General features: G+C 43.8%; 3 protein-coding genes and 2 non-coding genes across 7 annotated transcripts; 4 read left to right on the top strand and 1 right to left on the bottom strand.

The window, feature by feature from the left end:
• The first annotated feature begins 17104 nt into the window (after positions 1-17104).
• On the top strand, positions 17105-21226 carry TPT1 (tumor protein, translationally-controlled 1). Its single transcript, XM_064175168.1, has 6 exons — positions 17105-17220; positions 17589-17662; positions 18117-18307; positions 18944-19049; positions 19495-19611; positions 21007-21226. The coding sequence occupies exons 1-6, from the start codon at positions 17193-17195 to the stop codon at positions 21007-21009; spliced, it is 519 nt and encodes a 172-aa protein (XP_064031238.1). The 5' UTR covers positions 17105-17192; the 3' UTR covers positions 21010-21226.
• Positions 20809-20938, top strand: LOC135174074 (small nucleolar RNA SNORA31). The gene has a single exon (XR_010301717.1). It is a non-coding gene; the product is annotated as a small nucleolar RNA SNORA31 (small nucleolar RNA).
• A 636-nt stretch (positions 21227-21862) lies between the features above and the next one.
• On the top strand, positions 21863-21998 carry LOC135174080 (small nucleolar RNA SNORA31). The gene has a single exon (XR_010301718.1). It is a non-coding gene; the product is annotated as a small nucleolar RNA SNORA31 (small nucleolar RNA).
• Positions 21999-29788: 7790 nt separating this feature from the next.
• Positions 29789-122944, bottom strand: GTF2F2 (general transcription factor IIF subunit 2). 2 transcript variants are annotated; one of them, XM_064175104.1, is made up of 9 exons: positions 122720-122944; positions 115664-115737; positions 115172-115190; positions 113666-113810; positions 105218-105256; positions 82409-82490; positions 46534-46633; positions 37319-37462; positions 29789-30697 (listed from the first exon to the last, which is right to left on the bottom strand). In XM_064175104.1, exons 1-9 carry the CDS (start codon positions 122783-122785, stop codon positions 30581-30583), a joined length of 786 nt encoding a protein of 261 aa, XP_064031174.1. In that variant the 5' UTR covers positions 122786-122944; the 3' UTR covers positions 29789-30580. The 2 variants fall into 2 exon arrangements, with proteins under 2 accessions (XP_064031174.1, XP_064031166.1); XM_064175096.1 differs by having other exon boundaries at positions 37315-37462; positions 122720-122941.
• KCTD4 (potassium channel tetramerization domain containing 4) lies at positions 89595-92537 on the top strand. 2 transcript variants are annotated; one of them, XM_064175083.1, is made up of 2 exons: positions 89595-89849; positions 90162-92537. In XM_064175083.1, exon 2 carries the CDS (start codon positions 91046-91048, stop codon positions 91817-91819), a length of 774 nt encoding a protein of 257 aa, XP_064031153.1. In that variant the 5' UTR covers positions 89595-89849; positions 90162-91045; the 3' UTR covers positions 91820-92537. The 2 variants fall into 2 exon arrangements, with proteins under 2 accessions (XP_064031153.1, XP_064031145.1); XM_064175075.1 differs by having other exon boundaries at positions 89994-92537.
• Positions 122945-126106: the final 3162 nt, after the last annotated feature.

Raw genomic sequence — 126106 nt, 5'->3', positions numbered from 1 at the left:
AGTGCAGTTGCTTCACAGAGGCTTTTGTCCAATGTGGCACTGCAGCTAAATAAGCAGCTGGGAGAAATTACGCCGATCTGAATACTAGCAGTTGCAACACGAAGCCAAGCAAACACGCTTCCATCCCCTACTCAAAGCCAGGCAGCAGGTGATGTAAGGTATGGCCTAACCTCTTCCACAAGAGGAGGTGATTCAGTGTTGAATGAAGGATTGAGAGGAATCATAGAATCAGCCAGGTTGGAAGAGACCTCCAAGACCAACCTAGCACCCAGCCCTATCCAGTCTACTAGACCATGGCACCGAGTGCCTCATCCAGTCTTTTCTTGAACACCCCCAGGGATGGTGACTCCACCACCTCCCTGGGCAGCTCATTCCAATGCCAATCACTCTCTCTGTGAAGAACTTCCTCCTAACATCCAGCCTATACTTCCCCTGGCACAGTATGACTCCAAAGAATGTGGTACATATGGTACATTTTCTGCCACTTTAAGTACACCCCTTGGCAGTACTTAGTATCCAGGGACAGTAGGAAGCATCTGCTGGAGAAAACACATTTTTGCACTTGACTATCCTGTGAAGGCAGAATTGCAGTGGAAGTAGGTCTACAGTAACAGAAATGTGGCTCATAGAAGACAACAGATGGTAATATGTGGCAATGGGTTACACCAAGCCACGTCCATCACAGTATAGGATTTAGGTTGATCAAGACACAGAAATGCTTATGTAAGAAAAATTCAAACTTTCAGTACTGTTACTTTATAAAGGAGCCTCACCATTGTCTCCCCTGGTTCCAAAGTTTTGATCATGTTCCCATAGTGAATATGCAATACCTTGCACTAAATCATTACTCTAATAATTCAGCTCTTCTTTTGTTTGTCACAGCCTGGCTTTGGGTAACCCAGCTTTTCCTCTCAATCTTTGAATACCACTTCCTTAATTTTAAATTTCAAAGTGTGCTTTATAAAAGGTGGTAAAATGAAGCATTAAAGAAAGATCACATTAAAAAGAAAAAGGAGTTTTGAAAAGACAGGATGCTTTCTGAAGAAGTACTTTCTTGCTTCACAGGCCTGCTGAAGACAACATGGCAACACTAGGATCCCAGAACTAACTTAGTGTTTGGCTAAGATGAGCTGATTGCTGCTAGCCTTGAGCAAGACAGGTTATTCTGCACAGCAGGGCAAAGCAGCTGTAGGATTTCATCTTTATGGTAGTCATTTGTCATAAAAACCCCACATCGTGGACAAGTCACTCAGAATCTGAAGTGTGCAGTGGGATTTCTTGTTGATGCTGCACAGCAGCAGCCACAGGTAGGAATTCACATCTCCACTCCCTTTCAGTAACAAAGCCTAATAGTGTGGGAAAGCAATGGCCTTCCAAGGGCTTCCAGACACAGACTGTGGTTACAGACTTCCTGGACTTCTGGGGAAACATGGCAGCTGACATGTTCAAAGATCTCCCTCGATTCTCAGCAGTTGTCCTTCCCTACACGGTGTTCAGTGAAGTCTCTCCTGTCTTAGGTGGCAGCACAAGTGAGCACAACAATGTGCCTCGCAGACACAACAAGGGTATTCTGCCAACAAGAAGGATGCTCTCTTGACAATGTGCCTTGCAGATACAACAAGGGTATTCTGCCAACAAGGATTCTCTCTTGCCTTCCCACATCCCTTTCCCATTCCCAGGTACAGTTCTGGCTCTGGTGATAGCTCTCATCTGACTCACAAGCAGGCTCAACTCACAAAGTTTAGAGAATGCACCCATCAAAACCTGGGCTTTTGCCAATTGATGGAACTGATTTGTCTTCATGTTGGCACCAGCACCAATAGTACAGAAGTGATAGGAGTGCATGATTTGTAGTCAGTTCAGGCTTTTTGGAAGCATCAGACTGTTAGAATGACTCAGCATTTCGCAGGACTGAGCTACAAGTACCTGGCACCATAACATAATTTGAGAAGCTGCAGGATGTATCCTGCCTTTAATACCACATCCTAGTATCTCTGGCCTCCTGTCTGGCTTGTAATGTGCTTACTGTGTGCTGACAACTTCTTCCAACCTTTCTCAAGGTCAGAGAGCAGAGACTGCAAACAAGGCAGAGCCATCTTGCAGCCTGCAGGCTTCCAGCTGGACTGTGTGTAAAATCCTCATCTAAGGACTTTGAATGGTCTCCCATAGTAAAGCTAAAAATGCCAAGTCTAATTTGTGCAGGAGATGGGTTGGCTTGTTTCAGATCTAAGGCTGTGTGTAACCCATTCCAGCAGAATCAAAGAACCAGCCTACAAACTTAATTGTTTGTCATTTCAAATGTGAAACCAGAGAAAAGAGAGAAAAGGATGCAATTAAATGTGACACAGATGAACAAGAGAAGATCATAGAATCATTGAATCAACCAGGTTGGAAGAGACCTCCAAGATCATCCAGTCCAACCTATTCCCCAGCCAAGATAGTGCAATGGAGACTGAGACAACAAACACGATGAGAATAGGCATTTATAAACGGTGCAGAAGCCTTTATTGGTGCTAGACTGTCTGAAATGAAGAAGTTTTTTCAGCAAGTGAAAAGAAGAAGAGATCTTTTGAAAACAGATGGTGTGCCAGTTCTGTAACAGTTGACATGAGGATTTAAGGCATTTAGGTAGCTTGTTCCAGGGGGAAGTGTTACTGGTGAAAGCTACTTCTGACACCTTCAGTCTGAGATCTTTCAATATCTGTACATTTTATGGGAAATTAGCATGCCTCCTGTAGTTCCCACACACCTTGGACTTTATATGGCTCCAAAAGACATACATCCACTATTTTTTTAATTGTTATATTTTTCACTACAGTCTCTATCTGAAAGGCATCTGTAATGGATGTAATTGTATGTGTATGAGAATGTGGTAACCAGAAAGGATACACAACCTTTTCTTTTATTAGTGCTTCTCAGCAATATGCAGGTGCCAGCACTTTCTCTGATGTTAAGTGTCACTGCAGACTCCATTGCAATACTGCATTTTGGAGAATATTATAAACAGGATTCTCTGTACTTCTAAAATGTTAGAACACAGAAGCAATTCCAAAAAGCAGAGGAACCTCAGAAAATGTCTCTTGATCAGTAAGTGTAAGATCAGGAGAAGTGTAAAGGCTGAGCGACGAAGTGTACAATATAGATCATCTTACTCTCTCCATAGTATCCAGCTTTTAAATGATATAGGTAAAGACCAGGTGAAAAAAAATCAGTAGCATGCAGATTCCTGCAGCTCCATCTGTTTTGGCTGAACGGAGTTCATTCAACTAGCTCAGCAAGTCTCTAATCTGCAAAAAAGATCTTAGTTTAACCACTGCCTTCGTCACCACTGCAGAAGGATATAGCTCCCAAACTGAGCTGCCCTCTCCTCTGATCGTGTTAACACACAGCTGTGTGTCAGGCTTTTTGCTTTAAATTTTAACACATCTAGAGTCAAAGGTGACACATATCAGATTAGTCGTGTCAGAAAAACCCTCTAATCTTAGCCAGGCAATGGCTTCTGGACACCTGCCCAGAATTGGTTCTAAAAGTCTGCTTAAGCCAGTGTAGCCTCTGCAGCAGCTCTGTGTTCTGCTGTGATCCCCTAATGATATTGATGTGAGACAGAGCTGCTGCAGCAGCAGTGAGACCTTCAAAACTTCCTTTATATTTTGCAAGAAGACAGCAGGAGGAATGGAATACTTGGCATGCTGCCACAAGTGCAGCACTTATCGTGGCAGGAGAAATCAGAATCAAGACTCTTACAATCAAAGCTGTTCTGCTGGAGCCACAGGTTTTTTGTTTTGCTGGGTTTCATTAGAAGCAATGAAAGCATTTTCTGTGTTTCCATAAACAACATTCTTGATCAAAATCAGTTCACTCTGAAAGCTCCACTGAACAGCTTTTCCTTTCCTCCCCACTCCCAATTTAATTCTTATAAATTCACCACCAAACACATCATTTCTCTGCAGAACAATTGCTCAAGCAAGCAACATTTTTTCTCCTCCCATCCAGTGCTCTGTCTGCCAACAATTTCAGCAAGCATGGAGTACATTTGTCTGGTTTGGAGGTATTTGCCATTTACTGACTACTGGCAATGGCATCAGGCCCTAGAACTTCTTGCTGACACCCACTGCCTTCTCCTTTCCTTTCCCCATTTTATTTACTTCAGACACACTGGAAAAACATTGGCAGTGTCAATGTTAATGAATGATAGGCTTATTAGATGGACCTAGGTTTGCCTCCAAGTTTTAGATAATCTCTCTTAGCCTTGTGAGTAATGTACTCTGAAAACACTTAGAAAGCCAGAACTGATTTCAGAAGGAAGTGGTGGGAGGCCAATAATTATTCTGTAAAGTTCCCAGGGCACAGGTTTTGGAGGCCAAACTGGGGAAAACAGCTTTGAGTTACAATCAAGAGCAAAATATGTCTCACAGATTTTTGTTCTAAACCAAGGGTCTAACCTCGCATACTCAAATATTAGGCTAAACATGGTAAAGTTAAAACACTTAAAATGCTTCACATGAACTAGCACTTCAGGTGGTGCAGAAAAGGTGAATCTATGGAGCAGATGATCCTCTCTGGTGTACATTAAGCCTAAAGATATGCTGTGATGCCAACATTAAGTATTGCATTGTAAATACAGAAATGCATGTTCAAACATTGCTCTGGGCTCATGCAGACCTTACTCTGTTCAATCTAGTTGACTGTAGCTATTGGGGTGAGGGAGTCAAAAGTGTCAAGGCACCAGAGCAGTCACTTTGAATTTCTGATGATGGAGGCTGTCGCATTTTACTCATACTAACAGATTGGCTCCAGTATGTCTCAGTGTTAAAATCTTCTCAAACACAGGCTGAAATATTTGCCATTACTGAATGCCACATACCCAGATACAGACACTCTTCACCATACTCCCAACCTGTCTTGATACTTGCAGAGGTACTTGCGAATGTGAACTTTAAAAGGTACAGTCAAAAGGGCAGCCAGGAGCTCCAGGGGATCTGTAAAAATACATCATAAATCTCTTTTCTCAGAACTGCATCTCAGCTTTGCCACCTCTGTTTTGAGCCTAGAATTAAATGTCTGAACTTTTCCACGAGGAGCACATGACAGAGCAAGTTTGTGCCAGGTTCCAAAACCAGCTCCCAGAGACCTCTTCTAACCACCGACAGGAGCCAGTGCAAGCAGCGTGACCTTACTGTGGGGTCGTTCTGCAATGGTGCATTAAAAAGTAAGACTTTTGCTTTCTGCTTTGCACTTCTGTCATTGTATTAATGGTCTCATGTCTGAGTTACTGCAAGCAGCACAAAGTAAATGTGCCATCACAAGAGAAGTAGGAAGAGCAGTGCAAATTGTAGCTGTTTATGTAATTCTAGAGAGTGCATAAGATCCTGTAGCAAATGCATCCTGGATTCCAGTAATCCAGTGCTACATTTTATCAACTGTAAATTAATCACAAACATTTATTACCATAAATCTTGTCTACAGAACACTGTGATACTGTGATATTCAAGACATTCAGCACATTAATTAATAATATCAGTGGCAGTAATGATGATGCATCAGCTAAAATATTATGCCAACTGTGTTCATACAAAGCAGTAATAATTAAGACTGTCCTTTTTCTTAGTTTAAAAGTGTTCAGATGTGATTCCTTGCAGAGCAAAGATTGAAAAACAAGTGTCAAATCATTAAAGAATTGTACACAAATCTTACAAATCTTCATTCTTTGGATTAATTTCTTCTTACTATGTAATATTAGCACAAGCATTTGTGTTTGAAATAAGTCAAAATAAAGCCCTGGTGTCACTTGCCAGAGCATGGAAAATAAAACATTGCATTGTAAATCACAGGTCTTGTCTTGCTGGCTGCTATGGTGCTGGTCACATCTCTGCAACTGTGCTTGAGCATGGGGGGTTAATTCTTACAAGCTTTTTAATAGCCTTCTTCCTTGAAGCTTAAAAGGATCTCGCCTCATATACTGCCCTTCTGAACTGCTAGTAATAAGTCTTCAGGATACTTCTGTGTGGTCAGAGTTACTGTCCATGGGTATGTGCTATAAATCAAGGGATCAAAACCACAAGATGGAAGCCAAACTTGAGTGCCAAGAGCAAGATCTGAGCATCACAGGAAGCTACTACCTCCTCTGAGGATCAGAAGAAAATTGTTTTGATACCTAAGTACAGATTTACAAGCTTAGTCTGAACAGCCTAGACACTATCACTGCTCCATCAGAGCTGGGATGTAGGATTTTCCATCTCTCAGTCCAAAACCCAGCCTTTTCTCATACTTCTCTTTCAGGATTAGTTTTGTGATGTAAAGCCAAATGCTACACTGTGAAAACAAAGCCTGTAACCTTCTAAAGACTGAACTGCATCAACGCCAGTGAAATATTCTATCATGACCAGATGTCATGTTCTTACTAGCCTTCCTAAATACCCTTGATCTCCACAGTTTTTGTTTCCTTATATCTATGGAAATATGTAGTAATCTGTCACAACTGCATTACATCAAAACAGTAGCTCTGAATGAATAAACACCTTTGGTCAATACATCCCCCAGCTGTAAGATTTGTTTTCAGGAATGGAGAATAACACCAGAAACCAGGGAAATGACGAAGAATTTTCATGGTCCTTATTTTTCAGTGGGCCACAACAATCAGAAGATCCAGCCCTTGTGTTTACACTTTTCCTGTGATATCCTAAAAAAGAATTGCAAGTAAAAGTCACTGCCCCAAGCCTCTGCCTGCCTAGGTGAAACTTGAAAGCAGTACAGATACATGGCACCTACAAGCAATCAGGTTTATTCCTCTGGTAGAGCTAACCCTCAGGGAAGCAGCTTTCTTCTAAGTCAGGACTGCATACAGAAACTGAAACAGTGCCTTTTGTGTTCACTAGCAGCAGAACTGTCAACAAACAAATGGAGAATTTGGTTTTTTTCCCTGTCTATATTGCTATGTGAAGCACATGAGCACTGGCTTCGAACAAAAGCTAAGCCTTTAATTAGCAGTAGCCGACAGCAGCAATCCAAAGGAGTGGATAATAAACTCAGATTAATAGAAAGAAATAGAACCTGTCCCCATTTCTCTGACATCTCTTTTCAGTCCCTGGCTGGGACTCATTCAATTTGCCTTGATGCAGAGGAGTTTGACAGCAGAGGCCAATTTCTGCCCTGCTGTTTAGGGGCTGAACACGGCTCTGGGCAGCAGCAGCACACCATACCCTGCATGCTCTCACCATGTGCTTGCAACACCCACTGTAACCAAAATCAACTCCTCAGCTTCTTTGTCAGCACAAAACCATTCATGAATGGTGAAGACACATCCCCAAAAAATGAGCAGAGTGATTTACATATATCTGATGCTCAGCATAGTGCATCTGTTGCATGATTTCCATATTCATGCTGTTCTGAGTGGAGAATAGTTTGCCTTTTTTTTTGGTTTTGCTCTAAGAGCATACGCCCCCAAGCCTCCTTTTCTCTGCTTTCACTTGCTCCTGTATATATTAATTACTTCAATGAGATTTCTCCCTGGTTTCCTGTCCCTACAGAGTAATAATGATTTGTTCTATCAACCCTCACAGTAGGTGGATAAACATTACTAGCCTCATTTAATGCATGGAGACTCTGAGACAAGAGGGGTTTGCACTGCCTGCTGTTGCAGGGAAGAGTGGCTTTAAACACCAGTTTGGGCACACAGCAATTTCTTTGTTTCCTCCTAGGTGCACACTGTGCTCTTGCCCACGCCGTTGAGCTTTTCAAAACAGATGCACAGCATAATCTCTTAGGGAAAAAACTAACAAACCCAAACCTATCAGGCACTCTGTGCATTCTGGCCATGGTAATTTTCATTTACCACAGAAAAAACATGTGTGCCCAAGTTTGGATGTGCATATGTCTTTTTTTGTCTCCTGATGGACTTTGCTTGCTTGCACACATGTAAATGTGGGTTGAGGTGTGCAGATATGTGAGCATGTCCCAGGTGGGAAATCTGCTGTCATTTAAAGCCCAGGGAGTCACAGGTAGAGGAATACATTGCAGAATAGCTCATAAATAGGGCAGACAGAGGGGGCCTGTCACTGCCCAGAAGACTCTGGAGGGTGGATGTGATTTCTTGGCACGGCTGAAGCAGAGCAGCCTGACCTCACAGCACCTCAATAATCCTTCGCTTAGCGATATTGAATGCCGCCTTGGCTGGGCATTTGGGCACAGTCATTAAACAGTAAGGAATCTGATGGCAGCTAAACCACCTGACACGTAAGAGGGGTTCACTTGATCTTTCAAATGTCAGAACCAGGTCAGAACTGAGACAGCAAAATTAGACAAGGAAAAAACCTCAAGGTATCAGCTAATGCAATTAGCATAGCTGGAAGCTGGTGAGGCAGAGCGGGCAGCAATCCTCCCTCACCTCAACATGGCCCCACAGCTTGCCAAAGGTTATTTCAGGCCAGAGAAATTGCCAGAGATGATTCCCAAAACCTCCTCACAACCTTCGTGTTCCATCTTCCTTCCTAGAAATGTCCCACCCTGAATGTGAACATGATTAATAAGCTAATAAAGGGGATTCAAGGATACAGGACATCTCTGCCAAATCCTTTATGCCACAAAATCTCACATGTATGCAGAGGAAAGTAACATTTTAGTGTTAAATCTCCCAGCCTCCAGCAGTTCTTAGCCAAAGGGCTTCTTCCTGAGCTAAAAGTCCTCAGCAGCCCTTCCTGCATTTTTTTCCATGTCTCTTTCAAGTTGCTTTTATAATACTCTAAACTTTTGGCCACAGCATCCTTGAGCAACAGTAAGCACCACAATGTAACTATACACAAGGTGTTAAAAGGAGCCTTCTTTTGTCTTTTCTGAACCTATCAACTCATCATCTTCTTGACATGCCCATAGTTCTTGTACGCTGGGAGGCAGTGAATACATTTCAAAAGCCACCATCATGCCCAGCACCCCAGATTAAAAAAACTGGTGCATCCTATTCCAGTTTATTATTTTGCTCCTTGCCTCTCTTCTTGGTACTGTTACTACTTTTATCATACCCTTTTGCCACTGAGAGGCTAGAACTGCATATGACATTTAACATTTGGGCACACAGCAGTTATATACAGAATATGTGTGTGTCTGTACATACCTCTATATGTATATATATTTTTTTTCTGTGTGTGTCTACAGACATATATATGGCAGGGATGTTTCTGGGTCTATTGTCTATTTCTTCCTTAAAATTTCATTAACAGTTTAGCCTTTTGATCAGCACTGAGAACTGCTCTGAACTTCTGTTTGCACAGAAGTATCTATTATTACTGCAGGGAACTCTGCCCTGAATTGTATTCATTAGATAAAATGGTTTTTATATGTAAAGCTTCTTGGTAAAAATGGCCTGGTTCTTACATATCCCCCCTCTACCTACAGTAGTGCAGCCCTGCAGATAGCCTTCCATGTGTCCACTGGCCCAGTGAAGCAGCTAAACTGTGAGGAACATCCTGGTTCATCCTATGTGAAAGTACTGATAAATAATGCTGAATCTGAGAGGATAAATATGGTAACTGTGAAGCCAAATGTCCATGCAGAATGAGGCACACTGAGTTCTGTAAGCATCTGAGCCACAGAGATTCCTAAATTAACTTTTATACAGGTTATGATGAATCTCTCTCAAAGGGGAACAGGAGAACCCAGCCCCCAGCTCCTTGTTCAGTAAATGTTTGTTCTGCAGAGAATGGAAATCTCCATCACAAGGAGATCTGAAAAACAAGGTAGATAAACATCTCCCCAGAGTGATACAGGTCTAACTAATCTCTCTGATGCAAGAAAATTGGCTGATGGGCTTCTCAAGGTCCTTTCCTACCCTAGCCTTAAATTACCTAAGATTATCAGCCATCTCACAGATAAGGCCTTATTTTCCCAGAGCACGTTTGTGGGGCACAATTTGCAAAGAGCTTCTTCTACCATCCTTACATTAAAACTATCCATTCCCTAATGGCTCCTGCAGCACTGCTGTATCTTGCTAAACCAGTGTAAACCAGAGCAATTAAACATCACCAGAAGCAGGGCAATACTTCCTAGCACTCTAATATACCCTTTGTTGCCCAATTCCCTTTTTGATCTTCAGAGACAGATGGGAACGTTGTAGACACAAAAATTGTATCAGAAAATAAGGACAAATCTTTCAGGAGGGGAGGTCTTTGTAAATAGTAGCTGGCTCCTGTTTGCAGCTGACAAGTGTTATAAACTCAAGTTACTGGACTGACATTTAGGAAGTTGTTCTCCAATATTCAGTCTCTTAGTCTTGTCTCCTGCTTTCCTCTACAGTATTTTAAAGTGATGCTTTACGCAACTGGGAGACCAAAAGTCTGATCTATCCATTTCCTGATAATGTCACTTTTATTTCTGCCATTCTCCAGGAGCACCTGCAGCAAGGCTGGCTTTATAAATGTAACAGAGAGTCTTCCTTCTTTATTATCTGCTGGCAAACCAAGTGCCAGAATTTTAGGAACAGCACCATTAACATGCCAATGTGCTCTGATGATTATTTCTCTGTTGACAAGACCGAGAGTGAGCACCACCTAACAATGAACTAACAAGCACGCAGCAATTGATTTCACAGAATCAAAGGACATTAGGGGTTGGAAGGGACCTCCATGGATCATCGTGTCCAATCCCCCTGCCAGAGCAAGACCATGCAATCTAGTGGAGGTTGCATAAGAATGCATCCAGATGGATCTTGAAAGTCACCAGAGAAGGAGACTCTACAACCTCTCTCAGCAGCCTGTTCCAGCACTCTACGACCCTTACAGTAAAGAATTTCTTCCTCCTGTTGAGATGGAACTTGCTGTGATGTAGTTTACATCCTTGTCCTATCCCAGGGTGCAAGTGAGAAGAGGCTGCCCCTCCCTTCTTGACACCCAGCCCTCATATATTTATATACATCTATTAGAACCTCTCAATCAGTTAAATGGCAGAAGTCAATTGCAAGATTCAAAACAATTGCAAATCAAAAGTCAGTTTGAAAAACGGCAACTGAGTGAGTTTAGTGCACCAAGATCAGTCCCTCTAATGGTTAAAACCTCATCAGACCCAAACTCATCACATGGCAATGCTAATTATCTGGAGAGAATGATATTTGTGTACAGCATCCAACTGGCCGGGAGCCCAGAGAGGTTATATCAGTTACAGGCCCAAGATCAATTTTTTTCCTGCGCTGGCCTTGGGGCATTCCAGGCGACATGGGAATGACACCAGTGGAAAAAGCTCTGGCGTCCTACCAAGGTGAGAAGAGCTCTGCTCGCCACCCGCCGGCTCCTGCCACGCCACCTAGCGGCGAGTCTGCGTATGTCACAGGCACCGCCGCGCACAAAGTCTTACCGCTGGAGGGCAGGGCGGAGACTTGCCAGTGAGAAATCCTTGTTGAGCTTGCTGGGTGGGGGTCGCTGAGTTAACTGACGACACAGCTCAGCTCAATGCCTCTGGAGAGAAAATAGGCGGAGAGGTTAGTTCGCTTTAGGAAAAAAATCCGTTCAACTTTAGAGGGGTTGATTGAAACTTTTAAAGTTGTAACTTGGGCTCAGATTTAAGTAAAACCAGCTGTGGCAGGGGATGCAGCCACAAGCAGCCTTGCTGGGACCTTCTCTCCCCTGCCTTAGCACTTGTGTTTCTGCTCAGGGCCTTCCATTGCTCCTCACCTGCACTACATACTGCAGTGCTGCTGGGCCCTGGGTCTCTCCCAGCCCTGTACTGGACATCCAACCTTGGTCCCACGCTCCTTCTCCACAAACCAATCGTACCAGCCAGGCATGCACGCTTAAGTGTTTTGGTTTCTTTTGTTAGTTTGGGGGTTGTTTTGCCTAATTGTTTGGGTTTTTTTGCCAGTTGGGTATTTTTTTGTTTTACATAGAGTCACAGAATCACACAATGTCAGGGGCTGGAAGGGACCTTGAAAGCTCATCCAGTCCAACATGACTGTGGGAGACAGTGTCAAATGCTTTGCTGAAATCAAGTTCTGGTTTGTTTTTTTTGGTGGAGGTTCTTTGTTGGTTTTTGTTTGGTTGGGTGGGTGGGGTTTTTGGGGGGGTGGGGAGGAGGGGTATGAATTTATAAATCTCCTGCTCTGCTGTAAGAGCAGATCTCTCTGCAGGGAGCTCCATGCTTACTGCCTGTAGATTAAGCAGTGTCTCAGCAAGCACAAGCAGTTAAATCCCTGCTCACCTTTCACTTAGGTCTGGCATGCTGCCATTTCTGCAGCACAACTCTAATCCTAGTCAAAGGACTGTACTACAGTGTCTTTAAACAGGCCTAAAGCAGGGACCCATGTGAGGATTAAAGTTCTAAGCACTGCAGAATTTGAATGCTTCCCTCTCTGTGCATACATGATCTCCACATGACCCATCTTGTCATACAGAACAACACATGCAGTCCTCTCTGTCAACATTTTTCCAATCCAAGCCCTCCTGTCCTTTCTCAACCCTCAGTTCACTTGTGGTTCTACTCCAGCTCTCAGCACATTTGTGAAACGCTGAATGGCAGAAGTCCTAAAACCAGAGTTGTTTCAGCCACATAGACGTTTATAGGATTACTACGTCTAAAATGTGGCAGCAGCTTTGGGCAGCACCTTGCTTCAAAGTCGTATCCTGGCAGTTCCAGTCCTGTTTTTCCTGCCAGCACTCTCGTTGCGGTGCAGTCTAACACGCACACATCCCTACCGTCGGGGGTTTAGGTGAGCTGAAGTGGTGCGTGTAATGCCGCAGACAAAGGAGTTTTGTTGCTGTGCAGTGACCTCTCTGTTTCTTTGAAGAAGTGCAGCCAGCCATCAAGGACAACAGCTAAGGAAGCTGCAGAGGATCTTCAGGGACCCAGCTGCAACTGGGGGAATTGTAGATACTGCAGACTTCAGAGTAACAACACCTACATTCCTTCTGAGTGCTGGAAGGGTTGTTGCTGAACTGAAGAGCTGTCTTGCGTTCCAAGCAATGCCTTTGCCTGCGATATCTTTGTCTGTCTAATCCAGTCTAATGCATTCTGTTACTTGTGAGTAGGTGAGACGCAGTGAGCTACACTGATGATCAAAGCACAATGCTCTCAAGTACCACTCTTGGGATCTGGAATTCTGCCTTAGCACACCGCCAATATTGGTCCAAATTACAAATTCTGGCTCAAGATCCAAAAGACTCCAAGAAATGCCAGGGCCTGAAGGGCTGCCCACATTGCTTAAGAGTCAAGCTGATGGCCTGGCTTTCTGAGGTCAGTCACCGGTTAATAAGAAGGTTTAACACCTAGAGATCAAATCTTTATTGCTTTGAAGTTCACTGGAGAAAAGTGAACAAAACCAGCCAAAGATACAGTTTCCACCTGGGTGGCTGTAATGAGGGGTTACAAAGTCACAGTTGAATTCCATCCAGATTTATGAAGGCTTGGAAGCTCACAGGCTTGTTGGGCATCCTCTCTCCCAATCCAAGAGCCCTTGTGCCAGGAGATGTGCTGGGAAAGCGGGGACTGGACACAGACTGCCCTGCTAGGCTCCTCTGCAATGCCAGGTCTTACTCAGTCATTTAGTTTTCAATTAGCCAGTTTCTCTCTATCAGGATATTTTTACGACACTCTCCCCTGTATCCAGCCAATAGTGTAAAATATCACCACTCCTATGTGACTTTCAGTCTTTTACAAAGGTTAGAACAATGTACTGATGTCACCTCCTACACCACAGACCATCCTCAAGTCTCTCCCTCCAGCTTCACCTCTTATTTATTTTTTGATTGCATTTCATAGAAGATGTAGCTGCAGACCTTTTCTCTTCCCCTTCCATACAGCTAAATGGGAGTTGCCAAGATGGGCTGAAAATGTACAGTTTATTTAGACAGGTGAAGTACCAGCTGTCATCACCCATTTCAGTCCAAGACACAGACAATTAGTTGGACACATCCTATCCAGATGATAATGTTTGATAGGAGTAACACTGCAGTAATTCACAGCTAGCTGCATCTTCCTTGAGAAAGGCTTCTAGCATATCTGCTGAAACCTGCCTAGAATATCCTCCTCAAATGATAGATATCAAACTCCTCAGCTATAAAAAACACAGGACTTCCATCAGCCCTTGGGAATTTACACCAGTCCTTGGAGATCTCCAAAGATGGGGTGCACTGTCAGGAAAACTGGTAACATCATTTTAGATATCAACTGGCACCTAAAGAGACTCTGTTGTAGAGGGACCACCCTTTTAACCTGTCACTCTAGAATGTATTAACCCTGGGTGGATGCAAGAGGTGCTCAAGAGGTGCACTAAACACTAAAGTGAGGATCACTAGGGTTTTTGGCAAATAATGCTGGTTTCTGGGGAGAAAAAAAACCAACAACCAACCAAGCAAACAAAAGAGGAGTAATTTTCTAATCTAGCTCATCACAAAGTACCAGAACATGACACAATAATCTTTTTATATGGCTTCACAGGGAATTTTCAGCCCTGGTACCTTGGTGAAATGCTTCTTGCAAAGCCTACACCAATTAAAATATTACTTAGTCTTGGGATTTATTCAATGTGGTCTGGGTTTAAATCGGTTTTAAAAGCAGCCCAAGTTAAAAGGATGTAAAACCTTGCTGTGTCAACACTCCTGGTCTCATTTAATTCTTTTTCAACTTGGCATTTATTTAGCTTAGCTTCACATCACATTGATGTTCACACAGGAGCTTTGACCTATTTAACTAATGCATTTTAAAAGAATATCTCCCATGCCACAGCTGCAACTCTGGGTGCAGACCTATGGGCAAAGGAATCCGAAGGCCCATCCAACTTAGCAGCTGTGTGAAAGGGTTTCTACCCTGGCACTATTAAATCGAGTCAATCACTGAATTTGTAAGAGGTTTAAATACTAGCACAGAAATATTCACTTTTCTAGAACAATCTCTTCAAAATAAGCCCAAATGGAAGCACACCTACTAACTGGATGTTTTTAGCTGCAGATTACAGTATGGAGAAGGAGCCAAATGTTCTCTTGTCACTCAACCCACTGCTGAAGCTATAAGGTGCTCTTTTTCTACTGCTGTTGGTAAAAAGAGGGGCTTTTGTCAAGCCTGCTGCCACTGAGGGAAAAAAAACAGATAAAGTTTGGGGCAGAAGCCACTTCTGCAGGTTTGAAATAGCACCAGTAGTCTTGAAGGTGAAAACCAGCAGATGATGCTTTATACGTGTAATTAGATTATGTAAGCAGCCGGAATATCTGAAGAAGGGGGAAAGAAAAAGGCTGCTATCTGGAGCAAAGGAAGGGATAGCAGGAGAGGAGTTAAAACAGAAGCTCCTTTGGCACACACAAAGAAAGGAGTGATTTACTGCCAGAGAAGGGTGAGGCACAGGTAATTGTATCCTGTGCCCTAATGTCTCTGTCAAGTCCGGGGTCGTTAGCAGCATTTTAAGGTCCCATGATGTCTTTTGAAGGTATTTTGTCAAGGTCCCCCAAGAATCGGGGTTCGAGGGACTGCTGCAGGAATGTGCAAAGCGGCAAGGGAGGTCTGGGTATTACTGTCCCTCTGCCTTTCATCTCGACCCTGACCGCTGAGCTTTATCTCACTTTTATGTGAAAAAAATAAGACAACTACACCTGCCCCAACCAGTCCTTTTGTAAGCGCAATAGTGCCTCTGAACATGCTCAAGTTAGGCTGGATGTTAGGAGGAAGTTGTTGGCAGAGAGAGTGATTGGCATTGGAATGGGCTGCCCAGGGAGGTGGTGGAGTCACCATCCCTGGAGGTGTTCAAGCAAAGCCTGGCTGAGGCACTTAGTGCCATGGTCTGGTTGAGTGGCTAGGGCTGGGTGCTAGGTTGGACTGGATGATCTCGGAGGTCTCTTCCAACCTGGCTGATTCTGATTCTATGATCACAGCTCACAGGATGTTAGGGGTTGGAAGGGACCCGAGGAGATCATCCAGTCCAACCCCCCCTGCCAGAGCAGGACAATCCTATCTAACACACATCACAGAGGAAAAGCTGATTTCTCCGATGAAGTAGTAACAGGAGCGTCTAACGGCTTACTTACTTTTTCAACTAGTAAAACTAACTAACTAAATAAAATAACAAATCCTCTGTATTTGGAGAAGGCACAGCACTCGGTACAGTGAATGAGCGTCACAGCCCTTACCAGGCGCCAGGAGGTGCTCAGCAGCGAGTGAGAAGAGCTCCCCGTGGCAGAAGTCATTAGAGATGCTGGAGGTCGCCGTGGACGAAACTCACCACAGCCTGAGGCGGCCAGGGCAGCCGATACACGCCTGACCAGTTGCTAAGGGAGTAAGCACAGCAAACGCCACACTCTCGGCCCCGACTGCGGTGCGAGGCACTCAGCAGCGCTTCCTCCGGGTGCCTGGGAAAGGCTGGGAGCGTTCCTCCTTAGAAACGGGTATTGTGCTACAGCGGAAGCCTAAGATTCATGCCCAAATCAGTGAAAAAAAGTACCAGGAGAGGGAATACCTCAGCCACTGGACAGTCCGCCAGTCGCGGCACAGCCAAGTCCGCCACGGCGGCAGCCCCTCTTCACCCTCTGCCCACAGACAAGGGCAGAGAGGGCTGGCCTTCAATGAACTGCCGCTGGCTATGCCTCATCAGCCCAGGGGAAGCCGCGCACATCTACCCTCCAGGCGCCGGGACATGGCTGAGCGCCCCTCGCCTCACACAACGGCGGCAGCGGCCGCGCTGGGGCATACGGGGAACCGGCAGACATCGCTGAGCGCTCCTCGCCTCACACAACGGCGGCAGCGGCCGCGCTGGGGCATACGGGGAAGCGGCAGACATCGCTGGGCGCTCCTCGCCTCACACAACGGCGGCAGCGGCCGCGCTGGGGCATACGGGGAACCGGCAGACATCGCTGAGCGCTCCTCGCCTCACACAACGGCGGCAGCGGCCGCGCTGGGGCATACGGGGAAGCGGCAGACATCGCTGAGCGCCCCTCGCCTCACACAACGGCGGCAGCGGCCGCGCTGGGGCATACGGGGAACCGGCAGACATCGCTGAGCGCTCCTCGCCTCACACAACGGCGGCAGCGGCCGCGCGAGGGCGCCGCGCGCGGCGGGCCGGGGCGGGGCCAGGGCCGGGGCGGGGCTGGCCGGCGCGCGTGCGCGGTGACGCGCCGGGCCGTGCCCGCTATATGAGCTGGGGCCGGCGCTGACTCGGCCTTTTCCGCCTCGCTCCCGCCCGCTCCTGGGTCGTTGCGCAGAGACCCGCGCCTCCGCCGCTCCCCGCCGCCACCATGATCATCTACCGGGACTGCATTAGCCGTAAGGGTGGTGGGGCGACACGGGAGAGGGGGAAGGGGAGGGCCAGGAGGGCGACTGCGGGGTCGGTGGTGTGGGGGAAACGGCTGGCTGCGGCCTGGGCGCTGCTGCTGGGCCTGGCGCTGCCGCGCATGTGCAGTGGTGGTGGCAGTGGCGATCACGGCGGGGGGGGTGCGGGCCAGGACCGGAGTGCCCGGGCTGAGACCGCGGGGCCCACGGCGGAACGCCGAGCCTGGCGGTAGATCGACGGGAGGGCAGAGCGGAGCGGAGCTCAGAAGGGCCGTGAGGGGATGCTGGCCGCAGGCAGGCCTGGGCGCGGGGAGGCGGAGGCTGACGCGGCTCGCCCGCCTGTGTGTGTTTTTACCCCGCAGAGGACGAGATGTTCTCGGACATCTACAAGATCCGGGAGGTGGCGAACGGCCTGTGCCTGGAAGTGGAGGGGAAGGTGAGTGGCCTGCTTGCGCCGAGGGAGGGCGGGGGGAGGCAGGCCTAGCCGCGGTGACTCAGAGCTCGGCCGCTGCGTGGAGTCCGACCTGCCGGGTCCGTGGCGGAGGGGACAGGCTTTGGGGAGAGGAGGCTGGCTTCTCTGCGAGGGGCCCGAGAGGGAAGGACCTTCCACGGCTTGTGGCTGTGGCTTTGCCGGCCGTTCCTTAAGCAGGACATGAGTGGGCCCGGGGGAGCCAAGCAGGAGAGCCGAGGTTGTAAACGAAGCTTTGGTCAGGCACCAGTGGAGGAGCTTGGCTTAAAAAAAGATAAATCTGTGTTTGGCCTGCAGTCAGATTCCTCGTACTTAACTGTGGCTCTGAAGTCATGCCCTGCTGTCAGGTCATAGATATGTGAGAGCGTTAGCATAAAGGTTTATGCAGAGCCGTTAAGTTTTTTGATGTCTCTAAATCTAGATGGTCACCAGGACAGAGGGTCAAATTGATGACTCTCTAATTGGTGGCAATGCCTCTGCTGAAGGTCCTGAGGGAGATGGAACAGAAGCCACGGTCATAACTGGTGTTGATATAGTAATAAACCACCACCTTCAAGAAACCAGCTTTACAAAAGAGTCCTACAAGAAGTACATCAAGGACTACATGAAAGCGTAAGTGTTGGGAGGCTTTTTCTGTAAATGGGGCTGTAAAATGTTTAAGTCACTGATAATTTAAAAGCAGTGTTGAACTTTATTCCTATTAAGTGTTAGTTTTGATATAGGTGCCAAAATGGCTGTGAACTTCTGTAATATCTTAATACTTGGCAAAAGTGGACCTTTAAAGAATTGATATTGGAATATCTAAGTTTATCTTGGCTGGAGAACAGAACCTGATCTTGTGCTTCAGGTACTATATGTAACCTTGCTGCTTTTGAATTCTGCTATGCCACACCTCCATGTGGAAGGGAGTGAGCTGGTAGACTTGATAGTTTAGGTGTCTAAAAATTGTGTGTGTGAATGGGATTTTTCACTAGTTTCTAGGATAATTTCTGTTGCTAACAATTCAGTTCTAAGGGTGAAAAACGTGATACTGAGATAGGGTACTCAGGGCTGTGGAAATGGCTTGCCATGAGCCTAGATGTAAAATGAGTTTGAATGCCATGTACTGCAAAATTAAGTTAAAATGTGGAAGCTCTGAGAGGAGGGGAAGGCAGCAAAATCAAAGAGCTTTTAAGTAACTTTTTGCTATAATATGATGCAAAGTTATTAAACTAGAATGTGTCTTGAGAGAGTTTTTTCTCCTTCCAGAATCAAAGCCCGCCTTGAGGAACACAAGCCAGAGAGAGTAAAGCCTTTCATGACAGGGGCTGCAGAACAAATCAAACACATCCTTGCCAACTTTAAAAACTACCAGGTAATGAAACTTGCATCTCCTTAGAGCAGTGTTGCAGTGGTGCAAACTGCAGTTGCTCCTCCAGTGAACTAGCTTGGTGAGACTTTTGAGGGCTCCATCTGTGTGGACATTTAGCTTGTCCTTCTCAGGGTATTACAGGCTCAGAGAAATAGCAAAATACTCTTTGTTGTCCAGGGATTGTGCTTCAGATTGCAGTTCTTGTAGTTAACTTCATTTGATGTTGCTGCCGTTTAGGATTTGAAACATGGATTGCTTTGTCCTCTGCTGTTCAGGCAGTGTGGTGAAGTTGTGTGGTACTAAGATAGACAAGCTGCATAAAGCAAAATCCTTGCAACTGGTCAGGGAGACTTTTAAATGGAAGTTTAAAATGTTACAGCTTTTTAAAGTAAAACACTTTGTTCTGCTGCTAGCTCATGAAATGTCTCAGTAACACATGTGTCTGAAGTTCTTTGTAGGGGAGAACATGAATCCAGATGGTATGGTGGCTCTCCTGGATTTCCGTGAGGATGGTGTCACCCCGTATATGATTTTCTTTAAGGATGGCTTGGAAATTGAGAAGTGTGTAAGTACTGACTCGAGCCAGATGAAGGCACATAGCTATGTGATGGCACTTTATATGCATCATGTGTTCTGTCCTGTCCTGCTGAAAAGAGCTGTCAGTTTGAAAAACTCAAAAGTTTGTGCAAGTATAGCCCAAATACTGCTTTGTATTACACAAAGTGACTGAGACTTCTCCTGTGTAATATCCGATTACACCAAAAGGGGATGTCATTTCACTGCAGTGACTCACGGTGACTTCATGGCTGAGAAATGCAGAGAATTGTCTTGCCGAGGTGTGTGTAGTTGGTAATGTTTTTAAACTATTAAAGACAACGTCCACTGCTGTGGAGCACTTCTGCTTTGCATCTCTCTTGTGGAGGTTAATTCTGAAGTACCTAACGCTGTTGTATTCTGTCATCTTTGACTTAAATCTGATGCCTTTATTTTATTAGGCAGAACTGTCTGTCTAAATACTACCCTAAATTTGCAAGAGAGTAATACATGACAGAGTACTTAGAACCTTATTCTGCATGGAATTTCCAACTGCTTCAGTTCAGCTCCTGTAGTCTACTTTTAACTACTCTCTGCTGGAATGTGGTTGTAAGGAAACAGTATCTGGATCCCAGCACTTGAATTATTTGGCTGTGGAATTCACTGCAGATGCCCAGTGTGGGATCACCAGTTTGTTGTGGACTTACGATGCCTGCTTATAGCCACCTAAATTTATCTGTAAAGCCTCTTACAGGCTTTCTGGTATGCAAGTCATGTAAAGATGAACCAGGTTCTGGTGTGGAGTGAGTAGCCCAACTAAAGGAACACTTGTATTGGCCAAAACAGAACACACCTCCTGCAGCTCGACTGAATGGTGGTGTCTGTCTTGACCTGGAACAGACAGTCACCTGGAAGTTACCTCTGCAGAGCAGAAACTTGTGTGGGTCTCTACTTAAGTGACCTTTCTGCTGTGTAATTTGGGTAACTACCCTGCTTCAAGATGGAGTAAAAAGAACAGTAGCAGGACATTCCAATGAGCAAAGAATGTCTCAGCTTCTTGGTAGAGCTTTTACAAGAGACAGTGTGCATGGTGTAAGCTATAGTACTCATTTAGGACAAGGTTTTATTTGAGGGGAAGTATAGAACTTGGTGCAGTGACCAAAAAGGGTTTGAGTATCCTGTCTGGCTTGCTCAGCAGCTGGTGCCAGTTGCTGATAGTAAAAATGGTCAGCATCCTCTGATAGACCAGGAGTACTCTTCCTGTTGCTCTCTGGTTTGCACTAAGATGCAAAAATAACTTCCTTGCGCTTTCTGCCTGCCTGACCGTGGCAGCTCAGATTGAATTAGGGAATACACAGATAAGTTATGGGGAGTTGTAGTGATTGATGTTGTGACCTTGAACTAACACTTGCTTCTCTTGTTTCAGTAACAAATCAAGCAAGGTTTTGGATCACTTGTCTTCATAGCTGGCTGCTGTTTCTTCATTGGCACAACACCAGGAATTGGCAATGTCTAACAACTGGACTGATGTCATCTTGAGCTTTATTCACTTATTTTGACCCTGATTTGGAGTGGAGGCATTGTTTGAAAAAAAGGAAAACCCATCTGTCATGTAGGTTGTCTAAAATAAAACTCATTTAAACCCATTGTAGGTGATGCCTTTTAGTCTAGTGTGTTTCTTCAGGTGATGTGCAGGAGAGGTTGCAGCAAGGTTTGTCAAAGATGTTGATACTGTCAGTAGCGTAGCCTGGTCCTAGCACACCACAACTCGACAATTTCTACCTGTAGCTATAGAGCACAAAAGCAGGCTGAAATCAGTAAGGCAAAGCCCCAGAAACATTGTCTTAAGAGTGGACCACCTTTGTCTTCTGTGATTGCACAGACTTACTTATCTCTGGAAGAGATACCAAAGTTAATAAAATCCACAGAGAACTTGGATTGTGTGTTAAACTTGAGTCCTGGCCAAGCTTCTTTCTCAGACAAGGATACCCAAATTGGTCTGCAGTTGTAGTATGACTGCGAGGTCAAGGTAGGAGGATGGATGGAATCAAACATCACCACACAGGTACTGGAAAGAGTGTGGAGAGGGTGAAAGATTAGGCTTTCTCAAATGGTCTGGCTGTAGCACTAGCTCCTTTGACAGCTATTCAGGAGCTGAAGCTGCTGCATTTGGGGGATTTCTGTACTCGGAGGGATGAGAGTCACAATGGCCTAACTCAATAGAAAGGTACATGTTTAGGTGTGAGAGTTAGTGGTGTGCTTTACTCTTGCATTGTCAGGAAGTGCATCTGCTTGACAGACTTGGAGCAAATGGCCATTGCTTCTTGAGTTCTTGCTGAGATGCAACAGTAACAGGTTCCTTGCGCTTTCTACCTGTCTGACCTTGTAGCAGTCTGGATTGAATAAAGGAACACAAACACTTTTACAGAGGCACATCTGTTGCTGCTGACACCATTGTGTGGCCTTGGGTTGCAAATCATTAACTTAATTCCTACTGTGGTGATGGCAGAGCTATAAGGGGGCTAAGGCACCTGAAAGGGGAGGGTACTGACCCACTTGCCCACTTCATCTGTGAGGTCCTGAGCCTCCAAACTTTTGGCATCTTTGCCGTTGTTTTCAGCCCTAGTGCTGAATGTCTGAGGTGGAGGTAGGTGCCTGCAAGGCTGAGATAGATGCTGCAGCAAGCTGGAAGGAATGAGATACTGTGTGTGGAGGTGGGAGCACAGCATGCCCCAGTTATCTTGGAGGTTCCTGTGTGATCCAAACACACCCTATTTTAGTTCTGTGAGTTCTTAGTTTATATAACATCTTCAGCTTTCCTACTAAAGAATCTTGTGCCAGCTGTGCTTTTGGATGAGGTACAATTCTGGTGTAATCTGAGCAACGTAAGTTAATGCTCTTCTGCCGTCACCCAATGGGGCTGAAAGGCAGGGAAGCAGGTTCAAAGTCCGTACAAAAGCGTTGGGAGCCTAGTGTGCTTTTCTTGCCAAAGGGTCTATCTGATTGGGCCAGGTGAGGCTGTTACTTTGCCTTTCCTGTGGGATCTTAAAAACTGGCAGCCTTCAAAGATGCTATGGCCATACATCCTCCCCCAGTACCCTAGGCTCCCACTTGGAGTGAGTCAGTGTGTTTAAAACTGAGCAGAGCAGGTGTGGGAGTGAGGACAGCTCTTCCCTCAGCCTGGCTCGTTTAGGCTGGGGCTGCAAACTGCTGGGCACAAGCCTGAGGCAAATTGCTATGTGGCAGGTGCCTATAAATGAGGTGCTGCTTTGAAAAGCCAGTACTTAAAGGTGATGAGTGCATCCTTGCTGTTGGGTTGCATGGCTCACAGTAAATTGTAAGCCATCCTGCCTGTGCTTCAGGCTAAGCAGGGCATTGGTGTGTGCAAATATGCCGCACTAGTGGGCTACATGCTCCTATGCTTTTCTGCATGGCAGAGCTTCTGAAGGGAAGTCTCTCTTAACCTGTTGTAGCAATGTGTCAGTTCAGAGGTTCTTGGGATGCAGGATTTTTTTCCCATAGAAGTGCTTTTGCTAATGGCTGCACTGTGCTTCCAGAAAATGCACTGCTGCCTTCAGTTTCTCAGGGAAAAGGGCAAGTTTTGCTGCTCTGCAGCGTCAAGCCAGCTGCCAGGCATCAGGAAGAAGAGGTTAAAGCACATTTGATTGCAGGGCAGGACCGTGGTGGTGATAAGCACCAGTCGTAGCCATGCTGCTGTGGTAGCTGCCTGCAGTGGATGCAGGGAGAGGGAGTTGGGATCCAGCTGTGTGTGCTGGGAGCTGCTACATGCATTTAAGTGGGAGTTTCATGGCTGGTAAATGCATTTATCAACAGTGATGCAACTCTGGGTTGGAAATTGGATTTCCTGGTAGCCGAGTTCTTCTCATTCTTCATTTCAAGTGGCTGTTTCCTGGGTCTGGAAAGCTAAAGATATTTGAGAAAGCAGATCATTTCATACTGCTGTCATGCTACAAGTTCGGAGTTACATGACAAATTAACCCAGATGCTGCTTAAACGCAGCCTGAAGCAAATGGCAGCTTCAAAACCTTTCCCCATCTTACTTTAAAACCTGGTTATCAGGCTTGTATCTCACAATCTTGGAAAGTTATTTTCTGTGTCTGGAAGGGTTGTGGAGCTGGGAAAGATCCAAGTACTTTTTCCTCTGAGCCTTGTGAAGTGTGTTAAATGACACAGTAGAAGCCTTTCCTCTGTCAGCTTGGGTCTGCTTCTGTACCCACCGTGAGCCAGCTGCTGGCAGGGTAAGGAAAGCTGATTGCATGTAAAGAGGGGGAAGACAACCTCCCTTTTTACTTTAGTACTTTTTTTTAAGGGAGTGACACCCTGGGGCTGGAGGAAGCAGCTGTTCTGGGCATGTGTTCCACAGTCCCCTTGTCCTTTTGCTCTTCTACACCACTGCTCCCTCTCAATGCCTGTTCTTTGTCTCACCATTTTGCTCCCCCAGCTGGCTCTTGCCCCATCCAACTATCCAGTCTCTTTTTCCCCTCTCAAAGCATCCTCACACAGTATCCAGCCCGCTGCTTCAGCAGTTGTTGTTCCTTTGCCACCCAGAGAAAGGGTGCAGGCTTGGGTATGTTCATGCAGTGGAGGGAACATCTGGTGTGCTGGCAGGGGTGCTAGTGTGGCCATGGGGAGCTGGTAGACCCTCACTGCCCCCCTCTTGGGTACCCAGCTGAGACAGCACAGTCCCAGCCCTTGGCTTTGCTCACTCAGCATGGGCAGGTGCCAGAGCCCAAGTGGGTGACAGTCCTAGGGCCTTGTGCATTACTCAGCACAGAGAGAAGCTGCAAAGGGAAAAATTTCAATTAGTGAATGTAAGGAATAGATTTTGTTGTTGTTTTTTGAGGTTGTGGGGTTTTGCTGGTTGGTTGGTTGGGTTTTTTTTCCATGTGGGCCAGGAAGGACTTGTAAGCTTAGGACATGGTCATTGTCAAAGAGGTGTATAAAAAAAAAGGCAGCTGCAGCTTGTTTCCTTCCTTAAGCAAGTCTGACTGTTGGGCTGGCTTAGGCCAGCTTGCTGCAACCTTGGTGGTTTTCTGTGGCTGCTCTCTAGGGAGGATGTTTTTTAGAGACAGCAGTAGTATCTGTATCAAGATATCTCTGCTTTCTCACATGCAGCTGCTGGCTTGGAGCAAGTAAGATACCTCCCTCTGCTCCTGTGGATCTCTAGCTGCACTTCTGCTCTGCAGCCACCTCCTCTGCAGCTGTTTTAAAGTGGGCTGTTTTGTCTTCCACCAGGCAGCAAGTAAATATCTCGTGCTACTAGCCTGCAGTGGGAGAGTAGCAGCTAAATGCCAAGTTCATTTAGTTTAGATATGAATGCTTCAGTAGGAAGAAAAAACTATCCAAGCCTTGAGAGTCTTTCCAATAAACAGCCTCAAATTCATTGCCTGGGGTGCAAACATTCCACTTTGTGGTTCCTGTGCCTTGGCTGCCTTTTGGTTGAAGCTGCAGCTGGAAGCTGCTGTGCAAAGATCACAGCCAAGTAGCTGTGGTCAGGACTAGAAGCCCAGGGCAGCTTTTTGAGTGCTAGGAAATGCTGGCAACCCTGAAGTGTATTCTGCAGGAGTGTGGCAGGATGTTGATGTGTGCAACTGCTGGGTGTTGGGAGACTAATATTAGAGCTGTGTTCATAACCTTCCACTTCTGGCAGAAAGACACCAAACACTCTAGGAGACTCTTTGAGACTATTTTGGGGTGTGATACCAATCTTGCCCATGGGGATGAATGTGGTGAGAAAAGCAAGAGCAATTGATGCTCTGCAGCTCTCCTCCTGGGGGCCGAGAGCTGGGATTCTCCTCCCTGCCTGTGCCCAGCGGTGGTGGAAGGAAGCACTGCTGGCATTTCAGAGAGCAGCCCTCTTTTGCTGCGATCCTCACCAGAGTGTGGGCATGCTGGCAGCCCTGCCAAAACAAGGCAGCTCTTTGATTTTTATAGGGACTGTCAGAAAGTCAGATTAGGATTCAAGGATTAGTTTTCCAAATTCTTTGCAATAGAGCAGTCAAGTTAAGGCCATGTAAAGCTGGATGCTCCCTCTCTGTTCACTGTGGATGCTCTGCTAGCAAAACCCTACTATAGCTACTGGAATATTCTGGCTCAGGGGCTGGACTTCATCTGCACCTATAGCTATGTCTGCACCTGAGCCAGGCACTCTCAGCATCTCCAGTCAAAGTAGGGTCGCAGCTGTAAAATTGCCTCCTGCTGGCAAGCTGCCCACAGAAAGGCAGTTGAGGGCATCAGCATAGCCCTTAACCTAATAGCTTCATTTGCCCTGGTCTGGCAGCCACTTCCTGGCCATATGCTCACTCATGGTGGGGCCAAGAGTGTTTTCACCCCCATAGATCCAACCGGTTTTCAAGCCGAGCAGGCAAGAGAGCAGCTACGCACAAGCTGAAGGGTTTCATCTTCACAGCTGCATTACTGTGGGCCAGGAAGCCCTGGAAAGGACATGCTGTCTGGGCTGCATGTTCACACTGCTGCCTCATGTGGAGCTTTTCATCAACCCAGATTCCCAGGTCCTTTTCCTCAGGGCTCCTCTCCAGCCGTTCCAAAATGCAATGAACTCAGACATTCTTTGAGTGTGAGGAGAGCTGAAGGTGTAAGGGCTTGACCTTGACCCAGACAAGTAATGTGAACCTTAAGACACCTGCTGCAGCACTGAGTGTTGAGGTCTTCTGGAAAGGGCCTTTTTTGAGCTTTCCTGTTGGAGTTTGTCATGCTTATGTGTATAATTAAACACTAACTGATTAAAAAGTCATCCCATGGCCTGGTAGCTACACACAACCTTCATTAAGAATGCCAAGAAAGTCTTCCAGTCCTGCCCCTAGTTAGTCTGAGAAACAAAGCAGGCTGTACCCAGCTGTGGGTCTCGGAAAAAACTCAAGCAGCAGAGCTGTCTTCCAGGTGAACCTGGAGCAATGGTCTGCTCTGATACTGTGTTCAAAAAGACCTACTTCTTAGGAGTCAATCAATACAGTGACTAATAAAAATACCACCCTGGTGACAGGCACATGTGAACGTGGTGGGCACAGCTGACACAGAGGGTATGTTCAGCTGAAGCCAACTCCAAGCAGCTGGTGAAGACAATGCACAGCTGACTCAATGCATGAATGACTTCTAGGTAGCAGCTACTGGGATCACAGCAGCTAGTGAGCTCTGATCACACCCTGAGCTCTGTGTCAAAGACATAGTGTCACAGCAACAGAGGTCTTGTAGCTACGTAACTTTTTGCCAGCTAATAATCACACTTGGTGCTTTCTGCTCCTGTGCCTCATGTAGTTCTGCCTGTCCCACTGCTAGCCTCCAGAGTGGCTGCAGGTGGGGTAGTGGAGGAGACAGGCAGACATTTAGAGCTGTGAGTTGGCAGACAGGAAGGCAAAGCAACATAGGGACCAACCTGTCCCATGCTGGGTTCAAACCCACCCCTCTTCCTCACATAGCAGTAGCAGCCTTCAGGCATGCAGCTTCTCACCCATTCCCAGCCCTCTGGCATGTGAATTTCTCTCCTGAGGTAGCTGCATTATTGCCACCTTGCATCAGCTTAGGCCCAACACTGTACCAGCTGGGCTTCCTGACTATGAAATTTGTGATGACTCAAAGAACTGGTCATTTTGGAGCAATAACACTAGAGAGATGTATATTTAGGGGCATTTAGAGTTAGCATATTGCTACTTCTCTTGCCATATCAGTGGCAGTGTATCTCCTAGCATACACTCCATGTTTTAAATTGTGCCCATAAAGACCATTTTGTGGCTAAAAAGATAACCCCCCTATAAAACAGTGTGCTTGGTAAACCTTCCACTACTCTGAAGTAGAGGCTACTTACCTGGTCCAAAGGCACTCTGCAGATCAGTAAAACACTTAGGTCACCTGGCACTTATGCTGGCTATGTACCTCTCAAGACAAATTGTGAGGCAGTACACTCAAGTGAAAACAAAAATACAAGCAGATCCAAAATACCTTCCTGCTAAGCTAATCCTGCCATGGATCCCATGAAAGGTAACACTTTCCCCCTGAAATAGCACAGTCATTTTGGATTACAACACAAACCAGGATTGTATGGCACTCTGCATGGTTTGAGAAGATCACATGAGGAGCAGTACAAGGTAGAAGCTGACCTAAACTTTCTAGGTAGCTTAGCTGCTCAAACAACAGCAGAATGCAGCAGAGGAACCCAGCTCTTGAAAGCCAAGGGCTATCATCCTACACACTTGTGAATACAAGTCTCCAGAGGACTCGAACAGCATGTGTGCAGGCTCTGGCTGGTTTTGGGGAGCACACAATGTACCATAGCAAGACATGAAGGCTGACTTCCTGGGTTCCTGTCAGCATCCTCAGATATCTCCAGCAGCTGTCCACAAGCTGGGTCCTGCCTCAAGAGTCAATAGTGGTATTTATGAAAGCACAGATCCCTGGAACACGACTTGGCTTTTCAGAAAGCCTCAGCAGTCCACCTCTTAGGAACTGGACACTCCATGCTATGGAAAGCTGAGCACCATCAGGGAGCCCATCTGTAGAGAGATGCTTAACTCAAGGAGGAATGGTCTGAACAAAATTAGAATGTGTGGCTTATGTATAAGGGGTCAGAATTGTTTGACAAATCTTCAAAGCCACTTCCAAACCTTTTGTTGCTTCAAAGTGGATCAATAACAGAATGTTTGATTTTCATGCACTCCCATTCTTTTATACTATTTGCAGAAGTGATGCACACATCTGAAGGGCCTGAGGGCATGTGAAAGTTGTGCTATAAAATCTCAACTGCTTCATTTACAGGTATACCAATGTTTTTTTCCTCCCACTGTTTTCTTTGCTCTTGCATTAACAAAAGAGCTTTGAGAATATAATTAAATAGTCCTCCCATTTTCTCCTCTCTGCTGCCCCCCAAACAGGATGCTGAAGAGACAACTCTTGCACTGTGCATTTCAGAAATGCATGGTTGAAGAGAGGCATGGAGAACAGAGACATGGATAAACAATTTTCTCCCAAACACATGGAAACTCAGTGACAGTGTGTTGTGGTAGGCCTGATAGGCCAAAAGTAGGCTTATACATATCCTGGCTTGCCCAGGCATGTTTTTCAGCTCTCCCTCCTTCTGTTTTGGGGAGAAGCAACTGTGGGAAAGAAGACAAAAGAACCTGGAGCCACTGAGTCTAAGGACTCTGGCCTGCCCAGACTTGTCTTGGCTCTGTGGTAAACCAGGTACACATGCTTAGCTTGTGTCTGCCTTGTGCAAAGCCTATGCTTTTACCAAATTTGGGTAAAGCAAGACTATGGCTTCACCTACTATGTCCAAGCTTGGCTAACTGCCATTGTGATTGGCTACTCTGTATCCAAAGGCTACATTGATAAAAGGAGATATGCAGGTAAACACAGTGTGTGCTCTGCCATTCTATTCATGTCTGCTGTTGCCTGCTGCCATTGCCTACTGCCATTGCCTACTGCCTGGAAACTCCTCCCCTGTCTGGAGTTTACCAGGGACAGGCTCTAAATGTGATCAGCCTGCATAGCCAGTGTGACATGGTGCTGAGACTTCACGTTGCAAGACATCCTACCTACATCTGAAAGTCTCCTGCCAAGATGAGAAGTCCTGGAGATACACAGATCGTCCAGAGGACCAGGTCTGAGATTGTCTGCCTCCTTTCCTCAGAAGCCTAGGAAGAATCAGAAGCCTCAGTGACGAGACAGTAACAGAATTCCCTGAACGTATTTTGGGTACTATCTGAAGCTGTAGCTAGCCCCATGAGTTGAGAGATAATATTTTGTGAGTAAATACTTAGCAACCTCTTGTAGTTCACCACTGCCTTCTGTCATAAGCAGAAAGGGGCTCCTTGAGTCCATCTAGCAGGCAAGTGGTACATTGACCGCAAGCGGTGTTTGGCCACAAGAATCTTCTCTTCCAGTTCAGTTAATGTTTTTGCAAGTTCTTTCCAGATCTAGTTATTATCTGTATAATGTTTCCATGAGCATGCAAAGAACCAATTATTATATTAAAATTAGTGATCAGGGGTGGTGAGGGTTCTGAATATCAAAATTAACAAACAATATTAGTTACGGCAAATATCATCTCGCAATTCATTAACTATCCCCCCCCCTTCACTACACAATGCCAACAACAAACACATGGTTTGAAGAACTACTTGATACTTGTGATGGCTAAATCACAGTATGTGTTCAGTCAATAACACAGAAGATTGTCTGGTAAAAATTAAAACAATGCTTTTATTGCTGCACTTAAACCATAGGTGTCATCATAAAAAGACAAACCCCAACAAACAAACAGGAGATAAATCTATTCCTTGTTTTATCTAACAGACATTTCAACTCTTTTATTTTCTCAGTGATTACCTGAAGGGCATCTTCCTACTGACCTATGAAACCAACAGGCTTTGCATTAAGGGCTTTTTTAGCTTGTTGGTTTGTTCCCATGAAGTCTAAGGAGTGATGAGCACCATCTGTGGCTGTATTTTCTAAAGCCTTATCCCAAAAGAAGCATCATGTCCATTCCACCAAAATTCTGCACAGAGCTGTGCATCTCTGCAACCTTCCAGAGAAAGCCTTGACAGATCTCAGCATGAAGTGGGGGTATTAAACCAGTTCTACTGGAATGCAAACCCACAAAGTTACAAGTTCCTCTAGGACATGTTTTCCTTCAAAGTCATTAAGGCTTGGAAAAACCACAAAGCTATAAAGTAAGATCATAACTCAAAAGATTTCTAATAAAGATAAATCTAATACAAGTTTATTCTATAAATATGGTGGTTGTTGTGGGTTTTTTTTTTCTTGCTGTTAAAAGACAAAAAACACTTAAGAGAAACATCCAAGAAATATTCCTTGGGAAAAAATAAAGCTACAGAAAATTACCAAGGATCAGCTGCTTTAATTTGACTCAAACCTGGCAGAATTGTGTTGCACTCAGTCCTCTTCGTAAACCCACTGTAGTTCCCTCAGTCCAATCACCAATTCTGTCTTCACAAACACTTCTGTTAATCACTCTTCTCTTCTTGGTAGTGCCTGTATTCTGGCTTCAGCTCCCATGTGTTTTTGTGGGTCCCCTTCACATTGTAAATGCCTATTTCTCTTAAAATTTCTTTCAGGTATATCTGAAAGGAAACAAAAATTCAAATTACACAGGCAGGCAGTTGTCACAGCTCCTGCATGATGTCACTTAATCTGCTCAATCACATGGATTTGCTTCATCAAAATGACTTGGTGGACAGCAGTGTTGGTTGATTGGCACTAATTTGCACTGTAATGACTCTGCAGACTCCAACCCCCAGGCACCACAGGGACCAGAGAAGCCTGGGTGCAATGCCCAGTGCAAGCAAGTCACAGGGAAATGGCAGCCAGCACTCCAGCCTCAGCCCCACTGGGGTGTGGAGGGGCAGGTACCAGCTACACAGATGCTCCATGGACTGCCAAAATGAAGCTCCCAGCACCTCTCAGACAATGATGCTAAGGTTATCATGCACATCCTCCTGCTGGAATTTCTCTACCTGAGCTTAAAGCTCTTGGCTTTTCATGTAGCTTGGCCTGGGATTATTATGAGACCTGTCTTACTATGACACCATCAAAGCCCAAAGTTGTTTGTTTTCATGCAATTTTGCAAAGCTTGGAGCATTTTGTAATGGTCTTGTTTTCAGAGGAGAACTGAATAGGTGCCAGAGAATTTTCTAATACATTTAAATATTAAGGTGAGGGAGAGAAATCAAAAAAATGACAGGCTATGATAGCAGCAGTACAACCTTTGACAGGAGACAGCTCACTAATATCACCCTCCTTTACTCTTTATGACAAACTACAGTCATTTGTCTCATTATTTAAAGAGCCGTTTGCCTGCTTGTTTGTTTAAATACTAATCAGGACTGACTCGAGTGGATTGCCATGGCAACAGCAGACCACAGCTTAAAAATCCCCACATTAAAGTCATATCTGCTTTAGTCTGAGCAATTTAATCCTCTCTGAGTGCATATATTAAACTGGAATACGAGGGCCACTAGAAACCTTGCATTTTCTATTCTCTATATTCCACTAAGTGAAAAATCTCCTATTTGTTGATATGATAGGAAAAAAAGAAAAGTCAACTGCCCTATCTCTTCCTTTTGCTCTTTCCATATTTCTGCTAAATGGAAAAGTTGAAAAATAAATAGAAAGTGTATTCTCAGTTTGTAAAAACATGTTTCAATAAACAGAACAAAACCCATCAAAAGCACCAAAAAAATGTCACAGAATCATAGAATCAACCAGGTTGGAAGAGACCTCCAAGATCATCCAGTCCAACCTAGCACCCAGCCCTAGCCACTCAACCAGACCATGGCACCAAGTGCCTCAGCCAGGCTTTGCTTGAACACCTCCAGGGATGGTGACTCCACCACCTCCCTGGGCAGCCCATTCCAATGCCAATCACTCTCTCTCTGCCAACAACTTCCTCCTAACATCCAGCCTAGACTTTTCCCTGGCACAACTTGAGACTGTGTCCCCTTGTTCTGTTGCTGGTTGCCTAGAACAAGGGAACACAGTCTCGTGCCACTGTCTTCCCCTGCTCCTGCCTGGTCTGCTCAAGGAAAGGTTGAAAAGGGGGAGAAGGGAAAGAACTGGACAGTTAGGGTTCAGAGGTGAAAGGGCTGACAGACAGTGCAGGCTAGCAAAACCTTCATGTAAGCACGTGTCTTCATGCTTTCCTTCTTTGTGTATCAAAACTGAGTTTAAAGAAAAATCAAATCCCAAATATCAAACCCTTAAACTCCTAAAAACTGTTCTATTTGTAAAGGAAATTAAGTCATTTTGGGGCTGCTGAAACCAATCCTTATTTTCCCTCCAGGTACACATGTAAAATTTACACAGCAAAAACCAATTTGCATCCCACACTAATTAGCAACACTTCATTTGGACTCCCTTACCAAAACTGTTCTTAAAGCCTATCTCCACGCAATGAGGAGTGTTTGTCCAACAAGTAGGGAAGAGAACCATGGAACAGATTGCATCCACAAAGCAGTTTCCTAGGGTCTTTTCTTTTAGGTTCACTTTGCACTGTGGGAATGGCTCTGCAGCCTTCCAAGGTGTACGCCGCACACCCCGGCAGGTGGCAGCAGGAGATCAATACACATCTCTTGGCACAGCTTTCACATCTCTGCTGCAGACATGCTGTCATTGTTTCAGTCGGGTACCGAAGGCAGTTGGTACTCAAAGGCAACAGCAATTAGCCTGGCAGCGCTGCTGCTGCATAATGCGTGTTTGAAGAGGTGGTGAGGGCAGGTGAAAAAGCGGTTTGCACAGGGTAGGTGTGGATGTTTGCACCTGCACAGCCACAGCTTTGCTTTGCAGTCCTTGCACGGGCACACCAGGTAGCTTTCAGTAGTGTCAATGGCAGACACTTCAAAAGACGGCAACGTGGGTGGCAGAAACATTCAGGCTCAAGGTGAGACTCTGCTCTAGACCACAGGGACAGATTAATGAGAACTAGAGAAAAAATGCACTTGCACTTAGCTCCACAAAGTATCACACAGTATCACAGTATCATCAAGGTTGGAAGAGACCTCACAGATCATCAAGTCCAACCCTTTACCACAGAGCTCAAGGCCAGACCATGGCACCAAGTGCCATGTCCAATCCTGCCTTGAACAGCTCCAGGGACGGTGACTCCACCACCTCCCCGGGCAGCCTATTCCAGTGTCCAATGACTCTCTCAGTGAAGAACTTTCTCCTCACCTCCAGCCTAAATCTCCCCTGGTGCAGCTTGAGGCTGTGTCCTCTCGTTCTGGTGCTGGCCACCTGAGAGAAGAGAGCAACCTCCTCCTGGCCACAACCACTCCTCAAGTAGTTGTAGACAGCATCCATAGGCATCTCTGGGATTGAAAGACCTCATCTGTACCTGGGAAGCCAGGTCACAAGGCATAACAACAGTGCCAGAGGGCTCTGTGGCTGGATGGTCCACAGCTCCCAGTGGCTCCTTGCTGTGTGCTGGCCGTATCTCTGGGTGACATCCTGCACAAGGCAGTTCTCACTATCTACCCAGTCAGACAACGAATACTTTTAATGTAATCTAGTTTTCAGACCCAATTCCACCAGGCAGTTCTGCTTCTGTCTGGGCAAAGCTTCCAAGAGTTTGGATTCAACAGTGTTAACAAAACAGAACAAAACCAACCTGAACTGAGTAGCAAGGCAACATCTGTGCCATACATAAGGGCACCTCAAGCTGGGACTGTGAACTGCAGCAACTGAGGATTCACAACATATTCCCTTTTGCCCTCTCCACTGTAGGGGGAAACAAGCAGCAGTGTTTTGAGGGAGGGCAGCTGAAAGTATGAGCCTCCAAAAACCACTCTGTGTGCACAGACAACACTGAGCTGTTGGAGCTTTTAGACAACTGCAAATTAGGGATAAGTCTGCTGTACTGTACCATATTTGAGAGCAAGTGGCTCAGTGAGATGAGTTCAGGAGATCTGATTTTTCCTGCAGGATCACTTATTCCAGAAAGAAAAACCCCTCCACCTTAGGTCTGCATTGTGTCAGACTGGACTACATGTCTTGAAGCATACTTAGTCTGACACTGTATCACCAAGAGAAACCCCTCACTTAGAATCATAGAATCAACCAGGTTGGAAGAGACCTCCAAGATCATCCAGCCCAACCTAGCACCCAGCCCTAGCCACTCAACCAGACCATGGCACTAAGTGCCTCAGCCAGGCTTTTCTTGAACACCTCCAGGGATGGTGACTCCACCACTTCCCTGGGCAGCCCATTCCAATGCCAATCACTCTCTCTGCCAACAACTTCCTCCTAACATCCAGCCTAGACTTCCCCCAGCACAACTTCCTCCAGTTATGCCATAGACTGAATTTTAGAGCCTGGTGAGTGCTAATCTAGAGCCCACAATATCTTCTATATAGATACAGTTCTGACACAGAACCCGATCTGTCAATAATGTGTTTGTGTATTTAAGGCATTCTCTGCCCTGTTACGCCTTCCCTCATGACTTTTTCCACAGTAAGTGAAATGCTAAAGAATTATGGAACAAAATCTTCTAAAAGAGACATTAACTTTCAAGGTCTGAAGCCTTGAGGGCTAAAAAAAACCCCACACTGCACAGGATAACTATTTGTTAGGGTAACAATTGATTCAAGATTAAATTTCAGGGGAGATTTAGGCTGGAGGTGAGGAGAAAGTTCTTCACTGAGAGAGTCATTGGACACTGGAATGGGCTGCCCAGGGAGGTGGTGGAGTCGCTGTCCCTGGAGCTGTTCAAGGCAGGACTGGACGTGGCACTTGGTGCCATGGTCTAGCCTTGAGCTCTGTGGCAAAGGGTTGGACTTGATGATCTGTGAGGTCTCTTCCAACCTTGGTGATACTGTGTGATACTGTGAAATAAAAGAAAAGAAGTCCTGCAAACAATCTACTTCATTTGGAAAAAAAACAACCCACCAATTTGTATGGAGCACTGGTTCCATTCTTCACCAATGTGTGATTGTTCACATAAAAAGCATATTATGTCCCCAGCCATGAAGCCCACATCTAGAATTACTGCAGCATTTCCAGGAAGCACTCAGTATTTACATCAGGCAGGTGGCCACAGATCTCCCTGTTACTGCAAGCTCTTATTTTTCATTAAAAAGGAAAACAAATAAACACAGTTTTCCCCTAGTGTAACAGTAGTTTGCATTCAGAACAGAAGTGCTTTGTGATTTCACAACTGCAACATAAAGATGGCAGCAATTTCCCAACACATTCTGTAGAAAGGGTTTAATTTGCTGTTTACATCTACCATTGAGTAAGAAAAATACCCTTATTTATTTGTTGCTTCGCTAACAAAGATGCTAATTCCCTTAGACAAACGTGTTTTAAAGATGATCAGCCAGTGATGTAAGCCCCTAGAACTTCATTTCAGCATGAGCTGAGGACACACAGCAACAGCAGCAGCACATTCTTCCTTGCATCTGAAAGAATCATAGAATCAACCAGGTTGGAAGAGACCTCCAACATCATCCACTCCAACCTAGCACCCAGCCCTATCCACTCAACCAGACCATGGCACTAAGTGCCTCAGCCAGGCTTTGCTTGAAGACCCCCACGGATGGTGCCTCCACCACCTCCCTGGGCAGCCTATTCCAATGGGAAATCACTCTCTCTGTGAAGAACTTCTTCCTAATATCCAGCCTATACCTACCCTAGAATATATTCAGGAGCATATGATGACAACAAAGATACATAAACAGACATAGACATTCATCATGAATGCAATAGAGGCATTCATATGAGGTATTTTGCTCTATACATCTAATCTAATAACTCCTACACATCTAATCCTTAGGGCAATGACTAAGACAAAAACTGAATAGATTTTGTCCACTTTTTGGTGCTTAATGAGGAAATGTGTCAGAAACAGCTTTTCCAGGCCACTCTGAGATAATGCAAGAGGTAAATCACATCACAGGAGGAAGGAAACTTAAGTTCTTCTCATGGCTTATGTGGGAGATCTGGGTGCCTATCTGTAGCAGAAGTCATGCTAGATGGGATAAATCTGCACCTATCTATACTCAAAGTGATCAAGACAATTTTTTGTACCTGGAGCATCTCTCTTACAAAGAAAGACTGAGAGACTTGAGGCTCTTTATACCTGGAAAAGTGAATACTGAGAGAGGATCTTATAAATGTACATTAATATCTAAAGGGTGGAGGTCATGAGGATGGGACTGGGCTCCTCTCAGTGGTGTCCACTGAGAGAACAAGAGGCAACAGGTACAAACTAGAACACAGGAAGTTTCACTTGAACTTAAGGAAAACCTTCTTTACTTTGAGGTTGGTCTCTTTTTTGTAGTATCAGGTGATGGGATGAGAAGAAATGGCCTGAAATTGTGCCAGGAGAGGTTTAGGTTATATATTAGGAAACATTTTTTTACAGAAGGAGTGGTCAGGCACCAGAATAAGTTGCCCAAAGTCACCATCCATGGAGGTGTTCAAGGAATGTGTGGACATAAGCACTTAATGATGTAGTTTAATGGCCATAGTGATTTTAGGTTGATGGTTTGACTTGGTCTTATAGGTCTTTTCCAGCCAAAACAACTCTATGCTTCTATGATTCTACAACAAAACCACCACCTAAGCACACTTTTCATGCTTTTCTTGTTTGTGTATCAGAACAGTGTTTAAATCACAATCAAATGAAATCCCAAATATCAACTCCCTGAAATTTTACTCAGAAAAATCAATCTATTAATAATGCAAATCAAATTATTTCGGGGGTGTTGATAATGATGCTTGGGCTCCTAACACAGCTAATGTATGCATTTAATACTCGTTTCCTAGACACACACAAAAAGAGTCACTGCTGTTGCTATGCCAAGATAAAGGTCAGAAGCTGAAGGAAGGTCTGACCACTCACTCATACAAGCTCTATACTGCCAATAGCAACCAAACCAGGCTGTTAACTCAGTGAGGACAGAGTAGCGTGGGAGATGTCAGAACATTACAATATTTTGTAGCTACTTTATAGCAAACCTGAATAAGAAAGAGACCATTCAGGCTGCTGCAAGCACCTCTGTCATAAAAAAGCACACTCATTGCAATGCTTGGTATCCTATAGAGTCCTGTAAAAGTCTTGATGATTTCTCTTTCTTCTAAAACACATTCAAAGAGATGTTTCAAAGGCATGTAGTGAATATTACATGGAAAACATACACAATAGCAACTACTGAATATGGTTATACTACAAGACTACATTTACCTACCACTGGCTGTTTGGTTATGTCCACCAGGTCTTTAATGTTGTAATACTGATGTTTCTCAAAGGCTGAAAAAAGCATGTCCAACACTTGCTGTTTGTCAGCTCGAGCCCGTTTCCCATCTTCTTTCTTCTTCCTCTCATATTCAATCTATCAGATACAAAACATGTTTCAAAGGCATTAATATGTAATGCTGTATAATACCCAGTGCTGAATATGAAGACATAAACCCCCTCTCCTATTTAATAAAACACTGCTCAATGACTCAGTGCTTTTCTTCTGGATAATTTTCTTTTCAGCACTCAAATGTTCTTTCAGGAACATAAACCAAGCATTTTTCCTCAGCAGAATAAGCTTTTCAGATATGTAGCTCTGTGTTAGCCAGTAAAAACAAACCACCACCAGAAACAGAGCCTGCATGATGTGCCCACACCTGGAGAGAGAATTAGTATTAGCACAGGAATCCAAACTGAGAAGGGATTTTCACTCCACCTCTGCTGGTATTCTGAAGTATAGTGACAAATATTAAACAACTCACAAATTGGCCACCCTTGGGAAAACCCACAGACCCACAATCCTGCCCAAAGGATGCTCACATGGACACTGCCTTGTCTGCTCCAGAAACAGCACTCAAAGCAACTCAGTGCCATGGTCTAGTTGACTGGCTAGGGCTGGGTGCTAGGTTGGACTGGATGATCTTGGAGGTCTCTTCCAACCTGGTTGATTCTATGATTCTATGGTTTATCAATAGATAAGCAATCTTTATCAACAGAAGACACAGTTCAAGGATATGGATGATACCTCTTCAGGAGAAACCTAAGCAGCATACACAGAGTTACAGTAGCCCAAAACCCCTCAAACTCTTGCAGAGTAGAGGCCTGTTGTTGCCACATATCATCCTGCTCCCAAATGCACACAATTACTTAACTGTTACAATCTGCACAAGGTGACCATTTATTTTTGCAGAAACCTTTATCACCTCAAAAAAATATTCCCTGTATTTCCTCAGATTCATCATCAGAAGCAAGATTTGCACAGACAAGCACACCCCAAACAAATCCTGACCGCTGCAGAGCATCAACCACAACATCTACCAGCACATCACCTTGTCCACCCCCAGTACAATCCTTAGTAACAAAAAATTATCAAGCTACTTGGAACCAACAAAGGTGATCTGTAAGGTAACAGAATTCATGTAATCATCAAGTGATTTCAGGCAAACTGTGTGGGTAGATCTGAAGTGGTACAATGTACAGCAGAAGAGATGCATGTGGTGAACACGAGACTCATGCCTGGTTGCCAGTGGGATAATTTTGTATGGGAGTTGTTCTGCCTCTGATGTCTCATACCTGACCCTCAAAAGGAAGATCTTCAGAGAAGGAGTCTAGAAATGATAATTCACAGTTCTATTTGATACTAAAAATCTTGGCATTAAGGACAGAGATTACTTTTATGGCACTATTTATTTTTTCATATGTTTTCTTGCCAGCTAACTCCCTCCTACTCTCCAAGTGAAAACAGTCTGTCTCTTGGCTTCTGTCCTAAAGTGGCTACAGAGTATTACCACCTTTGTTGTTGTTCACATGTCTCTGGACAGCTAACTTCTTTTCAAATCCTAGAACAGATTCCACCTCAACACAAGGGGGAACTTCTTTACTGTAAGGGTCCCAGAGCACTGGAACAAGCTCCCCAGGGAGGTCATGGAGTCTCCTTCTCTGGAGCCTTTCAAGGCCTGTCTGGATGTGTTCCTCTGTGATTTGTGTTAGATAGGATTGTCCCACTCTGTCAGGGGGGTTGGACTTGATGATCTCCTTGGGTCCCTTCCAACCCCTAACATCCTATGATCATTAAATTGAATGCAGACTTTTTATTCTCCACTCGTAGCTTGAAGTCTGTTGCTGCTGACTGAAGCCTAAGATAGGTTTGGGCAACCAATACTTGTCTGCTTTTCCAGCTGCATGTTAGTAGGAAGGAATAGTGTATGAAGTGTATGATCATAGAATCAAAGAATCAACCAGGTTGGAAGAGACCTCCAAGATTCCAAGGAGGAAGTTCTTGACAGAGGGAGTGATTAGCATTGGAATGGGCTGCCCAGGGAGGTGGTGGAGGCACTGTCCCTGGAGGTGTTCAAGAAAAGACTGGATGAGGCACTTGGTGCCATGGTCTCGATGAGTGGCTAGGGCTGGGTGCTAGGTTGGAGTGGATGATCTTGGAGGTCTCTTCCAACCTGGTTGATTCTATGATTCTATGATACAACCTCTCCATACAAACCCATACATACCATTTTTATCCACCAATACTCTTTGGTGTAATTATTTAATTCTCTAGCCTCTGCATTAAAAAAAAAGAAGATCAAATCTTCAAAACAGTAATAGCTTTGCAACGATACCAAACTGTAGCACCAAGCAAACCAGCTTCACAGCACATCATCTTGGTTGCCAGGATCTATAGCAGAACTGCTATGCCATAGAAACCAGAGTGGGAACACAAATCTAGGTCATTGGCCTTCCTGTAAACGATAGTATGCCAAAACAGTTGCTGCTTCTGAAAGTTCAGCAGACATTCATTAGGAACCTCTGCTGAGCTTGAAAAGGTTTTACTTGTAAGCTTTGGAAGCCCTGTTGTAGATTCAATCCCTGTTTCTCTGTTGGTATAGTCTCACTATACAGGATAATGCATGTAGAATGCATCTATCCATAAACACATGAAGAAGAACTGCAACAGCACTGAAATATATAAGGGCAAATCCACTTGACATACCTTAAAACTACAAACCCAAAATACAGTTAGATCCATTAATACAATAGAAAGTTATGACATCATAACATGACTTATAAAAGTCCCTTCCAAACCACAGCATTCTATGATTCTATGACATAAGCCAAACTCTCTTCCAAGCAGCACAGCCAGGGTGCACTCAGGCATTCCCTGCCTCTGCTGGTTACAACTCCACCAACAAAGCAGTTGTCCAGTTTCCTGGGTATGATCACACAGTCACGTAGGTATCAGGTAAGCTGGATAAATCTTACTTATCTCAATGTCTACTATTACCTACCCATGTCCTGTTACTCAACCAAGGGTTTCTGTACAAAGTACCTAAAGAAATGATACAAAGTGTGGGTAGTAGGAGACTGGCCACTGGCAGTGTGGCACATGGGATGAAGCATGAGATGTTTGAAAGTGCTACCTGTAAAATAACCAACACTGTATGTCAACTGTTTGACTGCCTGGGCTGGTTTGAGGCTAACTGGCATGTTTTAATGACAGAAATTAGATCATATGGTTGTGAAAAGAAAATAGTGATGAGGTCTCTATCATTCATTGGTTTGCTGAGAGGGATAAAAAGTCAAAACATAAACAATATTCCCTCACTGTGTCCTGGGACGTTGTCCTGTTCATTTCTCTGCCTGGTCTGTGTTACTGGATCTGATCACTTCCTTTTAACTGCAATCTGCTTTGGTATCTCACCTCTAATCTCAGCAGCTAACACTTAAGCTTTGCTGGCTGCTGCCGGCTTCTACTTAGTTTTGTTTGTCCATCTGAGATGGAGGGGGGAGAAAAAGAGGGGAAGGTAGCTTCGAGCCCTGCTGGGCAGTTTTCTTTGTTCAGGAGGGAGTTTGGATTTTTGTATTATTTCTAACTTGTATATATTGTATATAGATACTTGTGCATTTTGCCATGCTGTGAATACAGCTTCCTCTTACTTCCAAGCTGTCTGGACAGGTCTGGTAAATTTCAAATGGGGGGGAGGGGATAGTTCCTAACCCACCACGCTGCCAAAAAGGTCTTTGCATCTGATCTTAAACTGATCTGATGCTAGTCAGTGTTCAGCATTAAAAATGTCTTTCATTCACACCTGTCTTAAGTGAGAATTTACTAAGATATATGATGAGCATTTTATGTTTTTCCTACCAGAGCATTCGTCTACCATCAAAGTCATGTTCTAACTCAGCACTATGGTGTAGGAACTTGCTGCAAGGATATGGGTGCATCCTGAGGACAATGAGATATGCAGGATCTAAGATATGCCTTTGATTTATTTTTGTTAGTGTGACACTGTACCTTCAGTCTCAAAAAATACACAAGCATGTCACATCTCAGTCTCAAGTTGACACTTGATGCTATCATTACAAAACATTTGTTATGATCAGACTCATGTTGCACTGTATATTTTGGAAGTCTCATTTCCATCTGCAAGAACAATTTTAGTTTCCAGCTTCTAATATAATTTGCATTTGAAAACTGCTTTGCTTTATAAGCTGGAGAGAACCAAAGGGAAACCCCACTGTCACATATATAATGAGACTGAGGGCTCCAAACAAATAAATGGCTAAGAAAGTTCTTCACTGAGAGAGTCATTGGACGCTGGAATGGGCTGCCCGGGGAGGTGGTGGAGTCGCCGTCCCTGGAGCTGTTCAAGGCAGGACTGGACGTGGCACTTGGTGCCATGGTCTAGCCTTGAGAATTGTGGTAAAGGGTTGGACTTGATGATCTGTGAGGTCTCTTCCAACCCTGATGATACTGTGATACTGTGAAAGGAGGTTGTAGCTTGCCTGAATTCTGGCTTCATAGGATAGTTTGAGTTGGAAGGGACCTTAAAGATCACGTAGTTCCAACATACATCTGAGATAACTTTTCAGTGCAAAGACCTATGCACTTGTTCTTGAAGTTATCAATATTTCTCTGACTCAGAAAATACAGCAGGTGAAAGATGCAGTGTGAAGGACAAGGACAGCCAGTCATACACTGCATCACTGTGCCACAGCAGCAGCTATTATGCCTGTTCTTAACAACCCTTCTGTGATTTTCAACCTCCCCAAACAACAAAACTAAAATGAATGAGAAACATAAACAAGCTGCAATCTCCTCAGGTGGAAGGTCAAGCTGAAGTGATAGAAGAAACTGATCTCCTGCTTTCCTGGGTTTTGGTTTGGTGTTTGTTTAGGCATCAGGAACAAAAGCAAAGTACTGAGGTTATTCCTTCTGTACCTAACTGAGCTATGGGAATAATGGGTAAGTGACTTGACCATAATAGAAACAGCTACTGGGATTCTCAAGACAATCTCTGAGAACAATAACAAAAAGAAATCCGTGGTACTGTCTTTACCTCTTCAAATAACACAGTGAAAACGTGCTTAGCTAGCAAGTAATTGCAACTCTCTCCATCATAAGAAAATAAGCCTGCTTACTATAAAACTGGTGGTTCCTACACAGAGGAGGAATAAAGTAGGAATTAGGAAACTAATCTCAGCATTATCTTCATTGATGTTAGCCTGACAGGATTATTTCATGACTAGGTATGAAATCCTAATCATATGAATAGTAGCCTCCTGGAAATCAACATGAAGTAGTTTTTATAACCAAAGCATCTTTTCTGCTTTTTCTTATTTTTTTTTGCTAGTACATCATAATGCTCAGCATTCCTCTTTCTCCATTCTTTTAGTGCCTTGGTATGCTTTCCCCAGTAGGAGCTTCTAATTTACATTCTCTGGATAAGCCAAAGTAAACCCAAGAGAAGTGTTTCTATTGCCTGTAGAAATTCAATGTGAATATTCTGTATATTGATGTATAAAATAAATGCACACAGAAAACTGAGTACCAAACCCTTCCTTTGTTGACAAGTGACTTGCAGATGGCATCCTGGATGTCCACATTTTAACTAGCAACCTTCCAACCTCAGCAACAGCTCCCACTGCTATCTAAAAACACAAAGCATATTGTGGAGTGAGATTAAAAAAACCCAACCAAACAAAACCTCCCCAAAAATGTGGTATCTGTTGCTGTCTTCTTTTTGTCTTGTGAATACACTGCTCACAGCAAGTTACAACGCAGCCTTTCACTTTTCCCCCTTCCTATTGTCTTTGCAAACCAGATGTTTTATTCAGTAGGCTTAAGGCACTTTTGAGAGTCAGATTACAGACCGCATGTAGACTGTAAACTAATTTGATTTCTTTAAAGTTGTGTGGGTTTAGAATTTAAACATGATTAAAATACAATTTGATTTCAAGGAAGGACCATGTTAGAACAAGCTGCTGAGTGTAGAAGGAGCAAGTTTGCCCCTGCAAGACTTCATAGAAAAATCACATTCCCTTTGTTTATCTTCCAAGGCTGTTGCTAAGCTTGCTAAATATCTGCCAAAATTGCCTTCTTGAAGGTATCATGAATGCTGATGTTTTACACTGCTTTGGTAGACAGCTAATACAAAGGTGATAGAGAGGTGAGACTAAATCCAAAGTTTCATCTGAAGACATCTGAAAGACTTCTTTAAAGTTTTCCCATCCCCAAGAGCACAGGTACCAACCCCTGAAGTATTGGGGAGTGGGAAGAGGGGAGACCACAAAGAAGTCTCCAAAGAGTAACCAGGACCATTAGAGAACTTTTCTGCTGTATTATGACAATTGATTATGTCACAGAAAGATTCCAGCTGCAAGAATATTAACATTGCCCCCTTGCAAACACATAGTATTTACAGAGATAATTAAAACGAAGGTCATTTCCCTGAAGAAGAAAAGCTAAGTCACAGCCCTGGTATATACTGTAATGGAATTGCAAATTTGTCTAGTGAAAAGGCAGACCTAACATAATCTCTTGAACAAAACATCACTTACCCCATCCTTGTATTCAACCAAGCTATTGCTACTTCCCATCCACATGTCATTTATTTCCCTCCTTCTTGTTACACATTAATTTATCAGAATGTGAGGCAGCCACATCTAAGCCACATTTAATATTCTACCATCTCTTCCTTTAAGGAATGCTACCCATTTTTTTTTCTTCTTTAGTAAATATTCTTTCCATAGAAACTCCCTAGAAGATGTCAGAATGTATCAGCAAGTACAGTCATTTGTGCATCCTTTTCTTTCCTGTGACAAGTCTTGTCCCTAACAGGGCTGTCATTACAAGCAGTGCAGCAAGCAACTGCTGCTTGACAACAGCAGAAAAATGTAACTAAGAGGTTTATAAAGTTCATGGACTTGTTCTTCCAGTTGTATGTCCTTTCAGCCATCTAACCTTAGCCTTAATACAAGAGTTAATGAAAAGAAAGAGGTTGTAGAAAATAGCTGTGCTTGGGCCTTTAGAGCCAAGTCATGGCTAAGGGTGACTCAAGTACAAGTACGTCCTACAGATTTTTCCTATCAGAACACCTTTAAGGTAGACATGAAAAATAAAACACATTGCCAATGGCTTTCCATTAGCATGGATGGTTACAGAACCAATCAAAAGCATTGCAGTTAGGACACGAGACCACCACGGCTTTTAGGAGGTGTGGTTACATCCTGGTTGTACCTCCTGAATCTCACACAGAATCACAGAATCAACCAGGTTGGAAGAGACCTCCAAGCTCATCCAGTCCAACCTAGCACCCAGCCCTAGCCAGTCAGCTAGACCATGGCACTAAGTGCCTCAGCCAGGCTTTGCTTGAACACCTCCAGGAATGGTGACTCCACCACCTCCCTGGGCAGCCCATTCCAATGCCAATCACTCTCTCTGCCAACAACTTCCTCCTAACATCCAGCCTAGATCTCCCCCAGCACAACTTGAGACTGTGTCCCCTTGTTCTGTTGCTGGTTGCCTGGGAGAAGAGACCAACCCCCACCTGGCTACAACCTCCATTCATGTAGTTGCAGATAGCAATGAGGTCCCCCCTGAGCCTCCTCTTCTCCAGGCTAAACACCCCCAGCTCCCTCAGCCTCTCCTCATAGGGTTTGTGTTCCAGGCCCCTCACCAGCTTTGTTGCCCTTCTCTGGATACTTTCCAGCATCTCAACATCTCTTTTGAATTGAGGGGCCCAGAACTGGACACAGCACTCAAGGTGTGGCCTGACCAGTGCTGAGCACAGGGGCAGAATAACCTCCCTTGTCCTACTGGCCACACTATTCCTGATGCAGGCCAGGATGCCATTGGCTCTCTTGGCCACCTGGGCACACTGCTGGCTCATCTTCAGCCTACTATCTATCAGTACCCCCAGGTCCCTTTCCTCCTGGCTGCTTTCCAGCCACTCTGTCCCCACTCTGTGCCTCAGCCTCTCCTCACAGGGTTTGTGTTCTGCAATGATATGACAACAGCAGTTTGCAGATTCAAAGGTGGGCCCCAGGTCGAAGTCCATACCGATGTAATTCTGCCAGCGTCAGAGAAATGGCACAAATCCCTCTAAGAAGAAGAGCTGTACATCACTGTAGCCTATACCAGAATTAAGCAACACAAACTGTACTGTAAAACCATACACTCCTTTATATATAAAACTGCATTTGCATAGCAGGATATACCAGTCTGACTATTTTGGTTAAATGTCATTCCCCTAGCTGAAGGAGTTATGTTGGTATGATTGTCTATCTATAGATCAGCCTGGGAACAGCAGCTACTACAAAACAGTCCCATGAGAGAGAAACTCTTCTTTTTGCTTCTGTGGAAATAGCCTGCCTTTCAGAATAACACTTAAATATCATCCAGTATATTGTCACTTGTTTAATGTAAATAAAATCTTAATAAAAAAGGTAAAAGTTGGAATGATTAACACAGTGACTCATGTGCAGCGTGACTTATGGCTTCTCACATTTAACAGGAACAGCAATTACATATATTGTACATATAAATCACTCAAAGGGGATCTTTAAGAAAAAGGACGTTGGAGTTTGGATATCAACTGATCTGCAACAGCAACGTGGGTGTAATATTGATAAAGCCAACGATGCAAATAACACATACTATGAAGGTATGAAACTGTGAAAAATTACCAACTGTTATTCTCTTCTACTTGTTGTCAGTTCCTGCAAAAGGCTGGAGACTAATGATTCTTTTCACATCTTTTGCCCACCCCCATATGACACTTTATTTTGCTCACAGGAGTGCTTCCACATCTCACAGCATAAAGTCAGAAGCGCCTTTTATCCCCAAGCTTCAAAATTACATTTCAATAAAAAGGCTGGAGGAAGAATGTAATAAAGCTGCCAGGAAAGCTTGGTGGTCTTGCCCCCAAATCAGGTAACATGAGAGATTCAGAATAGGCAGATCTTAATCCTAAGGGTGACACTAGTCTTGAGACAGAAAGAAGACCCCACTGCCAGAAGACAAATCTGGGGGGAAAACAGATAGCATGGAGCGCTTCCAAAGACAGTGGCCAGCTACAAGTGAAAGAGATGAAGAACAGCAGCAGAGTGATTTTAGAGTCCTAAGTCAGACTCCTCCTGAAAAGGAGAAGGGAAAAGCCTGAAGCTACTTACATTGTATTGATGATTAGCCACTGGTTTGTAGTTCGTGGTTACGGCTTTGTCCAGCTGCTGTGATAGCCTTACAGGTTTAGAAGATTCTTCTATTTGTAACCTGCAAAAGAAGTGGTAAAGAGAATTAATACAAATTCAGACAAGGACACACTCAAAATTGATTCTGAAAAACTGCAAGTATGAACCAGCCCTTACCAAAGGTCAGCTACAAACAAGTCATAAATAAAACCAGATGCTCTCTTTCGAATTAAAATGTTCCTATTGTATTTGTGGTTGAGGACACTGTGAGTTATAAGGACACTATATGCTACAGAAGATATTGAAATACCAAAACCCAAGCAACTGTGAAGGGAGGGGATTAAAATCCATGTCTGAACAGCAGTTCATTACAAAAGCCTGACATTCAGGTGGAAGAAAGGCCCTTGCTCTTAAATTGAAAAGACCAAATGTAACCCAAACGAACCCAAAATCTCCTGGCTTCCTAAGATGAGGGCTGAAAAAGCTTTCTACCCATCTCTGCTGACTCCCAGACCACAGCAATAATCAAACTTCATGACCTTCTCTTAGATATTTTAATGTAAAAATATAAATTTCTGTGACCTTTCTTCTGGCATTATAGTACAGTAAGAGAGCACAAATAACTGTTTCACGAGCACTTTGAAAAGCACAAAGACAGAGAAAACTGCCTGGGTTCAAAGCAATGTACAATCAAGTCTCAATCACACAGTTAAGAACAGAAGGACCTTCAGTTCTCTTCGGGAAAGATTCTGAGAAGCTCAGAGGTTGAACACATTTCATCAAACTCCTCCCTATTTAATTTAAAGCTTATGTATGATGGTGTAGGAGTACTCCAATTACTTCAGGTTTAGCACTCAAGAATTGCTGCTTGAAATGAAGATGCAGGAAAACTAACTTTAGAAAGATGCAGGATAATGTCCCTTCAAATAGCTTTATGGCACATGCAATTAATGTGTTATCATCAGTGAATTCATTTTGTTTCCAAAGGTGTGTTTTACAGGCAGAAGTGACAATTTTCACTAACTATAATCATGCTAGTTTAACACAGCCTTTTCTCTACAACACAGAAGTGAGGGCAAATTAACACACAAAAACCCCTGGTTGTGATAAAGAGTTCAGATAAGAAATTACTGAATAAATGAGGTAAAAATAATATGATGCACCTTAGCCTACCAGCAGAAAAGGCACAGCAGAAAGAAGCAGAAAGCAGATGCAAGCGAGGTAAGAACTCAAGCCACAGAGCTGCTCTCCCATCCCACCCTCTCCCACTGCCTTCTCAGCAGAAGACCCAAAGCCCAAAACGCAGAACCCAAAGTCAGCAACCAAAACAGAAAGTCTCCCATGTTACAACCTGAACTTCATGCCTCCATAATACTTTGCTGCAGCCAGCACTTCCATTTTGGAGTTGGCATGAGGCAGGCTGGTTTTGATGAACAGCAGCAAATATTCAGCTTAACCCATGACAATAATATATAAGGCTTTCAGAGTAATCAAGGTGCAGTGATGTTTGCTTCTTTCCAGTGAAAAAAGAATACAGTGATATCAATGCAAATAATAACTGCATGTTCACTACTGTACAACACCAACGAGACAAAACAAGGCAGCACTTTTAAAAACACTGTGTTTAAGATCACTGATTTCGAGTAAAAAGGTAACATAAAACCAACTGAAGTCCAGCATTCTTCTGATTTGACACCTGGGCAACCTCAATAAATTATCTTTGAATAAAGCATCACATTCAGAAATAGGAAGTCCAGCTTCAGCAACTGGAAATAAAGCCAAGCACTCTTCGTAGGTAGCGTTGCTGGACAGCAGCTGCCAGCAGTTTTATTTCATACACAGAAAAAAATCCTACTTCCCCTTAGAATCAGCCAGGTTGGAAGAGACCTCCAAGATCATCCAGTCCAACCTAGCACCCAGCCCTAGCCACTCAACTAGACCATGGCACTAAGTGCCTCATCCAGGCTTTGCTTGAACACCTCCAGGGATGGTGACTCCACCACCTCCCTGGGCAGCCCATTCCAATGGCAAACCTGTTCCATAGTTTTAATTACCCCTAAGTGACCATTGCCTTTTATTCTGCATTTCTAACTCAGGAGAAAGTATCTCAATTCCTTCTGCTGTCCAAATGTAGCATGTTTTTTTCCTCAGCTTGAAGGAAAATCAGTGAGAAGGTAAATGAGCAGTGAACAGTTTTTAGCCCTGTTCTGGAAAAAAAGGTAGAATGGTTTAGTAAAAGAGTTTACCTTTTGGCCAGCAATCTAATTAAATCATGGAATGGTTTAGGTTGGAAGGGACCTCAAAGATCATCCAGTTCCAACCCCTCACCATAGGCAGGGACACCTCCCACTAGAACAGGTCGCTCAAGGCTTCATCCAGCCTAGCCTTGAACACCTTCAGGGAGGGAACATCCACAACCTCCTTGGGCAACCTGTGCCAGTGTCTCACCACCCTCACTGTAAAGAACTTCTTCCTACCATTGTTTAAATCTCCCCTCTGCCAGTTTAAACCCATTACTCTTCATCCTGTCATTACAAGACCTTGCAAACAGTCCCTCTGCAGCCCTCCTGTAGGTCGCCTTCAGATAGTGGAAGGCCATTACAAGGTCTCCTCGAGGCCTCCTCTTCTGCAGGCTGAAGAGCCTCAACCCTCATAGCCTGTCCTCATAGGAGAGGATTTTAAAGACTGTATTGATCTGAGTGCCAAAGGTCTTCTAAACTCCTATTTCACAAAGAGGCACAGGCTGAAGCTATTTATCTTTTTCTCCATGTCTTCATTGCTTAATGCTTTTATTTTTGGTCTCAATGACTTAAAATTTTTCAAGAGCTTGGCTTTTTCTTTTTCAATCTCCTCTTGCAGTTCTCCACCATTTTCCCTGTTGTTTTGACCTGGTCTGCCCTCTCCTGCACTGCACTCACATCTCTCTCCCCTTTCACATTTCTCCATTCTGAAATGAGGTTTCCTGTTTAACCTTTTTAATGATATTGCTCCTATTTATGAGACAGGGGCTCCTGGAGATGAATTGGGAATTTTCTGTCTCTCCTTTCACCTCCAAGTCCACTGATGACCTTCTCCCTGGACCAGAACTGGACACAGTACTCAAGGTGTGGCCTGACCAGTGCTGAGTACAGGGGCAGAATAACCTCCCCTGTCCTACTGGCCACACTGTTCCTGATGCAGGCCAGGATGCCATTGGCTCTCTTGGCCACCTGGGCACACTGCTGGCTCATCTTCAGCCTAAGTGGGAAGCGTGGTGACTCAGGGGGCAAACCTTTTTATTAATATGTATTTATTCTACACATGCATCTTGCTCTTCTCCCTGATGGCTACCCTTCTCATTTCTTTTTCTGCAGCTTTCAAGATCTCCTGAAAACTGACAGAGGCTCAGGTTGCCTTCCTTCCACAGGGCATGTAAAATACAGTCACAAGATCCTAGGTGCAGCCCGCCACGCATTTGAAGTTAACCTCCCCCAATACACAGGTAAAGGCCCTGACAAATATACTATAAACCCTACATTATCAAATGGTTCCTGTGTAGATGAAGCACTGAAATTTGCTTAGTGCACTACAAAATGTAAGGACAAAGAGCCTATAATCATTTTGTTCAGAGGATTTGTTGATGCAGACACTATCTGCAAGGAAAACACGTTGGTGTTGGGGTTTGGTGTTGAAAACCACGCAGTAATTCTTTCATACTCAGAAGGTAGTAAGCCTGGTTGAACATAATCAACTCCCAAAATTTGTAACCCTGTTGCTTGAAAAAAAGTGGATGAAATACATATTTATACATTCCAGTAATTCCACACTCCAAAGTTTCTAACAAAAGCTATGAATTGGGCATTATCTTAGCCCTTTCAGCCTGATGCTTTAATGTGTTACAGGCATAATTACTTCTAAATGCACATTTCTTAAACAGAATTTTAATAAGCAATATTGAACCAAAATCTTACAAAGCATTTTATCCAGGGTTCGTTTTTCAGAGTGGATCTGCTGAATCTTAATTGAAACTGTTGGTAGGAATAAAGAAACAAAAAATCAATAGATACTCTGAGTCACTGGCAACACTGATTTAAAGGAGCAGTGCCTTTTTGCCCCTTAGTTTTTATTACTATTTGCAGGAGTGTGACAGTTAAAAGCCTTAGTTATGGCTCAGAACTACATGCAACCCTCCAAGGAGTTAAGTTTTCCACTGGATGCTTGTTGAAATAGCTTGTGCCATAATTCATGCTAATATCTGCACTAAAAAAAAAAAAGAGGGAGAGAATGCAGATTTGTTTCTTTGTCTCCTGAAACTGCCAATAAATTAGTGACAGAGCAGCCACCAGCCTGCACACTGTAGTTTTCTCTTCCACCCCCATGATCAAATATAGCTCTTCTGCCTTGAAATACATCAAGCAACCAGCACAGCACTGAATTTGCCAGTCATTTCCCAGCAAAATACATTTTATGCTGCAGCTCTTGATTTGTCATTGTGCCTACAGTTGAACAAGGGAAAAAGACATTAAAACAGGCTGGAAATAAATTCTATAGGACTTGTCAACAAGAGGCAGGCTCATAAAGGGAGACAGACGAAGGCAATATGTACATTCCTAGGAGAAGATGCTCATTGGCTTTTAAATATATGTATCTCCCAGGAATCAAAAAGAAACCTTTAGAACAGAAAAGATTTCCTGTGATTAATCTTCTATCACAAAACAAATGTTTGAAAGATTAGAAGCTGGTATTAATCAGACACACTGCTAGGGCTTGAATTCTTGACCTTCCTAAAGAAATTATTGTACAAATGGGTCTGAAACATTTCAAAACCTCCTTGTGCTTAGCTGCCCAGGGAGGTGATGGAGCCATTGTCCCTGGAGGTGTTGAAGAAAAGCCTGGCTGAGGCACTTAGTGCCATGGTCTGGTTGAGTGGCTAGGGCTGGGTGCTAGGTTGGACTGGATGATCTTGGAGGTCTCTTCCAACCTGGTTGATTCTGTGATTCTGATTCTGTGATTCTGAGACACTAGAAAGTAAGGGGCCAACCTTTCTGTTGTAGAAAAGTTGGTTTGATTCTTTCTCTCTCTGAAACATCACTCAACAGAGATCCTCTGGAAAAGAACAGCCTCACTGATCGAAGCTTCAGAGCTCTGCACAGTTTTGCATCTTTTTTTCTCTTCTTTCTTTCCCCCCCCCCCCCCCATTCCTCACAGAAGTTCCCAGCCCAGTACCAGGGGAGTGAAAGACAAAGACTAATGCTTTCTTAGTTTCTTAGTTTTTTACTCTACTTGAACCAGACACAAGCAGCTGCATTACAATAAGTTTCATGATACCTGTTACGGGCAACAAAGTCTTGTCTTCCTTATTCTGATAAGCATCCCAGCCATGATAGAGGTAGATATGGGCAACAAAGTCTTGTCTTCCTTATTCTGATAAGCATCCCAGCCATGATAGAGGTAGATATGGGCAACAAAGTCTTGTCTTCCTTATTCTGATAAGCATCCCAGGCACGATAGAGGTAGATACATCCTGCAAAATCTCATTCAAAACAAACTAATAAAACAAATGCAGCAAGAAAGCTCCACACCTGCATCTCTTGTGTTGGACTCCTGCACCTTGCTGAGTTTCAGCTACATCTTTTCTGACCTTTCTTCCAAACTGAGTATCAGTAATATAAGAAGTCAGCAGAGGATGGGCAAGAGATGAAAACTACTACAAGATACTACAATGTAAAAGTTTCTGTAATTCTGTGAAAACTAAAAGACCTCAGCATCCTGTGGGACACAACCTGCTAAAACCACTCCATGGCAGTGCCAAAGCACAAACAGCACAGGAAGAATGGCCACAAAGATGATCAGAAAGCTGGAGTACCTCTTCTGTGAAGAAAGGCTGGAAGAATTGGGACTGTTCTGCCTGGAGAATAGAATGCTCCAGGGAGACCTTATAACTACATTTCAATAACTGAAGGTGACTTACAGAAAGGCTGAGGAAGTACTGTTTAGAAGGGCACGTAGTGAAAAGATGAGGAGCAATGGTTTTAAACTGGGAGATTAGACTTGATGTGGTCCTGGGCAGCCTGATCTAGCTGGGAGGTGTGCTTGCTCACTGCAGTGGGGATGGACAAGGTGACCTTTGAGGATCCCTTCCAACCTGACGCGACCTGTGAATGTGGGAAAATGACTAGAACCACCACATTAACACACATTATCTAATGCTAATGATGGCAATCTGTTGCTTCACAGAACTATCTGCCATACATTCTGAAACACAACAGCCAGCAACATGCAAATTGAGCATGTTGTGCTCTATTGTAAGAAGTTCTGCTGCCTCACATTAAATGGAGGCGTATGACTGCAGCCTGTTGCACAAATGAATCTACTATTCTCCTTCAGACAAGGAGTGTTACTCCAGCATGCACACCCAGTCATAGCAAAGTGAGTCCATCCTCATTTATAAAGACCAGACAGGCAGACAGAGAAGAGAATAAGCTGAATGGAAATGGAATTTAGAACTTTTGCTAGCACTAAATAAGGAAATGTTTCAGACTATTAATACAGAATGTGATTTATAACTAATTTTAAGCCCTGAAATCCTGGCATTTAAAGAAAAGTGTTGCAATTATTATATATTCAGGAAAGCTATTAGATTTTTGTGACATATTCAACCATGTATGTTGAAGGATGAGCAATACATCATAGGAACACAAGATAATTTCATGGCTAATACTGAGACAGGCACTACAATCATAACTGAAGACTCCAGTTCTCTCTATCTTTCACCAGTACAGAACACAAGATAGTATGAATGGCAATTTAACAATAAATAACAAATCCTTGTGCATTTGATTTTCTGGTTTGATAAAAAAGAATCACTGATTAAAACCATTAAGCTTCCTTTATACCTCTCTAAGTTTACTATTGTCAATGATTAAAAACCTTCTGGGTTGAGGCAGTGAGGATAAAAAATGTAAAGATAAAGTAAGACAAACTTTAGTATTTAGGATTGCTATAATTAACTTTATTACTTGATGGTAAGCTTTAAATGTTTTAAAGGGGTGCTTTAATGTGATTAGCATAAAGAAAGCCATAAGATCTGCTTGACATCACTGATAATTTTTAATCAAGCTCACATGTGTCTATGGATACTTGCCCTAGAATTGTCCTGATGTTGATGAAGTCAGGCTCCTGTTCATACTGGGGACAGGGCAGAAATGTGTCACCCGAGGCTAAGCTTAAAAAGGAGTAACTCAGGGACACCTTCTATGCAATGTGACTGGTAAGTGAGGCTATGAGGCCCATCCATTTGTGTGGCTGACAAAATTTGTTCCTTGTCTTTGCCTCAGGCTTTTCTGTCATGACTTGTGTCTCTGCATGCTTTGCTTGCTGCTTCTCCCTTTACACCTCAGTTTGCACTGAAATGGGTCCTTGACCTAACACACCTAAGGGCACAGATATCCATTTACTTTTGTGAAGCAAGACAGTCTCTGCACCCTACCTGCCTTTACAGGAGGACATGGGTTGACCCAGCATAGCACTCCTGACAGGTGAATAAGCCCTTCCACCACTGTCATTCTGCAGATTGATGGAGAGTCACAGAATCACAGAATAACTAGGCTGCAAAAGACCTTTAAGATCACCATCTCCCCCATACAACAAACACTGCCAAGTCCATCACTAAACTACATTCCTGAGCACCACATATACACCTCTTTTAAATGCCTTCAGGGATGGTGACTCTACTTCCATGGGCAGCCCATTCCAATACTAAATAACTCTCTCAGTGAAGAAATTTTTCCTAACACTCAACAGAAATCTTCCCTAGTGCAACGTTGGGTCGTTTTCTCTTGTCCTATCATCTACTGCAAAGAAATGAACACTTCCTTATTACAGTTCATGTACTCTGGAAAAGCAGAGAAGTCTGCAGCTCTGTGAATGTCAGGATTTTGCAGTCACAGTATCACAGTATCATCAGGGTTGGAAGAGGCCTCACAGATCATCAAGTCCAACCCTTTACCACAGAGCTCAAGGCCAGACCATGGCACCAAGTGCCACGTCCAGTCCTGCCTGAACAGCTCCAGGGACGGCGACTCCACCACCTCCCCGGGCAGCCCATTCCAGTGTCCAATGACTCTCTCAGTGAAGAACTTTCTCCTCACCTCCAGCCTAAATTTCCCCTGGCACAGCCTGAGGCTGTGTCCTCTTGTTCTGGTGCTGGCCACCTGAGAGAAGAGAGCAACCTCCTCTTGGCCACAACCACCCCTCAGGTAGTTGTAGACAGCAAAAAGGTCCCCCCTGAGCCTCCTCTTCTCCAGGCTGCACACCCCCAGCTCCTCAGCCTCTCCTCATAGGGTTTGTGTTCCAGGCCCCTCACCAGCTTTGTTGCCCTTCTCTGGACACCTTCCAGCACCTCAACATCTCTCTTGAATTGAGAATATCCACCTCCTTTCTATCAAAATAAACTTGGAAACAATCATCTAGGCCATGGTCTAGTTGACTGGACAGGGCTGGGTGCTAGGTTGGACTGGATGATCTTGGAGGTCTCTTCCAACCTGGTTGATTCTATGATCTAGGGACTGCCACAAAGGACACTGAAATGAAAGTGCTGGGAGAAGGCACTGCACATGCCTGTGTGTTAATGGCTATATACTGCCATCCACAGCTGAAAAGGTAACCTTGCACAGTTCATCTGTTGTTGAACAGCTTAATCATACACTTGCTCTGAACTGCTGAATTAGCTCGCATTGAACTGCTGAATTAAATTGCCTAGCACTCCTTCCTGCAAGCAAAGGCTAATGGTTGCACTCAGTGATCTTCAAAGTCTTTTCCTACAACCCTATGAATGTATGAAAGGGAACCAAACTGCTATTAATTGAATTCTGAAGAAAATGCTTGATCCAAACAAAATGAGCTTTAACTTCAAAAGAAAACCTGCATAGGCATAGGAACCCTAGTAACCCTATGCTATGAGCAAACACAGGGAGGAAAAGAAACCTTTCTCCTTAGCCCACATGAAAAAGCAGCCTTGCTTATCCTCCAACTGGAAAACTCACCTTTTTCACCCTCCTGAAAACCGCAGAAAAGGACCCCAGAAGTAGGACACAGCAAACTGAAGAGCAGACTGAAAGATGCATCACTTAAGGCAGAAAACAGGTATGTTTTTCTGAAGTTTGATCATTGTTCTGTGAGCCAACTCTATTTCCTCTGCCAGTTGTATAGCAGTGCTGCTATGCTGTATTTGTTCAAAGATAGTAATTATAAACTTTGTTAAAAAAGTGCTTCCCCAGCTCCCTCTGCTGATATATATGACACACCTCTGCTGATATATATGACCACCTCCACCTGAAAACTGCTGCTGCAACCTCACTCCCTCAGCTGGTGTTTCAATGGGGACTGTGCTTGCACAAGCAGAGGAAGAGGGGACACAGCTATAGCAAAGCCAGAGGTGGAAACCACACATGCAGTGGGAGCCTAACAAGCAGCACAGCGCTAGGAGATCCCAGGCTGTTCTGCAGCCAGGAGGTGATGGAAACAGGAAGAGAAGAGGGCATCTGCTGCAGACCTTTGCTCCTGTGTGCCAGGATGCATGAAAGATGGCTTTACATCAGCCTGCCTGCTTCAGCCTGGTTTGAGTTACCCTGCTCTTTGCAAACCTTCTACAGAGGACAAACATGAGTGTTACTTTCCTGAAAAGCCTTGCTCGGCTTCTGCTCTCCATCTTCAGGGTGTGTGCTGCTCCTGGCAGCCACAGATTTATATCACTGTTAGCCCTGGATAAGACATCTTGCAATTTTGATAATACCTTCAGGATCTGGAGGCTGTGGCTCAAGCTCAGTTTCGAGCTCTGAGACAACTTTAAGTCAACCTCTCACAAAGTTATTTAAAACCAGTTTTCTTTCAAAAACTCACTGATCACAAGGCAGAACAAGGAGACAGATAGGTTTTGAGGCAACTAAGCTCAGAGGTAGTGAGAGGCCTTGAGCACAGCCCTATGAGGAGAGGCTGAGGGAGCTGGGATTGGTTAGCCTGGAGAAGAGGAGGCTCAGGGGAGACCTTATTGCTGTCTACAACTACCTGAGGGGAGGTTGTGGCCAGGAGGAGGTTGCTCTCTTCTCTCAGGTGGCCAGTGCCAGAACAAGAGGACACAGCCTCAAGCTACACCAGAGGAAATTTAGGCTGGAGGTGAGGAGAAAGTTCTTCCCTGAGAGAGTCATTGGACACTGGAATGGGCTGCCCGGGGAGGTGGTGGAGTCGCTGTCCCTGGAGCTGTTCAGGGCAGGATTGGACGTGGCACTTGGTGCCATGGTCTGGCCTTGAGCTCTGTGGTAAAGGGTTGGACTTGATGATCTATGAGATCTCTTCCAACCTTGGTGATACTGTGATACTGTGATTTCATTTTGCATTCTAAAAACATACTTTAAAAACTAACTCTGCCTTTCTTTTGGAGAAAACAAACAAACAACAACATAAGCTTGGTGGCTTAGAATATTATATTTTGAATGCTCCCTGGAGAGCTTATTTGTTAAAGAAATAAACTTAACTCCATGCACTTCTAAGCTCTTCTACATTAGTATTTTCCTCTTCATTAGAGATTTTCAGGAGACTGCCTGTTATTTGTGAACACAAAGAAACTCAACCAGACTTCTTGAAGCCATAATATTCTCTTATTAAATAAAATTAGAAAAAACAAACCACAAAGATTTGATTATAGATTTGTCTGGCATGATAAATCCCCAAACCAGTTAATGGCTGAAGCAGGTTGTCTAGCTTCCCTAATAGGAAGTTGGATTATTGAGTTTGTCTGTAAGATCTGTGTGAAAGCAGACTCCATGAATGTGTGATTTGGTTGAGTAGGTTCTCCACAGAAGAAATATATAGATATATTTATATATATATATATATAATATCCTGAAAGAAGCTTCAGAACCATTAGAAATATATACATATATATAAAATATCCTGAAAGAAGCTTCAGAACCATTAGAAATATATACATATATATATAATATCCTGAAAGAAGCTTCAGAACCATTAGAAATATATACATATATATAAAATATCCTGAAAGAAGCTTCAGAACCATTAGAAATATATACATATATATAAAATATCCTGAAAGAAGCTTCAGAACCATTAGAAATATATACATATACATAAAATATCCTGAAAGAAGTTTCAGAACCATTAGAAATATATACATATATATAAAATATCCTGAAAGAAGCTTCAGAACCATTAGAAATATATACATATATATAAAATATCCTGAAAGAAGCTTCAGAACCATTAGAAATATATACATATATATAAAATATCCTGAAAGAAGCTTCAGAACCATTACATTTTAAAGCCTGCTCTGCATAGATTTCCTTAATTACACCTAAGGCTGCCCTTAAAATAATGAAGAAGAAGAAATGGTCAACAGGAGTTTCATTGGTTTGTCACAGAGCAATAGAATTGTTAGTCAGTAATCCAAATGTGAAATACAATACACGGTGAAACTGTTCTTACTGAGAGAAGAATATGGTTTCTGTGATGGTTTGGGTGTTCCCTGCCCCCCCCCCCCCCCCCCCCCACTTTGGAAATCACCCAGACTAGACTCAGCCAGCTCTGGAAATGGAATGAAGCTTATTAGTTACAGCTTAGCACAATAGACAAGCAGATATTTAGAGTAGATAGAGTTATAGACAGAAATAGACAAGGTAAAAGGTAATACAGAAACACAACAGCCCTCCCAGAAACCTGAGTCCCCAGGAGGGGCTCCCAACCACTCCTTCACCTTCCCCCTACCCCTCTCAACCTTACCCCAGTCCCAGGGAAGAATGGAGGTTCAGCCAGGGGGTTAGGAAGCAAAGTGGGTTAGTCAGAAAACAAAACAGCAGAGAGAGGCCAGAGAGAAATTCAGCTCGGAGCTCCCCAGCAGAAGAAGAGCCTTTATCTATGTTTGGATTTTTGTTTTTATACATCTCAGCAAGCCTGTGAGTGAGGCAGACATCAGCCTTGTTTTCCTTCCACAGCCTGTAATCCAGTTCTTCTCACCAAAACATTCTAGCTAGGCTCCAACTAGCACAGTTTCCCAAACCCATACCTTTTTAATTCAGTGTGCACACACATAACAACTGGCACTGTAAACCAGTACATCTTAGTGCACCAAGCCTGGCTGGGGTTAGCCTTCCCCACAGCAGCTGAAGTTTCTTTCCAAATGGATGCCTCATTGCTGTCTACAACTCCCTGAAGGGACATTCTAGCCAGGTGGGGGTTGGTCTCTTCTGCCAGGCAACCAGCAGCAGAACAAGGGGACACAGTCTCAAGTTGTGCTGAGGGAAGTCTAGGCTGGATGTTAGGAGGAAGTTCTTGGCAGAGAGAGTGATTGGCATTGGAATGGGCTGCCCAGGGAGGTGGTGGAGGCACCATCTCTGGAGGTGCTCAAGAAAAGCCTGGGTGAGGCACTTAGTGCCATGGTCTGGTTAACTGGCTAGGGCTGGGTGATAAATTGGACTGGATGATCTTGGAGGTCTCTTCCAACCTGGTTGATTCTCTGTTCTGGTGTGCAGCACTCCATGTAACATGTGAAATAACTCATTGCAATGAAAATACAAACCACCTGAAATGAGACTTCTCCCTTCCCACATGTTCAATGACAGCACCAGAGTGGTGTTTGCTGCAAACCAGATTATATCAGTTTTAGGCACTGAATTCCATCAATGAACAGACTGGAACATCTGCCTCTTCTAATATACACTGGAGATTGTGTATTTTCCATAGCTACATATTTACTCTGTCATCAGAAGACCACGAGATAAACAGTTGCAGTTCAGCTACAAAGCGACTGAAAAGCATCATCATTTGTGAATGTCAAGGGTGTAAACAAAAAAGCAGTTAGGTTATTTGAAGGCTGTGCAATGAAGTAATGAAATTAAATGAGACAAAAGAATATTCAGGAAGCACACTGAGACACTGCAGTGATGACCGAAAAACAAATGCAAGAAGCGTAGCTTTAATAAAGTTTCTTACTAATAACCTGTGGGGAAAAAGAGAATTAATCTTCTAACCAAAGCAGAAGTAGAGCTGACTGGAAAGCTGAATTTTTATTACACAGTCTCTGTGTTTCTAAGAAAAAGAAATCCAACATTTGAACCAGGAGGTACACCAACATCTAAAGTTTCCACGGAGCAGAAATCCTTGACAATTTTGTTTTGCAAACAAGGTTATGCTTTCCCAGTATTCTCAGCAGCAATTCCTGTCATTTCACACCTTCCACTTCCATTCTTAGCTATGATAACAAAAATCACAGAAGCATAGAATCAAGCAGGTTGGAAGAGACCTCCAAGATCATCCAGTCCAACCTAGCACCCAGCCCTAGCCACTCAACCAGACCATGGCACTAAGTGCCTCAGCCAGGCTTTGCTTCAACACCTCCAGGGATGGTGACTCCACCACCTCCCTGGGCAGCCCATTCCAATGCCAATCACTCTCTCTGCCAACAACTTCCTCCTAATATCCAGCCCAGACCTCCCCCAGCACAACTTGAGACTGTTGTCAGACTGTCCCCTTGTTCTGTTGCTGGTTGTCTGGGAGAAGAGACCAACCCCCACCTGGCTACAATCTCCCTTCAGGTAGTTGTAGACAGCAATGAGGTCTCCCCTGAGCCTCCTCCTCTCCAGGCTAAACACCCCCAGCACCCTCAGCCTCTCCTCATAGGGTTTGTCTTCCAGGCCCCTCCCCAGCCTCATCACCCTTCTCTGGACACCTTCCAGCACCTCAGCATCTCTCTTGAATTGAGGAGCCCAGAACTGGACACAGCACTCAAGGTGTGGCCTGACCAGTGCTGAGTACAGGGGCAGAATAACCTCCCTTGTCCTACTGGCCACACTGCTCCTGATGCAGGCCAGGATGTCATTGGCTCTCTTCCTTAGACTGCAGCTCAGGGGCTGTCAGGGCATCCATGGTGCCCTGTCTCTGGCAGGCCAGTTGTGTGAGCTGCTCTGGAACAGCAAAGCTCTGAATTCCAAGCCAGCTGATTCTCCATACCACTGTATTAGCTGATTACTTCAGAAACACTGACGGCTTGTTAGCAGCTGAAAGGTCAGGCTGGCACATTGAAGAGATGATCATCTGACATGCCAGCACCACAAAAACTGACTCTGGGCTACATGATTAAGAAGCTAGAGTGGGATTTCAGCATGATTATTCCATGTATCCTTACTGGCAAGGACAATTATTTCCAGGACAGTATGATACTGCACTTAATAAAACAGCATTTAATTAAAACCAGCAATCTTCTCTTTTTTGAAAGAAGAGTAAAAGAAACAAGAACTACCTGGGCACTGTTATGTACCAGTATAAATTCACAGATATATGGAACAAGTTATGTGGTGAAAGAAAATAAAGTGTAGAACACTTCAGTGCTGGAAAATAACATTTGAGAGATGAAGATATGACTGTGGTCTACAAAATAACTTGGTCCAGGAAGACAACAAATAAGGAACTGTGTGGTTTGAACACCAGGACAAGCAGGGATTAAATCTACAAGACAGGAAAATTCAAAGCAAAACCAGGAAAGGAGTTGTTCACATAACTTGTACATAAACAACACACTTCTTATTGCAGGATATTACAGATGCTAAAAGGGTATATGAGTTCAAAAGCAAAAAGCTCCCAAAAGATAATGATATTTGTGGCTGTTAAAACATCAGGACAGCCCAACACTCATTGAGGTATGAGCTGCTGGAGACTGTGCTGAAGCATGAGCAGATGCTTACACTGTTCTAATAGTCCTCCCTAAGTCACCCATTACTGGTAACTCATGACATTTGGTGAGACAGTGATTGTTCTGACCCAGCAGTCTTAAATTCAGGCATAAAACATATTATATGCCTCAAATACAACACTGTATGTATCACAGGATAAGCGCAGTGTGCTGGATTATGCAGGAAAACTGGAAAGACTGCAATCCTCCCCTTGATCAGTGCAAGGCAGGAGGTATGCCCTGGAGGGGCAGCCAGAGAGGCTCTTCTCTAACTACAGCACAGCTACACGTAGCTCTGTAAGAATAAGATGAACATTTGTTTGCTCCAGCTCAATAAAACTGCAGGCCAGAAAGAGAAAGCACATGAGACATTGCTGTGATTTCTTCTCACTCACTTAAAATGACAGTCCTGAGAAATGCTAATTACTGGCCCAGTAATCAAATGTCATAAACAGCTACAATAGATGAAGGGGTGGGGGGAGAGGGGAAATTAATGTCACTCCAAATGCGTGGTAGATTTGATCAGATTCTGCTCAAAGGCACCTCTTAATAGAAGGATGGGATCCAATCTAAGGACACCAAAGCATGTATTGTTGCAATCCTATTGTTGGAAATCAGTCTAAGATAAAAGAAACTGAAAGGAGGACTTTTTCATTGGAGCAAGCATTGTTTCAAACGCCTTGCTTTTGATTTTGGAGTCTTGGGAGGGGGAAAGTATCTCATCTAAGCCATATAGAAAAAAGAAAATGAGGTCAAATGATTTTTTGGCTTGAAGCTGGGAAATGATCATGCCACAGAATTTCTGTCAGGACATGCAGAGTCAGTTCATATGCCAAATCTGTACTGGTCAGCTTCTCTGTACATCCATTTTCCTGCTTAAAAAAACACTGCACAAAATCCACCATCTAAACCATCACAACCCCTGGATACAGGCATATTACATAAGTATTAACAAGCCCCCCTGGGCCATGCCCTGAACATGCACATAAACACTGAGGTATGACTTTGGAATAACGTGGAAGCTAAATAGTTCAGCCAAAAACAGACAGAAGAGGAAAAAAGCAAAATACGATTGAGTTGGCCAAAGAAACTCAAATTCAGTTGTACAAGACAGACATGACAAAGCTGGAGATTTAGACCCAGGACAGGTAAGAACTAAGACAATTTAAATGAAGTAAAAAAACACCAAAACCAAAACAAAAACAACCAAACATTTAGGTTAGTAGATTTAGGTAGGATAAGGTAAAGTAGCTGTGACCTGATTAGGACAGCCTCAGGTAGGGAATGCTAAGTATAGCCATGCCCTTTCTCTAAAGCTTCTGGGCTCCTCAGTTCAAGAGAGATGTTGAGGTGCTGGAAGGTGTCCAGAGAAGGGCAACAAGGCTGGTGAGGGGCCTGGAACACAAAGCCTATGAGGAGAGGCTGAGGGAGCTGGGGGTGTGCAGCCTGGAGAAGAGGAGGCTCAGGGGGGACCTCATTGCTGTCTACAACTACCTGAAGGGAGGTTGTAGCCAGGTGGGGTTGGGCTCTTCCCCCAGGCAAGCAGCAACAGAACAAGGGGACACAGTCTCAAGTTGTGCTGGGGGAGGTCTAGGCTGGATGTTAGGAGGAAGTTGTTGTCAGAGAGAGTGATTGGCATTGGAATGGGCTGCCCAGGGAGGTGGTGGAGGCACCATCCCTGGAGGTGTTGAAGAAAAGCCTGGATGAGGCACTTAGTGCCATGGTCTGGTTGAGTGGCTAGGGCTGGGTGCTAGGTTGGAGTGGATGATCTTGGAGGTCTCTTCCAACCTGGTTGATTCTAGATTCTATGATTCTATGGAAAGGGAAGAATGAAAATGTAGGCAAAACCATGTTACAGAAAACTGGCAATTTTTTAAAAGTGCTTTTTAAATAACCAAGAAGCCACAATTACATAAATAAGATTCCTCCCAGAAGCAGTAAAGGCACAACATAAAGGAAGAACTATAATCCACAAATTGAAAAGAGAGGCCAACAGACATCCAAAATAAGGTATTAGTACTTCACACAGGAAATTAAGGACATCAGAGGGAATTTTTTTCATAGATGATGTTCTTAGGAGAAATTCACCAAGTTGTAGGTGAAGATGCTGAAGCACTACTGCATTTTAACCTCCGCCCAGAAGCCAGTATAGGGCATCCTCAAGGCTCTTTCAGTGAAGAAGAGGAACTGTTGATGAAGCAAGGTATTTCCTTCTTGTAATCTTGTTTATGTTTAAAAAATGACTACAGCTTGATTTTCCTTGCAGACTGCCTACTAGCTGCTTGTTTTGAGTCATTTACTTTGACAGAGTTGCTTCCAAGAAGCTCCTATCTACTGCAGCCTGCAGCTATGTCTGAACAAGATGATTCTTGTGTCAGCTGGCTTTTATATAGCTAAATCTTCTAAATCTGACTTTCCCTTCTCTATTAGTCTTACAATGAACTGGAAGGAATTCTGCATCAACTTTTTTTTTCCTTTCACATCAGAAGCATTCTGAACAAAGCCACAGCAAAGCATTAATTTTTTACAGTAAGGAAGGTGCCTGTACTTTGAATGAAAAGTACTGACTTTGTTTGACTGAAGGCAAAATGGAAGTGTGTGCTAATTGCTTGGCCCCTGAGAGCTCAGAACAGATGACCAGTTCACCCTCAACTCCTTTCACAGAGGACTTCTAATTTACACTCAAACCCAACGACAAAGCCAGGTTCAATTTCCTTTATTCAGACAGTAACTGAGTCCAGGGCACTGGCTTGTGTTCAATGTGATTAATGAGGAGAAGAGATAGAATCATAGAATCACAGAATCAGCCAGGTTGGAAGAGACCTCCAAGATCATCCAGTCCAACCTATCACCCAGCCCTAACCAATCAACTAGACCATGGCATCAAGTGCCTCATCCAGTCTTTTCTTGAAGACCCCCAGCCAGTGTGAGAAGACAAGTCATCCAAAGAACACCAATGCTTAATAATGTTGAAGGTAGTGTTACAGAATGAGTGGCCTCTACCTGATGTTTTGTCTCAAGAAAAGAAACCAACTATGATTCTAGCAGTACCTTTTTTCTTTACACAGTAGAGGCAGACCAAGGAGAAAACCAAAACAATGTAAAAAGCAAACAAGTTATAGGAACACAAAATGCAGCTAAGACATCAGATTCGGCGTGACCAGTAAAAGTTAGACTCAATACCTGCTGCACCAGATGGAAGTCACAGAATCATAGAATCATAGAATCAACCAGGTTGGAAGAGACCTCCAAGATCATCCAGTCCAACCTAGCACCCAGCCCTAGCCACTCAACTAGACCATGGCACTAAGTGCCTCAGCCAGGCTTTGCTTGAACACCTCCAGGGACGGTGACTCCATCACCTCCCTGGGCAGCCCATTCCAATGCCAATCACTCTCTCTGCCAACAACTTCCTCCTAACATCCAGCCTAGACTTCCCCTGGCACAACTTGAGACTGTGTCCCCTTGTTTTGTTGCTGGTTGCCTGGGAGAAGAGACCAACTCCCACCTGGCTACAACCTCCCTTCAGGGAGTTGTAGACAGCAATGAGGTCCCCCCTGAGCCTCCTCTTCTCCAGGCTAAACACTCCCAGCTCCCTCAGCCTCATCCTCCTTGATTTGATAGGACTTCAGGATCAGGCCCTAAAAGCTCTTAAAAACCACTTGGCTGGTGTAACATGCCACGAATTAAAAACACTGCTTAATTTTTGCCTTTGACATTTTGCCAAGCAAGTGTCTTGTACAGTCACTTCTTAGCCAGACAAATGCATCAAGAGGCCCACATGTATCACAGAAGAGTTCATCTTTGTTCTTTTCTGGTTTTGAAAAGAACCAGTGCAGCTCTGCACTCATGATTTTGATTTGCACTATGACTCTTTGATTATTGCTGCCCCTGGTTGGGTTGTGCTGTTTGTGAGCTCCAGACTCTTCATAAACTCTTGCAGTGGTGAATTGCTTCGACCTCATCGACCCAGAACTGAGAAACAGTTTGAGTACTGTAAATGCAAAATATTTTATGCTAGGCAGGTCTGATAGTAAGATTTTCTTTTGAAGGAAAGGAAAAAAAAACACAAACAAACATAATCTGCATTTTTTTTTTCCTATTTTCATGCACAAATGTGAGCCTGGAATGGGTTGCTCAGGGAGGTGGTTGAGGCCCCATCCCTGGAGGTGTTTAAAGCCAGCTCTGGCCAGCCTGATCTAGGGTAGGGTGTCCCTGCCCATGGCAGAGGGGTTGGAACTAGATGATCCTTGTGGTCCCTTCCAACCCTGACTGACTCTATGATTCTAGATAAACATCAAAGTTGACTGTCTAACAAGATATTTCCTATGCTTCCAAAAAGTCTTTCTGAACTTAGTAAAAGCTTGTGCACTTGCTTTGTGCCAGATTTTGGACACCTCTGCCAAGTACTATTTCCACTTTGCACTCACTGGCTTTCCTCAGTCCCAGATTTAAACTCTATGCTTATTCTTTTATTACAATAATAGCATAGGTGATATTTCATCAAACATGCTTACAAATCCTCTTTATCTTCTCCACATGATACACAGGACACTCATTACTTTCTGAAATTGATCTGCCCATAATCTATGTAACTCCAAATTACTTCATGCATAATTAGCCGCTTCCTGATTTTCATTGCTCATGTTTATCACTGCAGTATTTACACAGCACCAATTACACAGCTGCCCATGTACAGATTGGAACACATCGCTAATTACATATGTTTAATTAGGTTGTATTCCTCTAAGAGGGAGGATAATGTTTTCAAGGCCCTTGTTCCAGTCTTGTCACCCAGATGTTAGATGATCAAGAAGTCCCTGAGATGTATATCCAGCCTTGTCACCCAGATGTTAGGCGATCAAGAAGTCCCTGAGGTGTATATCCAGCCTTGTCACCCAGATGTTAGGTGATCAAGAAGTCCCTGAGATGTATATCCAGCCTTGTCACCCAGATGTTAGGTGATCAAGAAGTCCCTGAGGTGTATATCCAGCCTTGTCACCCAGATGTTAGATGATCAAGAAGTCCCTGAGGTGTATATCCAGCCTTGTCACCCAGATGTTAGATGATCAAGAAGTCCCTGAGATGTATATCCAGCCTTGTCACCCAGATGTTAGATGATCAAGAAGTCCCTGAGGTGTATACCCAGCCTTGTCACCCAGATGTTAGGTGATCAAGAAGTCCCTGAGGTGTATACCCAGCCTTGTCACCCAGATGTTAGGCGATCAAGAAGTCCCTGAGGTGTATACCCAGCCTTGTCACCCAGATGTTAGGCGATCAAGAAGTCCCTGAGGTGTATACCCAGCCTTGTCACCCAGATGTTAGATGATCAAGAAGTCCCTGAGATGTATATCCAGCCTTGTCACCCAGATGTTAGATGATCAAGAAGTCCCTGAGGTGTATATCCAGCCTTGTCACCCAGATGTTAGATGATCAAGAAGTCCCTGAGGTGTATATCCAGCCTTGTCACCCAGATGTTAGATGATCAAGAAGTCCCTGAGATGTATATCCAGCCTTGTCACCCAGATGTTAGATGATCAAGAAGTCCCTGAGGTGTATACCCAGCCTTGTCACCCAGATGTTAGGTGATCAAGAAGTCCCTGAGGTGTATACCCAGCCTTGTCACCCAGATGTTAGGCGATCAAGAAGTCCCTGAGGTGTATACCCAGCCTTGTCACCCAGATGTTAGGCGATCAAGAAGTCCCTGAGGTGTATACCCAGCCTTGTCACCCAGATGTTAGATGATCAAGAAGTCCCTGAGATGTATATCCAGCCTTGTCACCCAGATGTTAGGTGATCAAGAAGTCCCGGAGGTGTACAAACTCACTTGAATTTACTGAGCCTCTCGAAGAAATAAAACCACAAGTAAAAATGGCACACACTGATCTTCTAACTTGTGTATGTATGGCTAAAACACACCAGCTTAGACTCACTAAAGGTGGCAACACTTTACCTGTGACCCCTCCCATAATGTTTTATAATGTTTCAAAAAGTAGACTAAAAGAAATGCATATTTTATCTGTTTGAAGTTTGAAACTTCTGTTGGAAAACAGTATCAGTATATAAAGTTTATCTTCCTCTCCTTAATTTAGATGAATTGACTGCACCTTGTTTAGGCCAAGCAGTTGCTTTTCAAGCAGCCTTCACAGTTCTTGCTTTCCTTCATACAGCTGAAGTCCCACTATATACACAAAAGATAAAAACACAAGCCTAGCTGTTTCCCTAAAACTTCACCCTAGCCTCCTTTTTTCCACTTTCTAGAGTTCAATAAATGAAATGCTTAGGTAACAAAAGATGTGAAACAGAATCACAGTATCACCAAGGTTGGAAGAGACCTCACAGATCATCAAGTCCAACCCTTTACTACAGAGCTCAAGGCCAGACCATGGCACCAAGTGCCACGTCCAATCCTGCCTTGAACAGCTCCAGGGACGGCGACTCCACCACCTCCCCGGGCAGCCCATTCCAGTGTCCAATGACTCTCTCAGTGAAGAACTTTCTCCTCACCTCCAGCCTAAATTTCCCCTGGCGCAGCCTGAGGCTGTGTCCTCTTGTTCTGGTGCTGGCCACCTGAGAGAAGAGAGCAACCTCCTCCTGGCCACAACCACCCTTCAGGTAGTTGTAGACAGCAATAAGGTCTCCCCTGAGCCTCCTCTTCTCCAGGCTAACCAATCCCAGCTCCCTCAGCCTCTCCTTGTAGGGAGAGAAACCTCTCTTTCAGTTGTACCATGCACATTTATAAACGTGGAGTGTAATAGGAAACAACTTCTTAGGCTGACAGAGACTATGAAGTAATTAAATCAATTCCCTTATTCCAACCTGTGCTCTGAAAAATTTGATTACATTGGCACAGGGTACGCAGAAGCGAATAGACTTTGCTGAACACACAAAACCACAGCTTATTCCCCACAAGCACTGCTTTTTAGGCATGCTCAGGAGCCAAAATCAGCAAATCCACACTACAGCTATCATCAATCATTTTTTAGCCTAGCATTTGCATTTCACTTACACATAGCTTAATGAAATAATGTTTTTTTAAATGCCAAAAGACTACACAATAAATATTCCCCTCACTGAGTGCGAACTAATATCCAAGTGATGCTCAAGTTGCTTTTTTTGTTAGAAACAGCAAAAGGATGCATCATCTGGTAATCATTTCTATGCCACACTCTAAGAGTTCACAACAGAGACAGGGGGAAAATAGGGCTGGGTGCTAGGTTGGACTGGATGAGCTTGGAGGTCTCTTCCAACCTGGCTGCCTCTATGATTCTATACAATCCGTTTGACTGCAGTAAAAAAGGCTGAAATCTGAAAGAACTATTTATTAGCTTTCTCCCTGGAAAGGCACAGTGGGTGGGCAGCATCTTCCCCTTTAGAGGGGACACTACATTGGGTATTTGGGAAAAAAAAAAGTAGCAATACATTTGATTTTAATAATTGACTCAGAGTGCGTGATACAGGCAGCAATCGCTACATTTAAAAACCATTACTCCTACTCCACAACTACGCTGTAGGTATTTCTCTCCAAGCTACCCTGAGTATCTCTCCTTTATACTACAGTAATAAAGCACACTTTACATCAGTGGTAGGAGAAGCTGAGGAGCCAGGGATGTTTAGGCTGGAGAAGAGGAGTCTCAGGGGGGACCTCATTGCTGTCTACAACTACCTAAAGGGAGGCTGTAGCCAGGTGGGGATTGGTCTCTTCTCCCAGACAACCAGCAACAGAGCAAGGGGATACAGTCTCAAGTCGTGCTGGGGTAAGTCTAGGCTGGATGTTAGGAGGAAGTTATTGGCAGAGAGAGTGATTGGCATTGGAATGGGCTGCCCAGGGAGGTGGTGGAGTCACCATCCCTGGAGGTGTTGAAGAAAAGCCTGGCTGAGGCACTTAGTGCCATGGTCTGGTTGAGTGGCTAGGGCTGGGTGCTAGGTTGGACTGGATGATCTTGGAGGTCTCTTCCAACCTGCTTGATTCTATGATTCCTGCACACAGTTAGAAATTAAACCAGACACTTTAATTCTGCTGCAGTTTAATAGAAAATATTTGTCTGATTCAGTTTCACAGCATGCACGAACACAAATCCTCCAGGGATTTAATTAGCTGTATTTTATCACAAATTGCATTCCCATAGACAGATGCTGCTCCTGCATCACGCTGATAATAACAAAGACCAACTGACACTTAAGAACACATCTGAAATGTGTTTTTTTCCTGAAGACATTAGGTACAGTAAGAGGATCCTACTCTCTGTAGGAGTAAGTTTGGTTGGTTTACCATAGTGACTTGAAGGGAAGTCTGCTTTATAAACAAATCAACTTCATAAAGTTATCTATGTTGTCAATCTACAGAATGCATCTTTTGCTTCTGATCCAAAAAAGACAGTGTAAGAAAATGACCAATTTGCTGTACCCATAGCTGTGCTTTATGAGAGCCTGCAAAAACACCCACCTATTTTGAAGAATCATGATTCTGATCAATTAACCTTTTGTCAACAGAAAGGTAATTTCTGCACTAATAGCTATTCCTTAGTGCTTTAAGCATTTTCAGTTTTTGTGGGTATGGCAGTGGAGAAGGGTTGGACTTGATGATCTGTGAGGTCTCTTCCAACCCTGATGATACTGTGATACTGAGAAGTTGACACAGAGGAGCAGCCTGTTGGTGATTTTTTTTCACTCCTCCAAGGAGCTGCTCACTTCTCCCCTCCTTTGTGAGGCTTTAATATCTGACTGCTTTGAACATCTGTTGGATTTCAGGCTTGGTAGTGGGTGCTGACATTACAGGATGAGGGGCAGCTGGGAAGACAGACAGTGGCAAGTCGTGGATGACCAAGCTGGTGCAGGAGCTTATTCATTCTTCCTTCCCACCTGCCTGGGGTAGTTCTCCTGCATCTCAGTCTAATTCATGCTGGGTAGAAGTGTGCAGACCCTGCTCTGACAATTTTCATGCACAGACTCCAGTTAATGTCATGTTTAGTTATCCTGAGGTGGCATTACTGGAGTAGCAGTGGTAGTTGTGGTCACAAATGCTGCATCATTTTTTTACAGTCTTAAACTGTGCCAGGGCAGGTTTGGGCTGGATATTAGGAAGAAACTCTTCACACAAAGGGTGATTGCCCATGGGAACAGGCTGCCTGGGCTGTCTTTTCCAACCTGGCTTAATTCTGTGATTCTATTACATCTCAGCCTCTTGGGATGTAGTACTTTTATTCCCTGCATTTTATTTCAGAGAAAAGACTACCTCTTCTTCAAGAATTTTGGTGAAAAGTCCCTTTGCAACACATGCCACCAAAGCAGTTAAATACTCTGGAGTTTTCTAAGCAGTTCTCAAAGGTGAGGAGTCACTGCTGGCATTGGAGTGAAAAATAAGGTGTTTATGTTGCCCAGGGAGGTGGTGGAGTCACCATCCCTGGAGGTGCTCAGGAAAAGACTGGATGAGGCACTCAGTGCCATGGTCTAGTTGACTGGATAGGGCTGGGTGCTAGGTCGGACTGGATGATCTTGGAGGTCTCTTCCAACCTGACTGATTCTGTATTCTATATTCTATGGAATTCTATATTCTAGCACTTTCTATTCTGTGCTTAGAAACTGGTGTGGCTGAGAGAGTTAATGCAGCTTTCATCTATGTTTTATTTTCACTATTATCTCTCTAGAGCTACCTAAAAAGAGGTAGCAGTGAGGTTAGTATTGGCCTCTTTTCCCAAGTAATTAACAACAGGACAAGAGGAAAGGGAGGTGTTTAAGAGGAGGCTGGATGAGGCACTTAGTGCCATGGGTTAGTTAACTAGAAGGGTTAGGTGACAGGTTGGATTTGATGATCTTAGAGGTCTTTTCCAACCTGGTTAATTCTGTGATTCTTTCATCTATTTGAAATTTCATTTGAAAATGACAGAAAGTGTTTTGGTTTGGTTTTTTTTCCCCTCCATTTTGGTAAGTATTATATAAACACAGACCCAATGCTTATTTCTCTCTGAAACATGTAACATCCCAGGTACACATCCACATACCAGCACTGATTTCCATGTTGTCTGCTATTTTTATCACACATTTTCATACTCCCACCTACGCTCACAAATACTGAAGTTTCTTGTTCAAAATGACTTCTCCATTCAAAATACATCCCAGAAAGCTGAGATTTTTCTTTTAACATAAAGAAATCTGCCCATAGATACTTTTGTGCTTTTGTTTCCCATGTCTGTTTTCTACTTAGAAAAAACAAAGGGAGTTAATTATGACACAGATAACATTCAGCCTTGTAAGAGGTTTTGAACATAGGGCATTCTTTAACCTCAGAACCATCTCTGGTTGACACTGTTAGGGAGCCAGGATACCTTCTTTTTCCTTCCTTTGGATATGACACAGAAACATTAAAAAATGAACTATCAGTCACAATGTGTCTCATTGCTTCTAGCCACAACTAAATTTTTTCTCTGTTTGTTTTTTTTTCATCAAAATGATTTTGCAATTGAGTTTTTTTACCTCCAACTGCTTTTAAATCTGAAGCAATTGAATTATTATGGTCATGATGGTCTAAGGATTTATAGGAGCTTGGGTGTTTGAGAAGTTAAGAACCCACACTGACCTATTTTCCTACATTTAGACTCTTCATCTTAAAGCTGTTGTCACATTTACAGTCTCAGGTTGTGCTGGGGGAAGTCTAGGCTGGATGTTAGGAGGAAGTTGTTGGCAGAGAGAGTGATTGGCATTGGAATGGGCTGCTCAGGGAGGTGGTGGAGTCACCATCCCTGGAGGTGTTCAAGTAAAGCCTGGCTGAGGCACTCAGTGCCATGGTCTAGTTGAGTGGCTAGGGCTGGGTGCTAGGTTGGACTGGATGATCTTGGAGGTCTCTTCCAACCTGCTTGATTCTACGATTTCTTACTTATCCTAACCCAAGTTAACACAGTTCAACCAATTCTGCAGGACTGAAGCCTGTTGTGGGAGACTGGGATCATGAGGCCAGAGCCTTATATTACTCACAGAAAGGAACCCTATAAAATCCCACACTTCCCTATGCCTGATAATGGAATTGACGTGCAAAGCCTCCAAATTGAATGCAGTCCAAGAGCAGAAGGAGCAGAGGAAAGCTCTTTGGTGAGCTGCTGGTTTTCTAATTTATTACTATTTCTTCTTTAGCCTCCTTCTTGGCATGGTCTCAGTCAGTACTCAAGCACACAGACACACAATCTGAGGGAACAGCAGGGCAGTAATTCAAATTTGTATTACAAATCGCAGGGTACAGTTCCTCCTAACTCTGCCACTACCATTAAGAAAAAAAGGGTTAGCTACATAGTCCTGCAAAAACACTGAAGTATTCAAAGACCCAACACAGATACTTCACTGACATTAACTTTGGTGTGTCCAGGCTCAGTGAAACCATGCTGCAACTGTTAATTTCTGACTGGTCTTTTTGGACTTGCAGCAGAATGAATTCTGCGAAACATCTGCCAGGATGGACTATTACATTAATACAGTTGGAAGTTTGCTATCTCTGGTATTAGTTATTTGTAAGATCAAATATAAACCTTCAATATCATAGAATCATAGAATCAACCAGGTTGGAAGAGACCTCCAAGATCATCCACTCCAACCTAGCACCCAGCCCTAGCCACTCAACCAGACCATGGCACTAAGTGCCTCAGCCAGGCTTTTCTTGAACACCTCCAGGGATGGTGACTCCACCACCTCCCTGGGCAGCCCATTCCAATGCCAATCACTCTCTCTGCCAACAACTTCCTCCTAACATCCAGCCTAGACTTCCCCCAGCACAACTTGAGACTGTGTCCCCTTGTTCTGTTGCTGGTTGCCTGGGAGAAGAGACCAACCCCCACCTGGCTACAGCCTCCCTTCAGGTAGTATATTGTATGAGTTGAGCACAGAATTAAATTACTTTATATTTTAAAACTGCTGATGAGGAAAATTCCCAGATGACCTCACTTGCAATTTCACCTGAGTCGGAAAGTGCTGCCCTGACCTCCTACCAGCAAGTCTTCAGCGGTACTTCACAACACCAGGAGCATCTTGCAAACTTACAGCTTGAGCACAGTACGTGCACTGGATAAGAGAAGGGGAGGTAAAGTGAGGAATGGACAAGATAAACACAGAGAATGAGCAACTGGGAAAAAAAATGCAGTCTGTCCTTCAAAACATCCCAACCTCACTTAGCCTGCACTGCAGGTTTCACTATCATCCTCCTCCACCTAGTGAGTATAAGCTGAGATGTGTGCAGGGAGTGGTTTCTAAGTTGAGATGGCTCAACTAGAAACAGCTCTAGATAGCTTTGTTACAATACCTTAGCAAAGACAATGGATCCCAAAGAGGGCAAAAACAAAAGAAAACTTGTGATAGGGCAGGTGACATAGGTCAATAAATACTGATACTGTATATCCAGGTATCAATAGGATATTAAGTTCAGCTCTGCGGAATCATTGCTAGCAAAGAATACTATCAGTGTTTAGGTATGTCAGAAACTTGAGTGAAGAGGAGATTACACCTCTTTTTAAAATGTAATTTCAATTTAGTGGCTTTTCTGTATTAATTACACTCTACTGGAAACTTTCATTTCAAATACCAGCAGATAATCTATTGGTTTCACTTTATGCTAGCCCTTGCTTCCAAAGCTGGGGCTTGCAAGCACCTGTAACAGAAGAACCTGACAACTCTCAGCTACCACACTATGCATTTTAACTTTGTATTTGGACATTTCAGGCTTTTCTGAGGTGTTGGGAAAGCACAGAGCAGTCTTCTCCAAGGCAAAACAGGTCTTCACAGCCCCTGTGCAGCACGTCCTGGCCTTCACTGCACAGGCAGGAGTCAGTTAAGTGTGAAACTGATTGTTCAGTCTTACAGCCATGTATTACTTTCATAGAACCACAGAATGCTTTGGGTTGGAGAGAAACTTAAAGATCATCTAGTTCAACTGCCCTCTCATGGGCAGGGACATCTTCTACTAAGTCAGGTTGCTCAAAGCCCTGTCCAAATGGCCTTAAACACTTTCAGAGAGAGGGTATCTGCTACTTCTTTGGGCAACCTGTTCCAATGTCCCACCACTCCAATCATAAAATGTTTCTTCCTTGTGTCCAGTCTAAATCTACCCTCGTTCAGTTTAAAGCTGTTGCCCTTAGACAGTCACTCCTGGCCCTGCTAAAAAGCTTTCTCAGTTCCAACTTTCTGCCATGGGCAGAAGAGAAGGAAGGAATCAAGCAGGATTCAGTTCACAGCACTCTTATGCTTTCCTGTCAAGGTACATCACAGCATTCAAGGTACAAGGTAAGGAAGAACCTTCTTACTCCAGTCTCAGGTATGGATAAAGCACACTAGCCCAATGATGACCTCACATGGACACTGTACTATGCAGCTAACATACACCTAAGGTGTGTAACAGACTTTCTACCAACGCAGATGTGTTTGTGTTAGGTCCCACTGATGGAACTGGCTTTCTGTATGGTGCAAAATTTTCATTCATATTACAGATACTGAAATAAAAGTAATCAAATTCTAAGCAAGCCACTAACTGCAAACAGAGACAACAGCTTAGCAGAAATATTTTAACAGACCATGACCAGAAACCCCAGGAATTTTGCAGTTATTGTCTATGAGGCTCATTTAACAAATGCATTCCATTAAAAAAGCACAAAGCTGCTTGAAAATTTCCAACTCAACGTGGACTCAAGAGGAAGGAATACTTCCATGATGTGGGCATGACTAGTACTGACATTTAAGTCACATCCTGTTGAGAAAATACCATTTCAAAGAGAAATCATCTCGTTCTCTCACAGCCATCTTGGTCTTGTGATGGTAGCAGAATTAAAATAGCAGCATGCATTTCTCTTAAGGGCAGAGGCAGATGTGTCTGTATTTAAATAAAGGCATGGGAAACATAAAGAATTTTAAAACCTATCATTTTTATAGTGTTCTTCAATTTGTACATGCAAATGTACCTAAGAAATACTTTAGGCAGTAGTCCTTTGCACTGATTTCTGCTTCTTTAGAGCTGTGGAAAGTAACAGTCTGTAGAAATGTGAAAAATGTTACTGTAAATTATTTGCACTTCACTTGAAATGTAAATAAAATTCTAGGGTTTTAAAGTTCCTTCACTGCAAGTAGAATCTGTTGTCCTTTGATACTGGCAGTTTGATACTGGCAGTGTCATTTTCTCTATTCAGAGAATTAAAAGGGGAAAAGAGTGAAGCAAGTTGAGGTATTCTAGAGGACTGAAATTCAAGATCCACCCACAGAGCCTTTGAGGAGCACAGGAGATATCTCTGTTTGCTTCCCTCGTGGTGCAACTGGCCCTGTGGCACTCTAGGAGTTAAGTTCCTACTGGAATTTTGCCTGCAGGAATTAAATCACCTACTGATCACAGGGAATCCCACTTTCAGGAGCACGGGAGCCCTACAAATAGACACTCCCTCAAAAACTAACCAGAAGTGAGAGGATGGATGGTTTACCATCTATGAGCCTGTTTGAACTTGGCAGTATCTCAAGTAACAAATGCTATTTGGATGGACATGTCCATACCCTGCCACTGCTCAAAGCCACTGTTTTACTGCCTTCCTGGAGCTCCATGAGTTTCACTCATGTTTTAATAAGCCAGGAAATTAACAAGTCACCAACAGAGCTTGCACCTGGTGGCTCTAAGCTTTGATTTTGCACAAGGATAATTTTTAGTACTCAGTCACACCATCCAATTTTTGGAGCTCCTTGGCAGCAGGGTACTGTTGGACAATACCAGCCTATTGGCTTCTCACAAACTGCAAATACCATCAGCAGTATGTGAATAAATTTGCTTAAAAATAGAAGATGTGCTGTGGTGCTGACACTCTACATATTGTGTTAATTTGAGCTTGTCAGCCTGGTAGCTGCCAAAGCAGTTTTGTAGAACCCAGAACACCAGCAGCACTCAACATGACTACAGCATCTGGCGTGGCGGCTGTGAAGAGATTCATGAGCTTCAGTGAGATCTGCTCTGCCACAAAGAAAACAAAGATTCCCATCTGAACTCTGACACTGATGTAGAAACAGCTTTTTTTATGCCAGCTAGCTATCTTACCTTGCCTGACTAAAGCATGATGGTAAACTAAAAGAACAGAAGGTCTAGTAACATAGGATAAGTCATGACAGCTTAAACTGCACTCAGTTTCAGAGATTTTCACCCACTATAGTGTGGCTGGAAAAGAAGATAAAAAGAAGGAATTGGTGCTGCCCTGGGAACAGGAAGGATGTCCTAAACAAGTCCCTCACTGAAATCCATAAAGCACCTTAGCAGCAGAAACCACTTTGCTATTATTGTAGCCCTGATAACTGCAAGGTGAGAAGACCACCAGCACTGTACAACACCAAAGACTTGGGTTTCCTGAGAAGGAATCTGTGCCACTGACATTTGGCTTTACTAGAAACACAAGTATCCAGAACTTCTGATGCTGAGCACTGGGACTGAATGAGGCTTTTGCAGCCTGAAGATGCTGGCTACAACTGGAGGCTGAACGTATTCCAGGGTGACTATTTTTAGCCTTGCCCCTTTCAGCAGATAAAAAGGAAACGGATGCTTTCTGGCTAATCACCACGAAGACAAACCAGATATGCTTTAAATGCACTGCCTCTGATAGCAGAGGAAAAGGAGTGGCACAACCAGCAGAAGAGTATTGTTCCATGAACTCTGTGTTAAAGAAACAGGACAATGAGAGCTTTCCAATTACAGCTATTGATTTTCTTCCCCAGGGCCTAAGGAAAAATCCATGCAATATTTGCCATGAACTCCACTTATCTATGCAATCTTAAGCACCTCTATTCTTTCTGAAAATGACCTTCATGACAGGATTCTCTCCACAATGAGCTGTTCTAACAGGTTCAGAACACAGTGAACACACGAAGAAACATGAGAGCATCCCAGAAGCATCATCACACAATTTCAATTCCAAGGAAATACAGGGGGTACCTGAAGGGAGGTTGTAGCCAGGTGGGGTTGGTCTCTTCTGCCAGGCAACCAGCAACAGAACAAGGGGACACAGTCTCAAGTTGTGCCGGGGAAAGTCTAGGCTGGATGTTAGGAGGAAGTTGTTGGCAGAGAGAGTGATTGGCATTGGAATGGGCTGCCCAGGGAGGTGGTGGAGTCACCATCCCTGGAGGTGTTCAGGAAAAGCCTGGCTGAGGCACTTAGTGCCATGGTCTGGTTGATTGGACAGGGCTGGGTGCTAGGTTGGACTGGATGATCTTGGAGGTCTCTTCCAACCTGGTTGATTCTATGATTCTCTGATAAGTGTGCCTGCTACTTTGCAGTTCAATTGTTCACAAGTAGAATGGCATTTGCTTGACTGCTAAAAGCTGGTAGGTGTCCAGAACATAAAGAAAGTATAAAATACATCTCTCACCAGTACAGCTTAACCCTATAAATCATAGAATCATAGATCATCCCCAGTCCAACCTAGCACCCAGCCCTAGCCACTCAACCAGACCATGGCACTAAGTGCCTCAGCCAGGCTTGGCTTGAACACCTCCAGGGGTAGTGACTCCACCACCTCCCTGGGCAGCCCATTCCAATGCCAATCACTCTCTCTGCCAACAACTTCCTCCTAACACCCAGCCTAGACTTTCCCCAGTACAGCTTGAGACTGTGTCCCCTTGTCCTATTGCTTCTTGCCTGGGAGAAGAGGCCAACCCCCACCTGGCTACAATGTCCCTTGAAGTAGTTGATCATCGATACTTGAAAAATCAAGGCTGCATTGACTGACAGGCAGGAGCAACCTCAGCTTGGTGTAAAAATGCCCTCCCACTCCAAATAAACTGCATTTGTGGAGCGTGTCAGCTTTCGTATAAAAGGCACGAATGTAGTCATACCTATTTATTTTGAAGGAGAATTCATAGCCAGCTAAGCATATCTAAATGATGAGGCATGCTAGTCAAATTATTCATTTTCTTTTGCTGGAATGGGGAATAAAACCTGGCAGAATGCTCATTTTCAGCAATACACTGCACTGTCACTCAGTCAATACTCTCCCAGTTTTTTAGAGAAGATGAGCAACTTGTCTGCACTAATTACATTTCACTTGCTTGGCCTAGACCACTAAGTGTCAGGTGGCTTCCATAATGTAGCTGTAAGGAAATGTGACTTTTCAAACGAGTTCAGCAGCTATTCCAGAATGTTTTGCAGCTTGTTTCTCTTAAAGCCCAAACATGCATGGTTCTTCCAGTAGCTTTTCCTACAGATCTTCATCATGGTCTCTGCAGAAAACTCTTAAGCAAGAAGATCAATAAAATTACCACAGCCTTGTTGCAGGTTGCCATGCTGGCAACTACCTTCTTCAAAAGTAAAAATTAAAGGGTGTATTTTTAAGTTACTGAAGAGAATTATAGGGCTTATCAGCTCATTGTAGTGGTAAATGTCATCTCTTCTAAACATTCTGTATTCCTGAGACTACTTATTTATTCAGTATGCAGTTTGAGAGAGTTCAGTAATGCAGATCACACACAACTGAACTCTCAAAATCTGCTTTGAAATGCAACTTGCATTTCACCAGCACATTTCAGAATGAAAGAGGGGCTCTGACTTTACACCAGTTTTTCCTTGCCATCCACCACTGTTGGGGAAGAGCTATCAAACACCACATTCAACAACTCTTTGAGCTGTACTTTGCCTGTGCCTTCTCTGGATGTATTCAAAGTGAGACTTGATGGGGCTCTGGGCAACCTGGTCTAGCTGAGGATGTCCCTGCTGACTGCATGGGGGATTGGACTAAATGACCTTTGGAGGTCTCTTCCATCCCAGACCATTCCATGATTCTATGAAATGCTCTGCCATAAGCTGCAAAGAAACAGAACAGTCCTCGAGAACATCCAGCCTAGGCCTCCCCCGGCACAGCTTGAGACTGTGTCCCCTTGTTCTGTTGCTGGTTGCCTGGGAGAAGAGACCAACCCCCACCTGACTACAGCCTCCCTTCAGGTAGTTGTAGACAGCAATGAGGTCCTCCCTGAGCCTTCTCTTCTCCAGGCTAAACAACCCCAGCTCCCTCAGCCTCTCCTCATAAGGTTGGTGTACCAGGCTCTTCACCAGCCTCATCACCCTTCTCTGGACACCTTCCAGCACCTCAACATCTCTCTTGAATTGAGGGGCCCAGAACTGGACACAGCACTCAAGGTGTGGCCTGACCAATGCAGAGTCCAGGGGAAGAATAACCTCCCTCATCCTACTGGCCACACTGTTCCTGATGCAGGCCAGGATGCCATTGGCTCTCTTGGCCACCTGGGCACACTGCTGGCTCATCTTCAGCCTACTATCTCCTATCTCCTTAAGGAGTCAAACATGACAAAAAAGAAAGACCAGGAGGAGCCATGTGTCTGTGTGTGTGACTGAAAGCAGAATGCTGTAAAATGCCAAGTTTGGCTACTATGTCAGTAAAGGCTACTGGTTTTGCTTTAGTCTCCTCCTGTGGCCTTACCAGAAGCATGGTGGTTTTACACCAAAGAGAATTTGGGATTTGCCCCCAAAGAGCAAATTACCACACTACTCAGAATTTGGAAGTAAAATGAAGTTACCACTTACAAAAGTAGGCTAAATACAAAAGGTAATAATCATATATGGATATATACCTACACATAAAAGTAGACAACTGCCCAGCTACCGTGTCCAGAGAAGGGTGACAAAGCTGGTGAAGGGCCTGGAACACAAAGCCTATGAGGAGAGGCTGAGGGAGCTGGGGGTGTGCAGCCTGGAGAAGAGGAGGCTCAGGGGGGACCTCATTGCTGTCTACAACTCCCTGAAGGGAGGCTGTAGCCAGGTGAGGGTTGGTCTCTTCCCCCAGGCAAGCAGCAATAGAACAAGGGGACACAGTCTCAAGTTGTGTTGGGGGAAGTCTAGGCTGGATGTCAGGAGGAAGTTGTTGGCAGAGAGAGTGATTGGCATTGGAATGGGCTGCCCAGGGAGGTGGTGGAGTCACCATCCCTGGAGGTGTTCAAGCAAAGCCTGGATGAGGCACTTAGTGCCATGGTCTGGTTGAGTGGCTAGGGCTGGGTGCTAGGTTGGACTGGATGATCTTGGAGGTCTCTTCCAACCTGGTTGATTCCATGATTCTATGTACAAAGCTCAGGACACCCCACTCTGGACAAAGGCAGAATTATCTCCTCCCCACTCCCAGTCAGCGTTCTTACCAGAACCCAAACAATGATCGGTGCAGAGAAGCATGCAAGGCCAGAGGAAGAGACAGGGGATAAAAACAAGCAAGCAAGAGAGCCCAGAGCAAGCTGTGCTTCAAACTATATAGGACTTTTAAAGCAATGGAATGGGATAAACATATCTCTTATATTTTGTTCAGCCCCTGGAGAGTTCATCCTCTCTGAACTCTGATTTCTCTAGAAAACTTTATGTAGGATCCTAGTCCTAAACTGTAACAAGAAGCTGTTGTTATCTGATCAGCTAACAGAGAACTCTACAAAATGAAAAAAAACCCAGGCACTTGGACCAGATAACCTGTGATTGAAACAGTTATGAAGCAAAACCACTCCACAGACTGTATTTGTATACATCTGAAACTGCCAGATTGAAATGAGCCCTTTTCTATTAGCATCACATTTGCCTCATAATCCGTTTCACACTGATGACAACACTCATGGTAGCAATAACACAACACAGTCTGAAATGAAGCTGTTTACTGTATGTGAGCAAACTTAGGGTGCTGATTTGCCAATGGCTGAAACACAAGGATTCAGAACTGAATGAACACAAAATGAAAATCCTGAGCAGTTTAGATGACACAGGAGGTTAATAGAATGTAAGATACTGTACAGGTAATATATGATACATAGAAAACAGATAAGGAATTGGGGAAAAACATCACTTTGCCTTTTCTGCATTTCTCTTGATGATTCTAAAACTAGTCATGGATTATTTTCTTCCTGAAATTTCCTGATTTGCACTTCTCTAGTTAAAATCAACAACCACAATTTAATTAAAACATACAAAAAGTTATTTAATATAATGCACAATTCAATTTCTAATCTGATTTATTACTAGAGAGCATAATCAAGTTAATTATCCATATGATATGTGAATCACAAGGTAAATCCCAGACACCTTGGTTTAAATTGTCAAAAGCCACTAAGTAATTCTGTCTAATGCATGTCTTGTGGTTTCCATTCCACTTCTGACTTTTCCAGACACTATCTCTTCTAGCAAGCATGCCAGTTTAGGTCTAAGATTTCCTTTATATTCTTTACTGTTTTGAGCATTTTAAATGTCTTTTCAGAAGTACTTTTTATTTAGCACAGTGCATTATTAAGTTGAATTTGGATGATAGTACAATATTAAGTTGAATTTGGATGATCCACACAGAAAACCACACTCAACAGTGTCCTGACTGAACCAATGTAAACCTCTAAGTCACCAGGGAATTCACAGTATCACAGTATCCCCAAGGTTGGAAGAGACCTCACAGATCATCAAGTCCAACCCTTTACCACAGAGATCAAGGCCAGACCATGGCACCAAGTGCCACATCCAATCCTGCCTTGAACAGCTCCAGGGACGGCGACTCCACCACCTCCCCAGGCAGCCCATTCCAGTGTCCAATGACTCTCTCAGTGAAGAACTTTCTCCTCACCTCCAGCCTAAATTTCCCCTGGCATAGCTTGAGGCTGTGTCCTCTTGTTCTGGTGCTGGCCACCTGAGAGAAGAGAGCAACCTCCTCCTGGCCACAACCACCCCTCAGGTAGTTGTAGACAGCAATAAGGTCTGCCCTGAGCCTCCTCTTCTCCAGGCTAACCAATCCCAGCTCCCTCAGCCTCTCCTCGTAGGGCTGTGCTCAAGGCCTCTCACCAGCCTCGTAATTCAGCTTCAATCACATTTAAACACAGCTGCACCTTCACAAATTCAGGTGTGGAGAGGCACAATCTGTGCTCTAGCAAGAGCTCTGCACATGATGGAATGCAAAAGTCTGCATTATCCCATCAGACATTACTAAAGGGAGATAGAAGCTCCAAAGCTCCACAGCAGCCTCCATTCCCTCCCTACAGTAAATCCACCCCCATCCAGTATAAACCCTGCATAAAAACATGATCCTACTAAGACCACAATGCTGAAGTCATCCCTCACTAGTAAGGCAGTAATAAAAACATCAAGGTCAGATATCACATCCATTGGTAACAGAGCACTCCTACCTTTTCAGTTTCATGTAATTTTCACTAGCTGCAGGTCTGCATTCAGCACGTTGCACCACTATTCCTTCCAAGGAAAGCTTATCTACAATGAAAAAGAAAAAGAAATGAAGCAAAACTGGACATTAAATTAAAACTCACCAACATGGCCAACATTTTCATTATACTCCACCAATAAATCTTTAAGGAAATAGAATTTTTCAAGTCTCAAGTTGTAAAAATCTCTGCTACTTCAACACTGAGAAATAAGCAGCCAAAAGAAGCTTGCACACCTAGTATCCACTAGACTGCCTTATTTTGCCATCAGGTGTTTTGCATAGTAAGAATTAATCACAAAGAACAAACATTAAATAAGAGATGGCAACTGCATGGTTCTCTTTGCTCCAGAATGTTTGTCCAGGGTTAACTCTCCAGGGAGAGTGACCTTGAACCTGACCCAGGTGGTCTTGACCTCTCCCCAGGGGTGGGTCTGAACACCACCAGGTGATTCATGATTAGCCCACTCCCCCTTCCTGTCTAGAGGTCTACAAAAGCAGGGGGACTGCCTACTTCTTGTTCTCTCTGTGCTCCCTGCCTCCCAGCATCACCATCCTGTTCCTGGTTCTTCCCACGTGGCCATCACCACCAAAATCAGGTTGTATTTACACATTTTGGCTTTGTTTTCCCTTCCCTTTTCCTTCCCTTTTGTTTTCCCTTTTGTTCTACCTTTGTAACTTCCCTACCTCAGATACCTTTTTAATTTATTGTTAAACTTTTCTTCTTTTTAACTTCCAAATCAGAATGAGATTATTTTTTTGGGTGTGCTTACCTTTTCCTCTTTCCACATCTAATTCCTTTCTTTTGGGAAAGGAGGGGGAAGAGGGAAGGGCACTCTATAACATTGTTATTGGTTCTATCAAATATATATTTGAGTCTCTGGGAATTTAAATTAGAACCCAGACATTTGTTGCACTGAGATGACCTAGGAACTGCTTGTATTAAACCCAGTCAGTGACCACGAGGAAAAAAAACAATCTGTAAAGAGAATCCAATCATCAAAGTATCCACAATGAGTGGAGGATAAAACTGACAGCTAATTTTATTCCCATCTTCAGAAAAAGAGTAACCTACTTTAATTTTACTGCAATAAAAAAAACAACATAGAATGCAATAAAGTAACAATATTGCATATTTGAAGATCTGTGGGGAAAAAAACCCTTGCAGTAAGTAATCTAGAAGATCACATACTGAGCTTTAGGTAATCCTGCTCTCCGTATATTCACCTCTGCAACAGAGTCACTTTGCAGTCCAGTGTGAATACCTTCTGGCCCTAAGTGACAACTAACAACTGCAATAGAATCATACAATTGTTAGGGTTGGAAGGGGCCCCAAGGGTCATCTAGTTCCAACCCCCCTGCTATGGCAGGGACACCTCACACTAGATCAGGTTGCCCAGAGCCCCATCCAACCCAACCTTAAAAACTCCCAGGGATGGGGCTTCCACCACATCTTTGGGCAACTTGTTCCAGTGTCTCACCACCCTCATGGTGAAGAACTTCGTAACAGCTCATCTGAATCTACCTTGTTCTTGCTTAGATCCATTCCTCCTGGCTCCTAGTCATTCACTTGACCTGACATCCTATAAAGTCCCTCACCAGTTTTCTTGTAGGTCCCCTTCAGATGCTGGAAGGCCACAGTAAGGTCTCAGAGCACTGGAACAGGCTGCTTAGGGCGGTTGTGGAGTCTCCCCTGGAGACTTTCAAAACCTGCCTGGATGCTTTTCTGTGCAGACTACCCTAGGGGATCCTGCCTTGGCAAGGAGGTTGGACTTGATGATCTCTGTACAGTTCTGTGATTCTGTGTCCACTCAAGCCCAGCCCTCTGGGACACACTGCTAGCAACCTCTGTGCACTTTGCACCGTTTGCAAACTGCTCTTAGTTTTTAAGACTTGGCAGCAGTGAAACAGGTAGCTCTCCCACACCAACCACTTAGAAAATGAACCTGACAATTAAACACATTTATCCTTTGTAACATCCCATCTCTGATGTCTTGGCTAATACTTGTTTTTAATTACCACTGATCTGGATTTGACTTTCAATGTTCCAGTCACGCAAGGCTGTCTGCAGTCTCCCGACAACACCACCTTGCAGCTAAGCTACCTTTGCTATCACAGCTCATCAATGGTCCAAAAATCAAAGTTTGTGTTCCACTTTTCCTGGACCCTCTCGGGGATTTTAACACATCCAGACTGTCTAGCAAAGTAAATCTGCAAAGATGTATCCAAATCTCCAGGTGCAAGACTGTAGTTGGGGAACACAGTTTTTACCCCCTCTGCAGCCTAATTAGCCTTCATGCATCACACTCAAGTTCACAGACTTGGGTTTATCTTCCCTTGTTGCAGGACCACAGCCACAATAAAAAGACATGCAAATTGCTACACGTCTGTCTACGTATTTCCATAGTCACAGAGGAGACAAAAGATGAATAAGGCATGAAGGCAGCAATTCCCTGTTAAAAACACTGACTCCAAATAAAGCAAGAAGCCTAGATGCAGCCAGAGATTAGAAGGGAAAGCAGGCATTTTCCCAAGCATCTTACACTCTCAGATGCCCTATCTGTACACTGTGAGTGCAGCTCCAGGCAGGCTGGTCTACATAACCCATAGCTTCATGGTCAGCTGCCAAATGCATGCTCACGTCAGCCTCCCTGACTGAATACTCCAGCGCCAATTCATTAAGGAGTTTCAATCGTTGACTATTGAGTGAGATGACAGGGAGATATGCTGGGAGATACTGATTCCAGGTTCCAGTCCTGCTGATAGTCACCATCAAATGAACAGAATGGAGTTAAAATGCTTAAGGCAATCTTAATAAAGAGACACTGGGGAAAATTACTGGAATTGTGCAGAAGATGGTCTGACAGAGGTTATTTGTTGGGGTTTTTTCTTGGTTTATTTTTATTTGGAGAGGGAGATGGATTGGCTTGGAAATCTCAGTGTAATAGTTTTCAAGTCTGACTGCATTCAGCTCCAATTTCCAGCCACTGAGCCTTGTTAGACCACTGACTGTGAAGCTGAAGAACCTACTGTGAAGCTGAAGAACCTGCTGTGAAAGCATTTCTGCCTGCCCAAGCATTTATGCATGCTTCACCTTTATCAAGCCTAATAAAAATAAATCATGTTTTCCTGACTCTCCCATTAGGTGCATTTTTCAGCTTCTTAATAACTCTTGTTGGCCTGAGAAAGTGCAGTTCTTGAGACTCTGTTTTTCACAGTCAGACCTGACAGCACAAGGGACAGGACCCAAAGTCTACCAGCTCCTGCTCTTTGAGAGCGGTGCCAGGGAAGGAGGAGATGAAGACTTGCCTCAGGACAAGTCACAGGCAGCAGGAAAAAGAGGAAGACATTGCATTAAGAACAGGGTATGGCCACATGTGCCTCCAGCTCCTCAGCAGGCAGAAGGTGGCACCCAAACTGAAAGCCCCAGTAGTTTCAGCTGTCACCTGATATCACTCTGCAGATTCCCAGGTTATTGTATGTAATGGCTGGAAAAGGAGCAATCCTCTCTCCTACACTGGACCTCAGCTCTGCTTTTGTAGTACCTCTCTACAGCTTGAAAGTTGATGCCCTTCTCAGATCACCCTTTCCTGGTAGCTATGCAGCTAGAGAACAGGTTCACCCAGTCTCTACTTGGCACTCCCTTACTTAGGCATCCAAAGATTACATACTACATTTGTTTTACTGACCAGCACAAACAACAACAACCTCATGGCCACTTGGCAATGATGCATTGCACACAGGACAGAGCTTCTGTCATAAACATAGGCACCACAACCCCCACCTACAATGTCTTCCAGGGCACATTTGTTCATATTAAAATGCTGTTCTAACCAACTATCCAAATAGTTCTGCTTCAGCAGAATGTCACCCTATTGATTACATTCTTAGTCCATATCATCTCCAAACTCTATCAGTGACTACCACCTTCCTGATCACTGACTACAAATACACAGAACCAAACTGCAGCAACATTTTGGTGATAATTCTCTGCTTAACGTTCACCAGTTTGAAGCCTGAAGTTTATTTCTCTATAATTAAAGTGAAATAATATATGCTCTAGCTCAAAATGACAAATGAAACATACTCAAAAGGCATCACCTGCTTTGCTGAACAAAATGCAATCAAAAAGGATGACGATTTTTAGCACCATTTATTTTCCTGTCAGTCATATTAATTAGCATTATATTACTCCATTTTTAACTGACTCTGAAGTCAGATGCTTCATTGTTTTTTTTTTAATGGTCCTTTTTTGTTTTTAAATACCTGGGTGTGCTGGTTTGAGGCTAACTGGAATATTTTAATGAGAAAAAAAATTGTATTCCAGACTGAAAAGAGCAGTGATGCCTACTTCACTCATAGGCTTGCTGAGATGTATAAAATCAAGGATACAAATGCAGATAAGGGAGTGTCTCTGTCTGTTTGAGTCTGCACAGTATCACGGTATTATAAGGATTGGAAGAGACCTCACAGATCATCAAGTCCAACCCTTTACCACACAGCTCAAGGCTAGACCATGGCACCAAGTGCCACGTCCAATCCTGCCTTGAACAGCTCCAGGGACGGCGACTCCACCACCTCCCCAGGCAGCCCATTCCAGTGTCCAATGACTCTCTCAGTGAAGAACTTTCTCCTCACCTCCAGCCTAAATTTCCCCTGGCGCAGCCTGAGGCTGTGTCCTCTTGTTCTGGTGCTGGCCACCTGAGAGAAGAGAGCAACCTCCTCCTGGCCACAGCCTCCCCTCAGGTAGCTGCAGACAGCAATAAGGTCACCCCTGAGCCTCCTCTTCTCCAGGCTAACCAATCCCAGCTCCCTCAGCCTCTCCTCGTAGGGCTGTGCTCAAGGCCTCTCCCCAGCCTCGTCGCCCTTCTCTGGACACGCTCAAGCATCTCAATGTCCCTCCTAAACTGGGGGGCCCAGAACTTGTGTAGAAGTGTAAATATATTGTAAATATCTGCTTGTATATTGTGCTAAGCTGTAAATATAGCTTCATTCCTTAACTTCCAGTCTGGGTGATTTCATAAGAGTGAGGGCATGGGTAACTCCCAAACCATCACTGGGCCCCTCACTGAGCCATCCAGTTCACCTTTCAAATACTGGCCCAGCATTTGCTTTTCCAGTCTTACAGAACTGCAGCATTCAAAGATTATTAAGCACACTTGATAGTGTCTTAGATAGCTCCTTTAGAACTCCTGAATGTAAATTTCAGACTTTCTGGTTTGAAAACCTTCAATTTTAATTAGCATGTAGAATTTCCCTTGAATAGCTCTTAATCAACATCCTGGAGTTATTATTGGAATGAGAATGTCTATGTCATCAACACTGTGAGATAGCAGCTACTGAATGGCTTAGCTGTCTGACAACCTGGCCAGTTTTCTGTGTTATGACATTAAATGACTAGCAAACTGTCTTAATCACCCAAACAGATTTCATGTGCACAGCTTCCTAACACACTTCAGAAATTCTCTACCTCTTGTAGACGAAATGTCTTCTTCTTCTCATTCCCTTTCATACTGTAACGAATAAAAGCAGCTGTTTTCTGCAGTCCAGGTGATTTTCATTGACAGCAGTTTATCAATGAAGCTGATGGCTTGGACACATGAGTAAGCTGAACCACTGGTAGAGCATCAACTTTCCTGTGGTACTCTAGTCTTGAATTCTCAGTGGAATGGGCTGCCCAGGGAGGTGGTGGAGGCACCGTCCCTGGAGGTGTTCAAGATAAGACTGGATGAGGCACTTGGTGCCATGGTCTGGTTGAGTGGCTAGGGCTGGGTGCTAGGTTGGACTGGGTGATCCTGGAGGTCTCTTCCAACTTGGTTGATTCTATGGTGTGCACAAGCCTCCACACCAGGAGTTTCAGGAGGATGATGGAAACTGAGGAGGAGTGAGGTTATATTTCACAAGGAAACACTCAGGAAAGAATCAGGGGTAAATGCCTAGCCTCCTCCTGTGTAGCTGTTAGGCACTGGCACTGCATTTTAAGTGTCTCCAGGACAGCTTCTCTGGTTGAGAAGAAACTGAAAGGCTCTACAGACTGCTGTCCCAGTGCAGCCTAAAGAGTAAGGAATTTGGAAATGCAGTACTACTCCTCAAGCACTCTCTCAAGTGTGTGCAAGACTGCCTAGCATTTTCTCTGACTTAATCTGAAACCAAAACAATATCCTTCCAATTGCTGTCTACTGATAGTATTCCTTACTTGAATGGCCAATGTCAGCATGCAAGTGACACTAAAAAGGTGGAAGTTTTTAACTGTCAGTGTTAGAACATTGAGAAGATCATAGAATATCATAGAATCAAACAGGTTGGAAGAGACCTCCAAGATCATGCAGTCCAACCTGGCACCCAGCCCTAGACACTCAACTAGACCATGGCACTAAGTGTCTCATCCAGGCTTTTCTTGAACACCTCCAGGGACAGTGACTCCACCACCTCCCTGGGCAGCCCATTCCAATGCCAATCACTCTCTCTGCGAAGAACTTCCTCCTAACATCCAGCCTAGACTTCCCCCGGCACAGCTTGAGACTGTGTCCCCTTGTTCCATTGCTGGTTGTCTGGGAGAAGAGACCACCAGCAATAGAACAAGGAGACACAGTCTCAAGACGATGAACACAAAAAAAACAAGTGAGCAGACACTGCTCTGTAACTGCTGTCTCTGGAAATGCAGATAGCTTAGGTGGCCACAAAAAATATCCCTTCCTTTTACAAATCCCAGCTCTCCCTGGAAATGCCCACTTACTTGTGCCAGGACATGGCTTGTTTCACTTCAAAGTATCTCAAGATCACTCTGTAAGATGAAAGCACCATAATGTTCTCAAGGTTCAGCAGCCACTAAGTTCAGTGTTGTAGCTATGCACGATCTAAACGCACTAACTGAATTTTCCATCACCAAGCTAAATGACACTTGAAACTAATTGGCTTTTTAATTGTTCTCAATTATCCACTCAATCATTGTGAAAGGAGTTCATTTGGAAAACAGTCCAAATGTTTAAAAACTAGAAACTGCTTGAGATCTTTTTGATTGAAGTTATGCTAAACATATCAATGGCATTGAAGAGTTAACATTAAACCCATGACTAACTCCTGATAAAGCCAATCTAATGAATAACAGCTGATTAACATAGCACATAGAGCTGCAGAAAAATTCAGCATATCAGTACTAGGGATACCCTGGCAAAGAGAATAGCAAGTTAAAAAAAAAAAGGCATTTCTTTCTACCAGATTGAGTTAAAGAAATATTACAGTGATGACTGATAAACAGCCTGAGAGACTGTGGGAATGGTTGGAACAAAATACTTAGAAATAAAGTGGAAGAATTGACAGAAGAATAATCTGACTTTTCACTGCTTGGCAGGCAAAGTGAGAAATACATCTTGAAAAAGATGGGACTTCCTCTCCAGGTCCAGCCCAAGGTAAGCCTTCGCTTTCGCCTGCGCTGAGGAATGCATGCTGCAGCTCCCACCCACTCCCCAAGGAAGCACACAGAGCCGTGCGGACAGCTTCCCCTTCCTTGCTCCGGGCTGCAAATGCTTAAAGGGAAAACCTTTTCTTAACAGGCAACAGAAAGCGAGCCTGAAAGCACAGATCGGCGGAGAGAAGACAGCCATCTGAGTGCAGTGTGCTCTGCCGATGTTTGCCCCCTCCCCATAGCCAAGTGTTGCTAAGCTATAGCGTTATGTGATGCTCAGAGCTGTCTGTAGGCACACTAACCCTTTGTTCCGCAGGGCAGCTGAGTCCTTTCTACACAGAACAAACCTATGCTACACAGCCTTAGTGACTTCAGAAAACATCACCAATAGAAACAACAATCGTCTCTGGAAAACAGTATCTGTGGCATTGAGAAAGGCAAAAAGTGAAACCTAACCAGACTGCAGCTGTTTTGTTGGTGTGGGTACTTCCACTCACTGCAAATGGTGGCTTTCATCACTAACTTAAAGCAGTCGAATCAACAAGTCCCTCAGCATCACTTCCAGAGTATCTTCTGTGAAAACATCTTACCACTGCACATGTGTTCAATAAATGAGGAATATCTATGTGCAAGCACTCCATAGACAACACCCTTCTACAGACAGGGAGGCATCCTGACAAACATCAGGTACTGTATCCAATGCCAAAAAAAAAAAGGTGAAAAGATGCTTTGTGAAAATGAAAATACTTGAAACAGAAATGAAGCTGTCTGTGAAACACCATAAGCACAGAACGTGACTTGTCCAGCTGATACTGCAAATACATCTTAAACCATTCAAAACAGGGTGTTACTTAGAGCAGTAGGATGCATCTCTGTGAATAACCTCCCAAACTAGGCAAACTTCTTATACTTAGAGAAAAAGACGAACAGTTGTTATAGTCTCCTTCCCTTATACAGTTAAATGCAAATGCTGCTTTACAGTCATACTCCTGCTATCGCCCTGCATGCACAGCTGACACGCCACCTACTGCAAACCCGAGCCGACAGTCGGAGCAATGCAAGCAGCATTGCCACTCCAACATCGTGCCGGAGCTGTATAAAGGTGCTTTTTTCTTTCAGATTTTAAAAACACATAATCAATCTCTTTGCAAGCTGAGAAGCACAAAGCAAGATAACTGGAGTTTTGGTCTGGCTTTGATCATGGAGAAAAAAATAAACAGAAGAGAAAACGAATGCGAAGAAAAACACAGCAACTCCGAAGGCTCTGAGCAAGAGAAGGACTATAGAACATCTCTGGTTACTCTGAATGTTGGTGGCTATCTATACATCACACAAAAACAGACACTAACCAAGTATCCAGATTCTTTTCTGGAAGGGATCATAAATGGAAAAATAATGTGCCCTTTTGATGCAGATGGGCATTACTTCATAGACAGAGATGGACTCCTTTTCAGACACATTCTCAACTTCCTACGAAATGGAGAACTTCTTCTACCAGAAGGGTTTCGAGAAAATCAACTTTTGGCACAGGAAGCAGAATTCTTCCAGCTTAAGGTACTCTCAGATGCAGTGAAATCAAGGTGGGAGAAGGAACAGCTAGCATCTCGAGAGACTACTTTCCTGGAAATAACTGACAGCCACGACCGTTCCCAAGGACTCAGAATCTTTTGCAATGCTCCTGATTTCATTGCAAAAATAAAAGCCAGAATTGTACTGGTGTCCAAAAGCAGGCTGGATGGATTTCCAGAAGAGTTTTCAGTATCTTCAAATATTATTCAATTCAAGTACTTCATAAAGTCTGAAAATGGTACACGACTGGTACTGAAGGAGGACAACACCTTTGTCTGCACCCTGGAAACTCTTAAGTTCGAGGCTATAATGACGGCTTTAAAATGTGGATTTAGACTGCTGACCAGTCTGGATTGTTCAAAAGGGTCGATTGTTCACAGCGATGCACTTCATTTTATCAAGTGATCACAAAGGCAGAGGAAATGAGCATGCTGCCAGTAAACCTTGACCTGCAGACTCCTGGCATCACAAATAACCTATCCAACTAGCCTTGTACCACAGATATCGGCTGCTAACCAACTGACGTGAGCTAATGGTATGTAAATCTCATAATGACATCCATCTCTGGCTTACTTAAACAGGAAGAAAATGTGATGCCTGGATTTAATATCTGCTAAACATTGTAAGCACAGATTGAATGCTTTATGCTATTTGTAATACCTGTTTTCTCGATGCTGTCTTTCAACCAGCTGAATTTTTGTGTACTTGTATGACTAACACGCACACACCACACTGCTCCGATGGACAGCAGTGAGAGTATTTCCACGTAATAAGCAAGATTAAAACATCTTTTGCTTATAAACATTTCAGAGTGGATTTTAACTGGAATAAATGATGCTGAATGTTCATTAGTGCTTATGCTAATCTATCGTACTTAATTTGAAAACAAACATGAGATCAACTTGATTTTAAAGTTAAATGATTTCTCAACTGACTTAAAATTGAATTTGTAACTGTGGTACCACATTAATAACAATTGCCAAAACCAAACAAACAATGCTGGGGGGGGGGGGGGGGTACTTTTGTTATGGGAAAGGAGTTGATTCTGCACAGAATGTTACATTTTCTAATTACATATACATATCAAATGCTCAATAAAAATATTTCACAGAGTTTCATGTAACAGAGTTTCCAGTCATGACATCCTACGATGGCAAAGTCACTACTTCCTACTGATCGTTTGTGCTTGTAAGGACAGGGAATTACCAGAGCCTTTACTATGCACAATGGCTTACTAAATGCAGCTAGTACTATCAGTTTTGAATAGACCACCTGCTGGCACTTAAGATGCATCACCCTAATAGCCTCCTCTTCCTCATCTTCACTAGTTATCAAATCTTCCCATTTATGTGTTAAAGCTTTAATAGCTCCTGTGTAATGACAGAAATTAATGTAACCAAAAGTGCTACGAATCAGTCACTGCACAGAAGCAGACTGAAATATCACCACAAAATACAAAAAGAAGCTGTACTACCTCGTAAGTCTTGTCCACTGAACTCAACCATCATCCATAGCTCATATGGACTCAAAATTCAAGCAAAATGCTATTAAAGAAAAAAACAAAACAAAACAAAACAAACAAAAAACCCAAAAAAAACCCCAACAAAACAAGCAGTTTCTCAACTTTCCCAAAACATCAATGTTGTAAAGAAAAAAAATGCTACAAGTGTCAACAATATGCAGTACAATCCATACTAGAAGTGACCACTGAGGAAAAGAGCTAGTGCAAGACAGGCTGAGAACAGTTTGCTTCTGGATTTTAGAGGGAACAGATCCATCTTATGTATAGTCACTTGCAATGCAAATGCAAGGTACACTTATCCTTCTATACCACTAGTAACTTACATCAGGTGTTGTTAACTAGGTCCCTCAACAGAAATGAATTGAGGGAGGGACTCTACATCTCCAGAGCAGGCAGCAGTGACTGAAGCACATTCCACTATCATTTTAACAGATGGGGAAATCCAGCCTCTACAGAATACTCCATGCAAATGAACCTGCTGTCTAAAAATCAGGATCATAAAGAATGTGGTTCCAAGTGGAGCTTTTCCAAACTGAACTATTTAAAAATCAAATCACTCTACATTCTAGGTATACAAGGTGAAGAGCTGTTCACGTACCCCAAAACTTATTCTTAGTCTGTCCAAATGCATTAACTAGCTACAAACAAAAGACTCATAGCAAAATGCAGTTCATGTATGTGTCATTCTCCCTGCTTTCCTTCATAAATGAGTACCTTGCCTTAAATCCTCATAAACCACTAATGTTGTATAGATGAGACTTCTATGAAAAGTAATCATAAAAACTCCCCTGAAAGAAACCCAAAATCCTGCTCATCTTCTGGGATAAGAACCAGAAACATCATCACACAGAACAGTTACATGGAAAGCCCTCTGTGGACACAATTCTCTAAGTGTGCAAGTGGCAAGACAGCCTGAAAATGCTCCAGAACTAATCTACATGTTTTGAGGAAGCATGCTCTAGGTGATGTCAAATACACAGCCTGCATAAGCACAAAGTCTGGAGCAAGCTGTTGCTCCTAGCCTGCAAAATCATCCATTTACACTTAAAACACTTTCAAGTACCTCACATGTAATAGAAGTTTGGCTGAAATTTAAAATGCCACTGCAACATAAAATTTCAAACAATTAACATACTCATATGTGAATTAAAACACACTGTGCTAGCTTAGCTTTCAGCTGGGCTCCTAAGACACTCAATACAAAGAAAACATCAGTACTAAAGTAGTACCAGTTTTTCATCATAGCATGTCTGTACTCATGAATACGCAGTAGAGAATTTGATGGGTTTACAGTCTCAAGTCGTGCCGGGGGAAGTCTAGGCTGGATGTTAGGAGAAAGTTCTTGCCAGAGAGAGTGATTGGCATTGGAATAGGCTGCCCAGGGAGGTGGTGGAGTCACCATCCCTGGAGGTGTTCAGGAAAAGCCTGGCTGAGGCACTTAGTGCCATGGTTTAGTTGACTGGATAGGGCTGGGTGCTAGGTTGGACTGGATGATCTTGAAGGTCTCTTCCAAGCTGGCTGATTCTATGATTATAGAAAGTACTTTTGGAATATAAACTATCCACAAGCTGGTAATCACAGGTAAAATTCAACCCAAACTATTCTGTGAATACATATATATGAATATATCTATTCTTTAAAGATTTACTGGCCTTTGATTCAAAGTGCCTGTTGTAGTCAGGTGGGGTTGGTCTCTTCTCCCAGGCAACCAGCAACAGAAAAGGGGACACAGTCTCAAGTTGTGCCAGGGAAGGTTCAGACTGGATGTTAGGAGGAAGTTCTTCACAGAGAGAGTGATTTGCATTGGAATGGGCTGCCCAGGGAGGTGGTGGAGTCACCATCCCTGGAGGTGTTCAAGCAAAGCCTGGATGAGGCACTTAGTGCCATGGTCTGGTTGAGTGGCTAGGGCTGGGTGCTAGGTTGGACTGGATGATCTTGGAGGTCCCTTCCAACCTGGTTGATTCTATGATATTCTCTGATATTCTTATAAAAGAGTAAACCTGTACTAAAGAAAGAGCACTACAGCTTCTTTTCATTGAAGCGAAAAATGGACATCTCTAATCATTGCTGAAAATAAAACTGTGGTTTGTTTTTTCAAACAAAATTCAAACTCAAGGTAGGTTAAGCACTTTTCACTGTGGTGATGGTTTGGTGTTTTTTTTTAATTCCTGTGTACATAACACTGGCATCTGTGGCAGACACCTAAAGTCACCTGCTACAACACTAACTTCAATCTTGTCATCCCTTTCCATTTTCATGAGCACTCGTGCATTTCTCTAAGGGTCTGAAACTTTTCCACGCTGTCTCTGATCAAAGGCATGTCACTCAGCTCTTTGATTCACACAGCAGGAACAGCAGAAAGATGAGGATGACAAACTCATTCTTTTCCCTGTTCCATTGAACAAATCCACTACTACATTCTACCACATCGTATCTGCTACAACCAAATTGCTTCAAACTAGCTATAAACCTGGATAATTTTTCAGACCAGGGTGGGAGAGTGTTTTGCTTTGGTATATGGGAAAAAAGAACAACATTGTGCATTATGTTTCCTTTCCATCCCCTAAACATATTCAATATAACATACACATATTCTGCATATGTTCATTCACTCAGGTATCTACCTGCTTGTGTTCTGCCACTCATAGGCTGTGCCAGAATAAGGTCCTGAGTTATATATCACAGTATCACCAAGGTTGGAAGAGACCTCAGAGATCATCAAGTCCAACCCTTTACCACAGAGCTCAAGGCTAGACCATGGCACCAAGTGCCACGTCCAGTCCTGCCTTGAACAGCTCCAGGGACGGCGACTCCACCACCTCCCCGGGCAGCCCATTCCAGTGTCCAATGACTCTCTCAGTGAAGAACTTTCTCCTCACCTCCAGCCTAAATTTCCCCTGGTGCAGCCTGAGGCTGTGTCCTCTTGTTCTGGCGCTGGCCACCTGAGAGAAGAGAGCAACCTCCTCCTGGCCACAACCACCCCTCAGGTAGTTGTAGACAGCAATAAGGTCCCCCCTGAGCCTCCTCTTCTCCAGGCTAACCAATCCCAGCTCCCTCAGCCTCTCCTCGTAGGGCTGTGCTCAAGGCCTCTCCCCAGCCTCGTCGCCCTTCTCTGGACACGCTCAAGCATCTCAATGTCCCTCCTAAACTGGGGGGCCCAGAACTGAACACAGCACTCAAGGTGTGGTCTAACCAGTGCAGAGTACAGGGGCAGAATGACCTCCCTGCTCCTGCTGACCACACCATTCCTGATGCAGGCCAGGATGCCATTGGCTCTCTTGGCCACCTGGGCACACTGCTGGCTCATGTTCAGGCAGGTATCAATCAGCACCCCCAGATCCCTCTCTGTCTGGCTGCTCTCCAGCCACTCCGACCCCAGCCTGTATCTCTGCATGGGGTTGTTGTGGCCAAAGTGCAGCACCCTGCACTTGGAGCTATTGAACCCCATCCCCTTGGACTCTGCCCATCTGTCCAGGCGGTCAAGGTCCCGCTGCAGAGCCCTTCTGCCCTCCAACCCAGCCACATCTGCCCCCAGCTTAGTGTCATCTGCAAACTTGCTGATGACTGACTCCATGCCCTCATCCAGATCATCTATGAAGATGTTAAAGAGGATAGGGCCCAGCACTGATCCTTGAGGGACACCACTAGTGACAGCTGCCAGCTGGATGTGGCACCATTCACCTCCACTCTCTGGGCTGATTAATGAATCAGGATTGAGGACGAAGGGACAAGCTGACTTGGGTCTATGACAAACTAATGTTGTTTTTTTTAGGCTAGAATTATTTCATCTTTGCTAGGTCACTATTGCCTATACCTAATTTTGTCTCCTGTCCTGCAACATAAGGCAGAAATTCACAAGCTGAGAGCAAAACAACTCCTAGCTAAAAAACTAAAGGTATTTTCATTAGAGAGAGGAGCTCACATAAATTACTGGGTTTAAAGAAAAGCAATCTGTAAGGCATGAGAAATTTATGGTCAGAAAATTAACATGATGGAGTTTCCACCACTTCTGAGATAGACATTCTGTAAGCCCTACGTACCAATACATCACACAGAACGTTGTCTCAAAACACTGTCTCCACAAATCATCACCACTCACAACAAAATAAGAAGTGCAGCAAGGACTGGGGAAGGTAGGAGGGAGATGTATGATGACACCTGAGGAACACGGATGAGCAAGCACTCAAACAAAGAAAGCCCAGTTGCTTTTCTCTCTGAAAGAAATCACACAGCATTCCAGAGAACTAGACAGTTGATTCCCTTCTCTAAAAATGTCTGTTGTAGGAGTACCACACACAGCAAAAGCTATGGTCCCCCAAAAAGCTCTTTCTGTCTGTGCTGGTAACAGTTTAACATCATGGCCATTATCATTTAGCACCATGTTTGTTCCTTATAAGCTTCAGAAAACAATGCTGTTCTGTTGTTTCAGTGCTACAGGCTTGGGACAGAGTGGCTGGAGAGCAGCCAGAAGGAAAGGGACCTGGGGGTACTGGTAGATAGTAGGCTGAAGATGAGGCAGCAGTGTGCCCAGGTGGCCAAGAGAGCCAATGGCATCCTGGCCTGCATCAGGAGCAGTGTGGCCAGTAGGACAAGGGAGGTTATTCTGCCCCTGTACTCAGCACTGGTCAGGCCACACCTTGAGTGCTGTGTCCAGTTCTGGGCCCCTCAATTCAAGAGAGATGTTGAGGTACTGGAAGGTGTCCACAGGAGGGCGCCAAAGCTGGTGAGGGGCCTGGAGCACAGCCTTGTGAGGAGAGGCTGAGGGAGCTGGGGGTGTGCAGCCTGGAGAAGAGGAGGCTCAGGGGGGAGCTCATTGCTGTCTACAACTACCTGAAGGGAGGCTGTAGCCAGGTGGGGTTGGTCTCTTCTCCCAGGCAACCAGCAATAGAACAAGGGGACACAGTCTCAAGCTGTGCCAGGGGAGGTCTAGGCTGGATGTTAGGAGGAAGTTGTTGCCAGAGAGAGTGATTGGCATTGGAATGGGCTTCTCAGGGAGGTGGTGGAGGCACCGACCCTGGAGGTGTTCAAGCAAAGCCTGGCTGAGGCACTTGGTGCCATGGTCTGGTTGACTGGATGGGGCTGGGTGCTAGGTTGGACTGGATGAGCTTGGAGGTCTCCTCCAACTTGGTTCTGTGATTCTAAATAAAGATGTTCACCAAACTCATACAATAATTAGAGCTGGAAACAGCAGCTACTCATTTAAAATCCTGTTGGGGTGTGATGATTACACAAGTTCAACGTGTTAAGGTTTCAAAACCAAGCAGTTAGAAGACAGCTCTTAAAAACGGAGCCATTCAGAAGACCTGATCATGGTAAAAATGAGTGCAGTACTGTCTTGTTTATAGCTGGTATGGCTTTGGAGGACATAACCTTAGTTTATAGGGAGTTCATGAAACCTGCCACCTTTCTGCATATTAAAAGGAGATTCTTTTAGCTCCACCCCACAATTTCTTTCAGTTACTTTAAAAAATAGATCTCTACATTTTTCCAGGATGCATTTTTTTTTTTTTGCCTTTGGTGCCACCTCACCCTAAGCTTTCAGCAGCAGCTTTGTCCCAGGTATGGAAAGCCTGGCCAAGAGAAGGTGGCAGGTTTTCTAGCTCCTATCTCCTCAAGGAAGATTTGAAATCCTGTGTAAGGGGGTGGCACTTCACTAGCTGCAGGAGCATATTAAAAAAATACAGATTGAAAAGCCCAAGGCTGCTTGTTAGGAGAATGTTGCAGGAAGACAAGGGTCCAAGGGGCTTGGACCAGATGCAGGCCAGATGCTCAGGAAAGGTTGCAGTGCTGAACTCTCTGAGCAGAGAGGACAGAGAGGTAGCACTGTGGTGAGAGAGCCTACAACACCTGAGCACTAGGAGCACCCAGCAACTTTGGGGTTATGCAGGAGGCACAGATGCCAGCACAGTGCAACACTGAGGCTGTACAACACAAGTAATGCCTAATTATCCTGAAATTATTAAACTAAAAATAACTTCTTAAAACCCATCTTTTGGCTTCTCATATGCCAAGTTGCAGACAGACAATCTTCATGTTTTGCAGCAGAAGTCAGAGGAGGAGAGAGAGATTCATTTTCCCAAAAATTTGTCAACAGGGAACTTTAACCTACAAATCTACTGCTGTAGCTTCACAGAAAGCTGCTTGTTCTCTCAAAAGAAGCTCTTGATTTTGTACTACAGTGAACAGATGAAGAAGAAGAACAGGTCAGACTCTCTCAATTAGGAAGAAAGCATTAAGCAAACAAACTAGCAATGAACAGGCTAAGTGTCAAAAAACATAAACAGACCAAGCAGCTGTACCAGTCATCTACTGCTTCTCTACTACTTAAATAAAGCCTTTGGCAAGTATTAGGGCTAAAGCAGTATATTTTCTCATTGCTGAAACTGGTCATCTCAGGGGAGACAAATTAAAGGTCCTGCAAGCCAGGCTGATAAGAATCAGTTAAACAGAGGAAAAGGTACTGTTAGATTAGAAGTCTGATCAATACTAACTTTATCTAAGGTCTGCACCACTGCCAGGTCTTGTGATATTTCCAACTCTTTTTCTAAACAGAACAGAAAACAGTGTTCTTTTCCAGCAGAGCAGGCATTTAACACGTAGGCTGTTTAAGGCACTTAGTGCCATGGTCTAGGTGACTGGCTAGGGCTGGGGGATAGGTTGGACTGGATGATCTTGGAGGTCTCTTCCAACCTGCTTGAATCTATGATTCTCATACGATGATAAAAGTCCAACTCTGTAAGAGTTTTCTGCCATGCACAGATGATGATTTTAAGGTTTGATCACTTAGAGTTCAGTGCAGAAATCTCAAAGACAACCTGCATGAGTAAGACAATATGCTGCAGCACAGTTACATGGTGTTCCTGATTCTGTATCATCACAGATGTTGGCAAGATGCGGGAGCTGGAAGAGCCTTATAGCTCAGAAAGAGCAGCAAATGAGCTCTGCTAGACTGTTTCCAGACTCAGGCACGTAGAAAGATCTGTGCTGCAGCCCCCAGAGTTCTCACAGTTAGCAAAAGCAGAGGTAAATGACTACAGAAAACCCTAGAAGAGCTACTCTTGCCTTTGCCTTCGTTCCCTTTCTCCTTGGAAGTTACTTTCATGGTTAAAAGAAAAAACTTTATTAGCCCTGCTGCAAGCTGTATAACAGGGGGAAAAGAAGGCAGGGGTGTAAGGGCTTGGAAACTAGAGCCTGAGAGCAGTAGTACTGGACCAGACCAAAGGTCTACTTTGCCCAGCATTGTGACTCCAGCAAGGTGGCCAAACCCAGATATTCACAAATGAGTCTAGGGACAGAGCAGCCATGTATGATTGTCCTACTAGATATGCATCTCAGTGTCCAAGAAGCTGTTGTGGCTTGGGGTTTCTTAAATCAGATGTCCTCTCAATCTTAGCACCTTTGGATGGATTTTCTTTCGCACATCTCTTTGGTCTCCTCTAGGGTCACATAAGCCTTTAGCAAATACCACCTTCACATTCACATCTTCTGGCAAGGAATTCAACAGCTCAATTACATTCTAAGTACAGAAACACCTCTTTTTATTTACTTTGAAACTGCCTCCTGCTAGCTTTACAGCTGCTACACACCAGACTGGTACTGGCCAAGGCAGCAAGCATTTGATCTCCTCCTGTCCCTTTGATCCATCACTCAAGGCTCTAATTCACAATACTGCAAAGGTCTAAACCCATCAAATGTGATGGTGCTGGTGAGTGAGTGAACTGCAATAATCAGCAAAATCCCTCTCAGGAGACAAAGACAATTTGTGGAGCTGTGATTTGTGATGCCAGGCACAACTGAAATGCCTCAGATTTCTCAAGAGTCAGAACAAGAACTTCAATACAAGCCAAAACCATGCATTTGCTTAGTGCAATACTTTGATCAGCTGGCCACAGAGAGCACTGAAGGGCAGAAAAGGCTCACAAGATTAACGTCCACTGGTTTCTATCTGGTTCTGTTCTCAGGATAGAGACTGCAAGACAATAAATACATCAGTGCTGCTCAGGCAAACAGAAATATTAAATATTCATTACAGCATACTAAAATAAATAGCCAGCTCCTCAGGACACCAAGATTATTGTTGCAGAACCCTTTAAAAATTTAACCCCTGTTAATGCTGTGGTTTGAAAGTGGAGCAGGGGGGATTTAGATTGGACATTAGGAGGAAGTTCTTCACAATCAGAATGGTGGAACACTGGAACAGGCTGCTCATAGATGTGGTTGAGGCCCTGTCCCTGGAGAAATTCAAGATCAGACTTGATACTGTCCTGAGCAACCTGCTCTAGTTGGAATTGTCCCTGATGACTGCAGAGGGGGGTGGACAAGATGACCTTGGAGGGTCTCTTCCAACTCAATGCAATCTGTGAATCCGTAAACTACACCAAAATCACACTGAGAAAGTGCTAAAACATTGAAAATGCAGGCTGATAACTATGTAAGGAGTATAGGTCTTTGATGAGAAGTTAAAAGGAAGCCAAACCCAAGCATGTAGAAGACTCTGGTATCCTGGCCCTGACTGAATGCCCTTGGGTTTCGACACTGAATTCAGGGCAGCCTGAAAGTACAAAAGGTGTGTGTCGTGGCTACAAGCACAAGATTTTGGTCAGTCCTTTTGCTACATGAGTTGACTGGCTAGGGCTGGGTGCTAGGTTGGACTGGATGATCTTGGAGGTCTCTTCCAACCTGGTTGATTCTATGATTCTGTGATATTTATTTTGCTGTTCTATCAGTGCACCTTCCCTTTTTCTCCACAATACTTATTACAACTGATATGCTAGACTTTGACTGCATATACCTCAAAGCAGGAATCAGAATTTCTTTGTGTGCTTCAACAGCTACAAGTGGAGTCTCATTGCTTCTTATGGCTCCTGGAAAACTACTGAGAATCCTGTATTTTAAGTTTTGATGCATTTATCTGTCAACAAACCCACTTACATTTCCATGACAAAAACAGTTTCTGTGGCCTGAAAATGGCAGATTCTATAACTAAGTTATCTTCAACACTGAGCTCTGAGCTAGTATTTAGACTAAGAATTAATCTAGCTAATGATCATTTTTAAGAGAGTTTTCACTTTTGATATATAATTAATGTATGTTAATGGCTTTAAAGAGGATGAAGTCTTTAGAGCTGGGTGGGTGATAGGTTGGGCTGGATGATCTTGGAGTTCTCTTCCAACCTGGTTGATTCTATGATTCTAAGTCTGGTCTAGTTAAGGATGCCCCTGCTGACTGCTGGGGAGGGTTGGTCTACATGACCTTCAAAGGGCCCTTCCAACCCAGGCCATTCTATGGTTCTAAGTGAAACGTGCACTTAGCAACTTTATACAGTCCTGTGTCATACTGTAAGAGCTCCATGCCCTTAATCAAAGAGTCCTGATTTTACTGCATGCAGTTCAGTGTTAAACAAAGTGCTTGCACCCCATTTCCAATATACAATCAACATCTGATCTGTTTGGTTTTTCTTTAACTGTAACATCAACAAATGAAGTGAGTGTTCCTTACAGACAATTCAAGAGTTACAGGTTTGTGTCTGTAGCCAAACATGCACACTCATCGTTGGAAAACTTTTTATACCAGGTTCACAATATATTGTCTGCAGCAGCTCAGACAATTTGTTTCTTTTACCATAAGACAAATCTGAAATGGTCTCAACAGTATCCCTCCCTTCAGTAAAAGGCATCTGTGTTGGCAGGTTTATGGAAAAGAAATGACTAACACCTTGTCCTAAAGCATGGTAACTACTGAAGGCTGCTATTTGCTACAAGCTTACAGAGACATTAAGAGATGAAATTTTGATACAACGGGAATTCAGTTGGCTTGCAGAAGGTTCATGAATTCTTACAGGAAAAGGTTCACCTGTAGTTTTGTGCACAGAGCTGACCACACCACCACCCTCTGTTGCACCCCCATCCCCAGAAGCAATACCATGCTTTCAAAACTCCGTTCCCAAAGATTAACCAACATTATCACCAACTGCAGCCTATCTAACTTTCATTTCGTGCATTTCCAGAAGGACAGCAGCCAACTGCATTTGCTGTCACATGAGAATGAATTTCTTTACTGCACCATAAAGACCATAAAGAATATGGTCTTTACCACACTCTCAACAGACTGCACAGGTTCAGGGCAGCAACCTCTGGGTATTCTACTTGGAGGGGGGTGGGAGAGGTGCGGAGCAGGTCACACTTTAACTGGCACAAATGCTTGGTTTTCACAGCTTCTGTCATCACTGACAGCACTTAAAGGTAGGTGCAAGCAACACCATAAGCAAACAGGAGCTGCATACACATATTTGGCTTTAAATCACTAGCTCATCATCATATAGGAACAAGCATTCCCTTTAGCTGTGCAGTTTGCTACATTCATTCATATTTAACACAAACTTGCCCTCAGGCACTAAAGAAGATTGGTTGAATCACCAAGAACTGTTTAACACCAGCACCAATGGAATAGGATTTCTGGATGGAAAAAGGAATCCAAAATGATAATATGCCACAGGACTTCAAATTTAGTTTAGGTACACTTGTTCCACAAATCTGGACTGCTGGATATTCGGATTCAAGATATTAGGGATACCAAAGGGCTCATGTGAACAGGGATACTTCACAGAAGCAAAATCCAGGAGAGTCTGATAAATAAAATACTATCACCCCTATCTCAGGATCATTCTGAGCTGTGAAAGGCTCAGAGGCTGGAAAAAGTGGTTGGGGGGGGTATCACTATGCTTCTGCATTGCCCTTCTATTTTTCTGAAGGCATCTGGTACTGACCACTACTGAGAATAGGATGCCAGGTAGATGACCTATGGTCTGACCCAGTATCATGTTGTCTCTCCCTGAATGGCATCAAATAGATCATCAACGTTGGCATCAGCTCCCCTTTGGTATGTAGTTTACAACCATTCCAACAATAAATGTGATTTAAAATGTCAGGGACAATACTAGTGATCTATGACATAAGAAAATGTGAAGACTGACAGTACCCTTCCAATGCAAAAATGGGAGGAAGGAACTTTATGAGGATGTAAAACAAAGGATTTCTGAATGTGATCTATCTCTTCTAATCTTATGTCATCCTACCTAACCTTATCTATCTCATTTTAACCTTATTCTGACTACAATTAAAATCTACACATTTTTATTAAAGTCATTAGGGTCTTGTTATGCTAAAATGCTACATGAATACATAGAGGACATCATCTTTGCCTCTAAAGTACTGTGCTAGTTTGAGGCTAAGTGGAATATTTTAATGAGAAAAGTTAGATGATAAGCTGTGAAAAGGAAACAACGGTGATGTCCACTCATAGGCTTGCTGAGATGTACAGAAGCAAGGATGAAAACAGAGAGAAGACAGAACATTTCTATTTGTCAGAGTCAGTGCCTGGGTTTTTGCTGTGTAACCCAACTAATTCTGCTTCTAACCCACCCCTTGCCGATCCTCCAAACTCACCTTGCATGTAAGGCAAACTCTAGGACAGGTAGAGGCGTGCAAAGAAGGTGGAAGGGTGGTTGGGAGCCCCTCCTGGAGACTCTGATTTCTGGGAGGAGTATTGTGTTTCTGTATTACCTTTAACTTGTACCTTTCTGTGTATAGTTGTAAATATCTGCTTGTGTATTGTGCTAAGACGCAAATATAAAGCTTCATTCCTTAACTTTCAGCCAGCTGAGTCTAGTTTGGGTGATTTAGTAAGAGTGGAGGAGAGCAGATAACTCCTAAACCATCACAAGTACTTATTGTAGGCTGAGATAAAGTAGGTTAACAGCAAAATGGAGCACTCAGTAACTGGAATTACTTGAGAGGTAGCTTCGAAATAGTCATCTTAGTTCCATGATGATTTTTGAGCAGTAGAGTGAGTAAGCAAATAAGGACAACTGACAGCTGAGTATGCCCCTTTCAATGTAGCACCATAACCAACTATCCTCACTCAGAAACTGAACCCATAACCAGCTTGATTCTATCCAATGGGTTTAGCAGTCATCTTGTCAGCATACTTAAACAGCCAACAGCACACAGTAATTCATTCTTCTGACCAAAACAAAAGTACAAACAACTAAACCACATGGTCACTTTACACAATATTGGCAGAACATGAAAGCACCAAGAGTGAAGAGCAGACAATGCAATCATTCATAATGCAAAATAAAACAGAGAAAGAAATTCAGAAGCCAGCAATTCTTAAATCTTACTATATTATACCCTAGAAATACAACCAAAAAAGACTCCTTTTTGGTTTCAAGCCATCAATTTCTTGAAAAGGAAAACTGAAAAGGTGTAGTCCACACTCACCAGTGCTGCTGCTTTCAGATTTTTCTTCTGGTTGGCTTTCTGGAAAAAAAAATACCAGTGAAGAAAAGAAAAACAAAAGGCAAATGTAAAGTTTCTGTGATGATTATTTGAAATTAACCTTTAAAATGTAGGTTCTAAAGCAAATTATGATAATTTCTTATAAAATTACATTTGTTACTTTTGATTGATGTTTATAAATTTACTTTCAGTGCCCAAACTCATCATTTAAATGAGAAAATTACTCCGTGCCATGGTCTAGTTGAGTGGCTAGGACTGGGTGCTAGGCTGGACTGAATGATCTTGGAGGTCTCTTCCAACCTGCTTGATTCTATGATTGAGCTCTGCGGTAACAAAGCTACATATTTACAGCAAATCAGTAGCAGGATTATACTTAAGCAATGAGCATGTATCTCACAAGCCACTCCAGACAAATTAATGTTCTTCTTGTATATTAAAAAAGCAATCAAGGTTCTGCAGAAGGATGCTCTTAGTTGGCATAAGGTAAATTAAATCTTGACCAACTTCCTCTCTGCCCCTTCTGCAGATTACATAAGGAGTTATTTCTTCAATCTTCTCCCTGTCTGATCATTGGCACTCAGATGGTACTACAGCCCAACTTGCTAGGTAGGAAAAATACACATAATCAGATATGCTTCTCCAGAGCAGAGAATCAAAGTATGAATGAAGGAAAAACTTAAGACACAGGTGATGCAAAGGCATAAGCTGGATGTTAGGAGGAAGTTCTTTGCAGAGAGAGTGATTTTCCATTGGAATGGGCTGCCCAGAGAGGTGGTGGAGTCGCTGTCCCTGGAGGTGCTCAAGAAAAGCCTGGATGAGGCACCTGGTGCCATGGTCTAGTTGACTGGACAGGGCTGGGTGCTAGGTTGGACTGGGTGATCTTGGAGGTCTCTTCCAACCTGGCTGGTTCTATGACTGATTCTATGATAAAACCCCTGCCATTCAGGCAAATGGCAGGGTCAGATTCAGAAACAGCTTTCTGCATGAAATTCCAGTTCAGCACTTCAAGGCAGCTAGTGGATTTATTTTGGTAAACAGAGTTCTAATGCTTATGAAGTCAAATAAAATCAAACTTCTGCACATATTTGTCAATCAGTAATGTGACCATTTCTCCTACATTTCTCCCTTTCTACACACCTTTTAAGGTAGAGAATAAAGCCAACATTTTCACTTATCTGAAATACAGTTTAAAATGTTAAAATGTATTTGTGCTTAGATTTCAAGCCAGAGATGTCACAGCTATCATTACGCTATTTACTTACAGACAAGAGTGAATTACTGCTCTGACTCAGAGAGTAATTTCTGAGTACAGTTCGTTTGATCATCTCTGCAGTTTACAGGTTGAGTAGTAGCAGATCTGAAAACATGAAATATTTTACCAACCCTTATTCTTGCCACTGACTGTTCCTGGCTTTCCTGGCTGATGGCCTCATTTCCTCATTGAGATAGCTGACAGTCTGAGGAATGACACAAATGGCAAAAGTAGCATTTCCCAGATCCTCCTTTCTTTACTGGTGGCTGTCATTAGCATTAGCTGAAGACACACTGAGAGAGTCATTGGACACTGGAATGGGCTGCCCGGGGAGGTGGTGGAGTCGCCGTCTCTGGGGCACTTCAAGGCAAGGTTGGACGTGGCACTTGGTGCCATGGTCTAGCCTTGAGCTCTGTGGTAAAGGGTTGGACTTGATGATCTGTGAGGTCTCTTCCAACCCTGATGATACTATGAAAATACCATCAGAAGGCCTCTTCCCATCCATGAGTATTCATAAAGCAAGTTAAGACCCTTGCCAACTTTCAGATACACATGCTTGCAGAAAAATATGTATTTTCTCACTGACAATATTTTTGTGTGTGCATGCACAGAGCACTGTTGTCACCTGGCCAGTATCTTAATTTAACTGCAAATTAACTGAGAAAGCATTCAGTACACATGAAAATACCCAGAGAGGAAGTAACAAAGAACATGTGAACGTGGTAAGATATTGATCCCTACCTGGATTGAGATGTAAGAAGCAGCAGGATTTAAACCTGTTTCTTTTTAAGGCCATTTTTAGTGAAAGACCAGCTACTCAGACAAAACTACTGCATAAGACATTCACTTCAACATTGTTAATAGCATCCCTGCTTCAAATAATAAATGTGTACAAAGTCTACAGGGGGAGTGTGTTTATCCATCAACAGAATCTGCTGTCAAAAAAAAACCAAACAGGTAAAACTTGAGCCTTGCAAAAAAATAGTTTGCTTTTCCTGATCAATAGACTATTTACTGATCTTGTTAAGACAGAATCACAGAATGTTAGGTGTTGGAAGGGACCTTGGAAGATGATCTAGTCCAAGCCTCCTGCCAGAACAGCATCATCTAAGTAGGACACACTAAAAGTCTCCACTTTAAAAGTCTTCTCAGTAGTAGCATCAAGAAGAAGATAGAGGAAGCAGTACTATGTCTACTCAATACACTTGATCATTGCAGACTACAGCTACTCAGCCTTCTCCACAATATGCAAGGACCACAGATAAACGTTAAGAGCTGGGAGGTGGTTGTTTTGTTGAGGGTTTTGTTTGTTGGTTTTGTTTGGGGTTGTTAGGAGTATTTTTATGGGTGCTCTGTAGTTGGGTTTTCTGTTTAGTTTTGGGGCTTTGTTGGGTCTTATTTGGTTAGGAGTTTTTTTATTGGTCTTTTGTAGTTGGGTTTTTTGTTTAGGTTTGGGGCTCTGTTGGATCTTATGTGGTTAGGAGTTTTTTTATTGGTGTTCTGTAGTTGGGCTTTTTGTTTAGGTTTGGGGCTTTGTTTGGTCTTGTTTGGTTAGGAGTTTTTTTATTAGTCTTTTGTAGTTGGGTTTTGTGTTTAGGTTTGGGGCTTTGTTGGGTCTTATTTGGTTAGGAGTTTTTTTATTGGTGTTCTGTAGTTGGGTTTTTTGTTTAGGTTTGGGGCTTTGTTGGGTCTTGTTTGGTTAGGAGTTTTGTTATTGGTCTTTTGTAGTTGGGTTTTTTGCTTAGTTTTGGGGCTTTGATGAGGTTTATTTGGTGAGGTGGAGGGGTGGGGTGGTTTGCTGTTTTTATGCTAGTTTTGCATACATACATCAGTCAAGCTGAAAAATCAAGACTGAAATTTTAAGTCAATGGGGTGGGTAGAAAGCCAATTCTACTCCCATCAAACTGAGCACATCACCAACACATATTTTGTGTATTATATTCTCCCTTGTTTACCCTTGGATCAAAATTAATAACAAAAACTAGCTCACACTGAATGCACTTTACAGTAACTTGTTAATCCTCACAATAATCACACAAACTAAATAATTTCCAATTATTAGAGATGGAGAAGAGATGTTGTAAGCAGTCACAGTTCTTTTCTAAATGCACTGTCTGTCACAATAATGCTTATGAAATCTTGGCCCATCAAAATGCTGTCTGCAATTAGACAAGCCCTTGAGTCATATTCTGCTGTTCTGACTGTAGGTTGCATCTTCTTTATGATCCTTAACACATATTTTGCATAAATATCAGAGATCTGAAAGGCTGCTCTTGCTTCTATTTCTTTTAATCATGAGGCTGCTGAGATATTTTCCTCTTCTGTTCATAGTCTATAAAAGACTGAAGTACATAAAAGAACAAAGAAGCATTAAGTAAGACCCTAAAGCATTTTGGGGACTGGAATGTGTGGCTAAGTGACAGCCTGAACAAATAGAGACAATTTGGAAGTGCTATTAAAGTGCTATTGACATACACCTCAAAACTCCCCAGCAGGCAGAGCTAGGATGGCAGAATGATGAGGGAGGGTGTCTGTTTCCTAAATTTGAGTTTCATGAAAGATTTGGGAAGTCAAACATTAATAAAATTAAAAGCAGTATCACAAGGCATCAAGATTCTGAGCACTACATATTTTACTGGAAATAATTAAATGTAAACTGCCTTAATGGAAGAAAGAACCACATTTCCAGGATTCTTATTAATGTTCCTTCCCTTTCTTTAAATGTCAGAATATATCCTCTATTTAAAAATACAAACATGCAAAATAGAACTCTCTGAATATTCATTGTCATTGGAATACAATTATGCATTGCAGGTTCTCTAGGAGGTGTGATTCATGCACAAACTCAGAAAAGGTCCCTTCATATATGAGAAGCTGTATGAAAGGAGGAAAAAAACACAATCCAAACCAAGGGCAAAATATTCAAGGGTAGTGGGAGTAAAGGAGTTAGCTGTTGTAAGGCATATTAGCAAGGTTAGATGTAGTATTGAATAGGAATTTTTAAAAACACTGAATTTCATTAACTGAGATGCTGAAGGAAGACTCAGAAAACTGAAGGATGCAATGCTAAGGGCCATCAGTCTGTGAGGCATGAAACAGTGAAACAACACACGCATGAACGCTGCTCAGAAGCAAAGGTCTGGTAGTCAGACTGTCAGTGGAATTCTCCAAACACTTTTTACTTTCAGCGAGATGGAGCAAGCATGAAGGAATTTGAAGTCACTAAAATAGGCACGAAGGCAATCCCACTTATAAAGGGGGAGTTCTGGAGGCATATTCCAAATTTCAGTGAGTCATCTCATCCAACTCTGCAGAAATATACTTTACTTGTGCCTGCAGTGCAAAATCTTCCTCTTCACTCATCGAACCTTTACAGCTACAGATGCAATTGTCTGCCAAAGTCTGTGTTTTCCCAAGTCACACTAACAGCACATTTCTCCAAACACTAGCTCAGTAGGAAAATGTTCTCATTAGCTAGAACAGAGCTGCAATTTTTATTTAGATTTAGAGCCAGCCATCTTAAGCTTCCTGCTGGCAAAAAAATTAAGCAACAGGCAAATGAAGTGGTAAGGGAATTAATTTATAAGCATGATCAGAAAAGTTTGCTGTTAAATGTTTATGAAAATCATGTTCCCATTCCTTCAGCCAAGAAAGAAACTGTCAAATGGCAGCACTCCCTTATGTCAGAGTGTTTGCTAGCAGGAAATGCAAAAAACAAGTTTTAACCAAATCCTGTGTCAAACCTCTGACTTGACCTGAGAGAGTTCTTAGCTGTACATGCATAAGTAAAATTAATTTAAATACACCACATTGAAATCTATGCAAAAGTCTCTTCTCCTCCTGCCCCAAAAAAATACTGCTATGCTAGCTTATGACAAAGATAAGATAAAATGACTGGAAGCACAAATAGCATTGTTGCATAGCAACTGTTGATGTACATATGGTGATGTTTATGGAACAGAATGTAGTTCATATTTAATGCAGAAATAATACTGAAACCAGCCCAGACAGCAAAGGCCTAGAGAGCAAGAGAGGGTTGTGCTTCAGATCCCTCTGCAGCCATCACAGAAGCTATGCTTTCTATCAGCTTCCCTAAACTGATGTTCAGCAATGCCACTGCAGGTCTTAGGGATGTGCTCAGCAATAGACACTGCAACATCCTGCAACCTTGCAAAGGAAATAGGGAGATATTTTGCAGCTACTACTTTTGAAGTGTGTTGTACCACTGCATATTATTCGTTAGAGCTATTTCAAATACAAGAACAGGAAAAGAAAATGAAGAGGAGAAACACCAGAGATAGTCTAAACAGAAAGTGCATCATGTGTGAAAGTCAGCACAGACCAGATTTTTAGTAGTTTCTGGGATGAGATCCATTTATACCCAGCTTTGTATTAGCTCAGATCCAGTATACACACTGCAGAAGATGAAGAGATTGCAATTCTGCCAACTTCAGTAGATATTAAAAGCAAATTCAGTCAAAACAAAACCACACAGAAAATCCCTCCAGAAGTCTAACAATCACACCATACAGAAAATATTACATTCTTTGTAAGATCTGATGCCTTCTGTCTGCCCTAGGTGACCTGACAAGGCAGTGTGAACTCACAAATTATCCACAATATGTAAACTCCCTGCAGCATTGTGCAAGCTGACAAAGTATTTCAGAGGCAGCTTTCTGTCATTCCTTAAAGGCCATCAAAAAGATGGTCAGTACAATGTAATGATCCCAGGATTAGAGGGCAGCATACAGAATAGGTCTCAGGGCTTTTAATGTGCTAAAAAAACCCTCAGCAAACAAAAAAAAACAAAACAAAACAATCCAAAGTCACAACCAGAAGAATCTCATCCATTACAAAAGATCCCTCACAACTGGTTTATGCAATTTGCTCCATTTAACTTCAGTCCTCAACAAGGATACTGAGAGCAACAGTGCATGAAGCACTTTTTAGAGCTGTATTTCATTTGCATAATCATAGAATCAATTAGGTTGGAAGAGACCTCCAAGCTTATCCAGTGCAATCTAGCACCCAGCCCTAGCCACTCAACCAGACCATGGCACCAAGTGCTTCTCAAATGCATCCTTCCAGAGGCAACCTTGGTGATTCCATGGGCAGCTTCACACCAGCTTAATCTTTGACTCATGGTTCAAACTGGAATATTGGTCTGGTTACACAGTGGACTTCACAAAAGAAACAAAATCATCAAAGATTTTCACCAAAATATGCTAGTTCTAATTTGAAGACAAATTCTTGTCTGTGAACAACCCGTCCCTGGAGGTATCACAGTATCATCAAGGTTGGAAGAGACCTCACAGATCATCAAGTCCAACCCTTTACCACACAGCTCAAGGCCAGACCATGGCACCAAGTGCCACATCCAATCCTGCCTTGAACAGCTCCAGGGACGGCGACTCCACCACCTCCCCGGGCAGCCCATTCCAGTGTCCAATGACTCTCTCAGAGAAGAACTTTCTCCTCACCTCCAGCCTAAATTTCCCCTGGCGTAGCTGGGGGTGTTTAAGGCCAGGCTGGATGGCGCTCTGGCCAGCCTGATCTAGGGTAGGGTGTCCCTGCCCATGGCAGGGGGGTTGGAACTAGATGATCTTTGTGGTCCCTTCCAACCCTGACTGAATCTATGGTTCTAACATAAGAATGAATGGATTTCAACTTCATGTGATTCCCACTGCAGATTGACTGCTGTGCAAAGATGTGTAAGTTTTGACTAAGTCTTCTTTTATGATTGAAAAGTAGTTTTTTTTTCATGTGGAACTTCTGACATCAAATATGGCAGCAGCTTTTCTTTCATTTGGGTTATTCATAGCTGTGTGCCACTTGTTTGCACACTGGCCATGATTCACTAGGAAAAAAAGAACACTGAAGTTTACTTCTAACTGCACTGTCAAGACGAGCTTTAGCACAACAGCAACACATTTTAGCCATTCTGCAATTTAAGTAAGGGTCATGAAAACTCACTATGTGTTATCCTTGCTGATCACAAGCAAAAACAATTTTCACAGGGTCTGTGCTTATTCAGTGCTTCGTTCCAAACATTTCTCATTTCACTAACTACTCTTTTGCTCCTGATTAATATAATGACTTCTACTCAATAGATACGTGGCCCTTGAAGAGCATTTTCTAGTTGCTAAGAAATGCAAAATGCTTAATTGATTAAACAAAAATTGGACAGCTTCTAAGTACCTAAAGGTTTTGAAACACTGGCATTACAGATGGCAAAACAGAAACAAATAGGCATCTCCTAGCTATCACATTCTAACAACTTCCATGCTGATGACAAACACTCCATAGCCAAGTTAGGAAACTGCACTCACTGCAGCTCAAGTTAACATGAGAGGTTTCTGAAGCATTATTCTGTATCAAAAGGGGTCTCAAGAAGCAAAATGCCTCATCCAGGCTTTTCTCCAGGGACAGTGCCTCCACCACCTCCCTGGGAAGCCCATTCCAATGCCAATCACTCTCTCTGCCAACAACTTCCTCCTAACATCCAGCCTAGACCTACCCCAGCACAACTTGAGACTGTGTCCCCTTGTTCTATTGCTGGTTGTCTGGGACATGAGACCAATCCCTACCTGGCTACAACCTCCCTTCAGGGAGTTGTAGACAGCAATGAGGTCCCCCCTGAGCCTCCTCTTCTCCAGGCTGCACACCCCCAGCTCCCTCAGCCTCTCCTCATAGGCTTTGTGCTCCAGGCCACTCACCAGCTTTGGCGCCCTCCTGTGGACACCTTCCAGCACCTCAACATCTCTCTTGAATTGAGGGGCCCAGAACTGGACACAGCACTCAAGGTGTGGCCTGACCAGTGCTGAGTACAGGGGCAGAATAACCTCCCTTGTCCTACTGGCCACACTGTTCCTGAGCCAGGCCAGGATGCCATTGGCTCTCCTGACCACCTGGGCACATTGCTGGCTTATTTTCAGCCTACTATCTATCAGTACCCCCAGGTCCCTTTCCTCCTGGCTGCTTTCCAGCATGTAGATGATAACCCTACCTACGTTTAATTACTTGCTCAACCATACAAAGAAAAGAGATAGCCACAAAAAACACAACAGTGTTATGCATGCAGATAACAACAAGATGGAGCAAAACTCTTGAGTCTTCTGGCCTTTACAGCATTTGGTTTACTGAAATAATGCACACTGGTATGGTAGCAAATAACTTACCTACTGAACTTTCTGTGAACACAGTTAAGGTCTGTCCTCCCACACTTTGCAAAAGAAAGGGATGTTCCCTTGGTGCACTGACTGAAGCAGGTTTTCCTCCAATATCATTGATGCTTGCAAGCTCTTCATTCAAAGTAAATGACACCTAACAGTCACAATTACCACAGTGTTACTAAACAGACTGTTAAACAGCTTTATGAGTTATGGGGAAAGAGAAAGAAAGAACACACAAGAAGTATAGCACATTTCCCTTTCAAAAACGGAGTGGGGTAAGAGCTTTACTATATTAATCCCTTGCTGAAATACAGAATTTAAAGCTTTCATGTACTTAATAAAATTTACTCATCTTTAAAAAAAAAAATCATTTACTTCCCCCTGAAATCAGAGAACCATTTCAGTTAACTTATTAAAATGTAAGGCACAACAGGTTTTCACATAGTGTTTAAAATCTTTCATACAGCCAACTGAGCTCCAGAAAAAATGGTAATATACCATGACGTGTTATTAGCCTAGGGATTCCTGAACTGCATTCAGCCCAAAAGATGTTCAAACACAGCTCCTTTGCTACACTGACATTGTATGCCAGATACAGGAGCTGAGAAGGTACTAGGGGGACTGGCTGATGGGAACCTCTGGCCATAGGACACAGTGAGGAACAGGAAGAGAGGTATTTCAGACTGGCATTGCACCCTTTCCCTGCTTGGCCTCATTCTGACATGCAGCAACAGGGTCTCTGGCAAGCCATCCATCTTCATGGAGCTATTTCCTGCTTGGCCCTACAAAGACTGCAAAATGAGCTCTGTGGTTCTCACCAATATCAAGATTTTGATGTGAGGCTCACAAACTGAGGGAGGCTGACTCATATTCCAGCCTAGAAGAGTTCAATCAAACATCCAAATCTTCAGAAGAACTCTCTCCACTTATTCTAAAAGGAGTTTGGCCACATTATCGGATGACAAATGCACCTTGCTTCCCTGCCACTTTTTTTGTCCACAGTATCTTCCAATTCAGTGACAGACCTATGTGGCATTCAAAGTATCTCTATCTAATGCAACTTATCTCCTGTAAAAGACACAGGAAGTTACTATCATTCACTGAAGCTATTACAAGCAGTTACCTTTGCATGCAGACAAACATCCAAGCTGCTTTATATTTAGCATGGCAAAATTCCAAACATAAGACAGAATACTTTCAGATTTATCATCCTACTTAGTTCTCAGACAGCCCTTTTGCACTAACACATCTCAAAACGTTTAGAGAGAAGGTTGTTACTATGATTGCTGCTCACAGATGGGTAAACAAACTTAGGGAACAAAAAGATGTAACGAAAACCCCACAGTAAATCTATGGCCAGAGCTTCAGACAGAATTCTCTCCTGAGTCTGTGGTACAATGCTTTATGACAGGTGTAAAAAAAAGGTGACATTAGAAACCAGCCTGTTGCAAATGGTTTTTAGAATTCAGAATATAATACATTTGACAGCCCTTGTATTTAGTAATTACTTACTTCTGTTCTTCCTTGATTTCTGCAAAAGAAAATATTTAATGTTTTAGTTTCCATAATCTAATGTCATCAGTTTAGCTTCCCTGATAAAAAGGCTAATTCAAATTCTAGTTTTGTTACTCATCTTCACTCCAGAGCTGCTCAATTTTGGTTTTGTTATGCTGATGCCCAAGAATAAATGGGAAATGTCAGCAGGTCAGAACAGAAGCAGCAAAACAGCACATGTAAGTGAAAGAACATTCTCTAATTTGATGTGCATATTTCTTGGGTTTAAGAAATTAAACATTATGTAATTGGATACAGCCACTCCCCAGTATAATTTCATGTAATTTATATTCACAGTTACTATACAATCAAGTATCACTCCAGTAACAGAGAAATATGCACTGTGTTTGCAAGAAACAGGATTGTTATTGTAAGAGGTGGAACATAATTCACTTCTGCTGTGTGTGACTTCTAAGAATTGCAATCAACAAAGGTAGTGTAAAGGCTTACTTGGCAATCCTTAGTTTTCCCACTTCACCTCTTCCTGAAGCTTTACTCCACTGTTGTGACAAGTATTTTGGGACCTAAGAAAAGAAGACAGATGATATGTAGATACAGTGATATGTAGATTGTCTATCTGTATATACCTGAAAGCTTTTACCCCAACCACTTCAGAATAGAATCATAGAATCAATCAGGTTGGAAGAGACCTCCAAGATCATCCAGTCCAACCTAGCACCCAGCCTTAGCCAGTCAGATGAGCTGAATATAGTAGACAATAGAGAAGCACAGAAAGGTTTGGGCTGTAAGTAACCCTAAAGATTATCTAGGTCCAACCCCTTGGCCAGCCTTTCATTACAGCACCTTTCATTACAGCAGGTAGGTCAAAGCCCCATTCGACCTGACCTTGAACATTTCCCATGATGGGAGATCCACAACTCTTCTGTGCAACCTGTTCCAGTGCCTCAATACTCTCACTGTAAAAAAATTCAACCTTATGTCTAGTCTGAATCTGAGTCCTTTAGTTTAAAACCATTACCCTTTGTCCTGTTGTAACGGGCCCAACTAAAAGGTCTGTCCCCACCTTTCTTATAAGACCCCTTCACACACTGAAAAGCTGCCATAAGGTCTGCCCAGAGTCTTCTTTTCTCCAGGTTGAACAAACCAAACTCTCTCTCTTTATAGGTGGTGTTCCAGCCCTCTGATAATTGTTGTAGCCCTCCTCTGGACCTGCTCTAACAGGTCCCTGCCTGTCTTGTGCTGGGAACAAGCAGATGGGCACAATATTCCCTATGACGTCTCAGGAGAGCAGAGTAGATAGGAATAATCACCTCCCTTGACCTGATGGCCACACTTCTTTAGATGCAACACAGGATATGGCTGACTTTTTGGGCTGTGAACACATACTGCCAGCCCATGCTCAATGTCTTATCTCTCAGTATCCCCAGGTCCTTCTTTGTAGGGCTCTTCACAGCTCCCTCATCCCCTAGTCCGGACTGATACCAGCAATTGCCCTGACACACATGCAGGACCTTGCACTTGGCCTTGTTAAATCAACCTCATGATATTCATGTGGACACATTTTTTCAAGCTGTTTATACATAGGTACTGTTAAGGAGAGCAAGGAAACTAATGCAGACCACTAATTTTAGTGGTTTAAAAATTAGACCAAAGTGGCATTCCAAATTTCCCAAATGAGTGAAAATTCTTGCAGTGCCTTGAATCTCAAATACTATTATCCCATCATGAAAGGAAAGAAATTATGCAATCAGTATCATATTCATAAACTAAGGAATCTATTTTACAAGATAAAATGATATTTTTTAACATTCATTAGAAATTCTTATTTCTCTGGGGAAAAAAAAACCAACAACCAACCAACTGAATTACCACAATGACAAGAAGTTAGGCCAACTCAGAGACCAAAACATGCAGTGAAAGAAAGAGTCTGGGGACCACAGACACAATAAAGCCCTGCTCACATCAGATGTCTGCTTCTCCAGCAACAGACCTATGCTAAGCAGATCTGATTCCCAGGAGAGTTATCCTAGGCAGATTTGACTCCCATCACTCATTCCCACAGTACTGAGAAGAGTCTTTGTGCAGTTGGCCATGCACAGAATCAGCAGACTGATCTGGCTGGGAGGTGTGTTCCATCATTCAGCATCTGCAACTCTCTTCTCTAGGATGGCTTTCTGTAAAGACTGAACATGACACAGTAGTACAACAAAGGTGAGATGGGAGCAATTTTCCCCTACACACAAGCTATTAGATCTACTGTGCCATCAAGACATGGAATACAGACCCAAGGCAATTAAGACAATCTCACATCTGACTACTTTAACTGTATGGTGTTCAAGTGATATGGAAATGATCCAAAAGAAGTCATTACTTCCTATAAATCCCTTTCTTACCAATAAGGGTGCAACAGTCACTCAGATAACATCGTCTTAATGATGATGCTGCTGGAGGATAAGAAGCTCAATACAACCCAGCAGTGTGCACCAGCAGCCCAGAAAGATAGCTGTACCCTGGGTAGCATCAAGAGTGGCCAGCAGGTCAAGGGAGATGATTCTCCTCCTCTATTCCACTCTGGTGAGACCCTACCTGGAGTACTGCATCCAGTTCTGGAGCCCCTATTACAAGAAAGACATGGACATAGTGCAATGTATCCAGAGAAGGGCCACAAGGGAAGATCAGAGGGCTGGAGAACCTCTCCTGTGAAGACAGACTCAGAGCTGGAGCTTTGCAGTCTGGAGAAGAGAAGGCTTCGAGAAGACCTTATGGTTGCCTTCCAGTATCTGAAGGGGGCCTGCAGGAAAGCTGGTGAGATACTTCTTAGGATGTCTGGTAGTGATAGGACTAGGAGGAATGGAGCAAAACTAGAAGTGGGTGAATTCAGATTGGATGTTAGGAAGAAGTTCTTCACCATGAGTGTGGTGAGACACTGGAAGAGTTTGCCCAGAGAGGTGGTAGAAACCCCATCCCTGGAGGTCTTTAAGGCCAGGCTGGATGGGGCTATGAGCAACCTGATCTAGTGTGAGGTGTCCTTCCCTATGTCAGGGGGGTTGGATCTAGATGATTCTTGAGGTCCCTTCCAGCCCTGACAATTCTATGATTCTATGGTGTACAGTAAGTGCCTACCAGAACAGTGACTCACTAAAGAAAAAATCTCCTACTCTGCCAATGCCAACTTCTAAAAAAGTATTCTGATAGAGAAATTTTATATCTTTTTTCCTTCATATGCTCATGATACATCAGCACAAATCCACATTCTTTAATTTAGCAGAAATGTTCTTTACTAGAGCAAAGTTTATTCTGGCTCACACAGTCCACAGCTACTGAAAACACCTGTGCCCACATAGAGAAATGCTGTGAGACACAGCCAGTGAGAAAGATAAATGCACTCATCTATGCCCGTGGTATTTGTTGTTTCAAGCAGCAAAGAGGCACTTGGTAGTCTCCTTTTTGTCTAGCATAGAACAAAGCTAAACCAGGTTTCAGTGCACGACTGAGGAGATGAGGCTGCTCCACAAACTTGCTGACAAACAGCAACCTGCTCAAACGAATTCAACACTAAATTTGCATTTACTTGTTCTTCAAAGGACCTCACCTAACATCTTGGCACTGGTGCTCAGCACTTTCCTTCAGTCCCACAGTGCCCCATGAAGCACTGCAGAATAGTCAGAAAATCCAGAATGTCTTCCAACTGCTCAGCCCGTTCAGGTTTCCATTGAATCCTAACACTAGGTCAGAAATGGCACAAATGCAGAGCAGAAAGCCATCAATGAGCACAATCTACTGAGAGATACTTTTCCCCACAGTTTGCAAAGTGATGATTTTCTACAGCAGATTTCATGCTAGATCAGATTTATCTTTCTCTCTAAAGCCAGGATAAATGCTATGACATGTGCCTCAGTTGACTTAGTAGAAATATTATTATGTGCTTGAATCTAATCTGTATCTAATTTATATTGCCAGGTAAGAAGGGAGAGGCAAATTTAGTATGAACAGACAAGAAGTGAAGGGCTCTCATGCTGTTAAAATCACTGACTTGCTATACCATATAATCAGACAGGGAACGTATTCAGATTAAGAGGCTGCAGACCAATCACACTTCATTCAGTTGTATGTGAAACAGTTTGGAAGAGTGTAATTAATCATCTTTCTGCTGGCCTGTCTATGGTCAGCAGCTATGCAGAGAAGGAAAAGGAGTTATGATGGACTATGATCAAAGGATTACTGCTAGCTATAGACAAGTACTTCAGTCAAAACCAGATGGTACTCTGAAAACCACGTGCTAAACTCTGGAGCTTCATGCTAACGGTGTAAATAATCACAGGAGAGATTAAACAAAATCTTACACTGTAGACATCTTAATTTGCCAATTTCTTTCCACTTTAGTATAACAAAGCTAACTCACACAGAACAGCCAGTTTTAAAACTGATAACACTGCTTGAAAGAATGTAGAGGAAACAGGAATGACCTGATGTTAGAGCAGCAGGGTTTCAAACAATGCATACCACAGAAAGACAGACCTGTGGAGAGAGTACCTCCTATACTGAAAACCTACTGAATGTTTTCAAGGCAAGCACCATTTATTCTGGCATCTCCAGGTAAGAACAACCTTCCCTCAATATCCCCCAGATACTGAATCTCAAGAAGAAATCTGACACAGTAAGTAGCATCACTTCAAGATCTATTCACAATGCTGTTCTCCAAGACCTTACATCACTCTTCTCTTCTTCCTAATCACATCACACAAATGTCTGGGCTACAGTACACACGAGGCACCCTGCAGGTACTGTAGGACATGAGGGCCACTGCTTCATGCATCTTTCAGCTTATTCACAGCTTCCTATCTGCCTTTAGAACAAACCATGCAAGCAGCCCCTATCTATGTCCCATTTTCTGTATGAAACTAAATTAGCTCTTTCTCTATATATCAGTAAGCAGTACATGCATCAGAAACGAAGGCTGATGTCAGGCTCTGTGTTTTCATATTACTATGAACACACCAAAAAGGTAATTAAATAAAGATATAATCCTTATAAATACAGATCAAAGCTGCAGATTAAACAAATTAAAAAAAAAAACACTACAGGAGAAATGAACAACTGTAAGGGCTCACATTAACTGGGCTTCACTTTACCACTAGCACATAACCAGGAGTTCTTATAACATTGCCCTATCGCAGCTTTCACCGAAAATACAGGAACAAAACACTCCAGTTGTTTTGTGGCTTTATACTAAAACAATTCACTCAGTTTCTGATACTGTCTCTGGTACTGCTTAAAATACTCATAACTGCCTTTTTTCATAGAATCAAGCAGGTTGGAAGAGACCTCCAAGATCATCCAGTCCAACCTAGCACCCAGCCCTAGCCACTCAACTAAACCATGGAACCAAGTGCCTCAGCCAGGCTTTCCCTGAACACCTCCAGGGATGGTGACTCCACCACCTCCCTGGGCAGCCCATTCCAATGCCAATCACTCTCTCAGCCAACAACTTCCTCCTAACATCCAGCCTAGACTTCCCCCCCCAGCAATGATCATAGAATCAACCAGGTTGGAAGAGATCTCCAAGATTATCCAGTCCAATATTTTTTCTTTCAGTTCTCTAGATTATAAACAGACTTAATTTTGAGTCTGCTCATTTCACAAGATATTCTTACAGTCATCCACATCTGCTTAAAACCCAAACCTCTATCCAACAGAGACCAAATCACTGTGTGAATAAATCAGGATGCTTTTTCTCTATGCATGTCAGATTAGATCTTTCAAATCTGAATTTCATGTGTGCCTCTGCAGCTTTCTGCTATCAGCTTTCATTTTTACTGTTAGCATTACAGCACTCTGCAGTGTTCATTATGGCTTCGTGAAGCCAGACACTCAGGTGTCAGCACAGAAGAGGCAATGGGATGCAGTGACACACCCACCATGAGAAATTCTCCACCATTTCAAGGGCCCTAGTAAAATGCTTTGGTAGCAGAAGTACAATAGTGCCATGTACCCTCACCACTAAGGATCAGTATTTGGGTACTACCTTGTCCCACCAGGTTCACTGAAGATGATGGTCTGAGCCTGTTCCCTCCAACTCCAGAGGAGGAGGGAGGCTACTGCTTCTTCCACAGGTCTAGAAAAATGGGGACACATCCACAGGGGACTAGAAGAGGGCCAGGGCACACACTCCCCCACAGGCTGCAAGCCTCCTCTTTCCTGAGCCAATGCTGGCTCTTGCAATTAAAAGCACTCAACCCATCTGGACAGAAAGACCCTATCACAGAATCATAGAATCAACCAGGTTGGAAGAGACCTCCAAGCTCATCCAGACCAGCCTAGCACCCAGCCCTATTTTCCCCGTCTCTGTTGTGAACTCTTAGAGTTGCTTGGTGTGGCATAGAAATGATTACCAGATGATGCATCCTTTTCCTGTTTCTAACAAAAAAAGGAACTTGAGCATCACTTGGAGCAGCATCTGTCTATGGGAATGCAATCTGTGATAAAATACAGCTAATTAAATCCCTGGAGGATTTGTGTTCGTGCATGCTGTGAAACTGAATCAGACAAATATTTCCTATTAAACTGCAGCAGAATTAAAGTGTCTGGTTTAATTTCTAACTGTGTGCAGGAATCATAGAATCAACCAGGTTGGAAGAGACTGCCAAGATCATCCAGTCCAACCTAGCACCCAGCCCTAGCCACTCAACCAGACCATGGCACTAAGTGCCCCATCCAGGCTTTTCTTGAACACCTCCAGGGACGGTGCCTCCACCACCTCCCTGGGCAGCCCATTCCAATGCCAATCACTCTCTCTGCCAACAACTTCCTCCTAACATCCAGCCTAGACCTCCCCTGGCACAGCTTGAGACTGTGTCCCCTTGTTCTGTTGCTGCTTGCCTGGCAGAAGAGACCAACCCCCACCTGGCTACAACCTCCCTTCAGGTAGTTGTAGGCAGCAAGTAGCGGCCTAGCTGCAGAAGGGAACGTGTCCCTGCAGACCGGTGCCTGGGTTTGATTTTTACGGTACCTTTATCTCTCCACAGCACCTTCACCATGGCTGTATCCTCCAGCACCTCCAGCACGAAGGCGAGTTGCAGTGATAAGATACAGGCGTTTGTTTCCCTCGTTTTCTCTAACCAAGGCGTGAACTGGGGACCACTGAAAACTTCCTGGCTGTCTCAGGGAAACGAAAGTTGCGCTACGGCGTTCGTTACAAAGCGTGAGCCACGGAAAGCTCCCAGGGAGCCCACTTTCCCCCGTGGGGTTTTATGTACCCTAGGCGCTACGCGGGCGGACCCCACGCGTGGCTGCTCGCCCACACTCCTCGCCCAAAAGAAGGGAAACGGAGACAACGGCTGCTCGGGGCAAACTTGTCGCCAGCAGCCCCACGCCGCGAACTAGCCGCAGGGCGCCCGCTCCGCGCTGCCGGTCGACCTCTTTCCGCGGGACGCTGCCAGCCACCCTCACCCCGGGCACGGGGGAGCGGAGACGGAAAGCGAGGCCCGGCCGCCGCGGGCCACACCGGGCTAGGCCGGGCCCGGGGGCGCGCCGCGGGGCTCTCACCTTCACCAGCCACATGCCCGTGTTCTGCTTGGCCCCGGTGAGGTCCAGCTCGCCCTTCTCGGTCATGGCGGGGCAGGTGGCGGAGCCGAGGAGGCACACAGAGCGAGCAGGCAGCGCACGCCGCAGCTCTTCCGGCTCCGGCGGCCGCCGTACCCGCCCGGACTCGCTCGGCGGCGCACCTCGGCAGACGGTGGCGCACCGCGGACAAATCTCCTGCGAAGGCGGAATAGGGCGGGTGGAGGCGGGACTGTGGGCTCTGACTGAGCAGGGAACGCGGGACCGAATCCCCGCTGTAGCGCGGGCGGGAGCGCGGCAGCCTGTTGAGGAAACGGCCCCAGAGAGCTATGGTCTTGCAGCACGGGAGGTGCTCTGCCGGCGTGGTGCAGAGCACCACACCGCAGCAACGTGCAGAAAGGCCTGGAGCGAGTGAAGGAGCAGGCTGGAGACAGGAGACACCGCGGCCACGGTGCTCTGCCTTGTGAGCAGGAAACGCCGGGCTGGGGAGCAGCTCTGCAGAAAGGGATCAAAAGCATCACCATGTGCCCAAACAAGAGTCACACAAGGGAGAAGGAAAAAAAGAGAGCAGCCTAATTAGCCGTGGACTAAGAACAAAGAGTTAGACCTAGCTTTCTGCAGAGGGGATTGATGGTGGAGCGTCGGAACACGCTGTCAGCAGCTGGCATCTCGGGTGCTGAAACAGTGTTAGGAGAGAGGGAGTGTCTGGCAGCTCTGCTTTGGGAGAGGAGTGTTTGGCTGAGCCTCATTCCTGCTTCTCCTACACGGGGACTATGGAAGTCAGACACCATGACCTAATGTATGACAGCAGGAGAAGTGACTGTGCAGGTCTGGGCTCTGGGGACAGATGTTCTTTACCCCCTGCGTTTGCCGATGGGTGCTACTGGAACACACAAAGATGTGGAGCAGTGTTCAAGGGTTTAAGAACTTAGGTGCTTCCATCTTGCGTGTAGCAGAACTGTTTGTGAACTGTGACTCTGGCTTTGGGGTTGCAGCTACCTCTGCAGCATGGCCAATGCTGATTCTTCTTCTGTGCCACGTTAAACTCAGCTTACTCCCTTTAAAACGAGGCTGCTGCTCCCTAACAGGGTTAACTACCCTGCCAGCCATCTCCTTCTGTGAGAGCCATCCTGAAGAGTCCCTCAGCCAAGATCCCCTGTGGCTATGTATCTCCGCTGCAGCAGCTCTGACTTCCCTAGCTGCTCCCTAAGCCAAACATGCCACAGAGATTGAAATGGATGGACCATGAAGGTGAGAACCCAGCTCTTGATGCTCCTTTAAAGTGATTTCCCATTGGAATGGGCTGCCCAGGGAGGTGGTGGAGGCACCGTCCCTGGAGGTGTTGAAGCAAAGCCTGGCTGAGGCACTTAGTGCCATGGTCTGGTTGAGTGGCTAGGGCTGGGTGCTAGGTTGGACTGGATGATCTTGGAGGTCTCTTCCAACCTGGTTGATTCTATGATTCTAATGTCATGCCCTTTGGTCTCTAAGTTCTCCCAGTATGGATTTACATCCTCCTTGAAGTCTGATTGCACGACAGTGAAGATCATACTCTGGCTGAGACTGCACCAGCAGCAAGCAGAGAATATTTCTGGTGCAAGATGCAAGATGTTCATCTGGCTTGTAGGAAACAATCTCAGTATTGCATCTTGGATATTATAGTCTGCCTTTCTAATTACAAGCAAGCATCTAGGTAACCAAGGAAGGCAATGCTCTTGTGCATCTCTGAAGTAATAACAGCTAACACTGAAGTATTCTGACTAGGATTAACTACACTTTTTAATTGCCTTAGTTTTTACATTGGAACTGTACTTGTCTGCAGAGCTCAGCTAGGAAGGTCCATGAAACTTATACTGTTGGCTTCCACTAGAAGTTCAGATTTCATCAAAACAACCTTTCACGGACACACTGGAGTCATCTCCTCAAATGCCAGCAAAAATGGGACCAGGTGCATCTCAACAGCTGTTAAAAGTGCCACCTTTCTTGGGACTGTGCAGCCTCTCAAATATTATAGGACTGAGACTCTTAGATTTTGTTCACCTGTGAAAAGAGTGGATCTACACAAACAAATACCATCGCTTGAAAGCTTGCTTTTGGCTCCTACTGCATTGGTTCTTTGTACTGTACATAGGACAGTTTGTTATTTGAGCCTCTGAGAACAAGCTTGTGAATTCCCTTCAAGATAAACCCAGAGCATGGCTGGATACACAAGAAGGTATGAATGCAGTCATATCCTTCCTTGCTCTCTGTACCCAGCACAGTCCTCCAAGAAAATCTGCCCTTTTGACCACAGCCAAAAGCTCTTGGGCCATTTTTCAAGGTATGTGTCATTCCCTGCCCTGCTGTAAAAAGAGTTGTGGATGGATGAGTCTGGCAGAGATGAGGGTCTCATTGATACTGATTTTCCTAGATTCACAGAATATGTTAAGTTGGAAGGAACCTTAAACATATTTAGTCCAGCATCCCTGCTGTGGGCAGGGGCATCTTCCACTAGGATCATGTTGCTTAAAACCCTGTCTGGCCTGGCCTTGAACACTCCAGGGGCTGGACATCCACAGCTTCTCATGACAACCTGTTCCAGTCTCTCACAAGCCTCATCACAAAATGTTTCTTCCTTATGTCCAGTCTACAGTTACTCTCTATCAATTTAAATGCATTGCCTCTTGCTGTGGCAGGTCCTGTTAAAAAGTCTTTCTTCACCTTTCTTACAAGTATTGAAAGGGTGCAATAGGTTCTCTCAACCTTTCTTTATAGGAGAGAAGTTCCAGCCCTCTGATCAGTTGTGTGCCCCTCTCCTAAACCCACTCCAACAGGTCTATGTATGTCTTGAGCTGGAAACCTCCAAGCCAAATGCAGTACTCCAGGTGGGGTATCAAATTTTCCCCTAAGATAAACACTGAATTAACAACAAAGTTGTCCCTCTGCTATCTCCTCCAGCTCAGTCTGCATGCTCAGATCATAGCCACCACAACTTTTAAAACCAAAACCAGCAATGGAATGAATATTTCTATCAGGAGTGACATTTTCAGTGAGGTGGCATTGCAGTAGGTTCAGAGGAGCCTGTGCTCCACTGGATGAGCAATGGAAAGAGAGATCCACTCACAAGCAGCTCAGCTACAGGTAGCATCAGCATGGCTGACTGCCTCAGGACTCCTTAGAGAAAGAACCCATGGGGAGCCACTGCTCCTGTTCCAGGCATGAGTGGCAACAGCATAGAACTCTGCAAAAGTCTGGCATTTAGGGTGGCTCAGCTGGCAACCTGGAGGGGAAGGCAGCCAGGCAAAGATCTTTCCTGGCTCCCTCCAGGCAGCCTCTCCACACCTGTTTCCATGGAAACTGAATTTAAAGGGACAACAAGCAGGAAAAGAGCAGATT

Source organism: Pogoniulus pusillus, chromosome 3, assembly GCF_015220805.1.
Source record: "Pogoniulus pusillus isolate bPogPus1 chromosome 3, bPogPus1.pri, whole genome shotgun sequence".
Classification (NCBI taxonomy): domain Eukaryota; kingdom Metazoa; phylum Chordata; class Aves; order Piciformes; family Lybiidae; genus Pogoniulus; species Pogoniulus pusillus.
Note: the sequence above shows the minus strand (reverse complement) of the source record. Positions and strands in the feature narration are given on the sequence as shown.

Excerpts from the sequence above, each read along its gene's own strand:
- KCTD4 (XM_064175083.1), top strand. The coding sequence starts at position 91,046 with ATGGAGAAAAAAATAAACAGAAGAGAAAACGAATGCGAAGAAAAACAC.
- TPT1 (XM_064175168.1), top strand. The coding sequence starts at position 17,193 with ATGATCATCTACCGGGACTGCATTAGCC. Across the intron at positions 18,308-18,943 it reads ATCAAGGACTACATGAAAGC|AATCAAAGCCCGCCTTGAGG; the intron begins GTAAGTGTTGGG and ends TTCTCCTTCCAG. Across the intron at positions 19,050-19,494 it reads CCAACTTTAAAAACTACCAG|TTCTTTGTAGGGGAGAACAT; the intron begins GTAATGAAACTT and ends ATGTGTCTGAAG.
- GTF2F2 (XM_064175104.1), bottom strand. The coding sequence starts at position 122,785 with ATGACCGAGAAGGGCGAGCTGGACCTCACCGGGGCCAAGCAGAACACG. Across the intron at positions 105,257-113,665 it reads GTTCACAGAAAGTTCAGTAG|AAAGCCAACCAGAAGAAAAA; the intron begins GTAAGTTATTTG and ends TTTTTTTTCCAG. Across the intron at positions 82,491-105,217 it reads ATCTGAAAGCAGCAGCACTG|ATAAGCTTTCCTTGGAAGGA; the intron begins GTGAGTGTGGAC and ends TTTTCATTGTAG.